The sequence below is a fragment of the Phocoena sinus genome, chromosome 1, assembly GCF_008692025.1.
Source record: "Phocoena sinus isolate mPhoSin1 chromosome 1, mPhoSin1.pri, whole genome shotgun sequence".
Lineage (NCBI taxonomy): Eukaryota > Metazoa > Chordata > Mammalia > Artiodactyla > Phocoenidae > Phocoena > Phocoena sinus.
In genome coordinates, this window is record NC_045763.1 from 7,751,385 (window position 1) to 7,877,219 (window position 125,835).

General features: G+C 42.9%; 1 protein-coding gene and 1 non-coding gene across 4 annotated transcripts; both read left to right on the plus strand.

Moving 5' to 3' along the window:
- The first annotated feature begins 2,516 nt into the window (after window positions 1-2,516).
- UBE4B (ubiquitination factor E4B) lies at window positions 2,517-113,413 on the plus strand. Of its 3 annotated transcripts, XM_032632574.1 has the most exons (29): window positions 2,554-3,255; window positions 31,288-31,474; window positions 38,243-38,378; window positions 44,880-44,967; window positions 46,022-46,166; window positions 47,899-48,127; window positions 48,592-49,008; window positions 49,721-49,864; window positions 56,714-56,855; window positions 58,350-58,450; window positions 59,441-59,555; window positions 63,250-63,333; window positions 65,902-65,958; window positions 66,527-66,643; window positions 66,738-66,836; window positions 67,210-67,323; window positions 69,165-69,363; window positions 73,587-73,725; window positions 81,734-81,833; window positions 83,089-83,216; window positions 87,544-87,642; window positions 88,352-88,587; window positions 94,473-94,599; window positions 96,251-96,395; window positions 100,456-100,590; window positions 102,731-102,922; window positions 110,380-110,554; window positions 111,531-111,677; window positions 112,010-113,413. In XM_032632574.1, the coding sequence occupies exons 1-29, from the start codon at window positions 3,232-3,234 to the stop codon at window positions 112,069-112,071; spliced, it is 4,083 nt and encodes a 1,360-aa protein (XP_032488465.1). In that variant the 5' UTR covers window positions 2,554-3,231; the 3' UTR covers window positions 112,072-113,413. The 3 variants fall into 3 exon arrangements, with proteins under 3 accessions (XP_032488448.1, XP_032488465.1, XP_032488456.1); XM_032632565.1 differs by lacking the exons at window positions 48,592-49,008; window positions 49,721-49,864 and having other exon boundaries at window positions 2,556-2,923; window positions 3,109-3,255; XM_032632557.1 differs by lacking the exons at window positions 48,592-49,008; window positions 49,721-49,864 and having other exon boundaries at window positions 2,517-3,255.
- On the plus strand, window positions 109,251-109,357 carry LOC116745678. Its single transcript, XR_004347518.1, has one exon. It is a non-coding gene; the product is annotated as a U6 spliceosomal RNA (small nuclear RNA).
- Window positions 113,414-125,835: the final 12,422 nt, after the last annotated feature.

Below are 125,835 nucleotides of genomic sequence, written 5' to 3' on the forward strand. Positions count from 1 at the left end.
AGAGTATATAAAGAACTCTTACAACTCAACAATAAAAAGACAAATGACCAATTAAAAAATGAACAAAGGATTTGGACAGATATTTGTCCAAAGATATACAAATAACTAATAAATACATGAAAAGATGCTCAATATTGTTAGCCCTCAGAGGAATGAAAACACAAAACTGCAATGAGATACCACTTCACATCTACTAGTGTGACTATTCTAAAAAAGAGACACTAACCAGTGTTGGTGAGGATTGGAGAAATTGGAACCCTCATACGTTGCTGGTGGAATGTACAATGGTGTGGCGCTTTGGAAAACAGTTTTTCAGTTGCTTGAAAAGTTAAACATAAAACCCAGAAATTCTCCTCCTAGGTATATATCCAAGAGAAATTAAAACAAACGTCCAGGGCTTCCCTGGTGGCGCAGTGGTTGAGGGTCCGCCTGCCGATGAAGGGGACACGGGTTCGTGCCCCGGTCTGGGAAGATCCCACATGCCCCGGAGCGGCTGGGCCCGTGAGCCATGGCCGCTGAGCCTGCGCGTCCGGAGCCTGTGCTCCGCAACGGGAGAGGCCACAGCAGTGAGAGGCCCGCGTACCGCAAAAAAAAAAAAAAAAAAAGTCCACACAAAAACTTACACATAAATATTGATAGCAGCATTATTCATAATAACCAAATAGTGGAAACAACCCAAATGTCCATTAGCTGATGTATGAATAAACAAAATGTAGTATATCCATACAATGGAATATTATTCGGCATTAAAGAAATGAAGTACTGATATATACTGCAACATGGATAAACTTTGAAAACATATGCTAAATAAAAGCAGCTGGACACAAAAAGCCACATAGAGTAGGATTCCATTGGTAGAGACAGAAAGTAGATTAGTGGTTGCCCAGAGGGAGAGGAGGGGAGAATGGGGAGTGACTGTTAACAGGTACAGGGTTTCTTTCTGGGGTGATGAAATGTTCTGGAATTAGTGATGATGGTTGATAACTGTGAATATTCTACAACCATCGTACACTTTAAATAGGTGAATTGTATGGAATACGAACTACATAGCAATGACCACGTTTAAAAAAAGAAGTAAATGTACTGATATCAATGTCAACAGGCATCTAAATTCTGGCTTACACAGAATTCCTTTCCTGGAGAACAGATAATATGTAAAGCCAGCAATGGTCTAATTTTACTTACAAATTCCTTACATATCTGGTTGTCAGGTTACTATTTTAAGTAAGTAGCAGGGGAAAAAAATTGTGACTTAATTCTGGAATGCAATCTGTAATATTATGGTTAAGTAAACCATCCCATACATTACATTCTTCGTAGGTGGCAAAATCTGGAATTTCATGACACTGTTAAACATTGACCACTGTTTAGACTTGTATATTATAAAATATTTGCATTCTTCAGAGAACAGATTGGTGGTTGCCAGAGGGGGATAGTGCGTGGGCAAAATGGTGAAGGTGGTCAAAAGGTACAAACTCAGTTATAAGAAGTCCTGTGGGTGTAATGTACAGCATTGGGACTATAGTCAACAATACTGTATCATATATTTTAAAGTTGCTAAGCGAATAACTCTTTAAAGTGCTCATTCCAAGAAAAACAAAGAACAAAAAAACAAGTATGTGTGGTGATGGGTGTTAACATATTGTGGTAATCATTTCCCAATATATACGTATGTCAAATCATTATGCTGTACACGTTAAAACTAATATGATGTTTTGATCACACACATTTCAATTAAAATTTTTTTTGTATTCTTGTCCAGGTGAGGACGATGGTTTCTTTTCCTTGGCTCCACAAGTCTTCCTTGTGTTTGTGTACGCACTTCAAAGTTTTCTGGGTCTCAAACCCACTTATACTTTCAAATTTGGAACACACTTAAAAAAAAATCAGAAATTATCTCTCTAAAAGAACACAGTGAAATGAAATGAAGTTCTGCTTGTGTTAAAGTTTTCTTCCAAATGGGCTTTCCTTGCGGACGAGGAAGAGTCTACGTTGAAAGGTTGTGCAGAATGTGACCGGTCAGGCTGGTAGAGAACGCTCATCGCAGAAAGGAGACGTTTTCCGTTTCTTTTAGTTCGTTTGGGCGGCATCGTGGACAGTCGAGAGGCGTTTGTGAGCCGCTAAAGAGAAAAGCCTGGGAACAACGGAGGCGCTGTGGGCCCGGGTCGCGGGCGGGAGTCCCCTCCTGGCCACTCTTCCCGTTGTCTGCAGGCGCCGTGCCCCGCGGCCTCCGCCATCGCCCGCCCACGTGGCCCTCCCGGGAACCTACCTGGGCCGGGCCCGCGCACCGCCCCCCCGTGCCGTCGCCATGGCAACTCTCCGCCCCGCCCCCCGCGCTCGGCCGGTCCGCCGGCGGTCCCGCTCGCCCCTCCCCCCGCCCCGCGCGGCTGCCGGGGAGAGGGTGGGGCGGAGGCGGGAGGAGACGCAGGAGAGAGGAAATCGGCCGTGCGACGCCCGCGGCCCATTGGCTGCCTTGTCTTGGGGCCAGAAACCCCGCCTGTCTGACGGGGTCACGTGATCCCTTTCAAAGATGGCCGCCCTGTTGTTTTGATGAATAATACTTGGTGGGGCGAGGGGGTAAGAGTAGGGGTGGAGGGGTAGGAGGATTTACTCTTCCAGCCAGAACATCGCGAGTTCGGTCCTCCCCCTCCCCCTTGCCCAGGCTCCGGCGTGGAGGCGGGGCGTGGCCGGCCTGCTTTGGGAGGGGAGGAGCTTCCCTCCTCAGTGCTGGGCTCTGCCTGGGCGGCTCTGGGGTCGCCTTGCCTCGGGGCACCCACTCTGCAGTTGAACACTTCCCGCCAGGGGGAAAGGGTTGGAAGGAGAGCACGATCTGCTGGAGGAAGCGCAGCTGCCGCGCCACCACCACGAAGACACAGTAGGCTCCGGGCACGAGGAGAGCTGGAGACCGAGCTCCCTAGTCTGGGTAACCTGGGAAGCAGAGGGTAAAAAGTGGCGCCTTACGATAACCCTGTAGCAGCAGCAGTGGCGGTCAAAGGAGGCTGCTCGTGGCGTAAGCAGCTGTAGGAGCCTCTGGGGCAATTGGAGTGACCGACGCCAAGGCATTTCACTGCCTCTCGTGTTCTTATTTTTTAACCTCTGACTATGCAGTTCTGAAACCTCCCCCATTCGGGGGACCAGACAGCCCGATAGACACCTTCCACTCTCCTCCCGCCCCGGTCTCAAAGAACAGAAGATCTCTCCTTAACGCCTTTCACCATTAAGAGGAAAGCGATGGAGGAGCTGAGCGCTGATGAGGTGAGGAGGTTGGGGGACACCTTGGGAGATTAGTTGGCAACTCTTTGGCGCTTTGGATAGGGTTGATATTGCGCCAGTGGTGCCTGGCCTTTGGGCAGGAATGGAGATGACATTTTCTAAGAATTAAATGAGTCCCTGAGAGGGTCTCCGGTTGTATTCTCTTGTATTCCTTTGCCTTCTTTTTCCATCCTGAACTCCATTTGCCTCTTTTCGAGTCTTCTTTTAGGGTCTAAAGAAGAGGAGAGCATACTGAGGCTTTAATTCTTTTCTTCAGGGTATTTAAGCAAAAAGGGCTAGATTACATCAAGTTGTGTGTGTGTGTGTGTGTGTGTGTGTGTGTGCGCGCGCGCTCGCGCATGTGCGTGTGCGCGTGCGCGCCTTACTGCAGAGATCTAAAGAATAATTTTGGGAGGAATCATAATGTATAGGTGTATGTTTTTAAAGGATTTGAAATCCCAAGTATGTGTGGCATTTCACTGTATAAGTTAATTAAACATTACATATGTGTTTGGGGGTGGTCTACAGACAGATTCTTTGATATTTAACAAAATATGCATCTTCTCAATAGCTTCGTGAATTACAGTTAAATTCTAGCAATTTAACAGACCACTAATGGCTTCTGGTATACTTCTCTTTCATTATGCCTTTTTCTAGTTTTTGCCCCTTTCAAACTTGTGTTTTGCTGTAACAGACACTGAACAGGAAGCAAATGACTTTGAAAATTCCCCCTATTATCATTTCTGAAAGGAGTCTTACAGATCCCCTTCTTGATGTTTTCAAGATTATTTAATAATAATAAGAAAAAGTGGCATTTAGGGTACAAGGATTTTCCTGTGACTCTGTTGACTTTTCCCTTCTTTTTTTTTTTTACAAATAGGGAGCTTCCCTTTCAGGACCCCTGCTGGCCTCATTCTCTTCCACCTACCATTTCTTCCACAGTTCATGTAAAACTTCTCTACAGTATTGTGAAAGTAGTCATCCATCAGGTTGGTTGTACTGTAAAACTTCCATGCTTCAGTTTTAGCTGCAGAGCACTCAATATATTTACCTAGGGACTAAAATTCTCCAGAGATGAGGCAGGCAAGTGGTGGGTTAAGGGTCACATAGGAAAGGAAACAAATAATTTTGTTGGTTTTGATACCTGGCTTTTTGGAAAGTCAGAATTGCCCATTCTTTGTTACTGACTTTGTTTTCTAAATACATCAGTAGTGTAATCTTAAATTAGAAGAATATTGAACAATTTCTTTCATTCAGGTAGGAACTATCAAGAGATCCTCTTAGAGGCACTTTGTTTTGTGTAGTTTTTTTAAAGTGCACCCCCTTTTTTCTTTAACATTAATGCTAGTGGATCATTTCTCTTAAGGCGGAGAGTTTTTTAGTGAGTTTTTTACCTCCAGAAATTACTTTTTTTCTTGACATTCTTTAAATTGTTCCTGGTTTAGAAGTTTTTACATACTTGAGTTTTCACTAAGAAAACCATTAAAGCATACAGACCAGTTAAAGAGCTGTATAATCTGAACTGTAGCTCTTCACTTTATCCAGTCCTTGAGGAAGGTATTAACTTTTTTTTTTTTTTTTTACCATATATGGAACAAATATAATCATTGTGGAGGAGATAGACATTTTTCAAGGTCAACAAAATATTAAAATAAATGTGAAAAATTAAATTCACTAATATAAGATCAACATAAAATTATGTTCAACAAATTAGTTGGCCTGAACACAAAGGGACAGTTCAATAACTGGTAATTTTACTCTCAGCATAATCTAAAACAAATATTTTATGGGGAAGAAGCTTAAGTTTTTTTTAATCCATTCCTGTAATTCTGGGATTAGGTGAACAGTTCTCAACAGAGACATTTCCAGAACTTTTGCCTTATTGTTACTCTTTTGGTGGAAACTTGTGTCACAGATACGGTAGTTGACATTTATTTGGTTAGAAAATAATACATTTATATTATTGAAAACTCAAACATGTGTCTCAGGGTGTAAACAGTCAAGACATTGATCTTTCAATCTACATTAGGAAATTAGGTATGACAGGGTTTCATATTTTAGCAAAATGAAAATATATGAGAATGTAGTCCATGAAAAATAGAGCCTGCTGTAACCAGGGTAGTAGCTTTAGAAGATTTTACATTATGGGTACTTTTTGGTCCCTCTTATAGATCACCTTGAATTCTTGTACTTTTCTTCTCTTGTGCTTTCTAAGTAGAGTATTTCTTTAACTTCAGTGCTGTTTTTATAGCACATTACAATGAGCCCTTTGCTCTATAGAGCAGATCCATGACTAAGTTTATTCTCTTCAGGAGCCTGCATTTCAAGGCGTCAGTATTTACATTTACATTCATTCTGTACCCTGCTCATGTGTTGTTTTTTTTATACCAAAATGATGCTCTGAGTAGGGCAGGTATTTTAAACAGATTTTCAACTATGGTGATGATGTGTTTTCATCGAAATGATTTTCTTTTTTTTTTTTTGCAAAATCTGTATGACCTAGTTCATCTTCAAGAGGGCTGGCTGGGATTCAGGGTGTGGTCAAGGTTTTAGAAGTTGTCTTCCTTTCCAAATGCAGAATATATGACCTTGGACCTTTTAGCAGTGTTTTTTCAGGGGAAAGGGACCAACATTTATTAGCAGTCTTAGAAACCTGCTCTGTGCCAGGCATTTTACAACCACTGTCTCATTTGATAAAACAGTGCAGTCCAGCAGTTCCTTAAATTTTCCTTGTTTTATAGGTGAAGCAGTTGAGAATTAGGTTAAGTCCATAGTGCCCTGGCTTAGAAGTGACAGAATTGGAATTCAAACCCAGGGTTCCTGATCTAAAAGCTCTTTTTACCGTATTTTAGTGCCCAACAACTGCCAGTAAATTCACCACAGCTTCTATATAAATATCCTACTAACATGCTTGATCTGCATAGTTTTTCTGTAAAAGTGTTGTTTTTTATGAATTCATTCATGATGTGATCAAGTTTCTAGTCTTTTTGGTGCTGACTCTCATCACACCCCTCCAAAATCATTCACTCGGCAAACATTTCTTAAAAAGATGCTGTTGGGGCTTCCCTGGTGGCGCAGTGGTTGAGAGTACGCCTGCCGATGCAGGGGACACGGGTTCGTGCCCCGGTCCGGGAAGATCCCACATGCCGCGGAGCGGCTGGGCCCGTGGGCCACGGCCACTGAGCCTGCGCGTCTGGAGCCTGTGCTCCGCAACGGGAGAGGCCACAACAGTGAGAGGCCCGCATACCGCAAAAAATAAAAATTAAAATTAAAAAAAAAAAAGATGCTGTTGCTTTGTGACCACCTAGAGGGGTGGGATAGGGAGGGTGGGAGGGAGACGCAAGAAGGAGGAGATATGGGGATATATGTATATGTATAGCTGATTCACTGTTATAAAGCAGAAACTAACACACCATTGTAAAGCAATTAAGATCCAATAAAGATGTTAAAAAAAAAAGATGCTGTGCATTTCCAGCAATGTGTTAGGTAGGTTAGGAGAAACACAGTCTTTTTCTTAAAGAAATTATTTAACTGGGGTTAGGGGATGGGTAGAGATAGAGATAGCTAGGAGTCCAGCAATTACAATACAGGGTGCTAAGAGCTGTTGTGGACCTATGCACAAGACAGGAAAAACAAGAAGGGAGCCCTGTTGGCTTAGCGTCTTAGCGAAAACTTTCAAGAAAAAGCGATGCTTATGCGAAGGGCTCTTGAAACCGGCTGTGAAACTGGGGAGCTCAGGAAACCACAAGAAGTAGTGGGACTGGAGACAGGATTTGCCTGAGGGAGTGGCCGCAGGCAGACAGGCACCAGGTCTCCGAGGGTTTTCAGAAATTCCTAGGAGTTTGAACTTTCTCAGTGAGACTGTCAGAAGCCTTTGAGGGATTTTAAGGGATTCGAAAGATAACTGGCAAGGGTGTCAAAGGTGGATAGGAAGAAGGTGGCTGCTGTTGCTATGGGGACCAAGGCAGTGGAGTCTCAAGCAAGGCCTTGGCAGTGGGAACGGAGGAGAGCAGACATCAGAAATATTGAGGATCTAAGTTAACCCACTTCTGATGATAAGTTTGATGTGAAAGAGGTGGACGCAGGGGAAGAAAGAAAAAGATGACTCCTTGGTTTCTAGTTTGGGAGAAGGATGGCTTGGAGGAGAGAGAAGGAATTCCAGACAAGGAGCAGATTTTGGAGAAAGCAGATTTGTTCCTTTGGACCACTGAAAGATGAGCTGACATAGAGGCGCCAGCCCTGGCCTTTCTGCTCTTAACATCTCCATCTCTGACCTTTTCTTTCTTTGTAACAGGCCTCAGGACCTAAGCTCACTTTTCTTCCAGTAGATCATTGCTAACACTCACTTGATAACCAGGATTCTCCTTCCTCAAGCCTGGAAGGAGAGTGGGATGTTGCCTCCCAGGCCCCTTCTCCACTCCTTTTTGTTCATTTTAGCCAAGAAACAGAGAATGGCAATGATAATAGTTGACATTTATGAAGCTCTTAATATGTGCTAAGCACTTAACTTGCTCAGCAAGGTTGGTATTAATAGCCCCGTTTTACAGATTAAAAAGTTGAGGCTGATAGAAATTAACTTGCCAAAAGGTGGATAACGAGGAAGTGGTAGAACCTGGATTCTAATCCAGAGTCTGATCCCAGAGTTCTTAATCCCTTTGCTAAACTACCTCCAAAGTAGGGATAATCTCAGCCAGATGTAATGGTTACGGCATTTTTATTGTCCCTCTTGAGATGAGAAGTGGAAGCCCTCGTTATTGCTAAGAGTGGAGCTTATCAAATAGCCCTCTACTCTTTTAGGGGAAAAAGACAGGAAGACTTCTGACAACAGGTCCTCGGGTCTTCAGGCCTGTGCTTGGCACAGAATGCATTTTCTCAGAAGGTACTTGTGGTGTGTCCAGGTGGAGAGAGCTTCCTGTAGCAGCTCATTCAGTGATACTTGCTGTTTACTTGCTGCATGTCAGACACCACACGAGCCTTGCTTGCACGGAGCTCCTTTCTAGTGGGAGGAGACGTGATAAACAGATACATGCACATAAGATTTGTCATTTGGTGACAGTGCCACAGAGAAAAATAAAATAGGCTGTAAAGGGATGGAGAGCGATGCGAGGAGTGTGTGCAGTTTTAGGAGGTGACTTTCAATCAACTCTGAGGTGCCCCGCCCTTTTTGCTTCACATTTTCACATCTTTGAAATTGGGATGCTTCTTGGTGTAATCACGGTTGGCCACGTGGTAGTTGTCATTTCCTGTTTATGTGTACACCTGGTTATGCCTGTTCATGTTGTTGTACGTTCAATTAAATGCTGTGCGTGAGAAATGTAGTTGCTATTTTAAATGCCTCCCCCCAGATGACACATTGATTAGCAGTGGAAGCGTATGTTACTTTGTATGCAGAGAGAAATGGAAATAGCAGCCGGGTCTCGATTTGATATTAGTAAAGAAAACAAAGAAAATGTAGGTGAAAGAATGACCACAGTTTCATATTTTATTGCAAAGCAACAACCAAGTGCATTAGGGAGCCGTAGAAAGGCAGAAATCCACAAGTCTCTGAAGCTGTGTCACATTTTGAAATTGAAGATACAGTTAGGAGGACTGCCTTCCAGGCAATGCAGTTGAAGGTCAGAGATGCTCCACCTTCTCAGAAAGAAATTTCAAAGCAATGAGAGGCTGGTGTAACTGATGACTACTCTGGCCTGGTCTGTTGTTAAGGTATTTTGTTGTGGTTTAATGGACAGTCGTTTTTTGTCTTGGTGGTGCAAAAAACAACGGTGCGGTTTACAGTCAGTGACATTTTGTATTTGATGACATATGGCATATGCCCAGCTTTGTTTTAGATCATGAGGATATATGAATGAACAATACGGGCAGAAATCCTTGCGTGCGTGGGGCTTGCATTCTGAATTATGGTTTTTTTTTAAATTTATTAATTAATTAGTTTATTTGGCTGCGCCGGGTCTTAGTTGTGGCATGTGGGATCTAGTTTCCTGACCAGGGATCGAACCCGGGCCCCCTGCATTGGGAGCGTGGAGTCTTAACCACTGGACCACCAGGGAAGTCCCTGATTTATGTTTTAAAAGAATCACTGTGGCTGCTGTGAAGAGAATAGATAGAGAGGGAAAGAGTGAAAATGGAGAGAAAGGTTAGGAGGCCAGTGCAGGAGTCCCAGGACCAGGGTTTGTAGTGGAGAAGGTGAGAAAAGGTCAGATGGTCAGATATTTTGTGGGTAGAGCCAATAGGATTGGGTGATGGGATGGATGTGGAGTGGAGTCAAGAATGGCCATCTGAGCTGGGATGTCATCGAGTGGACCGTTGTAACAGTTGAAATAGCACGACACGAAATAGCAGCTGCTTAAACCAGATAGATGTTTATTTCTCTCTAAATAGAAGTCTGGGTGGGAGGCTGGGGCTGCTGTGGCAGCTTCGCGCTCATTAGGGGCCCAGGCGCCTTCTGTCCTGTTGTACCAACTCTCCTAATGTATGGCATCCATCTTTTGGTCCACGTCTGTCTGCACTGTAGCCAGAGGGACGAGAGGAGAGGGGAAGGAGAAGTCATGCTCCTCGTTAATGGCACAGCTTGGAAGTTGCACAGATCACTCACTTCTGCTCACCTCCCATTGGCCAGAATCTAAGTCACGTGGCCACGGCTCCTGGCTGGGAAGCTGAGAACTGCAGTTCTTACTGGGTAGCTGTATGCTCATCTAAAAGCTCTCTCACGTTAGAAGGGGAGTACAGTCAAGGCTGTTCTGTTCAAACCCTTCTTCTGAAACCTAAAACACACGCTCCGCTTTCCTAAAGAGGCAACCTTCAGTTGAGTCCAGAATCTCTGGGTGATATACCATCCAGGAACCTTTAGATTAAAATGCAAGTTATCAGCTGCTTTTCCCTCCCCGCGCCCCCGCCCCACCATGTGCTGTGGTGGAGTAGGATAGAATCATGGAAATAACTACCATTTTGAAAAGGGAAGAATGGGGAGTACAGATCCCTCACTGGTCCACAGCCATTGTCAGCTCCTGCCAGGCTGTGGTAGGGGGTCTCCCTGCCTGGGCAGTGGTGGGAGTTCCTGAATCAGTCCTTTGGGGCCAGGTCATTGGAGAATATCCCCTTCCTGGGGCTGAACAGTGTCTCCAGCTTGTTTCTTTCAGGAGCCTGAAGGAGTTGGCTTTTTCAACCCTACTTGATCCCCAAATTACCAGACTCTGAGCAAACTTAGACTAGACTGTGGACGTGCCTTAGGCAGACCTGTTTTCCCTTTTATCTCTGCAGGCAAATCGGCAAACTGCAGCTTGAGTCTGTCTCATTCTTGCGGAACTGCTTGCTTAAAGTGGCAAGAGGCCAATAGGCACCCAAATTCCGAATTGTTCAACCAGTTCCCCTAGAATTGTAGGCCGTGTAGGCATGCAGGCTATTTTCTGAGGTGTCACAGGTTTTACCAAACGTTTTATTGTGACCTAACAAGGTTACCAGCCTTCCATCCTGCAATATCTGTGCCCATGCTGAGCCCTAAGCCACTGCCACGTATTTATATTCTGTTTAGGTTGATTACTTCCAGGTTTCAAATTCTATATATTAGTTAAGGTATTGGTTTGATTGCTGCAGCAGGGAGATCCAAAATAATAATGGTTTAAATAAGATAGAAGCTTATATTTCTTTTAAGTAAAAATCTGGGTAGGTGGTTGAGAGCCGGTTTAGTAATTCCATGATCACTAGGGAGCCAGTTCTCTTTAGTGCTGTGTTATCCTCTGTATGAGGCATCTAGCTTGTAGTCCAAGATGGCTGCTCCAGTGCCTATATGCACATCTGCATTCCAGTCCTCAGGGACCAAAGGGGAGGACATGTTCCTGTCTGTCAAGGGCATGATCAGAGATGTCACACATCATTGCTTACATCTCCTTGGCCAGAACGTAGTCACGTGGCCATAACCAAATGCAAGGGTGGCTGAATGTATAGGAGGAGGAAGCAACTAGCTCTCTCTACCACAGTGATGCCAAGAGTTTTAGCCTTCACAGTTTGAAAAATGGAGTTGTTCTGTACTGAGGTGGGGAACACTGAAAGAGGAGATTAGAGGGAGAAATTAAGCTATCTGTTTTGATCATATTCTTGTTATATTGTTTATTATTTGTCCACTTGGAGATGTTAAGTAGGTTGTTGGATGTATGTTGGGCTTGCAGTTCAGGAAGAAGGCTGGGGTTGGGGATACCAATCAGGACGTTGTCAGTATATTTAAAATCATGAGAATGGACAGATGACCTAGGGAGTGAGCCTAGATAGAAGAGTGGAAGTCAGAGGACTGATCCTTGAGCCTCTCCAGCATTTAGAGATGGGAAGGAAAGAGGACCCAGATGGCTTCGCTGGTGGTGCAGTGGTTAAGAATCCACTTGCCAATGCAGGGGACACGGGTTTGAGCCCTGGTCCGGGAAGATCCCACATGCCGCGGAGCAGCTAAGCCCGTGCGCCACAACTACTGAGCCTGTGTGCCTAGAGCCCGTGCTCTGCAACAAGAGAAGCCACCCCGATGAGAAGCCCCTGCTCGCCATAACTAGAGAAAGCCCGGGCGCAGCAACAAAGACCCAACACAGCCAAAAATAAAATAAATAAGAATAAATTAATTAATAAAGAGAAAAAAAAGAGGATCCAGAAAAGAACTGACAAGGGATAGCCACTGAGATAGAAGGAAAGACAAGAGAGCCTGGAGTTCTGGTGTCCAGGAGAAGAAAGTGTTTCATGACGGAGGGCAGTGTTCAGCTCTGTTGAATGCCAGTAAAGTAAATTAAAGGAAGACCAAGACTCAACGATGGGATTTGGCAACGTGGAGGTCATTAGTGACCTTGACAAGACCAATTTCATTGCTGAATAGGTTCAAGACAGAATAAGACAGAACGGGATGGGAGAGTACATAGCTCAGAGTGAGGTATCAGCTCCAGGGGTATACTGGGGAGCCATCCATACACTGTGAAGCCATGGGTTTAAAAAGTGGGAAGAAGATATTTGGTGAACATATCTATCTATCTATTTATTTATTTATTTATGGCTGCGTTGGGGCTTTGTTGCTGCGTGCGGGCTTTCTCTAGTTGCGGCGAGCGGGGGCTATTCTTCGTTGCAGTGCGCGGGCTTCTCATTGCAGTGGCTTCTCTTGTTGCGGAGCACGGGCTTTAGGCGTGTGGGCTCAGTAGTTGTGTCTCACAGGCTCTAGAGCGCAGGCTCAGTAGTTGTGGCACACGGGCTTAGTTGCTCCACGGCATGTGGGATCTTCCCGGACCAGGGGCTTGAACCTGTGTCTCCCGCATTGGCAGGCGGATTCTTAACCACTGTGCCACTAGGGAAGTCCCAGAACATACCCTTTTAAATTTTATCTTTTACCGTTTTCTATTATGATCACTAATTCCTTTATTCATTCAATAAATATTTACTCTTTACTCTGTTCCTCTCTTTCCCGAGGTAGGAAGTAAAGGTGTGGAGGTAGATTTGTATATTATTCCTAGCAGGGTGTTTGGGGCCTGAAGAGTTCCAAATGTAAATTTTGAACCATAATCTGGGCACACTGAATCATACTACAGTTAATCTTTAAAACATTTAAGAAAGAGTGGCAAATAGGTATATGATAAAGTATTAATTTTGTTTGTGTAGTTTCAGCAAATATGTGTGGGATGTTTACTCTCTGCTGGGTATTGAGGGGTACATGTGTGGAGATACCGTCTCAAATATGAGTGAGACCTGGTCTTCACCTTCAGGGAGCTCGTAGTGCAATGGGGAGACAGGAACACAGCCAACTCCAAGTAGAGTTCAAGGGCTGAAATAGATACTTAAGGAGTACAGTTGATGGAGCAGTGAATCCTGACTGGGGAAATCTGGGAAGGGCTCTGGGAGGATTTGAGTTAGTCTGTAAAGATGATCAGAATTTTTGACATTTAGAAAAATCTGTGGTGAGGATAAATGTTTCAGTTATTTCTTACTCTGGGCAAACTCTGTTACATTCACTCTTTGAAATTGATTGTAAAATTTTTAGAAGCACTGAAGAAGCATTGGAGATGGTGAAAAAATCTCTGATATTGGTGGGTGTTTTGGGGTCTGAAAGGTTTTGCCATGTGATTATCGAGCACAGCCAACTGTGTAACCCCAAACGCTCCTAAACCAGTAAGTGAGCAGAAGCTGGAGGAGGAGGAGTTGAGGAGAAATAGGAAGAACAGAAAAGGTGTTTCATTAAAATCACTTCTCCTATCCTGATATTAATCACACTGGTTGGAATTGTCTGTTTGGCGTATCTCCTGCTGCAGCATAAGCCCTGATTATTCTTGTTTTCACTGTTTTTTAGCCATCTCTTAGCACGGGGCTTGACACAGGGTGCCCCACGGTAAATAGTGGCTGAGTTCACGAATTGACTACAAGGTGTCTTTCCGTGACTCCCGGTTCTTGTGCTGCAATCGTTTTTTGTTTTGTTTTTGCTGTTACTATGTAAAATTACATTAGTTAGGTTAAGGTAGGCACTGGAAAGAAACCTTATTGTCAGAGCTGTAATTCAGAGTCAGATGTACCTGGGTTTTAGGTGGACCAACCAATTGGATGACCCGGGGCAAAGTACTTTCTGAGCCTCAGTTTCCTCACTTGTAAAATGGGGGTCTGCATACCTATCCGTGGCATTGTTCTTCATATTAATTGCAGTGATACATAAAGTGCTGAGTGCAGTGCCCTGGCAGAGCATGTAGGGACATATTAGCTCTCATATGTCCCTTCCTGGGACAAATTATCTCTCTTTTCCAGAGTAAGATTAAGTTGTACATGGTAAGAATTTTAGTTGGTGCTCAAATAGCACCTACCGAGCCCTTTGCCCATAACAATGCGGAGAGCGTAAAAGGAGGTCTCTTACTTGTTAAGGTAGCAAATAGGCTGAGGCTTGTGTGAAAGGTTGGGTTGGAATCCTCTCCCCCAGCCCCTTAAGCTTCCTAAAGTCTCTTATCACCCAGCTGCCATCTTTTTTTTTTTTTTTTTTTCACCCAGCTGCCATCTTTTGTGTGAAGCCGCAGTGTTATCACTTGGCACACCTCCTCTTCCTTGTTCCTAAAATCTGGAGTGATCTTGTTCCTACTAAGGGGGTGAAGGAAGAGCGAGGAAGTTTGAAAGGAAGGGAACTGTGCAGACAGGAGAAACACGCTGCATATCAGGACCAAAACCCAAAACACGAGGTGATTCAGTCTGCTCAAGTCAGATGACGTGTTTTGTCTTCTGAAGGGACTGTCCCCTCCTGCAGGGCTGGAGAAGGGGAATCTCTGAATGGGATGACGCTGTGCGAACTGCTTACCAGCTGCCGTATCTTTAGCATCATTTGAAAACAGTAGTCAGGCTGGGCAAAGAGGTCTCTTTTGGGTCCTAGTATTGAGAATATCTGGCCTTGACTTAATTAACTTTCTAATTAAACATTGTGAAATGTATTCAGTGCACATTGTTTCTTTGCTCCCTGTCAGTGTTTGGTATAGATTCTAGATGTGTAATACTGTCATGGTAATTAGTTAAATTTTCTGCCTAGATGCGATGGCCCTTTGCTTTTATGGGTCTTTTTGGGAGCTGAACTCCTTGGATTTCCAAACAAATCATCATGCACATCTGTCATCTGCCAGACACTCTTCTAGGGTCATATTAGGTCAGGGTCTTTGGTCAGACCTCTGTCTATACTTGTCACCAGGGCTGGCTTCGCGGACATGTGACCTGCAGTCAGAAGTGCCCCACACTTGGTTGAATGCTCTGCTGTTGCTGTCTTGAAATTTTTAATACATTTGAGCAAGAGGCCCTGCATTTTTATTAGGCCCCAGGCCCCACAAATCCTGTAGCTGGTCCTGGTTTGTCACTGACTTTCTCTGTACAGGTGGGTATATGTCTGGGGAGCGTTTGGTTAGAACCAAGCTTATAGAAAACCGTATGAAAGCTCATCAAAGACCGATGTTCAGGTTTTAATGGAAAAAATATTGATATATGTCTGACTCTAATGCCATGTCATTAAGAGAATTTCTTGAAATTTTTAACAAGTTTCTACTTATACACAGTATTGAATCTTTGGATAACTCATTAAACTTCATCAAATAGATTCACTTTTTTTTTTAATCAATATTTTTACATAGAGGCATTTACTTCCATATTATCGTTTTCATGTTGCATATCTTATTTCTCCAATCTCAATGAAACCTCTTTTGTATTTTATCAAATACATTGGTCATATTTTTTTAGTATAAACACTTTTTTTCATGAATTATGGATTGTTGTATTTAAAAACTATAATTCGTGTTTTAAAATTAAAACAATTTTTGATTAAAAAGTGTTATCCAACAGCTAGTTTTCTGTATTATTAGTGCTTATCTGTAAATACTTCTTTGTGCTGGCCAATCAGGTATTATGATTGACCCAAAATAATCATATACAGCTTTCTCATTTTCAAAAATAATAAAGTACATTTAAGGTTAGAGATGGAAAAATTCTGTATGTATGAATGCCCTGGTGGGAAAAACTTATTTCTGAGAGGGAAATGAAAATTGGTGGAAAATTTAAAAATATCTAGCAACCTTTATAATCTACTGAGTAGAACTTTTTATGTGTGATTTAATTTACCCATAAAATTATCCTGTTTAGGCTATTGAGGGATATGAATATTTAGAAAAAAACAGGTAGTAAAGTTTTTTTTTTTTTTTTTTTGGCTACGCCATGCGCATGCGGGATTTTAGTTGCCCAGCCAGGGATCGAACCTGTGTCCCCTGAAGTGGAAGTGCGGAGTCTTAACCACTGGACCGCCAGGGAAGTCCCTTTTATTTTTTTAAAATTAATTAAAAAAAATTTTGAGGCAAGATGAAGGAAAAATTTTAAATGCTAAAAAGCAATAGCAAAACCCTTTTACCTTACTGTGTATAGATCTGCCAGAGGAATTTACACTTTGGTTTCAGCAATAATTATTTTGTGGGCCAGTTAAAAAATGTTAACATTCAATCTACACAGAGAAAAAAATGTATAGCCCCTTTGAGCTTTGAACATCAGTTATGTAGAGTAGATGTTTAGAGTGTCATTTATGACATTTTTGTTTTAGGATGCTACCGTATGACAGCATATATATATTTATGTTTGATGAACATTAATTAATTAATTAGCTTTCCACTTTTATGTTAGTTAACCTTTTAGTTATGATAAATACAGACCAGGCATCATTTCCGTGGAGTTTCATCACAGGAGTGCCCAATTTTTTTTTCCTTCAAGGCCATCTTGGGGCAGATGGGTTGGTCATCTGCAGGGGCTTTTGTGTGTTTGTTCTTTTTTACTTTGTATAAATGTCCTCACACTCGAATAGTTTGGTGATTTCTGGTCTAGGGAAATGCGGATAAAGCAGTCTTTTGCCTTGAGATGTTATGATTAGAATGGCTTGTGAGTGGGAGAATTTTAGTGGATGCCAAGTGGAAAATATGCTTGTGAAAGTGTCCCATTAGACACCTCTTAGTCTTTTTTTTTGGTAATTTTTTAAAAATTAAATTTGTTTATTTAATTTTGGCTGCATTGGGTCTTCGTTGCTGTGTACGGGCTTTCTCTAGTTGTGGCAAGCGGGGGCTACTCTTTGTTGCGGTGCGCGGGCTTCTCATTGTGGTGGCTTCTCTTGTTGCGGAGCACGGACTTTTTGGAAGTCCCTCCTTGTCTTTCTTGATGTTAATGTGGACAGGTAACAAAGCACATTGACCCGTACCGGAACGAGATGTTTATATGAAAGTATTGCCATTTCTGTTTTTAAAAAGGGCTGAGTGGCATTTGGGATGATGCTTAACCTGTAGGAGGAACTTAAACATTAATGATCCATGTTAGGAAGGAAACCTTTATTCATATCAAGAATATGATGGGGCTTCCCTGGTGGCGCAGTGGTTGAGAGTCCACCTGCCGATGCAGGGGACACGGGTTCGTGCCCCGGCCCGGGAGGATCCCACATGCCGCGGAGCGGCTGGGCCCGTGAGCCATGGCCGCTGAGCCTGCGCGTCCGGAGCCTGTGCTCCGCAACGGGAGAGGCCACAGCAGTGAGAGGCCCGCATACCGCAAAAAAAAAAAAAAAGAATATGATGGACAGGAAGTGGCCAGAAGTCAGTGTTTTCTCCCTCTGAAAGAGCCCGCTTTCCCCAGCCCTGCTATATAGATCTGCTAGAATATTGGCGTTGGAGTGTTCAGAGTTGGTGTGAATGTAGAACTTTGGTAGAGATTAGAGAAAACGCATGAACCCTGCCCCAGAAGAATTTACACTTTTGTTTCAGCAATAATTATTTTGTGAGTCAATTTAAAAACTCTTTCCACATAGCTGGGCTTCAGGAAATTCTTTAAAATGTTTAATACTGCCTGTTTCACTCGGTCATTCTTAAGTGACCAGGAACCATTCTGTGAGAGAGTGTCAGAAGTAGCTGCTACTTGGTCTGTAGGCTCTTCTCGTCTATTTAAGGGCCACCAGGGAAGCCCTGTAAGAATCATTTTTTAAAAGTCAGATCGAGTTAAAATGATCCTACCCTCAGGCTGTTTCTCTGCTCTATAATGTTAAGCTCTTGATTCTAGTGGTTTCTCCTAGTTTCACAGTCAGCTAATAGATCCGATGTTTTTCACAGATCTGATGTAGCTGTGCTGTTTATTCATACCGTTTGGGTGAAACAGAGCCCTGAGCCAAAGGAAAACAGCATCTGAGCCTAAAAGGGAGGTGGGCAGAACAAAAGGATGGGGGAAACTTGGAGGCTGAAGCTACAAAAAAAACAATGTTTACTGTGTGTCGGGTGGGCGCTTGGTTTGTTCAGCAGATATCTACCGAGTGCTCTCTGCTGTAGGCATTGCCGTCGTTGCTTGGGCTGTGGCGGTGAGCACGGTAGGCCAGGTCCCTGCTCTCCTTGTGCGGCGCCGCGGGGAGGTAGGCCATACGCCCATAAAGAGAGACCAGCCCAGGTAATGTGTTGCGTTACCTTTATCTCTGATAACTGTCTTGCAAGATGAGTGATATTTATATCATCACCTGCTTCCAAATGGGGAAACCAAGACCCAGAGAGGTAACACAGCTGGAAATGGGTACAGCTGGGATTTTGACCCAGAGCTGGCCCCAGGAGAGCTCGTCCGTCCCGTTGAAGGCTGTGAAGAGGGCACCTGGCGCAGCAATCGCTCACCCACTGTGCTCGGTCTCTTGTTTTACTTCCTCTTTTCTTTCCCCCTTGTTTTACTTTCAAGCGGAATGCTTTTTTAAAAAAATTGCTCTAATATCAAATGTTGATGAAGAGTCTAGAATAAGTATTGTTATAAGCCGTTTATTATTTTAATTCGAAGTAATACTGTTAACTAATATTTTCAGTGTTACAGGGTGACTCAAGAAAGTACTTTGGATAATCAGGCAGCTTATGCCTTTGGTTCTTAGCCCTCTCCCTCTGGCAGAACGTGCTTAGGCACATACCTAACACATACCCAGGGTTCTCCATGCTATTGATCAGATGCAGAAAATATTGACATCAGTCATTTTTGTTGGACTTTATAAAACTCCATGTAATGACAGACCCTGTAATCACTGCCTGGCATTGGAGAATTGCTAAGGGTCAAACCTTTTTTCTCCCTGAGACAAAACAGTTTATAGTCTCTTTTCTAATGACAATAAAATCATTTCTTTGTTGTGAGCCAGACTGTGGGGGTGGTGGTTAGACTAGTTATGTAGGTGTGAGTGTCCTATGGTAAAGCAGCCAGGGTAGTAGAGTTCAAAAGACAGTTAGTTTGAAAATTGTGTATTTTGCCAGCGACTGCTGGAACTTGGCCTCTGTAAGAATTTTGTACTTTATTTTTGAGAGATTTACTCAACTAGAAAAGTACTCATGGAGGAAGTCGGATAACTTACCTTGTCTGCATTCCTTTCGCAGGGAAGGGAAGGGGAGCCTGGCAGGCAACTGAGTGGATGTGGGTAAAGACAGGCGCTGGAGTAGAGGGGGCACCGGCCCGGGGATGCTGAATGCAGGACAGCGAGACAGATAGCAAGTGACCACGAAATGGTCGTGTCCAAACCAGGACTCTTCCGAGAGTGGAAGGGGCTCTGTTAAAATTAGACAGGAGCACCTGGAGTGCACTGCTGGGATCCATGGTCCCCCTGCTGTGTGTGACACGTTTGGGCTGGGGAGGAGTGTTTGGGAAAAGCACTGATGCTTTAAGGTTTTAATCTGGAAGTCAGTCGTGAACGTGGTCGTCATATCCTTTGGAGAGGAAATGCAGTAGAGAAAGCAGGCTTCTTGTAGCTTTGAGTAAACATTGATTGAGTTGGGTGGGTAATCTGGAAAGAGAAGCAGAAAATGGTTGGAAGACAGATTGCAGAGGTGACATGACTGGTCTACTGTTGTCTCTCTCTGCTGTGCTTTGTGTGTCCTGTGGCAGGTTTCAGCTGATAGGAGGGCTTGGTCCTTTATTTGGAGTATGGGATCTGGGCTCACTGAGCTGTTAAATTCATGTGTTACAACTTGCGGTGCACAGTCACAGGAATGCGACCAGCTGTCTGTTCCTTTCTTCTGATACCTCCCTTTTATGACTTGCCGTTAAAGGAAGGGTAGAGAACTGCAGATTCTACAATTAAATGTCCTTTAGGTTCATTGTGTTATGAGGCAAAAATAAAAATAGGAAACAGAAGGTGGAAGCAAAATCTTTGTTCAGAATCTCACCATCCAGGGATACCTGTAGTTTACCTTTTGGTGTATATACTTTCTTCCACTATTCCACTATTTTTTCTAGGTTAGGTATTTTCCCCCCACAACTAAACCTTCTAACATATTTTTTTTTGTCCCTCTAGAGTCATAGATTTTTGGAAATTGATTTTAGAAATTGTTCTAACCTACCCTCTTCGTTTGAAATTATTTTTTTCTGATTATAAATTCAGTAGTATAGATTCACGGAATTCTGCATGATTCATTGTCGAAGACTTCCATAATCAGGAATAAAGGGAAAAGCAAGAATTACCTGTAAACCTGTTATCCAGAGAGAACCATTGTTAATTTGGCGGGGGGATTGCCTTCCCGGATTTTCTCAGTGTGTATATACTTCGCATACTCTGCTGTTTCCTACCTTTGTACCTCTGCTCTATCTAGCGTCCTCCCTCTTGAACATTACAAGTTTTGATTAATAAAATGTCCAGTTCACTCTGGTTTGAAAAACAAGATGCCACCTCTAGTCCTGCATTCCCCTCTTGCTGTCACTTGATCCCTTGGCTCTACTTTCACAGACTAGGCTCTTACAAGGGTAGATCTCTTATCCCCACTCATTTTTCAGTCCCCCTTCCTTTCCTGTGCTTTTTGGGGAGGCTTTTTCCTTCATCTTTCCACTTAGATTGCTCTTGCTAAGACCACCTGATTGACAAATCCCTTGGCACTTTTCAGAATGTGTTATTTAACCTCTCTTTGGATTTTGACCATGGTGACCACTTCTTCTTTTCAAAGTCTCTTCCTTTGGATATCATGGGGATACAGCTTTTCTTGACTTCTTTCTTTCTTTTCTGTCTCCATCACAGACTGCTCTTTCCTGTATACCTTAAATGATGATGTTTCTCAGGATTCTACTCTCGAATCCCTTCATTCCCTGCCTTCAAGGAATATCTGTTGAATGAGTGAATGCATGTGCGAATGAATACCCTTTTACTGGACCTTCACTTATTTATTCTCCAGGTACTTATTTAGTGCTCCTGTGGTCCATGCTCGATTCTGCAGTCCTCAGGAGATGGATGTGAACTAGATAGCAAATTTCTGCTCTTGGTACCTAGAGTTATCTGCCATGTAAGTGTTGGTACTGATGACTTGCAAGTTCGTATCTCCTGCCTGCGATCTGGACCCAAATCTCCAGCCGCCCCAGCCTGGCAGACAGTGAGGGTGCGTGTCTTCTCAGCAGCTATACTTCTACACACGGCTCAGCTTTGGGGTATCACTGGAGGGCCACTAAGACTTGCTTCAGCTCAGTGCTCACTAGGAGTTCTGTTCAGGGTACATGTTTATGGGGGATCGAGTGAAGGATATGCAGCCCATTCATCCCCTGAGGAAGTGCTTTTTAATCTGTTCTGAGTCGGGGACCTCTTTACAAATCTTATGAAAACTGGAGACCCTCAGATTTTGAATCCGTGCCCTTAGTACTCTGAAGTCTGTCCTAAAATCAAGCCAGGCCACAGAGGTGGGGCAAGGCCCTCCTTCCTCATTCGGGCCACTCTAAACTGGATTGCTTCCTCTGAGTCACATTTTGGCATTAGCATCTGCCGATATGAATATGTGATATGTGTTGACACTCACATACTGTGTTGGTAAACTACATGCATAATGTGTACTCATCTCCCTTCTGGCTTTATCTGATTTTTTCTGTCATCGTCTTATTTCTGTCCTAGTTTCCTTATCTATCAATGTTTGATTTTAACTTAAGTTAAATTAAAAATGTATTTTATGTGGTTTTTTTGTTAATCATTTTCGATCCTTGTTAGAACAAGGAAATGATAACCATAAATAAAACAAATGTCAGCTGCCTATAGGGCATTTCTGTTTAGATATTCTTACAGGCATCTCATACCCAGTAGTCTAATCATGACTCATCTTCTCTTTATAAAAACCCCTCCCTCTGTATTCTCAGTTTTAGGAATTTTACCATCCACTTAGGTATCCTGGCCCGAAACCTAGACTCTCCACCCTTCCTCACATCTCACTTCCAAAATAATGACCGAGTTCTGTTGATTATACACACTAAATATCCCTGGAACTGTCGCTTGCGGCGTCCCCCTTGCCCAGGCTTGCTTTGTCCTGCCTTAGTCCATTCTCCACATGGTAACTAGAGTGATGTGTTTTAAAAGATAAATCTGACCTGGTCACTCCTTCAAAATCTCTTCCTTGCCGTCATGAAAAAGTTCAGCCTTAGGATGGTATTCAGAGCTCACCATGGGCTTGCCCCAGCCTGTCTTTCCTGCCTTGTGTCTTGCTTTGGCCATTCACACGCATCTTTAACAAGCAGCCCAGAATTCCCTAAACACTGTGTGTTCTCACAAAGCCTCCCCACCATTGCCAGTGTCCCTTTGCTTGCCGAGTCCTACCTGTCCTGAGGAAGGAACTCTAGTCAGGTAACGTGCACAGCGTGTTATGTTGTAGAATTTGTATGTTGCTTGACTTTCAAGATTACTCTTTGGGCTGATGCAGAAATGACTTACTATAGTTAGCGAAAGTGATTGTGAGTCCTGAAAACCTAATAGTGAAAAAAGCCAGGTGTTATTCTGTGCACAAACTATTGATCATGTCTTTGGGGAATCGAGTATTTATAAACATGTACACAGTAAGTAATACAGCAGCTTATCCAGCTTAAGCAAAAATAGGATTTATTTTAAGGCTACAGGGGTCCTCCTTCTGAGCCCAGGGACAGAAAGATATCTGGGTCACGGGAAGCAACTGGAACCTGGAATCGGAACGCTGCCAGGGCTTCCTTTGTCTTGGGTTTGTGCTTCATTGTAATCGCCCCTTGTACACACTGTGCATTACCTTCCCTGTGTCTCACTGTCTCATACTCATGGGCAACCCTGGCTGCTCCAACTTCATGCCTACTGTGTACAGCTGAACACGGCTAGAGAAAAGCCAAGCCGGGTGGGCTGGTAGGTGTAATTTTTCTCTCAAGTTTTTATTCTGAAAATGTTCAAATCTGCAGAAAGATTGATCGAGTCACCTGGATGGATTCATCGTGTGTTAGCGTTGCCTTGTTCCGTATTCACGTGGTATGTAAGTGTGTGTGTGTGCATGTAAACATACACACGTAAACATACATGTTGGTTTTGACTGAACTGTTTGAAAGTACAGAGAACCATAAAGCAGAGATGGGGGACAGGAGGTGGCCAGGGAAGGCCTCACGAAGAAGGTAGCATTTGAGCAAAGACCTGAGGAGGGGATGCTGGGAGGATCCCCTTAGAGAGGAGTGTGCTAGGGAGAAAGAGGCGGCAGTACAGGAAGTGACCCCTAACACCTGGACAGTGCGTGTGCTGAAGGAAAAAGAGCCTCTGCTTCACTAGACTGTTTTATTGTCCAGATATTCCCTGCCCCTTCCTGGCGGAAGGTGTTATGTTTCTCAGCCCCACTGGCTGCAGGTGTGGCCATGTGACTTGTTTTGGCCAATGAGATGTGAGCAGAAACGAATAGGTCCCTTCTGGGCGGGTACCCAGTGAGCACGCTCCTCTCCCTTTGCCTTGACAAGTGGGAGTGTTCCCTGTAGAGGCTACTTTGTCATCCTGGGTCCTTGGAGTGAGGACGATTTGGAGCAGAACAGCCCTTGCATCTGAATGTTTTCAGATTTTATAGACATAGTAGGAGATAATAATAGTTTCATTCTCTTCATCAGAAATTGTGTGAAAGGAGAAGGAAGATGGGCAAAAATAGAAATTTATTATGTATCATTGCCATTTTCATTTGCACTAATACCTATTGTAATGTAAGTATACCCAAATGGAATCACAGTGTGTGCCCTTTTGCAACCTGCTTTTTCAATTCAATTAAAAAAATACTGTGGTAAAATACATATAACAAAAATATACCTTCTTTTAAGAGCAGGAGATATCTGAATAGGAAACACATTGTTTTCTTTAAAAGATATGGCATGACTGGGCTTCCTTGGTGGCGCAGTGGTTGAGAGTCCGCCTGCCCATGCAGGGGACACGGGTTTGTGCCCCGGTCCGGGAGGATCCCACATGCCACGGAGCGGCTGGGCCCGTGAGCCATGGCCGCTGAGCCTGCGCGTCCAGAGCCTGTGCTCCGCAACGGGAGAGGCCACAACAGTGAGAGGCCCGCGTACCGCAAAAAAAAAACAAATATATATATATATATGGCATGACTAAGCTCTGTATGTATGTATTATATATGTATGTGTGTATGTGTAACCTCCCTATGAAGTGATAATGGATGCACCAGACATCCATTATCAAAGGAGAAGAGTTGCACTCTTCTCCTTTGTGTCTTTTCTACTCTCATTATATCTTGTACAGACCTTATTTTGCTGTATCATAATTGTTGATTTTCTTCTGTGTCTTTCCCCAGTGGATCTGGAAGTCCTTAAGGATAGAGCTTATGACCCCAGTGTTGTCTTACTTTTAGTGCCTGCTACCGTGACTGGTGCAAAGTAGACAAAAAAACCAACAAAGGACTGAATTTGGGGGGCAAGATGATGTTCATAAAGTGTCATTTTTTTCCTGTTTTATTTATCGATACTCTATATATTTTAAACAAGAAAATGGAAATATTCTTTGTTTCAGAATACACAGTCATCAAAGAGGGAGACTTCTAATATTCTAATGTTGTTAGAATATAAATACAGTATCTGAAATACCAACATTCTATGCATAAATTCCTTTATTTGTAACTGATAATGCACCAGCACTGTGTCCTCAGGGAAGTAAGGCTGCCTCCATCTGCAAGACACTGCAGCTTCAGAGGGGGTTTTCTTCTGTAAAAGATCAGTGGGGTTTGGGTAAGACTGTACCCTCTGGAGTTAGAGTGGCTACTCTTCGGCTTTCTAGCTGTGTGACCTTGAGCAAGTCACTTAGCCTCTCTGAGTTCAGCTTTCTCATCTATAAAATGGGAAAATAAACGTACCGTCTCTTTGGATTATTAACTAAGTTTATATACGTGAAGCCCTTAGAACCAGCATTTGAGACATGATAAGGGTTTGGTAAGTGTTAATCATATTAATGTTAATTCTGTTTTGTCTTAGAGTTTGCAGCAGCCTCCCAAAGTATCAATAATTGTCAGTGACTAACCTAGAAAACTTTATTATCTGAGTGCCGTATTCACTTCCTCTTTGCAGGAGAGGAGATAATAGGATTGTATTGAGAAGTAAGGAGACAGGTACTTGTGTTCAGTTGAAATCTTTGACTTAAACTCTTGTCACTTCTTGCTGTAATGTTAGGATTTAAAGAAAAAGCATTTTTTCATATTTTTGGCCTCATGTATATAGAGTGACAGTGATAGACTGAGTTTAATATATTCTTTTTAAATGGGGGGGATTTAAGTGACAAGACTTTTGGAGCTTTAAGTGAAAATTAATTTAAAATTGTGAATTTTAAAAAGGAAACTTGTGAATTTTAGATCTCAGAGCTGTGGTGTTCAGATTTGAATGTATTTACTTTGAGATATATTGTTGGGCTTAGATATAGGCATATTGTGAAATTGTCATAGCATTTAATAACTTTTAGATATGACCAGCTATTAAAAAAGAAAATAAAACCTACAATAATAATCAAAACAGGAGATACCTCCAGAAGGACACCATCCCAAAGAGTAAATATTTGAAAATGTTTTTCTTTATGTTGGAATTTAATATTTTAGAATTTAATAATTTGGAAAAGTAAGATGCTTTTGTAGAATGACTGTTTACTAAATTTAAAACAGTGCCTTTTGGATTTATTTTTCCCCACACAAACGCTAAAAATAGGAGGATCAGTTTGGCCCATCCTGTCTTAGCTTCTGCCTCATGTCACCACAGTGGCCCTTGCTGTTTTGAACAGAGGCTGTTTTGAATCTGTTTTTAGTTAGTCAGAAACGTGAGGGTAGGAAATGCTGCATCAAGATAAAACAGTTCCAGGGAAACCTCTATTTTATTTACGTTTTATCCTCTTAAAATTCTATTATTATTATTTTTTCGTCTGTACCGTGTGGCTTGCAGGATCTTAGTTCCCCGACCAAGGATTGAACCTGTGCCCCCTGCAGTGGAACCCAGGCCCACAGCAGTGAAAGCACTGAGTCCTAACCACTGGACCGTCACGGAATTCCCGGGAAACCCCTATTTTAATGTCATTTGTGAAATAAGAACTGAAACAGTCAAGATAAGAAAAACTCTAGGAATGAGATTTCATGATCAGTATGTTTGGGTTTGAGTTGTGGTTAGGTCGTAAGTTGAGGAATTGGAAGTTCCTTTTTTATGCTCTTGGTTTTTTACTCTCTGTGACATCTAGGAAGAAGTTCTTTTAAAAAGGACTTCCGCTTAACTTAAAAGACATTCTACCGGTCTTACCTGCTTATGTATAGAGTAGGCAAAGAGGAAAACGTTTAATAATACTTTGGTGTGTTGGGACTATTTTTAGTTTGTGTCTCATACGTTTTGCTTGTGATGAAAGTGAGGTCACGTCTCTTAATAGTCAAATTAATTAGGTAGGCCTTCATACCTGCGATTGCTCAAAGCCATTCTCTTGAGAGTCTCCAGTCCAGAAATTCCCAGGGTCCTCAGGCTGCTAGGCCAGTTCAGAGCCACCACCATGGTGGGAAGTGGTCAGTCCACTGAAGGGCACTGTCTTCTACTGAGAGCATTGCAGCGGGGCCGCCCAGAGCACTGCCCCATCCATGGCTGTTTGTTCCCTTCCCAGCAGGTTTTTAAGATGGGGCGTCAGGACAGGTTCTGCCAGTCTCCTCCTACCAGCTCATGTTATCCGTGGACCTGTCTCTTTTCCTTACTCCACTCCTCCATCTCCTTTCCTGGTCCACAGTATATTTCACAAAGTCTTGATTCTTATTCTTTTTTTTAAACCTGTGTTTGTGGAGTGGTGGTGGGGAGGGATTAGGGAATCCCAGCACGGTGGAAATCTTTCTTCTTGGAAAATTTCCTTCAAGCCCGTATTACAGTGAGTCAGGACATTTATTCTATGTTTATATCACTGAGGAGGACATCTGAATGTAACATCGCAGGCTGAACTTGGCACCCAGTTTTTTTTTGTTTTTGTTTTTTTCCGCGGTATGCGGGCCTCTCCCGTTGCGGAGCACAGGCTCCAGATGCACAGGCTCAGCGGCCATGGCTCACAGGCCCAGCCGCTCGGCAGCATGTGGGATCTTCCCGGACCGGGGCACGAACCCGTGTCCCCTGCATCGGCAGGCGGACTCTCACCACTGCGCCACCAGGGAAGCCCAGCACCCAGATTTAAAGTGGCTTCATATTTTTTTCAAAAGCAATGTGTGTGCTTTTTCAAAGGTAATATTATCATTCCCTAAACAGTAAATTTTACGTGCAGTGCATTTTCCGATAGTTTTCATTTATTCTTTAATTCATTCAACACATATTTAAAGAGCACCTACTATGTGCCAGGCACTCTTCTAGGCACAGATGAGCCATCAGAGAAAAAACTGAGAAAAGCCCGGGCCTGAAGAAACTTAAAGTAGGGGGATGGTGAACAAGCAATACACAAAGGAACATCACAGGGCTTCCCTGGTGGCGCAGTGGTTAAGAATCCGCCTGCCAGTGCAGGGGGCACGGGTTTGAGCCCTGGTCCGGGAAGATCCCACGTGCTGCGGAGCAACTAAGCCCATGCGCCCTGCCTACTGAGCCTGCACTCTAGAGCCCATGAGGCACAACTACTGAGCCCGCGTGTCACAGCTACTGAATCCCACATGCCTAGAGCCCATGCTCCGCAAAAAGAGAAGTCACTGCAATGAGAAGCCCGCGCGCCTCAATGAAGAGTAGCCCCCGCTCACCGCAACTAGAGAAAGCCCAGCAACACACAGCAACGAAGACCCAATGCAGCTAAAAAATAAATTAATTAATTAAAAAAAAAAAGAAACATCACATATGTAGTAGGTCAGTTAAGAGCCGTGAACATAAAATGAATTAGAGAACAGGGCAAAGTGGTAGTTTTCTCACAATTCTCTGAGGAAGGCACTGTTTATCCCCATTGTACAGATTCGGAACTGGAAGCCCAGAGAGGTCAGGTGACTTGTCTTGAGCCCACTTAGGTAGTGAGTTAGTAGTAAAGGTTGCATTTGAATTTCAAGTCAAGCACGGGCTCTTAAGTTTAGCTGCCTCTAAAGTAATGAAACTTAACTTCTAGCAAATCCCCCAATGCTGGTTTCCTTGAAAATTTAAAGTCTCTTCTGTTGTATTGGTGTGTATACACAAACACATTTTAAAATGAAAATACTGCCTTAATTTCAGTATCAGGTAGTAAGCACAGTGTTTGTGTAAGGTTTTTTAATTTACACTAAATTTAAAAAAATGGAGAATCCTCATAAAGACTGTAGCATTTCCAGTGGGCCTTGAGGGATAAGTAGGATTTATTTTTTAAAATTATATCCTATTTGAAACATGTAAAAGACTATATTTAACGTATAAGTTATGAAGAGTAATATGATGAACACCCGTGAACTCACTACCCACAGTTGTAAGTATACAACCCAGTGAATTGTCACAGGCGGACACACCTGTGAAACTAGCATCTCGTTAAAAAAGACAAAAGGCCATTACCAGCACCCGAGACACCTGCTCATGCCTCCCCCAGTCATCCTCCCTGTACCCCCGCACCCCCTGCCAAAGGTAACCACTATCCTGACTAATGTTACAGTTTAGTTTTTCTTGTTTTTGAAATTTATCAAAATGGAATCATGCAGTGTTTGCTTTCTCATGTCTGGCTTTTCTTTTTATTTATTTATTTATATATTTTTGGCTATGTTAGGTCTTTGTTGCTGTGCACAGGCTCTCTCTAGTTGCGGCGAGCGGAGGCCACTCTTCCCTGCGGTGCACGGGCTTCTCATTGTGGTGGCTTCTCTTGTTGCGGAGCACAGGCTCTAGGTGCGCGGGCTTCAGTAGTTGTGGCACACAGGCTCAGTAGTTGTGGCGCACGGGCTTAGTTGCTCCACAGCACGTAGGATCTTCCCAGACCAGGGCTCGAACCCGTGTCCCCTGCATTGGCAGGCGGACTCGTCACCACTGCGCCACCAGGGAAGCCTCGTGATTTGTGTTTTTAAAGAATTACTGTGATTGCTGTGTGGGGAATGGGTTGCAGAGGAATCTAGGTGATACATGCTTTCTATGGATTTTATTCCATACTTAGATTAAAAAAAAAAATCTCCCTAGCTCTTGGCAACCACCATTCTACTTTCTGCCTCTATGAAATTTGACTAGTCTAGGTACCTCATGTAAGTGGAATCATACAGTATTTGTCTTTTTGTGACTGCCTTATTTCACTTAGCATAAAGTGCTTGGGGCTCATTGTGTTGCAGTCAGAATTTCCTTTTTAAGGTTGAATAATATTCCATTTATGTTTAGAGCACATTTTATTTATCTATTAATAGACATTTGGGTTGCTTCCACCTTTTGGCTTTTGGAAATAATTTTACTATGAACATGGGTAAACAAGTACATGTTTGAGTCCCTGCTTTCAGGTCTTTTGGGTATATACCTATGAATGGAATTACTGGATCATATGGTAATTCTGTGTTTAATTTCTTAAGGAACTGCCATACTGTTTTCCATAGCGGCTGCACCATTTTACATTCCCAATAACAGTGTACAGGGGTTCCAGTTTCTCTATACCCTTGCTAATAGTTGTTATTTTATGGGTTTTTGATTGTTTTTTTGATAGTAGCCATCCTAATGGGTGTGAGGTATTAGCTCCTTGTGGTTTTGATTTGCATTTCAGAAATCTAAAGCTTTGAAAGTGTTTAAAGAAAGGCGGATGGGGCCTCTGCCCTCACTAGGCCAGAGTGGACCCAGGCGTATCCATTAGGAAGCTTTTGCAGAGGTCCTGGTGAGAGAGGGTGGTGGCAGAGGAGCTGAGCGGGGAGGGTGTACTCCAGCAGAAGGAACAGGACTTGGTGGTAAATTGTCTGTGTTTGAGGAGGTGAAGGGCAGCAGAGAAGCTGGGAACACAGACCCTGGGTCTCTGGCTTGATAATTGCGTTGGGAACAGGTTGGGGGTGGTGTTTCTGGTCCGTCCCCCTCCCACGCCCCCCCCCCCAGTGAAGTATTCCTGAGAGAACGACTTGTTAGCTTCTTTCAGTGAGGTGTTTGTTTTTTTTTAAGACACATATTCTTTTATTTCTGTTAAACTGAATATACAATTATTGTTCCCTAGGCAGCCAACTTTTACTTATAACTACAATTTAATTTCACGTTAACAAAACACAGACGGTCAAAAGACAACTTTGGGTAGATCTAATCACAATAGTAAATAATTTATACAAGTTTTTTTTTGTGACCAAACAACTTCAGGATTTTGTATAAATTCATCGATAGATGTATTTACAGCAGGGACACAGGGAGGGGCTTCTGAACTTTGGGGTCAAGAATCAGGATGTTCTTGTCTGAACAATAGAAGGAGCAGATTTCCAACAGTGTTAGAATATGGCAAATAGGTTCTTAGTTCAGATGAGGTCCGTCCCCGTTAGCACTTGTCGTAATTTAACTTTTTCATCTAACTTATTCGTAGTGGAAAGAGTGTGAGCAGCCTAGTTGGTTTGCTTCTTTGATGCCTACTTAGAGCCAGAAGCCTTATCGTAGTTGTTGCGTATGCCCGCTGCCTGGGAGGGCAGGTGCTCAGTTTTTTGCCTGGTTATGAATTAGTGACTATGAAAATGTGGGGAGAACATTTCTGTGATCCACCGGGATTTTGTGGTACATATTTGTAATCACTTCATAACTCTGAGATGTCATTATAAGGAGGAGGTTGTTGATTATGTTTTTATTGAAATTAAGTAAGAAAAATCTAATCATTTTGTTCTTGAAAGTGAGAGTAAAATTTGTCCTAATATAACTTTTGTTAATTTCACTGTTTCAGTGACTTATATTTATTTCATATCCTACCTATTAATATGACCAAATTTATATAGTTTTATTACAATAACAACAAGCTTTAGTGTGTTTAAAAGTGTTGTATGCTTATTACAAATTCACAGTGTCACTCAAGAAGATTCAGTAAACAGAGGTGGGAAGGTGATTACGATGCAGGTTTTAGGGACTTCCCTGGTGGTCCAGTGGTTAGGACTCCGAGCTCTCACTGCCGAGGGCCTGGGTTCAGTCCCTGATCAGGGAACTAAGATCCCACAAGCTGTGTGGTGTGGCCAGAAAAAAGAAAAAAAGATTCAGTTTTTAAAATGTGAGGTGGTAGCTTATAAAAATACTGGTACACAGAGATATCACTTGTCTCAAATGAGTGCTTTTTTCTCAAGGCGTATTTAGTTGTCAAGTTCTAGTATGCTTATTGATAACATTAACGTTGTTGTTCTTTGGAAGAATTGTGTTTCTGCTGTTCAGTTATGAAATGCCCTTTCGCTCTCATTGTAGATCCGACGGAGGCGCCTGGCACGACTTGCTGGTGGACAGACCTCCCAGCCAAACACCCCGCTCACCTCTCCCCAGAGGGAGAGCCCTCCGGGGCCTCCTGTAGCAGCCTCAGCCCCAGGCCCGTCCCAGAGTCTTGGTCTCAATGTCCACAACATGACCCCAGCTACCTCCCCCATAGGTGCATCAGGTAAGCCTTGCCTTCACACCTGGGACACATTTATAGTTCCCACAACTGTAAGCTTGCTCTTAACGCTTACAGTTGTGGCGTTTCCACAGCAACATAAAATGAATTGAACAATTGCTGAATTGAACAGCAACTTTTTAAAATCCTGCAAGCAGTAGTTTAAAGATTAAGATCATCAGAGTGTGTTTTGTTAATGTCTCTTCATTTTGATAGTGATCTGTTGAAGCTACTTGTTTTCCTTTCTATAGCTTTCATCTTTTTTTTTTTTTTTTTGCGGTACGCGGGCCTCTCACTGCTGTGGCCTCTCCCGTTGCGGAGCACAGGCTCCAGACGCGCAGGCTCAGCGGCCCTGGCTCACGGGCCCAGTCGCTCCACGGCATGTGGGATCCTCCCGGACCGGGGCACGAACCCGTGTCCCCTGCATCGGCAGGCGGACTCTCAACCACTGCGCTTCCAGGAAGCCCAGCTTTCATCTTTTTTTTCAAACAGGGTCAGGTCTTTATCTCTGATGGCAAGGAGATTAAGACTAAATTTGGTTCTGTTGATTTCATGAGTTTGGTTGATACTTTTTTTTAAAGATAAAATAATCTGAAAATGCAAGATTAAACTAATGGTCAAAATGAAGGGAACTTACCTCCTTAAGCTTCGATCGTGCCTCCACCCACCTACTCGAATGTGTGGCCAGTTCCTGTTGGGCTTGAGCTGTCCCTGCCCTAACTGCAGGCTGCGCCGCGGATCCCATCTCCTCTCACCTACCCAGAGCCGTTGTTCCAGCAGTTCCTGTCTCTCTCCTGCTTCATCTGGTTTTCTGTCTCAAGTGGAAACCTTTTATTTTTTCTTTTGACAGCCATTGTGCATGCTGTTCCTTCTCCCCTCTTGGGAGTAAATAGAAAGGAACTCTCTTGATCTCGTATACCCTGCCGGCTTCCACCCCACGTCTCTGCACCCCTTCACAACAGAAATTCTGGAAAGAGTTGCCTGTCCTCAGTCTCTTCCTTCTGTCCTTGTACCTCTGCTGAGTCGAATCCCGTCAGGTGAGGCCTCCCGTGGTCTGCTCTGAGTCACTGTCTGATCTGACTTGTCAGCCCCATTCAGCGTGGATTTGGCCTTATTCTCCTTGCGGTGTCTGTTGGGCTCCGGAACGTCACACTCCTGGTGTTCGTCCCGTCTCCATCTGTTCCTTCTTAGCTCTTTGTATGAGTCTTTTTCGTTTCCCTGCCTTCGAAGTGTCAGGGTTCCAGGACTCAGTTAACCTCTTCTCCTCTCCATCTATGCTTATTCTCTTACTGATTTTATCCAGCTTCCTGGGTTTAATTGGTATTTCTAATCTGATGATGCCTGAGTTTATATCTCCAGCTCAGACCTGTCGTTTGAACCTCAGACTCACACATCATCTACTACACATCTCACAGGTAACAGGTCCAAAATCGAGCTCCTGGTATTTCCTTACATCTTGTCTTTTCCTAGGACCCCTTCTCAATAAATGACAACTTTTTTTTTTCTAGTTACTTAAGCCTAAAACATTCTCTCTTCTTTTTACCTCATATTCTAGATCGGGGGTCAGCACACTCTTTCTCTAAAGGGCCAGATAGTAAATATTTTTGGCTCTGCAGGCTGTGCAGTCTCTGTCACAAATATTCTTCTCTGCCTTGTAGCACAAAAGCAGCCATAGGCGATATATAAACTAATGATCATTGCTGTGTTCCAATAAAACTCTATTTACAAAAATAGGTAAGAGTGGCCTGTGGACTGTAGCTTGCCGACCCCAGCTCTAGGTCTGTCAGCAAAATTTAGAACCAGACCCGATTCTCACCATCTCTTCTCATCTCACCACCTCTCCAGGTTCAAGGCACTAGCATATCTTGCCTGGATTACTGGAGTGGGCTCCAGACTGGTCTCTCCATGCCTACCCTTGCTTCACCTCAGTCTGTTCTCAGTGTAGAGCCATACTGGATCCCACTAAAGCATAACTACAGCGTTGTATGACAGCAACGTTATTTTTTTTTTTTTTTTTTTTTTTTTTTTTTTTTTTATGCGTTACGCGGGCCTCTCACTGCTGTGGCCTCTCCCGTTGCGGAGGACAGGCTCCGGACGCGCAGGCTCAGCGGCCATGGCCCACGGGCCCAGCCGCCCCGCGGCATGCGGGATCCTCCCAGACCGGGGCACGAACCCGTGTCCCCTGCATCGGCAGGCGGACTCCCAACCACCGCGCCACCAGGGAAGCCCCTGCAACGTTATTTTTTACAGCAAGCAGGATAGTTACTATCACAAACCAACAGACTCGGGCGACTCTGAATGGTTAGTTCTTGCCAGTGCACCTCTCTGCTGTTAAGTCCCAATTATGTTTCTCATATAATCATCATTATTCATAATCATAAATAGGTAGATATTTTTAGCCATGCTCTTGGCAGGTTGGATAAACAGATTTTTAGGGATCTATTAAATAAACAAGTTTAAACAAAACAAAATAGAAAACGAACCCCTCGTAAGACAGGTCACATCATTTTCTGTTAGCTCCCGGCCTCACTCAGAATGAAAGTCAGAGTCCTCACCTCGACCCGGGGCCGCATGTGACCTGGCCCTGCCCCAGCCCTGCCCTCCTCTCTCACTGCCCTTCTTGCGCCCTCTGCTCCAGCCATACTGGCTTCCTCTCTGTTCCTGGAACATTCCAGGCATGGTACCTAGCGGGGGCCTTTGTATTTGCTATTTCTTCGCCTAGTATGCTCCTACCCTAAAGTCCACATGGCTTTTTTGTTCAGCTCTTCAGTTGTTTGACCAAGTGTCACTTTCTCAAAAAGGCCTTCTCTGGGGCTTCCCTGGTGGCGCAGTGGTTGGGAGTCTGCCTGCCAATGCGGGGGACACGGGTTCGAGCCCTGGGCTGGAAGGATTCCAAATGCCGCAGAGCAGCTGGGCCCCTGAGCCACAACTACTGAGCCTGTGCTCCGCAACAAGAGAGGCTGCAATAGTGAGAGGCCCACGCACCGCAACGAAGAGTAGCCCCTGCTCACTGCGACTAGAGATGAATAAATAAATTAATTTTTTTAAAAAAAGGCCTTCTCTGGCCACCTTGTATAAAAGTGCAACCTCTATCTGACATAGACACTTTTTCTTCGAGCTCCTGTCACCGGCTGACATAGCATGTATATTACTTGTATATCCTGTTTTCTCTGCTTCCTCTGCTAGAGTATAAGTTCTGCGGGACAGGGACTTGTGTCCATATTATTCACTGCTGCGTGCCCAGTGCCTTAACAGTGCATGCCACGTGGTAGGCACTGAATAAAGATCTGTTGATCAGTAAGTGGATTGCAAGAGCAAATGACCAAAACAACATAGGCCTGTGTAGTTCAAACAAAAGAAATCTCAGGCGGTTGTGATAGCTTTCCACGAAAACAGTGTGAAACGTCATGAGGAGGAGGCCGGCTTATGCTTGCCTCCTTTGGTCCTAGATGGTAAAAATAGGGCCAGTGGGTAGCTTCATTATCCACTGAGCATGAAGGGACGACTTCTGTTCCAGAATGATGTGCTTTCTAACAGAGACAAATACAGGGTGGGCTGCCACCCATGGGAAGGAGGTCCTTATCCGGGAGTGACTTGGCAGTCACCTGGCAGCCTTCTAAATTGAGATGCTTTCAGTTACAAGTAGGTTTCAGTTAAAGTAACTGAAGCTGCAGTGAGTCCTACAAGTTGTTTCTCCCATCTAGTCCCAGCTTCTTTTTTTTTTTTAATTTAATTTGTTTACTTATTGACTGCGTTGGGTCTTCGTTGCTGTGTGTGGGCTTTCTCTAGTTGCGGCGAGTGGCTATGCTTCATTGTGGTGCGCGGGCTTCTCATTGCGGTGGCTTCTCTTGTTGCGGAGCACGGGCTCCAGGGGCGCGGGCTTCAGTAGTTGTGGCACACGGGCTCTAGAGCGCAGGCTCAGTAGTTGTGGCACATGGGCTTAGTTGCTCTGCAGCATGTGGGATCTTCCCGGACTAGGGCTCGAACCCGTGTCCTCTGCATTGACAGGTGGATTCTTAACCACTTCGCCACCAGGGGAGTCCCCAAAGCGATATTTTGTTCTGTTGTTTTGATTTGATTTTAGTTACAATATTTAATTTATATCGATTCTAGATAAAGTCAAAGAGACCCTCCGTTTTTTTAAGTTTAAGAAAGAAGTGGAGGGCTTCCCTGGTGGCACAGTGGCTGGGAGTCTGCCTGCCAATGCAGGGTACATGGGTTTGAGCCCTGGTCCGGGAAGATCCCACATGCCGTGGAGCAACTAAGCCCGTGCACTACAGCTGCTGAGCCTGCGTGCCACAACTGCTGAGGCCCACACGCCTAGAGCCCGTGCTGCGCAACAGGAGAAGCTGCTGCAATGAGAGGCCCGTGTACCGCAACGAAGGAGTAGCCCTGGCTCGCTGCAACTAGAGAAAGCCCGCATGCATCAACGAAGACCCAACACAGCCAAATAAATAAATAAAAAGAAAGAAGTGGGGTCCCTCCTAGATTCTAGATGGTGTGTAGAGATTGGGGAACACTGGTAGACATAATAAATTCTGGGGAGAATTGCCCCACTTGAGCCTTGTGAAGATCATATGGAGGGTTGAGGAAAAAAAGAATTCAGATGATATTCTTGTTGTCTTATAAAAATATTGCAAATACAGTATATTATACTATATGATATACTCTGGCACTCTATTATTATAGGGTTATTGTATACATAGTATAGCAGAGCACCCTGTGTTACAAGTATAGTTACTTAAACAACTTATTGTAATTATCAATTTAATTTTAGAACTGGTTTTTACAAGGTGGAGATTTAAAAGCTGCTAAATTGGTATCCCATAAAAATTGTTGAACTTTATTATTTTATTAAGAAGTTGTCAGTCCTTTCAGTGTGGTAGGTAAAATGATATTCTCTTCAGGACATTGTTGATGCTCTGTTATTTACTCCTTCAATAAATATTTATTGAGGACTTATTTTGGGTTACACTGGAATTGATGATTTAAAGTTTTACTGTCTTCTCTAAGCTTATTTCAAAATTCTCACTACATCAAATGCTTTTGGTATTTTACTTGAATCTACTTATGAATAGTAAAAATTTAGTTTCTCTTTCCCTCCTGAGTCCTGCAAAAGTTTTAATAAACAGGTCTGGGACTTCCCTGGTGGTGCAGTGGTTAAGAATCCGCCTACCAATGCCAGGGTCACAGGTTCGATCCCTGGTCCGGGAAGATTCCCACATGCCGCGGAGCAGCTAAGCCTGTGTGCCACAACTACTGAGCCTGCTCTCTAGAGCCAGCGAGCCACAACTACGGATCCCGCGCCACAACTACTGAAGCCCGCGTGCCCTAGAACCCGCACACCGCAACTGCTGAGCCTGCGTGCTGCAGCTACTGAAGCCCACACACTCTAGAGCCCGTGCTCTGCAACCAGAGAAGCCACAGCAATGAAGAGCCCACGCACCGCAACAAAGAGTAGCCCCCGCTTGCCGCAACTAGAGAGGGCCTGCGCGCAGTGACAAAGACCCAACACAGCCAAAAAAAAATTAAAAATTAAAAAAAAAACCAAACAGGTCCATGTTAAAACGTGCTGTCGGGCATGGATAAAGTCTTCAACGAAGAGAGACTTGAAAGGGTGGCAAGTGGACTTTCTTGGGATGCTGGGAGGGTTAAAGTTTCCTCCACTTGATAGTTGTTTCAGCTGCAAGTGATAAATTGTTTTGTTTTGCTTTTTAAAATATATGAGCCATTTTCCTTTCAGCAACATAGGTATATATTTTTTAAGTACTTGAAAATGCCTGGGTAAACTTTTTTTTTTTTTTTTTTTTTTTGCGGTATATGGGCCTCTCACTGTTGTGGCCTCTCCCGTTGCGGAGCACAGGCTCCGGACGTGCAGGCTCAGTGGCCATGGCTCACGGGCCCAGCCGCTCCGCGGCATGTGGGATCTTCCCGGATCGGGATACGAACCCGTGTCCCCTGCATCGGCAGGCGGACTCCCAACCACTGCGCCACCAGGGAAGCCCCAACTTTTTTTTTTATATAGAAAGATATTCATAGAGTTAAAGTAATTTTTTAAATTCTATGAAAAAGATGGTTTTGAAGACATTACTAGAAACACTGTGTCCCTCTGTGCCTGGCGGTGGTTCACTACACTGTGGGCTCTGTGAGGGCAAGGATGATGTCAGGATTTTTGTTTTCCCCAAACTATCACAAGATAAGATCTTCAGTTAATAAATGGATTGATCTGTATTTAAGGACATGGCTTAGATGGATCTATTCGACATCTTATTATGAAAATTCTAAGCATACAGAGAAGTAGAAAGAATTTTGCAATGAATGCTTACATACCCATCACCTAGATTCTACCATTAACATTTTACTGTATTTGTTTTATCATACATCTCTCCATCTGTCTGACTCTCTATCCATTCACTAACGTATCTTATTTTTGGTACATTTCAAGGATATTTCTGGACTGTCTTGGAAGCTGATTTGTACTCGGGGCCCATAGTTTGAATTAGTGAAAGAGAAGGTGATGAGTTAGTTTTAGGTATCAGACGTAGCTCTGTAACTGACCTCATGTGATATCTGTTGATAAATTATGATTTCTTGCTAACATTCCTATGATTTTAATGTTCCTTCAACCTTCAGTGTAATATTCTGATAGAAAGTCCTCAGTTGCCAACTGTAATGATTGTGTGAATGCCGATTCTGTGTGTTTACGGTTGCCGTTACAAATAGCTTTGACGTTATCTCACGTGAGACTTCACCTTTCATGTCTCTTCTGGTTAGGAGTAGCCCATCGAAGCCAGAGCAGTGAAGGAGTCAGTTCTCTCAGCAGCTCGCCCTCCAATAGCCTTGAAACACAATCTCAGTCTCTCTCACGTTCCCAGAGCATGGATATCGATGGAGTCTCTTGTGAAAAAAGGTAAAGTAAGCCAGTTTTCCAGTAAGCTGCTTTGTTGTTGGAAAGGGAAAGATCCATTCACTTTAATCTCTAGTCCAGTGGTCTCAAATGCCAGCCCAGAGATCCATGCCAGTCCTTAGCAAGTCAGAGCTAAATATAATAAATTGAAAGGTCTTTGTTTTATTCTGAAATGTTCTGTATACCTTTTTTTGTTGTTGGAATGTCTTTTATGAAATAATGGTATAGGTGGTAAAAAAAATTTTTTTTAATGTCTTTATTTTGTAAATGCAAAGTTGGCAAGCATAGGTCAGCCCCTAAAAATTTCTGCAAAGATTTACTGCTTGGTGAAATTTTAAAAGTTTGGAAGGGTATAGGCAGGTAAGCCCCATATTCTAGGAGCTCCATGAGGATCAGGGTGTCTTGGGGCAGAGCCTTCCTGTGTTGCAGGTGTGCTGTGACAAGATAACAGAGTTGCTGAAGGGTTGAGTACTCCTTGGGCAGCCAGACCTCCAGGGCCTGGCTCCTTTGCCCTCAAGCAGCCCCCTCTGTTTATGTCAGTGGGCCAGACAGATACCATTTTCGGTGTGTGTTAGGATACTGGGGTGTCGTGCACTTGGTGGGTTGGGGTGAGGAGCCAGGTCAGGGGTTACCCCACATTAGGCAAGAATCAGAAAGGACTACACTCCCAGGAAGAAGATCAAGTAGAAAAAAATCAACCTCATAGAGTAAAAACAATTGTGTTCTTATTACCTTTGCTCTGAGTGGATGAATTTTTAAAAATCAAGTCAACTCTGCAATTTCTTGGCCAGTGGGTAACTTTCACATGGGTTTAGAACCTAAATTTACACTATCGTGGTAGTCTGAAAAATCTCAGGCTAAGAACTGTCATAGATAATGGACTCTTTAGTGTCTTCAGGCATCTAGCAGATATAAACATAAATCATCCAAGTCTTTAGAAAATGTCCTTAGAAAAATTTCCAAGAAATATGAACTCATGGTCAAAAATTAAAGCATGCTAGAAAAAGCCACCATGAGTAAGAAGAGTCTGTAGAATCAATAAAAACAGAATTATTCACCTAGATGTTTTTGGGGTTTGGAATTATCAAATACAGAATGTAAAATTTGTATGTTTAAATAAATTTAAAAGCGTATGGAAAACATGAATAAGGTATAAGCAACTATAAAAACAACCAAGCACATTTGAAAAAGAACCAAATAGAATTTCTAGAAATGAAAATAATAAACAGTGGAAATGAAAACAATAAAATAATAAAATAATAAACAGATTAAAATAACTAAAGAGAAAAAAAAAATAACTAAAGAGAAATTAACAAATGGAATGATAGAGCTGAAGAACTTATCCAGAGTGTACCACAAAGAGAAAAAGAACTGAAAAATATGAAGGGTATTTAGAAATATAGAGGACACAGATCCAATATATATCTAATAGAAATGTCAAAAGGAGAGAATAGGCAGACTGGGAGATTCCCCACCCTTCTCCTTATTCCATGTTTTTTCCTCTGCTGGTTTGGAAGCCATTATCAAAAAGATAAATGGCTCAGGATTTTTCTGGAGTTGATAAATGTTATGAATCCTCAGATTCAGGAAGCCCAACAACTCACGAGCAGATTAAACAAAGAGAAATTCATATCTAGACATTTTATAGTAAAATTGCAGAACACCAAAGACAAAGACGTTTAAAGCAGCCAGAGAGAAATGAGAGATTACCTACAAAAGAACAATAGTTAGATAGATGTCTCAGTGATGGAGCCCAGAGGATGGTGGAAGTAGCATTAAGTGCTGAGAGAATGTAACTGTCAGCTGGGAATTATGTGCCCTTGTGGAACTATCTTTTAAGAGCAGGGGTGAAATAAAGACATTTATAGATTTAAAAAACAAACTAGAACAACCTGATAGTCTGCCACCAGAAGACCCGAACTTTTAACGGATGCAGAAGGAAAATGGTCTCAGGACTAATGTCTGAGATGCAAGAAGGAAAGATGAGTCAAGAAAATATTAAATATGTGGTAACCCTAAACACTGATGGTGTAAGACAGTAATAACAGTTTATGAAATAGTATAGGGGGAGAGAAGTAAATCATCAGGTAGATCTAACATACTGAACAGCAGTAGCAGGTAAGCCAGAAGGGGAGTGATTTGTATACTTGGGAGAGTGGTAAAGACAGTGGCCAACTTTTAGATTTTGAGTTAAGAATACTTGATAAAGTTTCAAGGGTAACCACTGAAAGAATAGAAAGAGTTTCTTTTCAAACTAGCAAAGGGAAAATATGGAATTGGGGTGGGTAGGGAGGGGATTTAAGTCAATTCAAAGAAAGGGAAGAAAGAAACACAGATTTTAAAAAAGGCAAACAGCACAAAATAAGATGGTTAAAAGAAATGAAAATACGTCAGTAATCACAGTAAATCACAGTGAAACGTCAGGTTGGATTAAAAACAAAATAGAACACAGCTTTATTCTTGTTTACTGAAGGCATACCTGAAACATTAGGTTAGAGAAAGCTTGAAAATAAAAGGAAGGGAAAAATATATACCGGGCAAAAATACTAAACAAAAGAAAATTGGGGAAAGTATATTAGTAAAGTAGACTTTGTCACAAAGTATTACTAGAAATAAGCACTGTGCAGTGATAAGTGTTTAGTTTACCAGTAGGATATAACAGTTTCCAAAGTATATGCACTTAGTAATATAATAGCAACATGAAATAAGGCAAATCTTGATAGAACTAGAGGAAATTGACAGAGACATAATCATAATGGGAGGTTTTTAACATGTCTTCTTCAGTTATCAATAGAGCAAAGAGAATAAACATCAGTAAGCATATGGGCAGATTAAACAACACAGCTAACAAGTGTGATCAAATTGAAAGATACAGAATTTGGCACTCTGCAGTTGGAGAATACACATTCTTTTCTGATAAGCTCCATTGACCCAGAGGTTTCAGGAGTCAGAATCGTACAGATCATGTTTTCTGACATTAGCTTAGATAATTATATAAGGTAAAAAAATCTTCTAAAAACCCATCATGAATTTGGAAATTTTAAAAACAGATCATGCTTCTAAATACAAGTCAAAGAAGAAATCATAATGGAAATTTGGAAGTATCTAGAACTGAACAATAACAAATATTACATATCATCATTTGTATGTTGCAGCTAATGTGCTTCTTAAAGAGAATATAAAGCTATATATAATACATGAAAAATGAAAAAGAATATAAATAAACATTGGGAATAAAACCCCTTTTCTTGGAATACTTTTCCTCTGGATATGTGCATGGCTAACCTCCTTCATATTTTTGCCCATTTAAAAGGGGGAAAGCCCTGCCCTCTCAATTGCCTTTTCCCTGCTCTGTTTTCTTTAATTTTTCCATAGCATTTATCATATACTATATGCTTTGTTTATTGTTTATTATCTTTCTCCCTTTAACTAGAATGGAAGCTCCATGATGCAGGGATTTTTTTGTCTGTTTGTTTGTTGACATCTCAGACACCTGGAACAATGCCTGCATAGAACGGGCACTCAGTAATACTTGTTACTGAAAAAGAATTCTGCGAAAAATGTAAATATGCAGGATGCACATAAATTTCAAAATTTGGATGAAAATCAAATTCCTAGAAAAACACATTCTCCCAAAATTGACTCAAGAAAAAAGAGAGAACCTGAATAATCAAAAAAACGTGAAATAAATTGAATCAGTATTTTAAAATTTTCCAAAGAAAGCACGTTTCTTATATGATTTTATAGGTAATTCCAGCATTCCAACTTTACACACATTTTTCAGGTAATTTTTAAACTTACCAAGTCAGTTTACGAGACTAATATGACCTTAATGTACAAAACCAGACAAGAATAATGTAAAAGGAGAAAATTAATTACATGGTAATCATGCTTATGAACACATTTGCAAAAGTCTGAAGATATTGGCAAATCAAATACTGCAGCACATAAAAAGAAGACAAAACACCTATGGGGCTAGATGCCAGGAGAGCAGTTACTGTGGGCTAGCGTAGTAGTGATTGAAAGGGTCATGAGGGGGGACTTTTGGGGTGCTGGTAATGTTCTGTTGCTTGATCTGGGTGTCGGTTACATTACTATGTTTCCTTTGTGAAACTATTCAGCCAAACACACCATGCATGCACATTTCTGTATATTTCAACTAAAAGATTAGTTTAAAAAAATAATATAACATGACCAACTTGGGTTTATCTTAAGAATGCAAAGGTGCTTTAACATTAGAAAATCTATAAATATTATTCATCACATTATATATTAAATAGAAAAGCCATATAATCTTGGAAGTTGCAAAGGTTTGATACAATTCAACATTGATTCATGGTAAAAATCTTAGCAAACAGGAAACAGAAAGTTGCATCCTTAAACTGTAGGGCAGAGACAGAGTTCACCAAATACTCCACAGGCTCCCCTGCATTTCCAGTCTCCTTTGCCATTAGATTGGGGCCAATTAACTAGTTCTGTCCAGTAGACTTGTGAATGGAAGTGACATGTGTCACTTTTAGGGGAAGGCAGTTGAGCCGATGATCCTCCTCCATCCCTCTCTTCTCTTGCTCTAGTGACCTTGGAGGCTGTGTATTGCAGACGGCATAGATTAAAGATGGCCTAAGGTTGCTTCACTCATCAAACTTTGCGGAAGCAAGAAACAAACCCTTATAATGTGAAGCCTCTAAGATTGCAGAGTGTATGTGTTACCACAACATAGCCTCTTATTCTCACTAATATAAAGGACATCTACCAAAAAACCACAGCAGCTCTCATACTCAGTGGTAAGAAATTAGAAGCATTCTCTTTAAAATCAGGAATAAAAAAAGGATGAGTGCTGTTTCTGCTTCTATTCAACATGGGATCCTACCCACTGCAGTAAAGCAAGTTAGGATTGGAGTGAAAGAAACAAAACAGTTATTATTTGGAGATAAAATGTTTGCCTTATAAGCCCAGTGTATAAGTAAACAAGTAGCTTATAAGAGGTCTGTGTCTAAAGTCAGTTACATTACTATGTACTCGCAACAAATTAGAAAACTGAACTTTTAAAAAGGCCCATTCACAATTTTATTTAAAAATATTTGGTGCTGGGCTTCCCTGGTGGCGCAGTGGCTAAGAATCCGCCTCCCAATGCAAGGGACACGGGTTCGAGTCCTGGTCTGGGAAGATCCCACATGCTGTGGAACAGCTACGCCTGTGCGCCACAACTACTGAGCGTGGGCTCTAGAGCCCGTGAGCCACAACTACTGAAGCAAGCCCGCACGCCTAGAGTCCGTGCTCCGCAACAAGAGAAGCCACCGCAATGAGAAGGCCGCGCACCACAACAAAGAGTAGCCCCCCCTTGTCACAACTAGAGAAAGCCCGCACGCAGCAGCAAAGACCCAACACAGCCCCAAAATATATATATATATATATATATATATATATATATATATATATGGTGCCTGAGGATAAATTCAGCAAAAGAAGTGAAAGACTTAGGGAGAAAATTATCAAAGTTTACTGAAAGAAGACCTTGAATACTTGGAGAGAGGTACCTTGTCCATGGATAGATCAGTAACATAATGAGGTCTTTTCTTCCCAATTTGATCTATAGAGTCAGTGAAATTCTAGTCAGAATCCCAACAGGAGTTTTAAGGAACCTGTCAAGCTGATTCTTAAGTACGTGTGGAAGAGCAAAGGGCCAAGAATGGCCAAGACTCTCCTGAGGTAGAAGAACAAGGTAGAGGCGTTGACCTAGCATATAGCAAGGTTTATTGTGAAGTCGTAGTAAGTACAACACAGTGGTATTGGCTCAGGGACAGACAGATTGTCTAATGGAACAGCAATGAGTATCCAGAAGGAGACCTGCACACGTATGACAGTTGGACATATGACATAGGTGATTTCATATTGGTGTTGAAAAGGATGGTCTTTTCAATAAATGGTGCTGGGACAGTTATTTAATGTGGGGGAAATAATATATGTACTTCACCAGATTTTGTAATCAGGCTCTGATTGATTGTATATCATTTAGAAATAGTATGTATAGAAAACCTGCTGTTAATTTTTGTTTTTGAAAGTGAGCCTGAGAAAATAACAACTTGAGGAAAATATTTCCAACAATATTATTATTATTTTTGAAAGTGAGCCTAAGGAAATGACAACTTGGGAAAAATATTTTCAACAAGAATGATAGAATGTTTATATCCTAATATATGAAGAGCTCTTAAAAATTAATGAGAAAAAAGATGAACCTTTATTATTTTGCTTTCCTGACTGACTTTGATTGATATTTTAAAACTTTTCCCCAGGGAATTCCCTGGCGGTCCCATGGTTAGGACTTGGTGCTTTCAGTGCTGAGGGCACGGGTTCAATCCCTGGTCGGGGAACTAAGGTCCTTTAAGCCATGTGGCACAGCCAAAAAAGACCCCCACAAAAACCAAAAACTTTTCCTCAACCAGTAGCTGTGACATTGGGTGGATTTATCAAAGGTGAAAGACTGATTGTCTTTTATACTTAAAGCATGTCCCAGGTGGATGTGGATTCAGGAATTGAAAATATGGAAGTTGATGAAAATGACCGAAGAGAAAAAAGGAGCCTCAGCGATAAGGTTGGTAAGAGATGAAGCCCTTGCTTCTGTTTTTAGTTACAGGTAATATAAATAAACACTGCTTCATGTCTTGTATCTGTAAAGTCCATGAGAGAATGCCACCCCAAACCAGCAGATCCTATTTAGTTGACTGGGTTTTTTCTTTTACTTTTTTCAGGAAAAGTGGGTAGCCTTGATCACCCTTATTAATGGAAGTATAACTCAGTCCTTTTACCTGATAAAAATCCTTCAGTTATCTTTGTTTCAGGTCCATGTTTTTTTCAGTAAATGTTAGCAAATAATTTAGAGCTAATTTGAATTTTTTTCTGTCTGTCTTTAATTGCTTAAGCAAGTAGGTCATCCCATCTTTGGTTGTATTCTGAGGGAAATGACTGGGAATTGAAGCAAGAATGTGAGGAAACAGGAGGCTTTTATATTTTGTTATCATCTGAGCCTTGTTTCCTATATTTAGAAAAAGGATTTTTTGGGTTTTTGGTGTGTGTCATGGTGTAGAACTGGTAGAGATAATTGCCTCACTTTCTGTTCAGTAAATTATTGGGGTTCAGCAACATTATTAGAAGCTGGACTGTAGCCTCCTGGTGGTGCAGTGCTTTATTTTGTATAGGTTTTGAGTGTTTACAAAGTTCTTTCATATATGATACTTTCTGTGATGGAAAGTAGTGAAAAACATTGAATTCTGGAAAAATTTCTAGAGAAAAATTGGTTGTGTACCTAGAATGTCAACCTGGTCTTTTAGCATTCAGAAAAGTAAATAAATGGGATATATGTACATCCTTTATCACTGTCTTCCTTGGCAATTCCTGATAACAATCCTGCTGTTTTGTACTCCCCCCACCCCATAGACTTGTGTTGTAAGCTCGTGAGACCTACATGTTGTAACCTTGAAGTCACAGTAGCAAGTTTATTTTTCCCTAAATCAGTAGGTGAATAGTTTTATGCATTTCTAAAATATCCTCATTTGTAAAAAATTAAATCAGAATTAGGTATTTCTATTAAAGTCTAACTCACACCTCCTACTACTTGAAATTAACCCTCAAATCTTCTTCCTCACAAGGAGCCTTCATCAGGTTCTGAAGTGTCTGAAGAACAGGCCTTACAGCTGGTCTGTAAGATCTTCCGTGTCTCCTGGAAGGACCGGGACAGAGATGTCATCTTTCTTTCTTCTCTTTCTGCACAATTTAAGCAGAACCCAAAAGAAGGTAGGAATCGAGCTCAGCTGTCTTATTTCAGAGCCCTTAATAGAAAACCAGGATGAAAAATCTTTTGTCTTTCCCTCCTATCCACATTCATTGTCTTGCTTTGCAGTTGTATTTTTGATTACAGGGATACTTCTTGATGAGGACACTGCTGTTTGGCTACTTTCCACCTATCTTATTGATAAATTATTTTTTTTACTTTTATGATTTCTCTAAAAGAAAACCGTATAAATAAGTTAATGGTCTCTACTGTCTCAAGGTTGAAGTTTTTTCCTTTGCAATAAGAAGGTGCTTAGAGAGAGCATTAGCGCCTCTTATACTCTGGGCAGGAGTATACTGGGTCGTAGCCGGGGATCCTGAGAGAGGCACTCTGGATGACCTATGCCTGCTGTAAGTGCCTCCCGGGTCATATGGAGACAGTGGAGTAAATCGGCTTGATTAAACTGCTTAGCAAGATAGCACATGTTGATATTTTGCAGTGTTTACAGGATTCTATTTTAAGAGGCTACACTAAACCACACTTAGAGCAAAGTAATAAAACTCTTAGCAAGATACCAGCATTACAGGGCACACTCACTTTTCTCTGCAGCAGTCATTTCGAGAACAGAAGAGGGAGGGGAAGTGCGCCGGAGTGTCCTTCTACGTATCACTAGTATATAACCTCCCTGATGGCAGGAATTTTTGTCTGTTTTGCTCACTGATGTATTCCCAGTGCCTGCACTTAATAATCCCTCAGTAGATATATTTTAAATGAGTGAATGAACATCAAGGAGATTGCATTCCCTTTTCTCTGCTGCTTGTCTTCCATGGCAGACACGTGCACGCACACACGCACACACGCGCACGCGCGCACACACACACACACACACACGCACACGAGTCCTCTGTGTTCCTGGTGGATAGATAGTTTACTTCTGACTTCACTGAGATCTTCTTAACTCTGGTTATAGAGATGAGCTTAGCAACCATGAGTTTCAAAACCCTGCCACTTGTAATTATTGTAAATGTTAAGATTCTTAAATCTGTCCAGTACATAAATAAGTGGTAATTTTTAATAACAAATCAGATAAGATTTACATGGGTTAGACATTTTATTTATTTAGTAATATTTAAAATATATCTAAAGACCTACAATAAAGCAGTTGGGAGCTGCAAAGAATAAGAAGGAAGCTAGAAGACAGAGTCTGCTCCAGAAAGGCAGGTGGTGACTAAATATTAGACCCTTCATAAAATACTTTGAACTTTGTACTTAATAGTTTAACTATATAAACATATAGAGGTGAAGAAATATTAACCCAGTTTGCATTTCTAGTGTGATAAACTAACCTCTGTAGTTGGGAGTAGCTTCTTTTTATAGTTAATATATATCAGCAGTGACTCTCATCAACTGGGCTCCAGTTCTTTTTTGTTTTTTTTCTAATAAGCTTTCTGTTTTGGAATAATTTTAGATTTACAGAAAGTTCTAGAGATAGTGCAGGGAGTTCCTTCACGCAGTTTTCCCTAATGTTAACATCTTACATAACCATAGTATATTTGTCAGAACTAAGATCTTAACTGTTCACTAAACTCCAGACCTTATTTGGATTTCACCAGGTTTTCTACTGACGTCCTTCTACTGTTCCCGAATCCAACCCAAGATACCACATCGAACTTCTCTGGTTCACTTTGGCTTATTCAAGGACCGTGTGTATGAAGAACCATGTGTAACCTCTTCTTTATTCTGCCTTTCCAACAGTGTTCTCTGATTTTAAGGACTTGATTGGCCAGATTTTAATGGAAGTGCTAATGATGTCCACTCAGACTAGAGATGAAAACCCATTTGCCAGTCTGACAGCCACATCCCAGCCAATTGCAGCGGCAGCTCGGTCACCAGACAGAAATCTCATGCTAAATACCGGCTCCAATCCAGGAACAAGCCCCATGTTCTGCAGCGTGGGTTCCTTCGGTGCCAGCTCTTTATCTAGGTCGGTGTGGTTCTTTTTGCACATCTCATTGGTGGTAAAATAGCCAGGAAGTATGTAAGAGAAGAGAATGTTCATCTGTGGGCCTGTCATGCAGATTATGACATGTATTGTGTTTGGGGGATGGATTGACTCATTGAGGAGATATTGTCTCTTCCACTTGGGTCTCTTTGGCTTTCCATGGTTAGGCTACTGGTAAGTTAAGTTTTAGGAACAAATGATTGTGTATAGTATATTATTCTTTGGAAAGAAGGCTTTCTCATATTATAAGTATAGCCTCTAAATCAGTACGGCAGTCTAATTACAGTTATTTAGATGAGTCTCTAAAAGATCTGTATACTTGAACGCTTAGAGATATGAAGTGAAATTATACTATTCTTTAAAGACATGATATTTTCCATTTTAGTTATTTATCTCAAGCTTTTCTTCAATTTTCTCTCCTTTCCTCCCTTTCTCAACTCGTTTAGCCTCTATGAGACTAGCCCAGCTCCCAACATGAGTGTCTGGAGCTCTGTGCCAATGATGAGTCTGCCTCTGGCCCCCTCGTCCCGGGCAGCCAGCCAGGCGTCCACTCCTCCCGCTTCCCTCAGTCCTCACGGTGCAGCTGCGGGGACACCTGCGGGAAGCCAGCCCTCGTCTCCGCGGTACCGGCCCTACACTGTCACCCACCCCTGGGGGTCGTCATCTTCTCCTGCCCCGCGGTCCTCGGGCAGCTCCATCCTGTCGAGCTCCCCAGGCCTGCCCACCCCAGCTAGTAGCCCTCAAGCCGTGCCCGCCAGCTCCTCCCGACAGAGACCCACCGGCGCGGGGCCACCTTTACTGTCCGCCTCACCCGGTGCGGGTGCCATGAGCAGACGGCCCTCCTCCCTAAGGAGCTCTCCTAGGTATCTATGCAGCAGGAGAGTCGGGTGCGTGTTTGCAGTGCAGGGAGAGGAGATTAACACGGTTTGGAAGAACTGTCGTGTGGCACTGACCTCAGTTACCTGTGTTTCTTTCTTTGGGGTCATTAACCCGCGTGTCTAACTGGTTCGGTAGGCTCGTGCCCCGAGTCCACGCCCAGCCAGGCTTCAGTCACATCAGAAAGTATGGGTTGCTTGATGGTGAGACCCTTTCTTCCCTTCTTCCCCCTCACTCTTCCTCCTTCCTGTACAAGATAAAAAGAAGTCACTTGGTGTTTGAAATCGAGTGCACATGTCATGCCTCATGACAAGTGAATTTCAGAGACCGGGCAGCTTGTATTTGAGAGTTGGGGCTCACAGGACCACTTTTCCACGTTTCGTACTGTTGCTAATCATAGTTGAAATACAGTCAGACCAAGGGGTTGAGGGAGCAGATCCCTTACCTCTGGCAAGTGCTTATGCCTTGACACTTTGTTTTCAGCCCCTTAGAAAGAAGCAGTATCGTGACTCCATTAATCCGCGCCCTCCACCCAAGTGTTCCTATGCCTTTATATAATTTAGGTGAATTATTTTTCTGCATGTCAGTAGACAAAACTTGTAGCGTAAGATTTCATTAAAAGGCCAGCAATTGTAAAAGCTTTCCTCCTCTCTGTTTTCCTTTGTTCCCTGATGACTTTTTTTGCTTTTGTTACGGTAGTATGTACGACAGTCCTTTCTCCTTCCTCTTCCTCGCACTTTCTGGGGACAGTAGTGATGAAGATGGAGAAGAAGATGATGATGATGGTGATGATGAAGGTGGTGGTGGTGGTGATGAGTTTTCTTGTGTCCAGTTTGGGTCCAGGTATCAGAGGAATGGAGTCTTACCCCTGCATGTGCCTAGGTGCTTAGGAACTAACTTTTATAAGTCTTAATTAGAGGTGTGCTTTGAATCCAAACAGGATAGGATCAAATGACTCCAGGTGGCCTGGAGAGTCAAGATGTGAGAAACTTTGCATGTACTAAAGCATTAGGACCTCCTCATGGGGTAAAGTGGTACACAGAAAAAATTTCATAGTTGTTGCCTGACAAGTTTGGAGAAAAACTTACATGTAATCATTTGTCAAGAACATGAACAGGATCCGTCATCGTTAAGATCAAAGATGAAAGATCAGTCATCATTAAGTTCACCCACCCTAAGATCTAAAACGAGAGGCCCTCCATTTATCTGTTGGAAGAGTATTCTTATGAGCTGCCAGGTGTGAGCAAAATCTACTCTGGGAGGCATGTTCTCTTACGTACAGTTGCATGGATTGCTGCTATTTAGGAATGGCAGAGGAGCTGGAACTTATGTCTGTGTGTGTGTGTGTGTCCCTCTCCAGCTCACTCTGGGCAATCCATTGAAGAGCCTATGGGGTCATACTGTCTGGTATAATTGTGATGCTGCTTTCACTTCTTTTTTTTTTTGCTTTCAATAAATGTTTTAAATTTTATTTATTTATTGTTGGCTGTGTTGGGTCTTCATTGCTGCATTCTGGCTTTCTCTAGTTGCGGCAAGCGGGGGCTACTCTTCATTGCCGCTTGCGGACTTCTCATTGTGGTGGCTTCTCTTGTTGAGGAGTATGGGCTCTAGGCTTGCAGGCTTCAGTAGTTGTGGCACGCAGGCTCAGTAGTTGTGGCTCACGGGCTCTAGAGCGTAGGCTCAGTAGTTGTGGCACACGGGCTTAGTTGCTCTGCGGCATGTGGGATCTTCCTGGACCAGGGCTCGAACCCGTGTACCCTGCATTGGCAGGCGGATTCTTAACCACTGCGCCACCAGGGAGGTCCCGCTGCTTTCACTTCTAATCTTAAATTTTGCTAATCATTCACCTCCTTGGCCTTGGTAAAGCCAGACCGTATTTGTTTAGACGGCCTGTGGAATGGCAGCAGAGGCTAAAGCATAGCTCATGATGTTGCTGAATGTTCACCCCTGAAAACCGAGTGAAAGAGATCGCTTGGGTCTTCGAGGTGACTTTGAGCAAGAAAATATAATAGCCCCGTCTTTCTAACCCTCCCACTCATTGTCTTACAATTTTGCTCTTAAATTGAAGTTTCCTCTGTACCAAGTTGATATTTGTGCCCAGCAGTGTTCAAAAATAGCTCCAGGCTATAAATAGAGACAACCGTAGGAGCGAGGTACACTGCATTCAATTCGTCGGTGTTCAGAAGAATCATTAGAGGGTATATAAAGAGAGAGGGGTGTTGGTGCAATGTCGAATATTGATTCAGGAAGGTCAATATTTGTTTTAGGTTGAACGTTGTATCACTGTTTCTCAAGTAAATTTCCCAAAGATAGAAGTGTCTTTTTCATGTAGATAAAGTCCTAATCCATGACTATAGTAATGCAGCAGGCATCCTTGTCAGGAATCAATTTCTGTACCTGATAAAAGTGCTTTATTAATCTGTTTTACTGTAAGCTATCTGTGGGAGAAACGCTGTCTCTCCCGAGCCTGTTGAATTCCAGCTTCCTCTAACAAAGATACCAGAATTGTATGCTGCTTTCACTGACTCCGCTCTAGACTTCTAACATCCCAGCCTTGTGTCAGATCTAGACTTGATAAGGAGAAATAAATCTTACCGATTATGTACTCATAGCTGCGAATAGTTACGGGCATCACCTGCCGGGTACTGTGTCAGCTCTCAGCCTACGTTATCACTCTAATCCTCACAGCACCACCCCTACTTACTGCCAGGAAACGTGGGTACAGGGAGGTTAGTCACACAACTAGTACGAGGTAAATCCTGAGTCCAGAACTCACATGCCTCCCACCATACCCAGCTGCCTCTGCCTTCTCCATCTTTGCCCAGTGGGACTTGTGTTGTTCTCATTCCTTACTAGTTATTTCGCTGCCCAGAGTTTACACATCTACTCAGTTCCTTGGCAAGAAAGTGCCAACATTTTACTCCTTAATTACAAAATTCCACTCCAGTCGGTTGGCAGGTCCTTTGCTGGCTGTTAAAATGAAATCTGATCTGTCCAGGTTTTAGAAATTATAGATTCTGAATCTATATCAGAATCTATTTCAAAAAGAATGTAGAAGGACAGGGCGTATTCATATATAACTGATTAAACAAATAGAGAAGAACTTGAGAATGCACGTAGTGTCAGACCAAGAAGTAGCAGAAAAATCTGATTAATTTGGGCAGTCGGTAAAGAGTTTTTTTCTTTCCCCTTTTCTAATTGATCTTAGAATTTTATTTACTTGGAAGTAAGCACTTTTAACACCCACTTCTCGCCTGGTAAGATCAATGTCATAGAAGCAGCAGTCAAGGGGGCTTGTTTCTGTCTCCCTTTGTGCTTGCCCAGTGGAATCGATGGGTTGTACATCTTTTGTGACGTAGTTAGGACATACATTCCTATGTTAATTATTTATAGTGGTGATAATAAGGGTTAATTTAAGAAAGGCAAAAACATTCCTTCTAGAATGTTTCGTGTGCTCTGTGAAAAAAGCTATAAGAATTATGAGGAACTACTTCCGTATAGGAAGTATGGAAGGGATGGAGGGGAATGGAAGGGATGGAGCAGGAATGGAAATGAGTGAAGTGAGAGTTATCTTTGTAATAAAGATAACAAAGGAATTATTCTGAGGAAAGGTTTTCTGATTGTTTCCTAGGAAGTTGAGGACTAGAAAGAAGTTTTTCTTTCGTTTATTGGGTTCTTCTTTTTACTGCTTAGATATTTCAGTGAAGGAGATCAAATCTTGAAAGTTCTGAGCCTATGTGAATAGAGAAAGAGAAAACTAACAAATAGTGGAAAACATTGACCTTTCCCCTCTTACTTCTGCTGACCATCACTATTTGGAGATGAAGCAACAGAGATGGTCGAAAGGAAATCTTTCTACCATGTCTGTCCCCCAAACCCTCCAGTGATTTCCCTTCTCCCACAGAGTAAGACCCAAAGCCTCTCACCCTGGCCTGCAAGACCGTGCATCCCACGTGTACACACACACACACACACACAAACACTCACACTCACATTCACACTCACACACTCTTCCTGCCCCTTTCTGTCACCCATACTCTGCCTTTCTTTTCCTTCATAGCACTTAAAGCACTTCTGTACTATTTTTGTTTTTAATTGTCTCCTCTCTGTAATGTAGTTGGCATATAGCAAGGTCTTTATCTGTTTGATTCAGTGTACTGCCCCCAGGACCTTCGACACTGCAGACATTTGTTCAGGGAATTTACATGGCTTGACTCTGCCCAGCTCTGCCTTTGCCTTGCATCTAGAAAATATACCATTCCAAAGTCTGCATCTAAAAAAGTAATAAAATAGGGTGATTATTCCCACAATAGAAGAATGGAAACTGCGATGGAATCCTTTTAAGAAACAAGTTTTCTTGGTACATTTAAAATGGGACTCAATTTGCACAGATCTGATGCTTGTATAAATCCCCAGAAATATTTTCATTGTGTTTTCAGAAGGATTCAGCTGTATTTCCAATATGTGAAGTAATTACATTATTCAGTTGGATTGTTGATGTCATTATCAGAAAATGGTTCAAGGGAGGTATAATTTTATAGATACTCTTAGGACTTAAACATGACATGTTTCCAGTGTCATATTCCATGTTACGGTTGTAAAAGCATCATGAATTTCATAACAACTTCTTTAGGAAAAAAATGAAATACTATTTTAAAACATTTAAAAATGTCCATTGATAGCATAAATTTAATGCATGTAAACTGTACACCCCTTGCTCCTTTAGTATCACATTCAAAATTTGAGTTCAGCTCTTTGAGTTCAAACCTAGAGATCCTTATAAACCGGTTTTGACCGCTGACAATCATGCACATCCCTGGTGACACTGGCCGCTTTGCATAGCTGTGCTCATGATCTACTTCGGCACCCTTAGGACTGATCTTATAATTTGGAAGCATGTTGACGAACACTAGGGTTTATTCTATGTTTTCTGTTTAGTTAAACAGAAACATAGTTTCTGTTCTTTCTTTTGTTCTTTTCTTTTGTTCTGTTCTTTTCTTTGTTTAGTTTCTTTTCTTTCTTTCTTTCTCTCTCTCCTCTTGAAAGTCACTTGGAAGTGTTGTTTGGTGCCTGACAGATGATCACAGCATACATCAACGTCTTTTATCTTTGAAACTTCTCTTATACATTCTGAGTGTCTCTCATTGCCTTGCCTGACGGTCTCGTACACACTCTGTCATTTTTCATGCCTTTGCGAAATGTTCGTGAAGGCATTTCGGTTGACTTTGAGGTGTTCAGATCTAAGTTAAAATGAAAGGGGACGTTTTGGCTGAGAATGGAACCCAGTGTCAGTGCATCAGCAGCCACCAGCTAAGCGCGTTGACTTCCCACAGTCGTTCACAGGCACAGCATCAGACTGACTCCTTGCAACTGGCAAGGACCTATTGGCATCAAATATCAGATGCTTTCCATTTCAGAGGTGTAAAAATGTGAGAAAGATGGGGCTTATTATCAAGGAAATGTATAGTTTAAATACTTCATTTTAAACACGAGGAAGATCTATTTTCATTGTCATCTGTGAGAGCTTTTCAAAGGGAATTTAACCTTAACTGTGTATAGTTATAAGCCTGTGTTAGCAAATTTCATCTTTGGGAAGTGCAGTGAATATAGTCCCTGAGTCACTAACCTCAGATGGAAGAGGGAGGGTTAGCAGATAGCTTGAGAGCGGGATCGTGGCAGGTAAAGCCAAATATCTTTCTCCCCTGTCTCCTTCTGGGGATTCACCACACTACTTATATTTATGGGTAGGTTTTTCTGTTTTGTTCTTTTGTTTTGTTTTTTTCCTTTGCTTCATTACAGTCCTCATCTTTCTGTTGTCAGGCCAATTAACAGATAACAGATCTTACCATACCATGAACTGTAGCCCAAATTTAAGTGGTGTGAAGACACAAGAATTGTTTTTGGTTTTTTGAGGTTTCCCACCCTGGGCTGCCCATCTTTGTCTCTGGTGAGGCACTTTGTGGGTGGCTCCATTACCTGCCCAGTCAGGAGGGCGTTGACTGCTTTGTGCTTTTTTTTTTTCTTTTTAATTTATTTATTTTGGGCTGTGTTGGGTCTTCGTTTCTGTGCGAGGGCTTTCTCTAGTTGTGGCGGGGGGGGGGGCCACTCTTCATTGTGGTGCGCGGGCCTCTCACTGTCGTGGCCTCTCGTTGCGGAGCACAGGCTCCAGACGCGCAGGCTCAGTAGTTGTGGCCCACGGGCCTAGTTGCTGCGCGGCATGTGGGATCTTCCCAGACCAGGGCTCGAACCCGTGTCCCCTGCATTAGCAGGCAGATTCTCAACCACTGCGCCACCAGGGAAGCCCTGCCTTATGCCTTTGACTGCTTCTCAGCCTCCCCTCCTCCCTTCCCTTCTGTCAGACCTATGTAGTAAGTAAGTTGTGAGAATTCAGGTTTACGAGACTCTGGCCTGAGAGCCTTGGATTTAAAGCCTTGGCATTGGTTTCATCTTTTTAAATTGAAATACTCTAATATCATACTTTCATTCCAAGGTCAATTATGTGTATTCTTCTAAAATTCTAAGGTCAGTTATGTATATATTCCAGAATTACTTTTGTGTATCTATGCATCTATCTGCATAATGTATCATTAATATCTTAATTCTTCTTTTAGTTTCTAGCTCCTCTCTGCCCCAGGCTGAAGTAGGGATGGGTATCTCAAGTTCCTGATATTCTTCCCCGCCTTTATCATCTTTCACATGTAAATTTTTTTTTTTTTGCTAAGTTTATATTTTTTCATTTATCTTCATTTCATAATTCCTGACCTCTTCCTATGCCATGATTAATCTTTTTGTATCTTTTATGTCTATCAAATTTGTGAGTTAAACAGCAGATTTGGTATTTGACCTATTGATGGTTAATCTAAACTTTGATTTCCTAACACCTAACCCTTGTGATAATGGTCTCAGGGAATAGTTGTTACTAATAATAACGGTGCCTCACGTTGTATCCTGCTTATATTTTACAAAACACCTCCACATGATTTTATTGAACGCTCACTGCAGATGAGATGAAGTTCTGGGTTCAGGTAACAAGTAAGCAGTAGGGATGGGAATAGAATGCAAGTTTGGATACTCCTAGTGCAAGGTTTTTGTTTTGTTTTCACTATACTACTTTGTCCTTTTTGCCAAACATTTTGGAAAATTTGTGTTTGTAACATATTTTTCATGTCTCCTTCTAACTGGACGGTTTTCCTAAGTCCTGTTGCCTAATGCTGGATGAAGGCTTTTAAGATCTGTGCTAGAAATTAGGAAGAGGGGTGTTTTGTTAGTCCCTTGTAACTTCCCTCCTAAAGACTTCGATTACGTAATAGCGTAGGCTGGCTTTAACCTCGAAGCCTGCCTAATTGCAGCTGGCCAGTTGGATTTACATACCTGTGGTATCCCTTCAAATGCCCAGCGCTCAGTAGTAATTCTTAGAGTCCTCCTGGTTTTGTAGGGTGCTGTTCCCAAGAAGATAAGATGTTGGGTTTCTGGACAGACTTTCTTCTTAGGTCAATAAAATGTTTACTAAAAATTGCTATTGTTGGACTTGGAGCAGGTGAAACAAGCAGTCCGCTCCAGCCTCGGCTGCATGGGTGTCTGTGCTTTGTTCTGGGCGTGGGGACCCTAACGGGCTTTCTGCAAAAGTGCGAACTCTATCAAACATGATTTATTGGAACAGGTAAAAATCATCCTTTCTTCTTTTCTCCAAAGTTTTGGAGCCTCTGGTGGGGCAAGTACTTGGGATTCCTACAGCGACCATTTCGCCATTGAGACGTGCAAAGAGACAGATATGCTGAACTACCTCATCGAGTGTTTTGACCGAGTTGGAATAGAGGAAAAAAAAGCACCGAAGGTAACATGAAATGCATTCTTTTTTTTTTTTCGGTACACGGGCCTCTCACTGTTGTGGCCTCTCCCGTTGCGGAGCACAGGCTCCGGACGCGCAGGCTCAGCGGCCGTGGCTCATGGGCCCAGCCGCTCCGCGGCATGTGGGATCTTCCCAGACTGGGGCACGAACCCGTGTGCCCTGCATCGGCAGGCGGACTGTCAACCACTGCGCCACCAGGGAAGCCCGAAATGGATTCATTTTAAAGCCCCCACAAAAACCTGGTTATGTGGTGGATAAATAATTGGTTTTTGACCCCCTAATGAGCATTCACTCATGTATTCAATCAGTAAAGTGGTTATTGAGCATCTACTATGGGTCAGGCACTGTGTTAGGAAGCTGGGGGTGGATCAGTGAACCAGACAGACGAGGATCCCAGTCCTCATGGAACTCACATCCTAGTGGAGGGAAGAAGTGACAGGGCCAAGTGCCACTGCCACCAGTGACTTACACGGCCCTGATGATTTCTCTCCTAGTCTGTCGTAATCATAATAACCAACATTTATGGAGCGCCTAAAGTGCCAGACACTTGGCTAGGTCTCATTCTCACAGTTGTTCATTAGTCCAGTGTGGTCCTGTGTGGTATAAGTATTATTTTTTTCCATTGTGTTAATAAGCAAATGAACCTCAGAGAGATCAAGTACATACTAACCTCGGTCTTTCCTAAAAGCCAAGTGGTGTAAAGTGAACTTTCGAAAAGCGAGGGATACCTGTAATTGTTCAGAATCACATAAATAATAAATTGCAAAACTGGGTTTAAACTCAGCAAGCTGCACTTTTTCTTCTATTTCATGCTGAGTTACTTTATTATTATCGCATTTCATTCCTATTTCATTTTCTTTTTTTTTTAAGTTTTTATTGGAGTATAGTTGATTTACAATGTTGTGTTAGTTTCAGGTACACAGCAAAGTGAATCGGTTATACATACACAAATATCCACTCTTTTATTTAAGATTCTTTTCCCATATAGGCCATTGCAGAGTACTAAGTAGAGTTCCCTGTGCTATACAGTAGGTCCTTATCAGTTATCTATTGTGTATATATAGTAGTGTGTATATGTCAATCCCAGTCTCCCAATTTATCCCCACCACCCCAATTACATTTTCTAGTTCTGGTTTTCCATTGGAAACTAATCCGGCTGTCAACCTGTTAGCTTCATATTTGTGAAGGGCTTCTTGGGGTTTGCTGCACTTAACCTTAGCAAAATCAAAGAGAGTGGGCATATCTCTGAAATCCCCACGTGGTCACCTGAAGCTTCTGCTTCTCTCTTCTCTAATTGTAGATTTTAGCGGAGACATTATACTTGGACGATACAGTTACTGTAGTTTGTTCATCATCAGTAAAGGAAGAGAAAAGGGTGCCATTTCCTGCAGATTGATCTCTCCTGACTCTTCTCAGTTTTCAACTGTATGGGATTATTTTGTTTGTCTTTGTAGACCTAACCTCTACCTTTCTTTGCAGATGTGCAGCCAGCCAGCAGTCAGCCAGCTTCTGAGCAACATCCGCTCACAGTGCATATCCCATACTGCATTAGTACTACAAGGGTCCCTCACACAACCAAGGTATGAAAAACCAATATGTGCTTGCTGTTAGCAGGGAGAGGGCCCTCTCCATCAGGCTGTCCAGCCATTCTGCACCACGTTGGATAACTCACTTCCTCACCCATGAAATGAGTGTTTGACTAGATGGTTTCTGAGGTCCCTTTCTTTCTCTAAAATACTATGAAAATAAAACACTCTGTGTGCTTTATTGAGATAGACTGTGGTTCAAATATGTTGACATCAGGGCAGGAAATTAGTAATTCAGTTTAAAAGCAGCTGCTTGAAAGCAGTATAGATACTTGAAAAAAATGTGCAGATCATCACTTTCCATGTATCATATAATCAATTTCTGTTATTCAATAATAAAGAATAGTGGTGGAATCGGTAATATGGGAATCACCCAAAGTGTACTACATTATTAATTTTTGTTCAGAGGGTCCCATAAAGGTTTCAAGTTTAATAAAAGAGTATTTCTGTATTTCATTTCTCTTATGAAAAGACATCTAAAGGAAAAATGACAAAGTTCAAGGTTTATTCATTCTGGATGATCTTACCATAACCATTTTTGAAATTTGTCAGGAAAGAAAAAAAGGAAAATGATGCACATGTACTAAAACTTAAACACTGTTCCGTGGTTAAAATTAATAAGAGCTTAAAAAAGTCTTCAGCCACTGCTAATCTTTTTTTCCCCCATTGGATGAGGCATAAATAAATAAGTAAAAGAGACGTATAATACTTTGGTTTTTCTAATGCTTTATTTTTCAAGGGCTGTATGGAGGCAAAAATGGATCCTTTCAAACTTTCTATAGTTTCTCACAGAAAAGCCCCCAAAGTGATTATCTTAACAATGAGAAAGGTGATCTTTTGCCTAAAACGATTGACTGTTGTGTGGATTATTTGGGAAATTTGAAGCTTGACCTGTGATTGTCAGCTACGTGACATTCTGTATGTTCTGTTGTTACACGGTGACAAGTTGATTCATCAGAGCCCTTGACTTTCGTGGGTCTGCAGGTCCCTGCAGCAGCCGTCCTTCCTGGTGCCGTACATGCTGTGTAGGAATCTCCCATACGGCTTTATTCAAGAACTGGTGAGAACCACTCACCAGGATGAAGAAGTGTTCAAGCAGGTACGGTTTTGTGCGTTTGCTACTGAAAGTGCTGGATTAGGAGCTTCCCTGCTGAGCTAGATTTCTAAAGACGCCGTATATTGAAAACTTTGGTTCCTGAATTTGAACATGCGCATGTTATTTACTCAGAGAGAGCTCCCCGAGGTGCCTGTCCTGAGGAAATCAGATTGACAGCTGCATTGTTCAGATCATGTGTACATTTCAACTAATCAGTCAAGCATCAGGTATTTTAAACATGGTCTGTGCTAAGTGCTTCGGGAGAGTAGAAGAAATATCAGGCCCTGTCTTTGATTTTAAGAAGCTTTTAACACACTACCAAGAGGTAGCATAAGATGTGGTATACATTTGCCAGATAAATAGTGTTGAAAATCAGTTCTCTGAGTTTACAAAAAGGAGATTAATAAATCAAAGACCAAATTAGCTCAGCTGCAGTTTGCACGTCACATAAAACCGTTGTCTTCTCACCACTAGACCGGGAATGAAGTCTCAGATCTTACTGATTACTTCATTCATTAGGTATCCATACATTTTTGGTATCCCATTATGTAAAGGCAAGTGAAAATGCAGATATGTAATATTTAATAATAAAGCTTAATAGTAATAATAACAACTAAAAAGTTAGTCTTGAAGATTTCTTCCGAGGTAGAACCTTGGCATGAATTTTGATTACTGTTTTGTGGCCTGTGTTGTAAAGTAAGGACTTTGCCACAGCAACTTTAACACAGCTGTTTCCCATGATGAAAGGATGCTAATGACATTTTCTTACAATTTGTTGTATGATAATCTCTTTTTTTGTTTCTAGAAAGAATAATAGAGGCAATAGCTACAAATGATATGATTCCTTTTAATCTGTTTTTTGAAAAACTCTGTTTGTTTGTTTATTTATGGCTGCTTTGGGTCTTCGTTGCTACGCACAGACTTTCTTTAATTTTGGCGAACGGGGGCTACTCTTCATTGCGGTGCGCAGGCTTCTCATTGCAGTGGCTTCTCTTGTTGCGGAGCACGGGCTCTAGGCATGCGGGCTTCAGTAGTTGCGGCACACGGGCTTCAATAGTTGCAGTGCACGGGCTCAGTAGTTGTGGCTCACGGGCTCTAGAGCGCAGGCTCAGTAGTTGTGGCACATGGGCTTAGTTGCTCCGTGGCATGTGGGATCTTCCTGGACCAGGGCTCGAACCCGTGTCCCCTGCATTGGCAGGCGGATTCTTAACCACTTCGCCACCAGGGAGATCCCTTATCTGTTTTTATACCTAATATTATTTTTAACTGTTCATATTGAGGCCTTTGAATTCTCAGGAAGTGTGTTTTCAGCAGTTTTCAAAATATTAGTAAAAGAAGCATCCAGGAGTGAAAATCCCAGTCAGTGTTGTGTATTCTGTATTTGGAATTTCTCAACTGCTCATCTTAGATGATGGTCTTACTGACTTATAGGAATATTTTAGGCATTATAGTGAGCTTTTCTTCTCTAGAAAATTAAGTGAACTCTGATGAAAATATACAACTGTCTTGGAAGGTTTAAGTGATACTCTATATTATATGTGTAATATATATAAAGTAGAATACTTCTACTCAAAAAGACATCACTTGAGGAGCCAGAGTAGCTTTACCTGTATGAAAGCCTGGAGATCAGCTAAAAAAGTATGTTATGCCTATTTTATTCATAAAGAAACTTACATAGAGGCTATGAAATGACCTCTATGTGTTTTTGTTTTTTTATATATTTTAAATTTATTTATTTCATCTTATTTATTTTTTGGCTGCATTAGGTCTTCGTTGCAGTGCGCGGGCTTCTCAGTGCGGTGGCTTCTCTTGTTGTGGAGCATGGGCTTCAGGCACGCGGGCTTCAGTAGTTGTGGAGCACGGGCTTCAGTAGTTGTGGTGCATGGGCTTTGTTGCTCCACAGCATGTGGGATTCTCCCGGACCAGGGCTCGAACCTGTGTCTGCTGCATCGACAGGCGGACTCCCAACCACTGCGCCACCAGGGACGCCCGATCTGTTTATTTTTAATCACAGACTTCTGATCCCTTGTCTTTTCTTATGTGTCACTATGTTTCCTCAAGAGAAATGATGAGTACGGTGGAGTTGCTGAACTGAAAAACAGCATTTTACCTTTTGTCTTAAGAATGTGGCAGATTTGAATTTCTTTTGACTGAAATTTCAGTCTTCCTTTAAAGTTTGAGATGTTCATAGATAAATAAACAGCAATAAATAGTAGCTAGAATTTAGAATTGGAGATGAACACTTGGAGCATTTTTTATCAGTGCTGGGAGGTATTTATTTGAAAATAAAATTATTTTAAAAACGTAAATCACACAAACAGTATAATGTTTGATATTTGAAAAGTATTGTGTTTAGTAATATTTTGTCTGCTTATTATAATTTAAACCCTACTTGCAAAAGAGGAAAACTCTAAAGAAGTTTTACTTTATAGCGTTCCTGAAAAAAATGCTTAAGAGATTTTTCTAGATGATCAATTGTGAAATTTAGTTTTGGGGGATTCTGGAACTACTGTTTTTCCCTCGATTGCAGTTTGGGCATTTCCCACCCCTACACCTAAGCATTTCCTCTCCATTTTTAGCTAGCTTACGAAAGCACATTACTTCTACCCTGATTGCTTGGGTTGCGAGAACTAGAAGGATCTCTTCAAGAGCTGTGTTGATATCTCAAGACACTCCAATACACTTTGTAATGCAGGGCACCTTTTTAATACTGTGCTCCTTAAATGACAAAGGTGTTCCATGCAATGGGATGAAATTAGTAGGAAAGAGAATTTTTCAGGTTTTCTAGTAGCTTTTTAGAACACTCCCTTTTTCAACTTGTTGGCATTCAGACTGTCAGCTGTTGTTTACAACATTCTCAGCTTAATGTTATTAGTCTTGAATCCAAACTAACTCCCTAAATGTGCTGCTCAGTGAGTACACTGTGAAATTTAAACATGAGCCGTGCGGAGCAGATTCTGCAGTGTTCCTGTGCCCTGATATTAATGGTGAGCTTGTAAGCGTAAATTTGAGTGCCCTTAGGCCCTGACATCAGGTTGTTGTATTAATCACACCATATATGGAGGTAAGGCATCCTGATGAAGTTTTCTTTTTCAGTTTCAACATTTACCAGCCATCTCTTTGTTCTACATAATTCAAGTTAAGATGCTAATAATATCCATTATTGGTCTATTTTTTTTGTTCTCTTCGAAGTAAACGAGGAAAGATGGAAAGAATTAAAGGTGTAGGTGTAGGGGTGGCAACAAAAAATTTCTTAAAACGTTAATAGAATTGAGCAGATATTGGAACATTTAGTCCAGTTTCTTTACAGATTATAGGTGCTTGGTAATCAGAAACATATTCGTTGCTGTGATATGCAGGTTAGAGTCATTCATTTGATTAGAGCAAGGAGCCCAGGAGAGTCCTACAGCAGGCTCCACATTTGTGAGTTTCTGTTGAATCACGGGGAGTCTTGTCAGAGTTTCAGGGTTCACCAAAACCTATTCTGGAGAATTCAGCTGCCTTACTTTACGGTCAGCCTTGTGAAAGGACAAAGCAACACACTGTGGCTGGATTCTAGGCTCCTGTGTATGCAAAACAGCTTTTCCTTGGGCAAGCGGTGCAAATGCCTGGACTTGCAGATTCGGCACTTTATTTGACATGCCTCCTGTTCTTAAATTTTCTTTAACTTATATTTCTGATTTTTTTTTTCTTGCAGATCTTTATCCCCATTTTACAAGGCCTGGCTCTTGCTGCCAAAGAGTGCTCCCTCGATAGTGACTACTTTAAATACCCCCTCATGGTAAAACTTTATTCTTTTCCTTGTAACACATTCAGTAGATGTTTTTCTTCCAGATAATTTTAACATACACTTTTCTTTCAGGTCCATGATCAACCTTGTTTTCAAACTTAAAACATGAAATGATTGTGTTGGCCATGCAGAGTGTTTGGTGTGCAGTGAGATGCATCAGTGAAGACAGTTAGCAGCGCGGTACATATTTCACCATCCGAGCCTTAGACAGGAGTCAGTGATACAGTCATTAAAATGTACTTTGCCTTATTCTATAGCTTATGAAAACAATAATCATTGGTGGTCTCCTTCTTGATTGTCCTAGCAATGAGCATACCATATTTGGGGTGAAATTTTGTTAATTTAAAATAAAACAAAACAAAACAAAGAACTGTGACAAATGCAGATAAAGAAGGCAGAGTTAGATTAAGAAAAGGAATACAATTTTGTCCTTACATAGTGACTTTGCACAGAAAATTGCACAGTGCTTTTCTTGTTCATCTTCCCCGTTTCCTGAGGCTGTACACTTCACTTCAGGCTTTACTTGGAAAACACAAATTTGCTCAGCTCCTCCAGGCACTTAGAGGAAGCATAAATTGTGGACAGGACTATTGGCTAGATTCTCACCAAGGGTCTTCAGAGTTGTGAAAATATTGGAACCAGAAAGAAAGTAAGAGGCTGTTTTCTTCTCTGACCTTGCTTCTTTAAAATTTTGGGAGAAAAATACTTCGAAGTATTACTGAATATTTTTCATTCTAAAAGTATGAAGGAAAAATATCAAAACATGAAATCAGTTGACTGTATAAATACGACCTTGTGTAAATTGAAGCCTTGGTTAAATTGATGTTTTGCTGCCCATGTTCCTTTTACTCATTCTGCTAACTTGATTCCATCTTACCATTAATTCACTGCTTCCTGAGCACCTCAAGTGTGACACACACAGAGGACCCAGGAGCTCATGAGATAAGGTGCCTCTCCTCAAGGCAAAAATCAAGACCACAGCGATACAGTCAGATAGTTACAATCAGTGCAAAGACAGAGGTGTATTTATCTGTTTCAGACAATCAAAAGTGAGCTAAAAGGCTAAATATTAAAGTTAAACATTAATTAATGTTTTAAACATTAAAGCCAGTTAAATAGAAGGTGAAGCAGGAAGTCTTAGTTTTAAAAACAATTTTGAATGAATTTATGTCAGGGTTCTTCCTAGTGCACGTTATTCCCATTCCTAATGAAATTCTATTAATCCTTATGCATTGTTCTGTCTTTGGCACATAAAAAGAAGTGGAAAAATCTGATTATTTGAGTTCAGTGATGAAATCTCTTAGTGTACATTAATTGTCACTGTATTATATAAATATTCCCTCCTGGAATTGTCGGCTTTTCTCTTGTGGTTTGAATTAGCTTGATGGTTCAGTAAGGAGCTTTTAGTGTCAGATACCAACAAAGTGTTCTTCCGGGTCAAAAGACAAAGGCCTCCGTTACGATAGACAGTAGTTTTATTTTGTACCATTATTGATGCTTGTGCAGCGCAGGGAGTGCACTGAGAGAAAGGGCAGTAATTTAAGGCCGGAAGCGGAAGACCGTTGGAGCTAGAATCAGAAGGAAGCATGATTATCCCTAGGTCAGTGGATCCCAACTTTGCCATACCTTAGAATCACCTGGGGATCTGTAGAAAGTACCTCTGCCTGGCTCTCCAAAGCTGTGACTTAATTCGTTGAGGATGTGGTGAGGGTGTGGCCTGGCATGGGGCTTGCAGAGGCTGCCCAGGTGATCCTAATATGCAGCTGAGTTTGGGAGCCCTGGTGCTGAGCAGGGAGAATGTTTCCTTCTCAGTGGCTCTCTGAGCCTCAGCGGCTTCTCAGATGTGTCAGTGCCTAAATGCATGGACTCAAAAGCTTCCAGCAGCTGTTTTAGCAACTCCCATAGCAACATCGAAATCACAGAGGAAATTAAATTCACCGTTAAAATAGTGTTTGACTGTATTACCGTGGCCATGGTAAACGCTTTTTATGTGCCTAAGAACTATATTTCCTGATCGTCTTAACTCGAGAACGATTGGAGCGCCAAAGGAAAACTTTGAGGTTCTCAAAAAACCAGGGATCTTGAAACCAAGGAATACTTTTAAATATATTTTGAATTTGGTCGCTTATTAAATTTTAATTATTTGTAGTCCTGTTTAATACTGGCAAGACTAGCCATCTAAAGTTTATGAAGCATATCTTTCTGGTATAGAAAGATGTTAAATGAAAAAATCATTTATTGTAAGAATACACTCATTTACCTCTGTGTGTATACGTACAAAAATATGTCTAGGAAGCTCTTGGCCAAAATATCAATAGAGGTTAATGAGGGTGAAGTTTATGAGCGACTTTTAGTTTCACTTTATATTTCTGTTTTATCGGAAGTTTTTTGCAATGCACATGTACTAGTTCATTCATCAGAAAAGCAGTGAAGCTGTTTGTGCTTTGTTGGGAATGCATACGTATTTATAGCAGCATTAAAGCTATGTCTTGGTGTTACCCATGGTGGTCAGTTTAGGATGAAATACATTTAAATGACCCTTTCTGATCTTGTTTCTAGGCTTTAGGTGAGCTCTGTGAAACCAAGTTTGGAAAGACACACCCTGTGTGCAATTTGGTAAGTGCCACCCTAATGGACTTGCACATTTTCAGTGAACATGTAACACAGAAGATATTCCTTAAGTAACAGTATCTGAAAAATGTCTCTTGGAGGACGTTGAGATGCAGATGTGAGTAATACATGTGCGTGGCTCTCAACTGTTACATTGTTGTCACCTACATTATTTCCGGGAATGCCATTATTCACTTCTCTTTTGTGATTTTCGGGAGATAAGTATTGTACAGCTAGTACAACAGGTCCCATTGGAAACGTTTCCTTGAGTCCTTTGGTGGTATAGGAATAGTTCGTTTGCACGATATCAAATATTACCATGAAACATAGAAATTAAAAGTATATCTTGTAAAAATGTAGCGGACCTGGAGGGCTTTCCTTCATCTGAAATGAGAAAAAGTGGACAGGCATCCTGACATATTTGTGACCTTGTGTTTTTGGATGTTAAGTGTCAGCCATTTTGCTGGTGGCTAAGAGCCAGCTGAACAGGTCACCTGCCAAGAATTCTTTTTGTCTCATTTTTACATGACTTGCTGATTTAGCAGCTTGACTTGCCTCTTCTGTTTTTTCCTAGGTTGCTTCTTTGCCTTTGTGGTTGCCGAAATCATTAAGCCCTGGCTCTGGGCGGGAGCTGCAGAGACTCTCGTACTTGGGGGCTTTCTTTAGCTTCTCAGTCTTTGCAGAAGATGATGTAAGTACAGTGGCCCTTTGCACTTTGCTGCTCTTATGTTCAGATTCTTCCCCAAATGTATATTATACGTTGAATTTTTGCTTTCTCTTTCCAGGCAAAAGTGGTTGAAAAATATTTCTCAGGGCCTGCCATTACCCTGGAAAACACTCGTGTGGTGAGCCAGTCACTGCAGCATTACTTGGAGCTGGGAAGGGTAGGTGCTGAGAAAATGAATCCAAAGGATGAATGTGTTTTCAGTTCTGAAAGTTAAAAGCAGCACAATTATAGGCTCATTATAGTGTGATTAAGGTAATTGGGCCCCTGTCCTGGAAAGGAAATAGCAAAGACTATTTTATTAAAACTATAACTACTCCCCTCTTCCACTGCACATTCTGCTTTCATGCTGATCATCTTGATACAGTTGAATACGGACCTCTTTTCTATCCTTGTAGTCAGGTTCTTCTAAAATGAGTGGACGTGGGAGAGGAGAAAAGGTGGGAAGGAGCTTAGCTTTTCGTAAAGTCAAAAAGGAATAATTTCTTAAACAAAGTTTTAAATTTTTTCTTCCCTTATAAAATAAATTTCAGCAAGAGCTTTTCAAGATTCTGCATAGTATTTTGTTAAACGGAGAAACCCGGGAGGCTGCTCTTGGTTACATGGCAGCTGTCGTCAATGCCAATATGAAGAAAGCACAGATGCAGGTAGGATTCCTGAAGACTGCTTTTACTTATTCATGAATTCATTCATGTAAGTCATATTTATTCAGAACCTACCAGACATTGTGCTAGGAAATGGAGATACAGTGTTGAACAAGATAGACAAGCTTCCTGCCTTTGTGGCGCTTATGTTCTATAGGGTAGATGAGTAGACATGTAAATGTTTAATTCTAGAATCGATGAAGCCAGTGAAGCAAGGTAGAGGACTTGAAAGTAACCATGGAGGCACCAGAAGGAAGGCATGGGAGTGTCCAAGGAGGAGACATTTGATCAGAGGCCTGACTGATAAGAAAGAGCCAGCCGTCACAAGGCTGAGAAAAGAACTTTCTAGATACGTGTGAAACACGAAGGTGGGAGTGAACCAGCTTTGGAACGAGCCCCACGTGCAGGCTTTCGTGGCTGGAGGATAGTGAACAGGAAGGAAACCGGCGGGTCATGGGCTGGAGGGGTGGGCAGAGGCTCCATCAGGTTGAGCTGATGTTTTAAGAAGTGTCATGAGGAGCCACTGGAGGGTTTTCGGGAAGGAAATCACCAAGTCTGCTGTGTGGAGGATGGGCTAATGGGAGGAGGGGATACAGGAGCCAACCCAAGGAGACCAGGTACAAGGTGCGGTGTTCCTGATGAGGGAGGCTGGTGGCTGGGACCACTTTACTGGCATGGAAAAGTTAAAAGGGCATCCTTACTATATTATTATTATTAAAAATAATAAATTTATTTATTTTTGGCTGCATTGGGTCTTTGTTGCTGCACGTGGGCTTTTCTCTAGTTGCGGTGAGCGGGCGCTGCTCTTTGTTGCGGTGCGCGGGCTTCTCATTGCAGTGGCTTCTCTTGTTGCGGAGCACGGCCTCCAGGCGTGCGGGCTCAGTAGTTGTGACACGGGCTTAGTTACTCCACGGCATGTGGGATCTTCCCGGACCAGGACTCAAACCCGTGTCCCCTGCATTGGCACGCGGATTCTCAACGACTGCGCCACCAGGGAAGCTCCCTTGCTATATTATTAATGAGCAATGTGACATTTCTACTCAGAAGAAAGAGCAGAGAGAAGAGCATGGACGTGATATTAGACTGCCTGGATTTCCAACTGGGGTTCCACTGTTTGCCGGCAGTAGGACGCAGACAGTTGCTTCTCTGTGCCTCCATTTCCTTGTTGCCAAGTGGGGATAATAATAGTACCTGACTCGTGGACTTAGTGTATATAAAGCTGTTAAATCATGCCCAGTACGTGGTGAGCACTCCACCGATGTTAACTATCTTTATTAGAATTATGGTCTTTTTTTTTTTGACTGTGCCACACGCTTACAGGATCCCCAACCAGGGATTGAACCCAGACCCTGGGCAGTGAAAGCGTGGCGTCCCAACCACTGGACCTCCAGGGAATTCTCGGAATTGTTGTATTCTTAAAGCAGGATTATTCTATCTCTGTCAGCCAGAGAAGCTGTTAGTCAAGTGGTAACTGTGGAACGAGTTGTTCTGATGCTTTTGAGGGGAAATAAAGAAGAGAAAGGAAATAGCATTTATTGCATTGCTGCTTACTGATTTTGAGGATCTTAGGCAAATCACTTAAATTCTCTGAGCCTTAGTTTCCTCCTCTGTAAAATGTGAATAACAGTATCATTCAATTCTAGGGGCTATTGTGGAGATTCAGTGAGAGAAAACCCTTCACGTATGGTTAACACTCAACAAATCGCACCTGCCAGTAGAGTGACGATGGTGGTGCTATAGGTGTCCCCTCGCTGACTTCAGGATGAAAGTTTGCTCTCCTTTCTGTACACTTGTGCCAACATTTCTGTTCAGATCATGATTTTAAATGCTTTTCTCTTTCACAGACGGATGATAGGTTGGTATCTACGGACGGATTGATGCTGAACTTCCTTTGGGTGCTGCAGCAGCTAAGCACAAAGATCAAGTTAGAGACGGTCGACCCCACGTACATATTCCACCCGAGGTGTCGGATTACTCTTCCCAGCGATGAGACGAGAGTGAATGCAACGATGGAGGACGTGAATGACTGGCTGACTGAACTTTGTGAGTGACCTGTTCATTGTTAGGTCGTTAAAAGCTGCCCTTCTTTTATTATTTTTTTTTGGTTGCCCCACGTGGCACGTGGGACTTAGTTCCCAGACCAGTGATCGAACCCACGCCCTCTGCATCAGAAGCATGGAGTTGCAACCACCGGACCACCGGGGAAGCAGTTCTTCTACTTTCTTTTAATTACAAAAAGTAGAGTAGATACGCATTCTAACAGAAGGACCCATTTGGACTCAGCATCATCCCACAGTGTGAATCTGACAGCAGCTACAGCGTCCCTGTCTGTCATCTCCCAGCGTCCCACCCCCATCCCTGGGGCTCCCTCTTGCCCTTGTTCCTGTTCTCCGTCATCAGTGCCAGTTTTCATTGACTCCTCTCCCCCTAAAGCTACTACATCAGACTGTTAAGGGATTATCAGGAGGAGAACTTTAATAAACATCTTAATAGCAACGCTACTGTCTTACTCGTTAAATATAAGGAGACTGAGGCTCCAGAAGGTGCCCAGCTCACCTAGCCTGTCAATCAGCGAGTTGCACCTGCGGCTCAGGTGTGCTGAGCCGAGCCCAGGGCTCTGTCTGCTCCACCACACTCCCTGATCTGGGTCCGTCCTTCCCGGTGTTTAGTTCGGTTCCATTTTTTCTTACTTGGCAGTAGTGAGGGAAGCAACCTAATTCTTTAGGGAATTTCTGTTCCTCTCAGGCGACCTGATTTCTGATAAGCCAGGCAAACTCCAGAATTAGGATCTGGGCTCCTGGGGCCAGGCCAGCCAGGGTTGGGGGTAGTTAGAGGGTTTGTGGAGAAGGTCAAGGGGGTCCCCTACAGAACAGGCTGCCCAGAGGACGGCTGGAGCTAAGGAAGACGCTTTCTGAGGAAGGCCCCTTCCAGAGGGAGGGCCTGTGGGAGAGAGGAAGAAGAGAGCCTACCCTGCTTGACCACAGCTGCTTTCCCGGCTAAACGCAATCGTGACAGAGAGGTCCAGAGGAGCAGAGGGAGAGAATGCAAAGGAGTATAGATGGAGAAGGCAGAAGAGAAGGAAAGACACAGGCAAAGGGAAGCTTGTGACGAATAAAATGTATCTGAGAGACCGGTGATCAGGAAAACAGAAAAGTAGAAATCCAAGAGAAATGGGTACATATTTTATGTTGCAAAATTCTGGGTTTGAAAGTGATTCCTGAGTGAAGGAAAATAATGACTTTCTGGGCTTCCCTGGTGGCACAGTGGTTGAGAGTCCACCTGCCGATGCAGGGGGCACGGGTTCGTACCCCGATCCAGGAACATCCCACATGCTGCGGAGCGGCTGGGCCCGTGAGCCATGGCCGCTGAGCCTGCGTGTCCGGAGCCTGTGCTCCACAATGGGAGAGGCCACAACAGTGAAGAGGCCTGCGTACCGCAAAAAAAAAAAGACTTTTCTGCTTTTCCATTTCTTTGTTTTGTTACAATCCCTAAGAATCTGTCAGTACTGGGAATGCTATTCATTCACCCAAGTGAGCCACATCCAGCTTATGTGGAGGGGTGGTTCTCAGCTGCACCAGGTGAGAAGTTAGAGTTTACAGAGTCTAGGAAAAAGAGAAAAATTTATTTTGTTTGGATGCTAATGACTCCTCACAAATTGTTACTACCTCTCTAGAAATACATTTATGAGCTAGAGATATGCAATAAAGATGAATACAATAAAAAAAAAAAGTTCTTTTTTGGATTAGCCAACATCAAATAGATACGTAGAACAAATGGGACGAAATGTGCTGTTCTGGGTTTAAATATATATGTGTATACAATAGAAATGATAACAATGACTTAGTTATTATGTAGATTTTATATATGCCAGTTAAAATTCTCATGAAATCTCTCATACATCTTGATGAATTGATGGAATAAAAATACGAATATTTTGAAGGTGTTACGATTATGGATCTTTTTCTCTATATTATAAAGCATGTTATTAAAGCAACTATACTTCAATTTAAAAAATTTTAAGGGGTTTCCCTGGTGGCGCAGTGGTTGAGAATCTGCCTGCTAATGCAGGGGACACGGGTTCGAGCCCTGGTCTGGGAAGATCCCAGATGCCGCGGAGCGGCTAGGCCCGTGAGCCACAACTACTGAGCCTGCGTGCCTGGAGCCTGTGCTCTGCAACAAGAGAGGCCGCGATAGTGAGAGGCCCGCGCACCGCGATGACGAGTGGCCCCCGCTTGCCACAACTAGAGAAAGCCCTCGCACAGAAACGAAGACCCAACACAGCAAAAATAAATAATTAATAAACTCCTAAAAAAAATTTTTTTTAAACATGTTACTTAATGACAAACATAAAAACCATATGACATTTAGTTTTAAACATTATAAAATTATTCATGGAGTAATGTAGAGATTCCATCCTTCCCTGGCACGAAAAAGCCGAACAGAGGATTTGACCCAACCATAAAAGAGAGAGAAATTTTTAATGATTTAAGAAATGGAAAATATCATCAGAGATAATATATATATATCTTAATATATAAACATACTTTTTATAGAGGGAGAGAAAATGAATATGTAAAATCAAAGAATGGGAGAAAATATGTGTCACATAATTGATAAAATCATATTCAAAATGCAGAACTGTTATAAATGTGTAAAACCAAAACTAAATTCTCCCAAGAAACAGTTATCTTTTGTTTGGGGGGAAGAAATATAAGCAGTATATGTCAAATAAAATATACTTGTAGGGAAAAATATACATATTTGTAGGAATTAGATACAAATTGAAAGAAATTCAAGTTAACGTTCTATAACTATAAATTATTCAAAAACAGAGTGATAGGGGCTTCCCTGGTGGCGCAGTGGTTGAGAGTCCGCCTGCCGATGCAGGGGACGCGGGTTCGTGCCCCGGACCGGGAGGATCCCACATGCCGCGGAGCGGCTGGGCCCGTGAGCCATGGCCGCTGGGCCTGCGCGTCCGGAGCCTGCGCGTCCGGAGCCTGTGCCCCGCAACGGGAGAGGCCACAACAGTGAGAGGCCCGCATACCCCAAAAAAAAAAAAAAAAAAAAAAAAAACAGAGTGATAAGATAGAATATAAGTTTGTAAATAAATAGATGGTATTTTATCAATTAATTTAGTCTCTCTAAAGTGAGTTCTGGTGATTCATAACAAAAATCTGTAATACTGTCTTTCTCAGTAATTCCACTTCCCAGAATATACTCCCAAAGCTGGCAACGGAGAGGGGATGAGAGAGTAACTTGTTATACATAGATCCTCCCAGCACTGTTTCTAACAGAGAAAAATTAGAAACAACAAATATGTCCAACAGTAGGGAAATGGCTATGGAATCTGTAGCTTATTTACATAATCTAATACCGTTTTGAGGTTTAACAATGATGTTTGAATAGTAGAAATGATTCTATAAAATACACCAGGGAGACACATCACCGAAGATTGTTGGTGTACATTTGTATAAACATTTAATTAGATGGGGCAGAGTACCTGATCATAAATGGAGCTCAGAGGAATTCTGTTTTTCTTATAACATTACCTAAGCCTAATTTTTTTAAAATAAATTTATTTATTTATTTTGGCTGCTTTGGGTCTTCGCTGTTGCGCATGGGCTTTCTCTAGTTGCGGTGAGCGGGGGCTACTCTTCGTTGCAGTGCGCGGGCTTCTCACTGCAGTGGCTTCTCTTGCTGCAGAGCATGGGCTCTAGGCGCGCAGGCTTCAGTACTTGTGGCACGTGGGCTCAGTAGTTGTGGCTTGCGGTGTCTAGAGCACAGGCTCAGTAGTTGTGGAACACGAGCTTAGTTGCTCCTCAGCATGTGGGATCTTCCTGGACCAGGGATCAAACCCGTGTCCCCTGCCTTGGCAGGCGGATTCTTAACCACTGTACCACCAGAGAAGTCCCATTAATTCTAATTTTTTTAAAAGTGTCCTTGGGGGCTTCCCTAGTGGCACAGTGGTTGAGAGTCCGCCTGCCGATGCAGGGGACACGGGTTCGTGCCCCGGTCCAGGAAGATCCCACATGCCGTGGAATGGCTGGGCCCGTGAGCCATGGCCAATGAGCCTGCGCGTCCAGAGCCTGTGCTCCGCAACGGGAGAGGCCACAACAGTGAGAGGCCCGAGTACCACAAAAAAAAAAAAATAAAGTGTCCTTAAACTTCTTGAAAATACAAGTGTAATTTTGTCTTCTTAATTGTGCTTTTCCTCTGATATAGTCATGTGATAGATTTTATTTCGGGGATTTTGTTCTTTTTCCTAGATGGAGATCAATCTCCGTTTTCTGAGCCGAAATTCCCTACGGAATGCTTCTTTCTTACCCTGCACGCCCACCATCTCTCAATTCTGCCGGGTTGCCGACGCTACATCCGCAGACTCCGGGCCATACGGGAGCTCAACAGGTATGTGCATGATGCCGTGTCCTGAGGTTGCCTGAGTCACCACTTGTTCTCACAAGCAGGCAGTTCCCTTGTGACCAGTAGATTTGAATGTGAGGGGTACATAGGGTACAGTATACCATCTGCCTCTGCTACTACATCCATGTTCCTTGATTGGCCAGAGTTCTTTACATGGTGAAGTGACCCAAACTTTGATTTCTAGAGTTCTCAACCCTTGGTATATGGTTGAGACTTCCATTAACTTTTTCCACTGGGCACCATATTATCAGGAGGCACTTTAAAGGATTTCTTGGGTTCCAGACATACCCCTCTTTCTCTGGACTGTGAAACAGTAACTCTGGTTTCCCTTAATAAACAAGGTCATTTACTCCCACTAACATGTAATTCACTTTTTTTGCACATTGTCCTGTGGCATAAGAAGTCTAAAAGGGCCAGATAGTAGCCTCAGTTTCCTATTCATTAGTACCATTGTTGTTTTTCTTAATCTAAGCATTTCTCCCCATGTACCAGCACCTGCAAACAAAGGTCACAGGAATAGGAGGCAAACATTTTTTGAACAGGTCATCTGGAATAATAATGGAGTAGCCACTTAACACCATTTGGTCCGGGAGTGGTGTAGTCCGAGTATGATAGAAAATGTGTCATATCTATATCTACCTTGAATTAAAATAGAATCAATCACTTAATAATTCTAATAACTGCCTGGTAGATTTCTTAATGTTTTTTTTCTACATGTAATCATGTTGTCTGTAAATGATGGCAGTTTTCTTTCTTTGTCATAATTTTCTTTTTTATTTTTATTATTTTTCTAATTTTAATTATGCTTTATTATTTGACCTACATGCTATTTATGATTGTATTGATTAATTTTAAATTCTTTTCCTTTTTTTTTTTTTTAAACCCCACATTTGTTTATTTATTTATTTCTTTGGCTGTGTTGGGTCTTCGTTTCTGTGCGAGGGCTTTCTCTAGTTGTGGCAAGCAGGGGCCACTCTTCGTCGCAGTGCAAGGGCCTCTCACTATCACGGCCTCTCTTGTTGCGGAGCACAGGCTCCAGACGCGCAGGCTCAGTAGCTGTGGCTCACGGGCCCATTTGCTCCACGGCATGTGGGATCTTCTCAGACCAGGGCTCGAACCCGTGTCCCCTGCATTAGCAGGCAGATTCTCAACCACTGCGCCACCAGGGAAGCCCTCATAATTTTCTTTTTCATGCCTTACTGCCCTGGCTACAATTTCTACTACAGTCTTGAGTAGAAGTATTGATAACTTTATTAAAATGTCTTTCTTTTTCCAGTTAACTGGAGGAAGTTTTTTTAGACATCCTCTATTATCAGATTAAGGAAATTCCCTTTTAGGTGATTATTTTCTACAGGTTTTTTGTTCTCAACAGGAGTTGAATTTTATTAAAATCTTTTTCCATCTCTGTTGAGGAGATCAGATTTTTCCCCCTTTATTAATATGGTTGAATTACATCAGCTGGCTTTCTGATATCAAACCAATCTTACATTCTTTTATTATTATTATTATTATTTTATTTATTTTATTCTTGACTGTGTTGGGTCTTAGTTGTGGCACGTGGGATCTTTGTTGAGGCATGCAGGATCTTTTGTTGCAGTTCCTGGGCTTCCCTCTAGTTGTGGCGTGTAGGTTTTCTCTCTGTAGTTGTGGCGCGCAGGCTCCAGAGTGTGTGAGGTCTCTAGTTCAGGCATGCAGGCTCAGTAGTTGTGGCACGCAGGCTTAGTTGCCCCATGGCATGTGGGATCTTAGTTCCCTGACCAAGGATCGAACCCGCGTCCCCTGCATTGGAAGGTGGATTCTTTACCACTGGACCACCAGGGAAGTTCCCTTATATTCTTGAAATAAACTCAACTCCATATTATTGCTTTTAAATCTCAGTGGATATTCAATTTGCTAATATTCTGTTTAGGAGTTTTGAGTCTATATTCAAAAGAAAGATTGACCTATGATTTTCATTTCTTGTTAAGTCCTTCTCAAATTTTGTTATCAACATTATTCTTGCCACATAGAATCAGTTGTGAAGTGTTCCCTCTTTTTATATTTTTTGAGGAGTTTATTGTGTAAGAATTATTTTATTTCTTCCTTAAATGTTTGGAAACATTGATGAAGTTGTCTGGGCTTAGAGTTTTCTATGTGGGAAGTTTTTTAAATTATGTATTTTATTGTTAATAGATATAGGCCTGTTTAGATTTTCATTTCATCTTGTGCCAGTTTTCCTGTGGTATGTAAAGTTTCAAAACTTTTCGGTATAAAGTTGTTGATAGTATCCTCTTTTTATCACTTTTGTGTCTGTAGGGCCTTTGTTATTTCCTTTCAGTTTAATTTGCTCTTTGTTGATGTTTCTATTGCTTTTTGAGGTTGATATTTAAATCATTCATTTTCAGCTCTTTCTTATATATGCATTTAAGGCTGTTTAGTTTCCCTCTAAGTATGGCTTTAGCTGCATCCCTCATTTTTAATAGGTCATCTTTTTTACTGAGGTATAATAGACATATAACATTATGTTGGTTTCAGGTGTACAACATAATGATTTGATGTTTGCATATATTGCAAAATGGTCACCACAATAAGTCTAATTAACATCTGTCACCGTACATAGTAACATATTTTTTTCTTGTGATGAGAACTTTTAAGTTCTCTCTCAGCAACTTTCAAATACACAGTACAGTATTATTAACTATAGTCACCATGTTGTATATTACATCCCCATGACTTACTTATTTTATAACTGGTAGTTTGTGTACCTTTTGACTCCCTTGACCTATTTTGTCCACCCCACTCCCCCACCTCTGGCAGCCACCAGTCGTCTTCTCTGTGTCTTTGAACTTGGTATTTTGGGTTTTTGTTTGTTTTTTTAGGATTCCATACATAAGTGAAATTATATGGTATTTTTCGCTGTCCGACTTATTTCACTTAGCATAATGCCTTCAAGGTCCATCCATGTTGTTACCAGTGGCAAAATTTCATTCTTTTTTACGGCCGAATAATATTCCTCTGTGTGTGCGTGAGACATTTCTTTTTCCATTCATCTGTTGGTGGACACTTAGATTGTTTCTCTATCTTGGCTATTGTAAATAATGTTGCAATGAACATGGGGGTGCATATATCTTTTCATTTTTGTTTTCGTGGGCTAAATACCCAGAAGTGGAATTGCTGGATCATACGGTAGTTCTAATTTTAATTTTTTGCGGAACATCCATACTGTTTTCCATAGTGGTTGTACCAGTTTACATTCCCACCAACAGTGCACAGGGGTTCCCTTTTCTCTGCATTCTTACCAACACTTATTTCTTATCTTTTTGATAGTGGTCATTCTAACAGGGGTGAGGTGATATCTCATTGTGGTTTTGATTTGCATTTCCTTGATAGTTAGTGATCTTGAGCACCTTTTGGTATGTCGTATTTTATTGTTCAGTTCAAAATATATCCTAATTTTTATTATTTCTTACTTGACTTGTGAATTATATAAAGATGGGGTGCTTAAAATTCCAGATTCTTGGGGGGATTTGTTCATTTATCCTTTGTTACTGATTTCTAGCTAAATTCCATTGTCAGAAGACATATTCTGATTTGTGTTCTTTGAACTTTATTGAGATTTGCTTTGTAGCTAACTTTTAAATTAATAAATGTTCCATAGCGGAAATGAGTGCACAGGAATTCCCTGGCAGTCCAGTGGTTAGGACTCTGCACTCTCACTGCTGAGGACCTCGGTTCAATCCCTGGTCAGGGAGCTAAAATCCCATGCGCCACGCAGCCAAAAAAAAAAAAAGAAGAAAAGAAAAGAATCCGCTTTCTATATTGCTTTTTGCAGTATTTCACATATATTGTTCAAGTTTGTTTATCCTTTGTTCAAATTTTCCTTATGTCTGCTGATTTTATCAGCTTATAATATCAGTTATTGAGAGGCTTATAAAAATTTCCAACTCTGATTTGTCTGTTCCTTCATCCTGGAATGGATGCTGTCCTGTGGTCCCATCATTCCCACTGACTTCGGAGGATACATTTCAATGGCACCATCTGCCATCTTCACTCCCAACCTGCAGTGAGGGTTGGTGCCTTTCAGAGATGTTGGTGTTTCCCTCACCTGTGTATTTTTCAGTGCTGTGATACAAGAAGTATCTTCCAGGGCTTCCCTGGTGGTGCAGTGGTTAAGAATCTGCCCGCCAATGCAGGGGACATGGGTTCAAGCCCTGATCCAGGAAGATCCCACATGCTGTGGAGCAGCTAAGCCTGTAGTCCGTGGCAACTAAGCCCGTGTGCCACAACTACTGATCCTGCACTCTACAGCCTCCGAGCCACAACTACTTAGCCCGCACACCTAGAGCCCGTGCTCCACAACAAGAGAAGCCACTGCAATGAGAAGCCCGTGCACCACAACAAAGAGTAGCCCCCGCTCGCCGCAACTAGAGAAAGCCCGCGCGCAGCAGTGAAGACCCAATGCAGCCAAAAATAAATAAATTTTTTAAATTAAAAAATTAAATAAATAAAAATACATCTGGCTGAAGTCAGATTAAGAAAATAAAAGAAGTATCTTCCAGGACACAGTTGGGGGTATGTGTGTGTTTTGAGAGGGTGGTTTTCTGAGCTAGTCATATGTGGTAAATCTATATTAATATTCCAAGCTTCTTATATTTTGGATTCCTTCCTCTGAATTTATATCAAGGAATTCCTAACAACTCAACTTCAATTCTAGGTTTTAGTCAACCAGGTGGGCACACAGTTAGAGCCCCTCCCAGATACTCAGGATAAGGTTGAATCCAGAGACTCTGGTCGTATTCATGTCAATGAATTTATCCCCACTTAGGAGTGTGTTAGCATGTTCCTCTCTTGGTGATCAAGCATCTTCAGAATCTGTTCCACACATACTGCCCCATTTGTTCACTACATACGTAGTAGGTAGAATAGTGGCGCGGCAAAGATGTTCATGTCCTAGTGCCCAGAACTTGTGAATGTGTTACCTTACATGGTAAAAGAGACTTTGCAGATGTGATTAATTGTAGGATCTTGAGATGGAGAGGTTTTCCTAGATTATCTGGGTGGACCCAGTGTATCACAAGGGTCCTTTTAAGAGGGAGGCAAGAAGGTCAGAGTGAGAAAGGAAATGTGATGACAGAAGCAGACATCAGAGTGATGTGGGTCCACAAGCCAAGGAATGCAGGCTCCCTCTAGAAGCTGGAAAGGGCAAGGAAACACTCTCCCTAGAGCCTCCAGAAGGAATGCATCCCCTGCTGACCCATTTTAGATTCCTGACCTCTGGAACTCTAAGACTATAATTGTGTTGCCGCAAGCCAGTAAGTTTGTGATGATTTGTTACAGCAGCAATAGGAAGCTAATATAACATATTAGCAAATCTTGGTCTTTCTTTTTTCTTCAAATATGTGCTTTTCCTGCATGTGGCTTTGTAATTGGCCCATAAGGACAGTGATTGATCTCACTCCAGTTTCAGTTCTGGAAGCAATGAGGTATGATGGGTTGGGACCTAAGGGAAATTGGCATCATCCTGCAGTTTGACCATCTGCGCTACAATCACTGCAGGAGCTGCTTCTGCTGTCAGATGAGGCTCAGGGGATTTAGGGATTTGGGTACTTTGGTTCTCCTGAACTCCTCCATTTGAATTCTTGGAGTCCCAGTCTTTGCTCTGACATTTAGATAAGAGATCCAGTGAGGTTATGGATTCAGTCTATGTTATAATTTGGTGCTTTATAGGACCAGACTCTGCTTCTTTATGGTCGCCTTAGAAACTCCCTGACTCATTGGTTTGTTCTTGAGGCGAGATTTTAAAATCTGGAGCCTGTCATTTTCTTCTGTGAGCTTTCCAGCATAGTTACAAGTAGCCACACCATCTCTTCACTCTAGGAGGTCACTGGTGATCATTTATGCAGCTGTTTTTCCACTGAGAACCTGGGCTACCAGTTTTATGCCCTCACATGCTAACTGAATCTTCACCGCTTTCTTTTTTTTTTTTTTTAGTATTTATTTTTAATTATTTATTTTGGCCGCACCGGGTCTTAGTTGTGGCACACGGGATCTTAGTTGCGGCATGCGGGATCTAGTTCCACAACCACGGATCGAACCCAGGCCCCATGCATTGGGAGCGTGGAGTCTTACCCACTGGACCACTGGAAGTCCCCTTCACCACTTTCAAACCAGCCCAGTCGAAGAACTAATCCCAAAGGCCCATTTTTCTGAAGGGCCTGTTACCTGTAACCTCTTCTTGCCAATAAGCATATAGGTCGTTATGTTAGTTTCCTTTTGCTACTGCAACAGATTACCATGACCTTCGTGAGTTAAAAAAACAAAAATTATTACCTTAGGGTTCTGGTGGTCGGAAGTCCTAAAATCAAGGCTGCATTCCTTCTGAGGCTCTAGGGAAGGATCTCTTTCTCTGCCTGTTCCAGCTGCTGGAGACCCCCTACATTCCTTGGTTCACGGCCCGCTTCCTCTCTTCAAAATCAGCACCATCGCATCTTCAGCTCTCCCTCCCTCTGATCTCTGCTTCACTTGTCACAACTCTTTCTCTTACTCTGACTCCCTCTTTCTCTTAGAAGGACCCTGAGATGACATTGGGCCCACCCAGACATATGGGCCCGTCTCAGACTCCATACCCTTAATCACATCTGCAAGTTTCCTTTTGCCATGTAAGGTAACATATTCACAGGTTCTGGGGATTAAGCTGTGACATCTTCCTATGGGGCGGTGGGGCGGAGCATTATTCTGTCTACCATTATTCATGTTCCAGTTGTAGACAGAGGAATCCACTTCATCTGAGATAAGCAGAAAGAGGATAATTAAGGCTACTATTTGGTTTATTGAATCACTGGCACGCCTGGAAAAGAGGACTCCCAGAGCTCTTCTTCGAACCTGGCCTGGCAGGAAGAAGCTGCTTCAGGGTTCAGCCTCTGCCAGTGCTTCAAGCAAAACCCGTCCACAGTGTGCTTCCAGAAGAACCATGTGGCTGTCACTTCACTATATGCACCTCTGCCTTCAGTGAGGGCTCACCTCTTGGTGGAAGCTAGGTCATGTGCAGAAATGCTGGCAGCAAGGGAATCAAGGAAATGTAGTTTTTGTTTTTGTTTAATTTATTTATTTAATTAATTTATCTTTGGCTGTGTTGGGTCTTCGTTGCTGCGCGCGGGCTTTCTCTAGTTGCGGCGAGCGGGGGCTGCTCTTCGTTCTCATGCACGGGCTTCTCATTGTGGTGGCTTCTCTTATTGCGGAGCACGGGCCTCTAGGTGCGTGGGCTTCAGTAGTTGTGGCACGCAGGCTCAGTAGTTATGGCTCGCGGGTTCTAGAGAGCAGGCTCAGCTGCTCCACGGCATGTGGGATCTTCCCGGACCAGGGCTCAAACCCGTGTCCCCTGCATTGGTAGGCGGATTCTTAACCACTGCACCACCAGGGAAGTCACTAGGAAATGTACTTTTAAAGAAGTTATTGCCCCCTAGTTTCCTACACAATGTTTTGATAGATAGAAAGGGTTGACATAGTGTTAAGTGAGCCAGTCTTTAAAATATGCAGCATATTACATGATCAGGGAAGGCTTTACCTGTCTGACAGGTGATATTTGAGGAGATACCTGAAGGGAGTGAAGGAGCAAGTCACAAAGGTAACCTCAGAGAAGAGCATTCCAAGCAGAAGGAAAAGTGCCCTTAGTAAAGTAGCCTTTTGTTTTGGGTAATTGAGTAGGCATAGTAACCTTGCATTTTCTCCCTCCCAGAAAAACAGGGAACGATGTATTTCCTTCCAAAAGTAATGATTACTGTATTTCATCAAATCTAAAATGCCATCCACTTTAAGACATCGTTATGTTGGGAACCAGTAAGAAAGAAAAATACTGCCAATTTAGCCATAACTTGCCACTGAGTTTGGTGATGCTGACATGGGGGGAGAGAGGGGACATGTGTCTGAGAGTCAGTGACATGGTGAAAATGAACACATAAGGTGGGTGATAGATCTCTGTGTCTTCTTTCATTTGACTGTTAGTCTTTACTTTCAGAACTGTGGAAGATTTGAAAAACAATGAAAGCCAATGGAAAGACTCCCCACTGGCAGCTAGACACCGTGAAATGCTGAAGCGCTGCAAAACTCAGCTTAAGGTTTGTATCATTAATTGGGATAATTATACACCAGCCTCATAATAGTAATTTTCCCACCAGAATATGAGCAGTTTAATGTCCTCAGTTTTTCTCATTATTCTCTTCCCCCCAAGATAAAAATGGTACATTTAAAAACTTGTGGATAGTTTCTATGTATATTTAAATCTCAGGACAGAAAATGCCTATGCCTATGCCAATGACAATATGAATTCTTAATGGATTTTATCATCCTCACTTGAACATCACCTCCCTTTCCTTGCCTTGTGCAAGATCCTCCCCATCTGCTAACCCTCACCCCCGCACATCAAAACACACACAACTCCAGTTTGTCCAGCCACGCATTTTCATGATGTTTGACAAAGTGGATTTGTGGTAGTGGAAAGATCTCTTTGCTTTGCCCCTCATTGTTCGTTTAATTGAAAATGATCCATCGTATAGAACCTAACTGCAGATGGGAAGATTTCTGCTTATGAGACATAGCTGGAAACAAATGCTAGCTAAGGTTGTACAAGGGAAGCACAGGCAGCAGATTTATGCATTTTTCATTTATGCATTTTTATGTTCCAATTACAAAGCTGAATGTTAGCTGCTCGTGTTTTTTGTTGATTCGTAGGATGATGTGTAGACATTTTACCTGACTTAGATTTCTGGTACAAGTTAAGATTCCAGTTTTATTTATCTATACAGTAGACCTCTTTGAGATGCCGAAAAAGCTGGGGGCTCTTTTCTGGGGTCTATAGACCCCCTAAGCACTCCAGAGATAGGTTTCAAGAAGCCTATAAACTGTTTATATGCAATGTGTGCTCACGTGTGTGTTTAAACTCACAGCGATACTCTGAGGCGGGTATTATACCACCCTTGGTGGACAAGCATTTTGCCCAAGAGCAGCTTTTCAGTGCTGACCCGGCATTGAGATGCGGATTTGTCTGGCTCTTCTCAGTAACCATCCCTGACTTCCGAAGGGCCTCCCCCATCAGGTTATTTGAATATGGCAGTGACAGCCTAACCTTTTTCAGCACTAACTGTGTGCTAGGTTCTGTGCCCAGTGATTCGCATGGCATGCCTTTTCTTTCTCTTAGAACAGAGAAAGAAAAAGCTCTAGAGACATGACCAGCATCTTACAGGCAGTTAGCAATGAAGCTCTTGAAGCTCTAGAGCCTAGGTTTCCCATCTCCTTGCCCATTCCCTGCCCAGTCACGCTGCAGGTACTTAGCCACCAACTAATCTATGGGTGGGGACATACCTGCTTCCGCAGAAACTGGTACGATGCAAGGCCTGTGCTGATGCTGGTTTACTTGACGAGAGCTTCCTGAGAAGATGTCTGAATTTTTACGGCCTTCTCATTCAGCTGCTGCTCCGCATCCTGGACCCTGCCTATCCCGAGTGAGTGTGCTCTGTCCTCTTCACACCGGCTGCACTCCCCAGGCTGTGTTGTCTTTATTGTTCTTCAAAGCCAATACCTAAGACAAGACCCTTACATTATTAAGAATTCATTTCCAGGTTGTACTTATATAGAAAGTAGTATTTTTTTTTTTTTTTTTTTTTTTTGCGCGGGCCTCTCACTGTTATGGCCTCTCCCGTTGCGGAGCACAGGCTCTGGACGCGCAGGCTCAGTGGCCACAGCTCACGGACCCAGCCGCTCCGCGGCATGTGGGGTCTTCCCGGACTGGGGCACGAACCCGTGTCCCCTGCATCAGCAGGCAGACTCTCAACCACTGCACCACCAGGGAAGCCCAAAGGTAGTAGTATTAATAAATATTTTCGGGGACTTCCCTGGCGGTCCAGTGGTTAAGACTCCACACTCCCAATGCAGGGGCCATGGGTTCGACCCCTGGTTGGGAAACTAAGATTCCCACGTGCCACATGGCGCGGCCTGGGGGAAAAAAAAAATAAGTAAGTAAATATTTTCCTTGGAATTAGTTACAGTAATAAGGGACTGTCAACACCTATTAAATTATTAATCTTGACATAGTGCTTTTTAAAAATTGGCTATAAAATCTTCAGGGTTTTTTCTTGTTGTTCTGGGGGGTTTTTTGTTTTTGCTTTTATTTATTTAGTTAGTTAATTTTGGCTGCATTGGGTCTTCGTTGCTGCACGCAGGCTTTCTCTAGTTGCCACAAGAGGGGGCTACTCTTCGTTGCGGTGCACGGGCTTCCCATTGAAGTGGCTTCTCTTGTTGTGGAGCACGGGCTCTAGGCACGCGGGTTTCAGTAGTTGTGGCATGTGGGCTCAGTAGTTGTGGCTCACAGGCTCTAGAGCGCAGGCTCAGTAGTTGTGACACACGGACATAGTTGCTCTGTGGCATGTGGGATCGTCCCGGACCAGGGCTCGAACCCGTGTCCCCTTCATTGGCAGGCAGATTCTTATCCACTGCGCCACCAGGGAAGCCTCGCTTTTCTTTATTTTTTTTAATTGAAGTAGAGTTGATTTACAGTGTTGTGCCAGTCTCTGCTGTACAGCAAAGTGACTCAGTTACTCATATATAGACATTCTTTTCTTTTTTAATATTCTTTTCCATTATGGTTTATCACAGGATAGTGAATATAGTTCCCTGTGTTTATACAGTAGGACCTAGTTGTTTATCCATCCTATATTTAATAGTTTACATCTGCTAATCCCATACTCCCAATCCTTCCCCCACCCCCCTCCCCCTTGGCAACCACAAGTCTGTTCTCTATGCCAGTGAGTCTGTTTCTGTTTTGTAGATGGGTTCATTTGTGCCATATTTTAGATTCCACATATGAGTGATACCATATGGTATTTGTCTTTCTCTTTCTGACTTCCTTCACTTAGCATGATAATCTCTAGTTGCATCCATGTTGCTGCAAATAGCATTATTTTGTTCTTTTTTATGGCTAAATAGTATTCCATTGTATATATATGTACCACATCTTCTTTATCCATTCATCTGTCAATGAACATTTAGGTTTTCTCCATGACTTGGCTATCGTGAATAATGCTGCTGTGAACATAGGGGTGCATGTATCTTTTTGAATTATAGTTTTGTCCAGGTATATGCCCAGGAGTGGGATTGCTGGATCATATAGTGATTCTATTTTTCGTTTTTTGAGGAATCTTCATACTGTTCTCCACAGTGGCTGCACCAACTTACATTCCCACCAACAGCGTAGGAGGGTTCCCTTTTCTTTACACCCTCTCCAGCATTTGTTATTTGTAGATTTTTTAATGATGGCCATTCTGACCTTTGTGAGGTGGTACCTCATTGTAGTTTTGATTTGCATTTCTCTAATAATTAGCAATGATGAACATCTTTTCATGTGCCTACTGGCCATCTGTATGTCTTCTTTGGAGAAGTGTCTATTAAGGTCTTCTGCCCATTTTTCAATTGTGTTGATTTTTTTTGTTGTTGAGTTGTATGAGTTTGTATATTTTGGAGATTAAGCCCTTGTCTGTCACATCATTTGCAAATACTTTTCTCCCATTCCATAGGTTGTCTTTTCATTTGTTTTTTATGGTTTCCTTTGCTGTGCAAAAGCTTGTAAATTTGATTAGGTCCCATTTGTTTATTTTTGTTTTTATTTCTATTGCCTTGGGAGACTGACCTAAGAAAACATTGGTATGATTTATATCAGAGAATGCTTTGCCTATGCTCTCTTCTAGGATTTTAATGGTGTCATGTCTTATGTTTAGGTCTTTAAGACATTTTGAGTTTATTTTTTTTCATGGAGTGAGGGAGTGTTCTAATTTCATTGATTTACATGCAGCTCTCCAACTTTCCCAGCACCACTTGCTGAAGAGACTGTTTCCCATTTTATATTCTTGGAAAATTGGCTATAAAATCTTTGATTGATAGAAAAGGAAATTGGAAGCTAAACGCTGGAGTTAACAGGATATTAGGTCCCCCTAGACACTGGGTCCAGGCAAATCCCTAGCGAATTCAGAGAATGAGCTGAGAACATTCTTGATCTCTTTATCATCACCTGGACAGCTCCTCCAGGCAGCCATTTTTGTTTTATTTGTTATTGTTTTATGGTTATTATGAAATCTCAGGATCACCAGTGTTGGTGAGGTTGGCCCAAGCCCCCTGCAGGAGTGGAAAATATTGGGTTGGCCAAAAGGTTCGTTCAGTTTTTTCCGTAAGATGGCTCTAGTAGCACTTAGTTGTCTTTAACTTCATTTGAAACAATTTTGTTAGGTTGTATGTGACAGCTGTCATATCAGCGTGCATTTAAAAAAAGACATCAGAATTGGTGAATTTTTGTGTAGCCATTTTCATATTGAAGATAGAAGGAAAAAAGTCACAATTTCAGCATATCATGCTTTATTATTTCAAGAAAGGTAAAAACGCAGCTGAAACGCAAAAAAAGATTTGTGCAGTGTATGGAGAAGGTGCTGCGACTGATCGAATGTTGTCAGAAGTGGTTTGCAAAGTTTCGTGCTGGAGATTTCTCACTGGATGACACTCCCGGTCGGACAGACCAGTTGAAGTTGATAGCGATCAAATCAAGACGTTAACTGAGAACAATCAGTGTTACACCACGTGGGAGATAGCCGCATACTCAAAATATCCAAATCAAGCGTTGGAAATCATTTGCACCAACTTGGTTATGTTAATTGTTTTGATGTTTGGGTTCCACGTAAGTTAAGCAAAAAAAACCTTCTTGACTGTATTTCCGAATGCCATTCTCTACTTAAATGTAACGAAAATGTTCCATTTTTAAAACAAATTGTGACGGGCAATGAAAAGTGGATACTGTGCAGTAATGTGGAATGGAAGAGATCATGGGGCAAGCAAAGTGGACCACCACCAACTACACCAAAGGCCGGTCTTCATCCAAAGAAGGTGATGTTGTGTATATGGTGGGACTGGAAGGGAGTCCTCTATCATGAGCTCCTTCTGGAAAACCAAACGATTAATTCCAACAAGTACTGCTCCCAGTTAGATCAACCGAAAGCGGCACTCAACAAAAAACGTGCAGAATTAGTCAACAGAAAACGCATAATCTTCCATCAGGATAACGCAAGACCGCATGTTTCTTTGATGACCAGGCAAAAACTTTTACAGCTTGGCTGGGAAGTTCTGATTCATGTGCCGTATTCACCAGACATTGCACCTTTGGATTTGAATTTATTTCGGTCTTTACGAAATTCTCTTAATGAAAAAAATTTCAATTCCCTGGAAGACTGTAAAAGGCACCTGGAACAGTTCTTTGCTCAAAAAGATAAAACGTCTTGGGAAGATGGAATTATGAAGTTGCCTGAAAAATGGCAGAAGGTAGTGGATCAAAAGGGTGAAGACGTTGTTCAATAAAGTTCTTGGTGAAAATGAAAAATGTGTCTTTTATTTTTACTTAAAAACCGAAGGCACTTTTTGGCCAACCCAATAGTATTTAAAGTACATGTGTAGCTCTGTTGTCTCAAACAGTTTGAGTTCCATAAAATGACCAAACATGACCCTTTTATTTCCTTCACAATTATTGCATTAATCTTAATGCAATAAATAAAAATCAAGAAATCAAGAAAAGGAAAAACAAAAATGTTTCACGTCCACCCTAGCCTATCCCTGTCTTCATTATTCCCTGTTCATTTCTGGTTGTAGTTTCTTTGCCTGTGCACTTTTTACATAGTTCTGTTATAGAATGAGAGCTTTTTCCAAATGAAACACTTACTTGTGTTGGTAGTATAATATTCCTTGTAGTTTGATGTGTCATGATTTCATTTTGTAACCTGTACTTTTTCTCTTTGACAGTGTCACACTGCCTTTAAGTTCAGATGTCCCCAAGGTATTTGCAGCATTGCCTGAGTTTTATGTAGAAGATGTTGCTGAATTTTTATTTTTTATTGTACAGTAAGTCCCATTCACATATTACATAGTTCTAAAATGTGTTTACATTTAATATGTACATTATATTATGAACCTCCATCTTATGCCACTGCTTTAACCGAATGCTGCCTGGAGACTGGAAAAATAAATCCGGCTGTGGCATCCAGCCAATTCCAATAATAACTCAAGACAGAGGAGGATTAACAGTGCTGGTAATAATGTGCTCTGTGAAAAGTGAGTCGAATTGTGTGTCTGAGAAACAAGGAGAAAACCGTTTATAAATTTCTGAGTGAACATTCAAAAGCCAGAAATACCCACCTCTATATTTTGTACCAAAATTTTTCTCAATTGTAAAATTAGAGAATGCTTACAAAGAAATAGGTTGAGTTTGTAACCAATATTTGAACGTTGAAAAAATGAAAACAGCTCCATCAAAATATTTTTTAAAGTCTTTTTGGTCATGAAGATCTTTTGTAAAATTCACCTACGATTTAATCATACCTTTGGTTTATTTTCTAAAACATAAGTTAATATAGCATGCTATGGCCAATAGACGCAATGGGTTTTAAATCTACCTAGTTGTGATGTGGATAGTCACCTTAAACTCAGCAAGTTAAAGGGAATTCCGTGTCCTGGCTCCTAGACCTATTTGTCCCCTTCTTTGCCTAATGACACCAGCATCCACCCGTGTTTTCTCAGAGCTTTACTACCTGTTCCTCTCACCTCTCTTCAGATACTCTCCTCAGGTGCTTTATGAGCCCTGTACTCAGGATATTGTGATGTTCCTCGTTGTGATGTTGTGTAACCAGAACTACATCCGAAATCCGTATCTGGTGGCCAAACTCGTAGAAGTCATGTTTATGACTAACCCTGCTGTTCAGCCACGGACCCAGAAGTTTTTTGAAATGATTGAGAACCATCCTCTCTCCACCAAGCTGTTGGTCCCTTCCCTGATGAAGTTTTATACAGGTAGGTTCCTGATGTGTACAGGTGGGCAAGGTCGTCTAAAGCCAGTGGTTGAAGTTGTTCTAAACCTGTTACCTAATATTCTGACATCGGCTTATAAGTATGACCCACTAATACACTGCCAGCAGAGCATAAACTGTTGGTTATTTTTCCCCTGAGTTGTGGAAATATTACACTGACCACTCTATATACTAGTCCCTGATGATTCAGTGAGATCCATTGAAAGTCAGATGGGTAACACTGAGATCAAGTTGGTGTTTTTATCTGAAACTACCTGGGTCATTTTAGCTTTTAACTTACAGCATTAGTTTCGCAACACTGTCCTATAACCCAGAGTTTCAAAACTGGGTAAAACCAGGAGCTTGTTAAAAATGCTTATTCTTGGAGATCCCACTCAAACCAACAGAAGCAGGATCTCTGAGAGTCTTCACTCATTGACTAATTCTGTACATTCATCCAATGCCTGCTATTTGCCAGGCACTGTTCTAGGTGCTAGGCGACACTGGTGAACAAGACTGAGAATGTATCAGACACTCTGCAAGGAGGTCTTCCTCTTCTGGTTGAATTGCATTCCAAATTTTCATTTTTAATTTGGCTTTTGAACTGCAAATGTGTTTTCATAAAGCCTGTTCCTTAGGGGACGCATTCCCCTGTTCTCTACCAAAGGCACAGGACTATACAGATGGAACATTTCCCTCCAGTTTGTATATTTCTCAGGAAAGGAAGTGTGTTGTCTGTCTTCTTTTTATTTATTTATTTATTTATTTATTTTTGGCTGTGTTGGGTGTTCGTTGCTGCGCTCAGGCTTTCTCCAGCTGCGGCAAGCGGGGGCTATTCTTCATTGCGGTGTGTGGTCTTCTCATTGCAGTGGCTTCTCTTGTTGCGGAGCACAGGCTCTAGGCACACGGACTTCAGTAGTTGTGGCATGTGGGCTCAGTAGTTGTGGCTTGTGGACTTAGTAGTTGTGGATCGTGCAGGCTCAGTAGTTGTGGCATGTGGGCTTAGTGGTTCCACGGCATGTGGGATCTCCCCGGACCAGGGCTCGAACCTGTGTCCCCTGCATTGGCAGGTGGATTCTTAACCACTGCGCCATCGGGGAAGCCCTTGTCTGTCTTCTTATCTTCTATTGAACCTAGCACGTTCTGAGCACCCATTTAGCAGAATGTACTCGCCATGCTCTTAGAGGAAACACCAGCCTCCCGGAGCACAGTCCATTGTTGTTCACGGCGGCGGCAGCGGTTTGAGGATTCCTCTGTGTTCAGTGACAACCGCCCCTTCCCTGTAGACCAAGACCTGCTCCTGCTTATTTTGGGCTGGTGCTGACATCTCTCTCTGTGTGCTTCTGAGGCTCAAGAACCTGTCTACCTCCTTTCCCCTTTGTCACTATTATCTTATGTCACCTACTGGGAGTTTCTCTCCTTCCCCAAGCCTGCCTGTATCCTCTTAAACCTAAACAAGTATGCAGGCCTCTTGAAGTTTTGTTAACATGCTCACCTTGGCAATAGCAGAACACTCCTGGGTAAAAGGCCCCCGCTTGGCTCTCCTGTCCTCCTCTTACCTCTCAGCCCTGGTAGGAGAGGACCACGGGCCATTCCAGGTACAAGTGGTACATCACCCGTGTACAGGACGGGACCTTGTATGGTCCCATGCACCTGTCAGGCTTACCTGAATTGAAGGTAATTCTGCATTTCTTAAAATAATGATGAGGTACCTCTTTTCACCTGTTAAATTTATTTTTAAGATGGGAATACCTAGTGCTAATATGGTTGTATGGAAATAAACGAACCTGCAAAAAAAGTCTGTTTCATCTCCTCCGTAGCTCATGTGTAGAATTAGTGCTATGAAACTCTCTAAGAATGTAAGTTGGTAAAGCCTTTCTGGAAGGCATATTGGCAGTCCACACCAAAGCCTTTTATCTTCCATATCAGTCAAGGCCCAGTTAGGATAACCTGCTGGTTAGTTTAAGAGAGAGAATTTAACATAAGGAACTGGTGAAATAGGTAGTGGAAGACAGAAAAGGCAAATAAGGAACACTGGGGTAGTACAGATTGTTGGTGCAGCGAGCAGCCATCATCTGTCCCTAGGACTGGGGGAACCAAGGGAAAAGGCTGGGGTTATGGGATTCTAGTGCCTCAAATTAGTGCTTAGACAGAACTGGGACCCAGGCCTGAGGAAGCATGCTGGCCAGCTGGTGCTGGTGTCTCTGAGGGCATGTGGGATTCCTGGTCCTGCGAGTGTGGAACAAAGCTGGAAACAAGCCAGCTGCTGCTGCTGGGCTGGAGAGTCCATGATGGGAGCAGCAAGCCAACAGAGGTCCAAGTCCCTTCTTCAGTTTTCCAACTCCCCTGCAGCGCCCCCTGTTGGCGAGCCTAACGGGGCCAGCCGGCAAAGGGAAACTTAAGAGTCCCAGCGTCAGTATCACAAAGCCAAGTATAAAGGGTGGATTTGGGGGGACCTCCCTGGTGGCCCAGTGGTTAAGACTTCATTCTCCCAATGCAAGGGCCCGGGTTTGATCCCAGGTCAGGGAACTAGATCCCACGTGCATGCCGCACCTAAGAGTTACATGCCGCAACTAAGGAGCCCAGTGTTGCAACTAAGACCCGGCGCGACCAAATAAATAAATAAATGTCTTAAAAAAAAAAATTGGTGGATTTGGGGCTGAGAGACAGCAGCTAAATAAAGAGTACACCCTCTTACATGTAAACTTCATTCATAGTAATCGATTCTGTGGGAATAAATATAAATGTTTATAACAGCATTCACTGTGTTAGTATTTATAATGCGGTACAGTGAGAGTATTAAAAACAACCTAAATTCCTGCCAATTGTGGGTCAGTTAAGTAAATTATAGTGTATCCATACGGTGGGTCTATGTGAACCATGAAAAATAGTGTGTTATTTACAGTACGTGGTTAAGTAATAAAAAGTAAAGAAAATGCCATGTAATGGAACAATATGTCAAGTATGACCACGTTTTGGTACATGTATATATATTACAGAAAAAAGTGTGGGAGAATATATGCCAAAATATTAACAGTGAATTGGTTATTTATGAATGGTAGAACTGTGGGTAGTTTGGGTTTTTTTTTTTTAATTATCTGAACATCTTAATTATTCTACAGTAAACATGCTTTGTTAGTATTAAAAAAAATTTTTTAGTTAAGTGCATTTTGTACTAGGATAGTGCTCTGGGCCTGTCACTGTGGCTTTGGTATAAAGAGCAGGGCTGGGCCTCTTGCCTATGAGACCAGTGCTGGGCCTGGGGGGCCCCCCACCGGTAAGATTCCAGGAGCTGGTGGGCGGGTGTTGTTTTTCCTTTCCCCCTTGCCACCAAGCAGTGTGCCCTCTGGCCCTGGACCACCTCTGTGGTGGTCCATGGGTATTAGATGATACCCATGCTAATAATAGCCACTGCTTATTGAACATTTACTAATCCTTTCACTAAATCCACACAGCAGTCCTCAAGATGGCTGCTATAAATATCTCCATTTTACGAATGAGGAAACTGCAGCTTAGAAAGGTCAAGAAGCTTGCTGAAGGTAAACAGCCAGTGAGTGGCAGCGGCCTCAGCAGCCGGGCATTAGCACAGGTGCTCCTCCGGTTACCACGGGCCCTGCGCCAAGGGAGCCCTGCCACGGGCGTGGTGGACACTCCCCACGTGTCCGTCAAATCCATGTTAAGTCCTGCTGACTGAGGTCCTGGCTCCTGAGCACGGCTGACTCTCAGACATGAATTAGAGATTGATCTCTGGAACAGGCTCCTCTTTTACACCCCAGAGAGGGTATTCTAGCTTAGACAATACTTAAGATCAAATGTTTGTTCCAAAAATAAAACTGAGTTTCAAAAATAAGAGTATTTTATTTGTACCACAGCAGTCAGTGCCTTAAGGACCAGCTCTCAAAACTTGGCTACTCAGAACCAGGAAGAACACTGATAACCAAGACTTACCTTCAAGACTGTTCTCTTCCCCACGCTGATCTGAATCAGCAAAGCCAGCGTTAGCCCAAGTAGATTCGATCACTAATTCAACAAATACGTACGGAGCTCCTACTGCGGGTCAGCTTTGGTGTTGCTGCCAGGGCCTAGCGGTGAGGACCCCAAATCCCCGCCATCACCAGTCAGGCACCCTAGCTGGGAGACAGACACTGAACCCATAAATGAGGTAATTCCAGAGAGTGAGTGTGAGAGGAAGGCCTGGTGCTGCTTTAAGAAGCATAGTCAGGGGAGGTCTCTGAGGAGATGACTTTGGAGTAATGTTGAAAATGAGACCCAAGAGGGGACAATAAGCAGATCTCAGCCACAGTGTGCAGACAGTGAGGACAGCAAGTGTAAAGGCCCTGAGGCCCGGGCAGCCTAGTGAATCAAGCCAGAAGACTCATGACGGGGGAGCAACTACCAGGGATAGTTCATTGCAGGCCTCTTAGAACTAGGACTTGAGAATTAGAACTTGGGCTGATGCAGTTTTGAGGCAACATTAGGAATGAATTTTCTTTTAATGTTGGGAGAGATGTATATTGATGGGTAGTAAGTTAACCGTCATTACTTAGCCTCTGCTCTGTTCAGGACACAGTACAGGTGTTATGAGCCATTTAGAGCCTTGACGAGGCTCTTTGTCAGCCCCCGGTGTTCTTCTCCTGTGGACTCTGCTAAATCAGCCCTCCACGCTTTAGTTCACATTTTTATACAGTTAATAAAATGACACTTAGTTCAGCTTAAAGAAAGGTTGACCTAATGAATATATGTAAGTGCTTTTAGATCTTTGTACCATGGGTCTTAGCTTATTCCTTTTATCTTTAAATAACTACTTTCCTTTTTAATCCCAAGAAACTGTTCATTGGCAAATATAGAAGATAGCAAAAAGAAAATAAAAATCATTGATAATCTCTGCACTCAGAGAGAATCTGTTAACATTTTGCTCTGTATCTTTCCAGTCAATTTGTATATCGTGTGTGTGAGTGTGTGTGTATTTTTTAATATGATTGGACCCAAACTGTATATTTTGTTTGGTAGCCTATGGTTTTCACTTAATATATCACAAATACCTTTTTGTGTTCTCTGTTGGGCACTTGGATTATTTATATTTTTTTCATATAAATAGTACTTTAATGAGTATCCTTGGAGATCAGTCTTTGAACATGTGTTTTCTTGAATAGAATTGGTGGGTCAGAAAGATGGGCATACTGATGGCTTGTGATACATTTTGTAATATTGTCTGTTCATCCCCACCAGCATTTATAGGGTGCCTTTTATCTTTTCCTTGAGTCGTACTGTCTTTACCTGACAGTTTTCCTTCTTTTTAAGATTTGTCACGAATTCAGGAATTTCTCATGCTTAAGCTGTTTGTCTTTTGGATAACTAAGTTTGATCTTTGTTCCATGTGAAAAGATACATGGATGATGGTAATTGGTAAATGAATGATGAGTACATAGAGATTTACTATGCTTTTCTCTACTTTTAGAACATCAATTATACAAAAGTAGTTAAAATAATAGTCACATTTAGTAGGTATGTGGCCCTTAATAAAACTTAACCCAATTTTTTTCCTGCTCAGGGATACTCATTTAAAGTTCTATGGAATTTCTATAAATTAGTAAGAAAATTGGGGGAGTTATGAGAATTCAGATTCTGGTCATGGGTGTTGCCACGCTATTTTCCCAGCCCAGTTCCTTTTGTTATTGTGTCATTGCCAGACCTTCGTTGTGAAACTTTTGTCTTCAAAACCACCTCGTAATTTCTCTTCTGCCTTCCATGTGAGATATAGACAAAATTTTATCACATCTGTGATTTTGCAGATTTGTATTATTCATTCAATGACATTGTAGCAGCAATAACTGCTTTTAGAAAGGGAAGAAAGTACATATGCTTCAGTCCCTTGTCTTTCTTCTTTAGATGTTGAGCATACCGGAGCCACCAGCGAGTTCTATGACAAGTTCACCATTCGCTATCATATTAGCACCATTTTTAAAAGCCTTTGGCAAAATATAGCTCACCATGGCACCTTTATGGAGGAGTTCAAGTGAGTATTGGGCCCCTAATGTCACAGCTTGCTCTCTTGCAAATCACAGGTAGAGTGGCCGCTTAAAAACTTTCACAGCTGGGTTCTTGTTGACTGTTTGCTTGGTCTCAGCCTCCCTTAAGTTTTCCAGATGGTACTACTAAATGTGAGTAGGGTTACCTAAATCTCTGTGCTTGACAGACATTGCTGAACTTTAGATTTTTCAAGATACTGCGGGCATGGTATACGTAGAGAAAGAATCTATAACTATTCTGAAGTGATGTGTTGTGTTTTTTGGTGTTTCCTGAGTACAGTATTAAATGAATTTGCAGAATGCCTGAAATGAGCTCTTACGGTGCTCTTGAATATGATACCAAGCTTTAGAGTTAGAAATGTAAGGAGAACTTCAGATTCAGAAGCAGATAGGGTAAGGCTGTCACTTGAAGTGACGTTCTTTGTAGTGAGGCCCTAGACCTTGATTAAGGGCTTTTCATTACCAACCTGAAATTTCGGTGACTACTTAAACCTGGACATTAGTAATTCCATCTAAGTTACTTTTAAAAGAAAGGTGCTTCAAATAGAAAGGTAGGTGAAAATATTGAACTCTTGAATTATTCTTCAGAAGAGATTTTATCCCATCTCCTTGGATCTTTTGCAACCCATGTTCAGTCTTTGGTCAAGCCTAGCTGTCACTTGTTTACTGAGTTACTAGTCAACAGTATAAGTATGACCAGTGGAGTAGCCATTTGCTAGACACCTTTCTGCAGAGTAACCTCTTTAAGTTTGTTATCTCCATGAACTGCTCTTGTCATCAGAATTACATTCCAGCAAAAAAACCTTGGCATGAGCTTAGGAGCCCAGGCAGGCCCACAGCTTCATCTGCCTGGAGAGTTCATCCTGAACTTCCCATGTTCCTGAAATCCAGGCCTCTGCCCTTGTTCACAGGAACTTCTCTTCCCCGCACCCCCGGCATGGGCTCACTGCCCTCTGGTCACCCAAAAGTAGATCCTGAAGTGTAGCTCCTCTTTTCTCTACTAATCTGGCAGATACAGAGCCTAACCGGTTGGCCAAGCCATCTCAGCTCACCAGCAAGTCCGTCCATTATAATAGGATATGCAGGACAGTTCCAGAGATTGGAAACTTCTGTTTCCATAAAGTATGTTAATATCCTACTTTATCAGTATTACAGCTTCCACTTTTTCTTCAACCTGTCTTTCTTTATAATAAAGAAGAACTGTATCGGAAGTTCTCTTATCTCTTATATGTGGGTATTTGTGCTTTCCTTGTATGTTGGGGAGTTTAAGCATATTTTCTTTTCTAGTCTGGAAGAGTGTTTTCTCTACTTAAAATTATTGAGGGAATGAGCTGGGGAGTGCTGGTAAATCCACTCTCTGGAGGGGGAGAAAAATCAGCATTTGCTGGTCGTCCAGGGTGTAAATACCACCACTGTTGCCAAATTTGAGCTACCAAAGGAATTTGCTCGCAGAACTCTAGAATGTTAGGACTTGGCTCTCGGGAACCGTGCAGGGTGGCTGTAGCACATCGGTGGAATGAGCTTATCAATTAATACAGAAGAATAACAAGGTCTCAGGAGATGTGGGGCTGCAGCACCAGAGCTGCACCTCCGCTCCAGGGAAATGTGTGACCATGTACCGTGTAATTGCCTTTTTAGTTCCGGGAAGCAGTTTGTCCGCTATATAAACATGCTGATAAACGACACAACATTTTTGCTCGATGAAAGCCTGGAGTCTTTGAAGCGGATCCACGAAGTGCAAGAAGAGATGAAGAACAAAGAACAGTGGGACCAGCTGCCCCGGGTGAGGACACGGTCCAGGTGATGGGACAGCATCGCAGGGAAGCAGCCTTGGCCCCAGGCAGAGCCCTGCTTTGGGGGCTGCATCTGGGTCTGAAGGCTTAGGTCCGACAGACTTGTCGGTACTTGTTACCATCCTACCTGTGGGCTTCTGTGAAGTCAGAGCCCAGGTTTGGGGTAGGAGAACCCTTAAACACTTGACCTAAAGCTAGGAAATGAGGTGAGAAGTCTTTGTCCTGAAAACTCTCTCTGCCTTTTTAACTTCCAAGGGCTGTTTTGCAGAAGAGCTTTTATTGTTGGAATATGTTAAGATGTAGGAAAGTAGGAAATAAATCTCTAGAACTCTGTCTGCTAGTCAAGAATTTGGTTTGTTCGCACGATCTTCTTTGGACATCTGTGTGACTAACTCAGGAGGGCTCTGATGGGGTGTTTTTCCTCTCAGTACATCTTGGTTTTTATGTTCAGTTATAAACAGAAAAGAGGTCCGTTTTGCCAGGTTCCATGAGAAATTCCTGCTGTACCAGTGACAGCACACTGCCCTCTCCTGACATTGATTGCCACCATTTAGACGGTTCCCCGGTCAGTTATTAGGCCCTTCGCAGCTATTGGTGACTTCATATATTGCTTAGTTCTGCTCCTGGTTTTGTTAGGTTCAAAATCAGAACTGCTTTCCGGAAAGCTGGGAGGACCGCTTTTTCTTTACTCGCAGCAGCATTCTCGAGATGAAGATGGTACCGAGGTTGTTCTAAAGCTGTGGAGTCAAAACTCTCTTAAACGTAGAATGTCGAAGCACACTTAGGGAAGGTTTTCATTCCAAGTATTCCTGCAGCTTTGATGAGAATTTTACGTCTTACTGTAGCCAACATGCTTCAACTACAAACTTAAACCTTCTGGGGGGGCTTTGCGCAGAGTCCGTGGATGCTGGATTTCTCCGGTGTCCATGCCACCACGCTCCTTGAGCCCCTCTAATTGTATTCATGAGGTGGCGCAGTGGTCGTCATCTTTTCCCTCGGCACTGTGCTGGCACCCTTTCGATGGCGTTCATCCTACCCACCAGCCTCGTATGCATTTCTAAACACATCTTAAACTGTTTCGCTCCTGTGCCTCCAAAACTCTCCTCCTGCCGCTCTCGGTTTCCCATGGGGCGGCATCACCCCCAGGCCTGAGGCTCCCCAGGGTGGCTCTAAGACATCCTCCCATGCTTGCCCCTTGTCACAGTCCATCAGCTCGAATCTGGTCCAGTTCCCCGGCCTTTGCAGAACGTGCCGGGGAAACAGATGACCTGTAGTTGCAAGAGCCCCAGCTTCGGGGTCCAGGGGACCTGGGTTTGAGAACTGTCACTGCCGTACATTAAAAGTTCTTCCTCGCTGTTTCCTAGCCCGTAAGTCAGAGATAGTTCTTGCCTTGTGGGAAAGTTGTAAGGAGAGACAGATGGTAAGGACGTAGTTCGTGGCCAGCCCAGAGAAAGTGTTCAGGATGTGTAGCACCTATTGCTTTGTTTGCCTTGAGACACTTCTGTCCAAAATGCTGTACATTCTACTCTTACGTATTAAAATCTTACCCATTCTTTGAGGGAGGTCTTGTCCAAATACTCCCTCACAGCTGACCTGCCCCATCAGTGGAGCTGCAAAGTCTCACCTTTCTCCCCACTCCTGTAACACCTCTTTATGTCACTCATGATGCGAATGTTGGACCAGCTTACGTTGTCGATGTTGGGATGCCGGTCTGTGGCACGTTACCTCGTCCAGAGTCAGTGCTTATAATAAGAGCATTTGTTTATGAGGCGACTGAGCAGATACTATTGATTTTTCTGGGTCAACGGATGGAAAAGGGCATAAATAATCCCTAAAACAATGCTCCTTCAGAATCAGGTCTGCTTGACTTTGGAGTCACTTCCTGCCTCCTGCCTCCCTGCCTGGTCCTCCCAGGTGCTCAGCTCTCAGGCTTCTCTTCTCTCTCCATACTTGTTCCCTAGGTCGTGTGTTTCACGGTGAGGATGCTGGTTGGAGTTTTGCTATAAGAATAATTCTTTGCTATGCGACAAGGTCCCAGACACTGCAGGACCTTTAGCGTCTCTTGCTCATGCCCATTTAATGCCAGTGATGCTTCCCTCCGACCCTGGGTCACCATGCAACCGGAAACATTCCCACACGTGGCCTGATGCCCCCAGTTGAAAATCACTGCTAGCTGATCTCATCTGTTCCAAGGCTTTAGCTGTCTGAATTCTAACGACTCCAAAATGTGCCTCCCCAGCCCGGCTCACTCCTGATTCAGGCTTACATAACCAGCTGTTGACCTGCCCCTGCCCAGTGGTCTAATAGGATCTCAAACCTGACTTGTCCAAAACTGAGCCCTCGATGTCGTCCCCCAGACCTCCTCTCCAGACTGCCCTGTCTCAGGAAGTGCCGACTGCATTCTGCTCATTGCTCTGGCTCAGCACCTTCTGGAGTCTTCCTTGATTCCTCCCTCTCCCAGCAAAGGCCCCTGGGCTCTGTCCTAAAGTATGTTTGTTATCTGACCTCTTCCCCCACCTCCAGCTCACTACCATCTCTTAACCTGCATTACTGGAGTAGCCCCCCATTTGGTTTCGGCCTCCACCCTTGCCCATGTGCATTCCAGCAGGATGGTGTTAAAATCTGTCAGCCTCTCATCCCTGCTCTGCTCGGAGCCCTTCCAGGCTTCCCGAGTTCTCACACTCGGGCCTGGAGGGCACTGCAGTCTCGGCCCCGCCCTTCCCCTTCGCTCATGCTACCCTGCCCCCACTCGCCTCCCTGATCTTCCACCGAACAGCAGGGCCTTTGCACTTGCTGTTCCCTGAGCCCGGAGTGCTTTTCCCCTGGATCTTGCTGACTCACTTCCTTCAGATACCTGCTTAAATGTTACCTCCTCAGAGAGGCCTTCCCTGACCACCCTTTCCAGACTAGCACCCCAGCCCCAGCACACTTCTTACCCCTCCTCTGCCACCCCAGCCCGGCTTTGTTTTTCTTCATCGTTATCGGACTTATCTGTATCTGGGTGGGTGTCTGCTTATTGCTTATCTCCCTAACTGGCATCTAAATTCCATGAGGTAGGCAGCCTTCTTGGTCATGTTCTGTGCTTCATCTCCAGGACTAAAGGAGGCCTGGCCTGTGGAAGGGGCTGGATCACACTGATTGATGAATGAATGTGACACCCACACACACACTGAGGTGGTTCTCACCTTGCTCTCCCTCCATCCTCCCTGCTTCAGCCTTTCGTTCCTGACCGAAGGGCGGTGGGCAGGTCACCCAGCACTGGTGCAGGATCTCCACCGGGCACTTACCCAGGGGGCACTCGTGTGGCTACATCAGCTGTTCTAGCTGTTTCCCCTCCCCCAAGGTAAAGTAAACAGGCCTCTGAGCAGATGTAGGAATTTACGCCTGTACTGATGTTTCTGTATTTGGTCTATCACAGAGCCTTCAGTAGATTCCACCTTATTTTACCCATGAGTCAAATACACTTTATTGTCTTGTTTCCCAGCCTATGGCAGAGTAGAAGGAGGAGGATGGCACCAGAGGCAAGCATGCTGACAGTTGTAGAGGTTGACAGCCTAACCGATGTGGAGAGACAAAATTCAAAAGCTGAGCAATCTACAGGCCCTTGGTGTTGTGGCGAAACCTGTAGGCCAGTGTGATAGCGCAGCACGCCTGTGGTTTTCAAAATAACGATGACTACGCAGACGTTGTTATTAAGGAAGGTGAATATCCTTTATTAGCACGTGTATCAGGCAGGATGTAAGAATCACTTATTGCGTCCTGCATAGAAGTTGATGGTGAGTTCTTTTATCATTGAGGAAACTGAGTCTCATGTAAGTTATGTGCCAAGGTCCCCTTCTTCAAAGCCCTAAAGACATCCGATGGCGAAAGGAATAAACCTCAGTAATCTGGGAGGTTTGCTGTACAGGTTGTTGTATCATTCCCTAAGTATGTTGGCTGTATTCTGCACTTTCCCAGTTATGAGCTGACTGTATTTTTCCTTCGCACTTGGTGTTTGCCGAGCTGCTGACTGTACTGAGATGTGTCTGGCATCTGTTCACTGTCCCCCAGGATCAGCAGCAGGCCCGCCAGTCCCAGCTCGCTCAGGATGAGCGCGTTTCACGCTCATATCTTGCCCTGGCGACAGAAACCGTGGACATGTTCCATATCCTCACCAAGCAGGTCCAGAAGCCATTCCTCAGACCTGTGAGTAGAACCTTGGGGGTGTTTGTTTTGTCTGTTGGATTCCACATTCAGAGTCTATCACTTATAACTAAATAGAGTAGTTGTTGAAATCCTGGGTGTTTCAGCACCACAGTCACCCATCGGTGAGATTCTGTTACTGATTTTGTTCCCAGTTATGCTAATCGATACACACAACATTCTGTCGGTAGTCTGAAGTCTGCCAGAGGTCACTTCCAAGATAACTTACATCACTTTCTGCTGAGACAGCACGTTGGATTATTAATGTTGAAGCTGTGACGTATTTTTGTCATCGTCGACTCCAGTATTTTATTTATAGGAAAAGTATAGGTGACATCAGTTGGAAATGAGACTATGTTAAGTAGAAATAATTGATAGTGTATAAGATCTTTGGTTCTCTTCAGTGTAGGTTTGTTACACTCAGGAAACCAAAGGTTAATGAGAGCCATAATTAGGGTTTATGATAGGTCAAAGGTAGCCAGATTGTTTGGCCATGACTTGATTGATGAGACCGGGATCCTGTTTCTGAAATCGAAACTGAGGGGCATAAATGAAGATCTCTGCTTCTCTTCAACAATCCCCCGCAACACACACACACACTCACACATGCACGCAAACACACACACAGAGTTTAGAAGTCTTATGGTGGGGCCGGGGCCAGGATAGCGAGGAAGGCAAGAAAGGGGCCTGAGATTTGGTAGTGACTTGCCCACAGGGAGACAAGTTCACAGTGGGATATAATTTTACTACACGTCTCCTCCAGTTTCCCTGTTTACTCTCACCTCCATCATTATCACTACACCCTGTCCTACGTGCAACTCAAGAGATGAGCCCCCTCCTCTGTCCCGTTTACATTTCATGTCTCTTCATAAATAGATTTCAGTGCGAGAGCAGCAGAACACGAAGCAAAACAGTGCGCCACTGAAAGCGTAAGAACACTCAGCTCATTTAGATAAGGTACTTCAGACACTTGCTTCCCTTAAAGGTTCGCAGATGGACTTCTTTAAACTTTTTCTATAAAGGCCAGACAGTAAATAGTTTCGGCATTGTAGGCCACGTGGCCTCTATTGCAGCTGCTAGCTATGCTTTTGCTGTATTCCAGTAAAACTCCATGAAGTGAGGCATCAGGCCCGATACGTCTTGCAGCTAGCAGTTTGCCAATCCCTGCTCTAAGTCATGTTTTATTTTGTGTTCAACTACTCCGATGGCAGTGCTCTTTGATTGTTCAGAAGGTCAGAAACTATAAAAGTTGCTTGAGACTATTCTTATCCCTCCTTTACCTCACAGTTTCTTAACAATTAAATACAGGAGTACTTTTTACTTTGTGCAAAAGCAGGTCCTTTAGAAGCCAAATTTAAGTTGAATTTGTATAAATCCAGTCGTGAAATTTAATGAAAACCTTGTTACTTAAAGAGAAGCTTTCATGGCTCATTTTTTATGGCCGGTGTTTAACACTCTATAAGCCAGGTGTTCCTATTTCAGGTTTGCTTAAAGCAATGTATGCCCACCTGTAGTAGGTACTGTGTCACCTTGTGGGGTTATAGGATATTATTTCATAATTAGTTTTTAGTTGTTTCATTTAAGTTTGTCTTGTCTCACTGGCTAGATTTAAAACTATTCAAGACATAAATTTTATCTTCTACCTCTTTTATATTTCTTCACTCTTTGCATCCGATAAATAAATAAGAACAGTGCATATTGCCTGAACTGTCAGGGACTTGAAATTTATAGAAAAATAATGCATAAAATGATGGCTGAAAGAGCGTACTCCAGAAACTTTCATGACACGTGTGATGATGATGGAATTATGAATAGTTTCCCTCTTTTACCTATTAACAAATTGGAAGTGATCCTTGTTTTTATAATTAAAGCATGAATTTAATGAAAATGTTGCCTTTTTGGTATTTATAAATATTCCATCAGCATGCAACATTCTATGAAGTATTAGAATTACTGGGTTAGAAATGGAGAGTAAAGAAAAGTTTGAATGGAATGTCCTTCTTCAGCGTATGGTATAGCACATATAAGGGATTCTTTGAAGATGGAGCCTGCCAATTCCTGTTCCTCCACTGAAATGGGAGTTTTGGGTCCTTCTTGCTTGTCTCAACAGCATGAGTTGTCCTATTATCCTGTGATTTCCTAGGAACTCGGACCCCGATTGGCTGCGATGCTGAACTTTAACCTTCAGCAACTCTGTGGCCCTAAGTGCCGTGACCTGAAAGTTGAAAACCCTGAGAAATATGGCTTTGAACCAAAGAAGCTGTTGGACCAACTGACGGATATTTACTTGCAGCTGGACTGTGCCCGGTTCGCTAAAGCCATTGCTGACGACCAGGTTAGTGCCCAAGGGAACAGTTTCAGAGGGAGCCTGGAGTTCAGGCTCCTGAAGTGGGTGACTTGAGTTTGCTTCCCTGTGGATTTCCCGGCAGACCCTGCGCGATTACATATCCATCTGTTCTTGGATTTTCCCCACTTGAAATCAAGGAAGGTGACACTTTTCAAAACGTGGTTTGAGAAGTTTTTAGTTTGTAAATAGAAATAATGGCCACAGTGGCAAGGGGAACTTGTCTGGTGTAAATGGATGTGACTCAGTTGTTTTCCTTTGGGCGTAAAGAGCAGATTTGGCTCTCAGATCCGTCTCCAGTTGAGTTTGTACCCATCCTGCTAAGGGCCTCACTCGACAAGTCGGTTACATTTCCAGAAAGAGCCTGGTTTTCTCAGGGATTCCAAATCTTCTTCCCAAGAAGGAGATTTAATAACAGCTTCAGTGTTGCCATTATTTCTGTGGTTCCAGGTTTCAAACCGTGTACGTCATATTTACATTCTTCCCTCCTTTATTCCTTGCGTCCCTCTGATCGTATCCATTTTGTGGTTTTCATTTCCACAGCTACCAATTTAGTCCAAGCGGCCCCTGTCCATCCTCGATGTTTAATTTTTCATTATCTCATGAAGGGCTTCCCCTCCCTCCACGGTCCTGTGTCCTGCAGCATCTTCAGTGTTATAGTAACTGATGTTATTAACCACACATCAAGTTTTAGCCACTTTTCACATTTTCACTTGTAATCCTCACAGGACCCTACGACTGAGGTTTAGTTGGATTCCTTGCTTTTCAGGGAGGCACACGGAGGTTAACGAGCTGCACAGCTGATGTGAGGCAGAGGCAGGACTCCCACCTGGCAGTCTGGCCCTGAGCCCATGTTCTCAGCTTCTCTGCTCTCCACTTAAAATGCCCCCAAAGTGCCACGTCCGTTTCAGTCTCCACATCGTTGTTCACATTATTTATCCAAGTATTAACTCACATCTCATGGTAACCATCACTAGGCATTCCAGAAGATTCTTTACTTATATCTCATCCAAAGGTCAAAATAGGGGAATGTAGGCACTTTTTATTTTTCAATAACAGCTTTATTGAGACATAATTCTCATACATAGGTACTTTTGGATAAAGCAAGAGATGTGGTCTTGACAAAGCACCTGCAATGGAAAAAACCACATGTGTCTAAAGCAGTTTTGCCATAAAAAGTCGCGTTAAAAGAGCAGGTTAGGTGTTTGCAGTTACTTTGGGTAGACGCTAAAATGATTCTCTAGCCTACGACTGTATGATGCTGCACATATTGAGAAATGGAAGATAAGCGGTAGCCTTAAGAGGGACAGGAAATGGAAACGCTCCCCAGGCAAGGTCAGGTCGTCTGCTTGGGCAGCAGGCCAGCTGGAGCTGGGCCTCTCCGGCCCAGCCAGAGGTCGGGTGTGAGGAGTCCCCGGGGACTCCTCCGCTTTCACTGTCAGGGACTCAGAAGGGTCGTTTAGCCTGCTCCCTCTTCTCCTGGTAGGTCTTGCTGTGGCTGCCACGTCGCAAGCGGTTATAACACGTAACATAAAGTTTGCAGGGTGCGTGAGCACAGCACACCCACTGAGACGGTGCAAACCAAGTGGGTGACAAAGGAGTGTTTCCGAGTGCTTCCAGCTGCCTTTCCTTGGTGACCAACAAAACGTCCACACTGCCTGGTAATGCCTATGGCTTGTGGTGGTGGCACAGGTGGTGGCCTGTGGTGGCACGTGGCTTGAGTCACAGGCAGTGATTTCTGCACAGTGACACATGGGTCTTCTCGAATGTCTAAATAGCTCTGTTCTTGCAGACACGTGAAGCAGGCCCACAAGTGCCAGCAGCACAGTGGAGAGAAAAACACTTTTGAAGTGGTTTCTTTGCTGCCTCGTACAGTGTGGCATTTGTCTTGATCGTTGGACACTTTCCATTTGTATGGGCTGTAAGCTGATGAGGGGCCTGCCCACTGGATTGTTTCGGAAGAGGGGCTGGGGGGGTGCTGGGGGTGGAAGGATGGAAGACTAGAAAGCTCCAGGGAGGTGGTAGAATTTCGTCTTCTCCCTTGGGAGCAGTGCCCTTGCTTCGCTCTGGTTCTGTCTGGTATGTCTTGTTTTCCTGGGGAGACAGAGGAGAAAAAAAACAGCAGCCGAGCAAGGCAAGAAACTGAGAGCCTTCTCTCCTGTGCACCGAGAGCGGGCGGAAGACAGGTGCCCGGGAGAGGTGACAGAAGGCCCCAGCGCGAGGAGCCCTGAGCCTTACACTCACAGGCCTTAGGAGAGAGCCCCTCGTCAGAGAGGAAGTGCGACAGGACAGTTGTCCCTGGAGCCCAGGAGAGAGAGAGGTCTTAGCCTGACACAGTGAGCTGCACTGAGGGCCAAGTCTGCCTGTGGTTTCCGGGCAGATGGACGGCAGATCTGTTGTTCATGGAGCGCTGTCTGTTAACACCATGTTCCATTAAACAATAGTAGTAAAGAGCCCATGTAATGGGGACTTCCTGGTGGTCCAGTGATTAAGACTTCACCTTCCAGTGCAGGGGGTGTGGGTTTGATCCCTGGTCAGGGAGCTAAGATCCCACATGGCTCCTGGCCAAAAAACCAAAACATAAAACAGAAGCAATATTGTAACAAATTCAATAAAGACTTTTAAAAAATAAAAAAGGGAAAAAAAATCTTGGGATTTCCCTGGTGGTCCAGCGGTAAAGAATCCACCTTCTAATGCAGGGACCGCAGGTTCAATCCCTGGTTGGGGATCCAAGATCCCACATGCCGCGGGGCAGCTAAGCTCGCGCGCCACAACAACTGAACTGGCATGCCTCAACGAGAGCCCGCGTGCCACAAACTACAGAGTCCTTGCGCTCTGGAACCTGCACACCACAACTAAAGAGAAGCCCATGCGCTGCAGTGAAAGATCCCGCATGCCTCAACGAAGATCCCTCATGCCGCAACCATAAAAATTAAAAAAAAAAAAAAGAGCCCATGTGAAATCTCACTTCTCCTATGCAGCGTTCCTTTTTTTAAAATAAATTTATTTATTTATTTGGCTGTGTTGGGTCTTCATTGCTGCACGCAGGCTTTGTCTAGTTGCAGCGAGCGGGGGCTACTCCTCGTTGCGGTGCGCGGGCTTCTCATTGCAGTGGCTTCTCTTGTTGCAGAGCACGGGCTCTAGGTGCGTGGGCTTCAGTAGTTGTGGCTCGCGGGCTCTAGAGCACAGGCTGAGTAGTTGTGGCACACGGGCTTCGCTGCTCCGCAGCATGTGGGATTTTCCCAGACCGGGACTCAAACCCATGTCCCCTGCATTGGCAGGCGGATTCTTAACCACTGCGCCACCAGGGAAGTCCTGCAGCCTTCCTTTTTTTTTTTTTTTTTTGAGGTGAAATTCACATAACATAAAATTAACCATGTTGAACTGTGTAATTCAGTGGCATTTAGTACGCTCACAGTATTGTACAACCATCACCTCTAATCACCCCCACAAGGAAATCCTGTACCCATTAAGCAGTCAGTGTCCCTTCGTCCTCACCCCAGCTCCTGGCAACCACTAGACTGATTTCTGTCTTTATTTTACCTATTTTTACATTTATCTATTAGCCTATCTGAATATTTCATGTAAATGGAATCATACAATGTATAACCTTTTGTGTCTGGCTTCTTTCATGTAGCATGCTTTCGAGGTTCATTCATGTTATATCACGTATCAGTACCTGATTCCTTTTTACGGCTTAATGTTTCATTATATGGCTATACCATGGTTGGTTTGTTCATTCATCCATTGATGGACATTTGAATTGTTTCCACCTTTTGGCTGTTATAAATAGTATCCTGTGAACGTTCATGTAAAAGTGTTTGAATACCTATTTTCGATTCTTTGGGATATACTTAGGAGTAGAATTTCTGAGTCATATGGTAATTCTATGTTTAACATTCCCACCAGCAGTGTACGAAGGTTCTAATTTCTCCACATCCTCGCCAACACTTGCTATCTTCTGTTTTGATTTTTTATTTTTAAATAGCCACCCTAGTGGGAGTAAAGTTGTATTTCACTGTGGTTTTGATTTGCATTTCCCTAATGACAAATGCTGTTGAACATCTTTTCGTGTACTTGCCGGCCATTTGTGTATCTTTTTTGAAGAAATGTCTGTTCGATCCTTCATCTTTTTCTTTTTCTTTGGCCGCACCAAGCAGCTTTGTGGGATTTTAGTTCCCTGACCAGGGATTCAACCCAGACCCTCGGTAGTGAAAGCACGAGTCCTAACCACTGGACCACCAGAGAACTCCCCTTCATCCATTTTTTATTTTATTTATTTATTTTTGGCTGCATTAGGTCTTCATTGCTGCACGCGGGCTTTCTTTAGTTGCGTCAAGTGGGGGCTACTTTTTGTTGCAGTGTGTGGGCTTCTCATTGCGGTGGCTTCTTTTGTTGCGGAGCATGGGCTCTAGGCTCGCGGGCTTCAGTAGTTGTGGTGCACGGGCTTATTAGTTGCTCCACGGCATGTGGGAATTTTCCTGGACTAGGGCTCAAACCTGTGTCCTCTCCATTGGCAGGTGGATTCTTTTTTTTTTTTTGGTACGCGGGCCTCTCACTGCTCTGCCCTCTCCTGTTGCAGAGCACAGGCTCTGGACGCGCAGGCTCAGTGGCCATGGCTCACGGGCCCAGCTGCTCCGCGGCATGCGGGATCCTCCCAGACCAGGGCATGAGCCCACGTCCCCTGCATCAGCAGGCGGACTCTCAACCATTGCGCCACCAGGGAAGCCCCTATCCATTTTTTAAATTGGATTCTTTCTGTTTTGTTCTTTATATATTCTGTGTGAGTTCTTTATATATTCTGGATACTAGACCTTTATCAGATATATGATTTGCAGATATTTTTATGTTTAATTTCTGTAGCCATTCTGTAAGATCCTTGAGGTCAAGAACAACATCTTGGGACTTCCCTGGTGGTCCAGTAGTTAAGAATCAGCCTGGGCTTCCCTGGTGGCACAGTGGTTAAGAATCTGCCTGCCGGGCTTCCCTGGTGGCTCAGTGGTTGAGAGTCTGCCTGCTGGGCTTCCCTGGTGGCGCAGTGGTTGAGAGTCCGCCTGCCGATGCAGGGGACACGGGTTCGTGCCCCGGTCCGGGAAGATCCCACATGGCGCGGAGCGGCTGGGCCCGTGAGCCATGGCCACTGAGCCTGCGTGTCTGGAGCCTGTGCTCCACAACGAGAGTAGCCACCGCAATAAGTCCGTGCGCTACAACAAAGCATAGCCCCCACTTGCCGCAACTAGAGAAAGCCCGCACACAACAACCAAGACCCAGCACAGCCAAAAAAAAAACACAACATCTTTGCTTCCTCTCTGACACCATCCACACTGAACTTGAAGCAGCAGCTCAGTAATCTGTATTTGGTCGATTCATTGACACCACTGCTCTTTGAAACTGAGTGCCATGTCCCCTTATCATAAGTACCCTTTGATTTCTTATTTCTGTTTTTTTGGCTGTGCTGGGTCTTGATTGCTACTCACAGGCTTTCTCTAGTTGCAGTGAGCGGGGGCTACTCTTTGTTGCAGTGTGCAGGTTTCTCATTGCGGTGGCTTCTCTTGTTGCGGAGCATGGGCTCTAGGCACGCGGGCTTCAGCAGTTGTGGCACATGGTCTCTAGAGCGCAGGCTCAGTAGTTGTGGCACACGGGCTTAGTTGCTCCGCAGCATGTGGGATCTTCCCGGACCAGGGCTCGAACCCACGTCCCTTGCATTGGCAGGCGGATTCTTAACCACTGCCCCACCAGGGAAGTCCCTACCCTTTGATTTCTGATAATGCTCACTCCACTGCTCTATCTTAGAAGTTGACTTAATAGCAGGCAGAAGTCAGTTGGTTAAAAACTCAATCATCTTTTGAGAAATAGAGTGGGTGATATTTTCGAGAATAGTAAATGGGCTAAGAACGACTACTTGTTTACACAGAGAAGTTCAAGGTGAATAGTCTCAGTAGTGTGGATAGCAGCACCCAGCCTGTGCGTTTCTGCCCTTCCAACATCTCACCATAACCCTTTGGCCATTTATCCCCTGTGCCTCTTCCCAAAGGGACGGGGACTGTAGCTTACCTGGCTCATAATAAGTGGACACCAAATAAAGTATCTGTTGACCTAATGTAGTAATTTAGTTTCAGAAGACTATAACCGAGGCTCTCTGAACTTTTCAAATTATTTTAAAGGATTATTGCCAAGCCCAAGTGCCCTGCTGGCTTTTTGTCCTCTCCTCTCTTTTCCCCTGAGTTGCATGGATTAAATAAGGGGCGTGGCTGTGTGTGGAGAGAGAAAGTGAGCATGTACACTTATTTAGAAACTGAAGTTAAAAAAGAACCCGAAGGTGCTCGCTTCGGCAGCACATATACTAAAATTGGAACGATACAGAGAAGATTAGCATGGCCCCTGCGCAAGGATGACACGCAAATTCGTGAAGCGTTCCATATTTTAAAAAAAAAAAAAAAAAAAAAAAAAGAACCCGAAGAAAGACTGAGGACTTTCATTCCAGCCTTCTAAGGGAACACAGGTATTGAGATGAGTTCATCCCATGATGTTCATGTGAATCCTCGTTTAGAAATCACAGGTCACAGATTATGGTCCTATCATTCAGAGTTTCAGATTTAGTCATTCCCCTCCTCCATTTGCATCACTGTCACTAAAGTGACAAGCATTCAGTGATTTTGCCGTAAATGCAAAATAGGATATACTTTGATATTTTGAAATGGCAATGATTTATATAAATTAGGCACCTGTGGGGTAGGTGTTACTACCCCCATTTTACACCTGAGGAAACTGGGGCTCAGGAGAGTTAGAGCTTTCTCTAAGACCACACAGCAGGTAGATGGTAAAGCCAGGATTGAAACCCAGGCTTGCCTGGGTCTTTGGTGGGCGCTTGCCGTGTAGACCAGCCCTCTCACTCTCACAGGCATAAACCCTGTCTGCTCCCGTCAGTAGAGCCCCTGACATTTAACAGCGTTGAACTGAGAAATCTTAAATAAGGATTGACAGGGAATGGGAGAACGCGCTTGTTGATTATGAACTCTATTGGGTTGTTTTCACCATGTTTACCTTTAGGGAAAAGAACTGAAATTTCCACCTCCTCTCATAGGCTGCTAGGGCTCAGTGCCTGGCAAGGACTGAAGTAGACTTTCAGTCCTTCTCTTTTTAATATTTCCTTCTCTTTTTAATATTTAAATTTTAAGAGAAATGGATGTTTGCTATAAAAGTAATTAAAACTTTTAAAAATTGCCCTCATTTGCCTCGATCCTGAAGCCCTTTCCAGAGGCCTTGTACAGTGTGGTGCGTGTTAGCCCAGTCTTTATGTATTTATAGCCATGTCGAAGTATTTATATATGTACATTATAATTTTAGGGCTTTTTTAGAAAACAGATGATGCTTTGGGTATTTTCTGCAGCTTGCTTTTTTCCACTTAAAATATATTTACGTCTCACAGTGTCTTTCCTCATTTTCAGAGATCCTACAGCAAAGAATTGTTTGAAGAAGTTATTTCGAAGATGCGGAAGGCAGGGATCAAATCCACAATAGCGATAGAGAAGTTTAAACTTCTGGCTGAGAAGGTGGAGGAGATCGTGGCCAAGAACGCGCGTGCAGAAATCGACTACAGTGACGCCCCAGACGAGTTCAGAGGCGAGTGGGCCCGCTTTTTTAACGTGGAATTCTTTGATTTGAGTTAACTTGAAACATGTAGCATTAGAAGAGGACGTTCTGTGCTCTCATTACTTTTTTTTTTTTTTTTAATTTAATTTATTTTATTTTTGGCTGCCTTGGGTCTTCGTTGCTGTGCGTGGGCTTTCTCTAGTTACGGCGAGCGGGGGCTACTCTTCGTTGTGGCGCGTGGGCTTCTCATTGCAGTGGCTTCTCTTGTTGCGGAGCACGGGCTCTAGGCGCGTGGGCTTCAGTAGTTGTGGCATGTGGGCTCAGTAGTTATGGCTCGCGGGCTCTAGAGCACAGGCTCAGTAGTTACGGCGCAAGGGCTTAGTTGCTCTGCGGCATGTGGGATCTTCCCGGACCAGGGCTGGAACCCGTGTCCCCTGCACGGGCAGGCGGATTCTTAACCACTGCCAGGGAAGCCCCTCTCATTGCTTAACCACTGCCAGGGAAGCCCCTCTCATTGCTTTTTGAGACACTGGTCAGAAATTGAAATTCTGTTTATCTACCTTTAGTTCATATTATAAATTACAAGAGAAAAAAGTCCTCAGCCTGATTTCAAACCAGATAACAACCCTGAAGATTCTAAGGTCAATCTTGCCTTTGCAAGTGGGGACTCATGTTTTCAAAGAATTCTGAGTAGTCCTAAGAGGAAAGGTTGATTCTAGCCTGCCATCTTCGCCATACAGCTCGGGAGGGCCTGTCTGTCCTGCTGTCTTTTTTGTCTGTTCTTTCCTCCCAGCAGTAGCTGACAAAAGGGTGCTTCCCCTCTACAAAAGGTGAAGTATATGCCTTTATCTAATGCTGATTTCCTTCTAAACTTGGGGGCCTGGTAGGGGCCATTTGGTTGCTGTTTCCTATGGTTATATTTTTCACTGATAGGAGGGACTGTGTTTTCTTTTTCAGTTTTAGGCTCTATTGTTAGGTCAGAGTTTGCTTTGCTCTGTCTCTGTAGACCCTCTGATGGACACCCTGATGACTGACCCCGTGCGGCTGCCCTCTGGCACCATCATGGACCGCTCCATCATCTTGCGGCACTTGCTGAACTCCCCCACGGACCCCTTCAACCGACAGACGCTGACAGAGAGCATGCTGGAGCCAGGTAGAGGAGGGCATGGCTCGAACTGCAGTGCCTTCACCTGTACTGAGCAGTGAGGTCAAAATCGTGTATCAGAGAGTAGTCAGAAGGGGGAAATTTAACAAATCCAGACACTACATGGTTTCTGACACTTAATGGACAAGACATAAAACATTCTTTGCTCTTTTTCACTACAGAATTCCAGTTCTTACTTTTCACGTCCTATTTCTTCTTCAGCCTTCAGTTCAGTGAGGGAATGAATTGCCTTTTCTTTCCTTTTATACAGAACTACAAGCATCATCTCTCAGGAAGAGCCCTCCCATCTGGGGTATTAATTCTTTGCTTTCTTTTCTCAGTGCCAGAACTGAAAGAACAGATTCATGCCTGGATGAGAGAGAAACAGAACAGTGATCATTAAACCATCCCCCTTGCCCACCCTCTGCGAGAAACAGCCAAGGCCGGCGAGGCAGGCAGGAGCAGCATCGGTGGTGCAAATGCTGTTCACATGTTGGAGGCCAGAAGTGGCAAAATACACCAAGAGCCCACCCAGAGTGACCAAACAGTGGAGACCTGAAAGGACATGAATAAGAAGAGGAGCCCAATTCCTGTACATATATTTAAGTGACAGACGTGGTCAAAAGCTTGAGGGATACGTTTTATGATTGCTTGTGTAATAGAGCACGTCCTTCATATGTCACAATTTGGGGCTTTTGCTACGGAAGTCTTTTAGTGATTGATGACGAATGGGTCTGGGCAGCATCCATCCCTTTTTTTTTTTTTTTTTTTTTTTCCTAAATCCAGTATCCATTGGTTTTGATTGTGATTAGAGAACCTTGGACATTTTGCTGCTAAGACTCTTCCCTCCCGCCGGCCCCATCCTGATCCTACTTGCACTGCTGTGGATTTTTTTTAAGAGAAGCAAAAACAAAAATAAACTCTTTTCCCTGGCCCTCCAAACATTTATTCTGTGAGATAACTGTGCCTGCAACAAAGTGTTAATCCTGGGATCGTATTTTTATATCATATTCACATATTTGTTTTTTTAATTGGTGTTAGATGACATGATTAATAAAAAAGGCAAGATATTTTCAGAATTTGAATTTCAGTTTTTTTTTTTTTTATTATTTTGAAATGTCCCTTAAAATTTTTTTTTATTCTAAACAAAATGAAGAGAATCCTGTTGCTCTGGTCCTTGTAGTGAGTCCACGATTAGGAATCTGAGGAACAGCTGCAGCAAAGGAAGCATTTAAGTGTATCAGGATTTCGCGTCTTACGGTTTGGGGGGGGTTGGGTTATTTTTAATGCTATGTGACAGTTGGAAACCTTTATAGTTATCCTGCGAGGGTAAATAAATTCCTCAACCCTTGAGTCTGTGAGTTCAAGGCAGGGGTCGTTTGTATGATGTGTCCTGTGGGGCTTGGCCTTACCAAAGCAAAAAAAGGGGTGCAAGAAATGTGGAAGTACGTCTGCTTGTAAAAACACACACAAAGAAAAACACACACACACACACACACACACACACACACACACACACATAAACATAAGATTTTTTGTATTACTGCTCCCTACTTACCACACTCGGATTCTTGAATCTCCTTTGGGGTAAAAAAGGATTTGAAACCATAAAGTGTTTTGAAGAAATTAAGTCTACAAAAACATACTTTCTTTTTCTTTTCCTTTCTTTCCCGCTCCACAGACAATGTCCTCTGTTCAGTTCCTAACGCAAACTACAATAAATGGTGATACACATTCAGAAGGAATCTTCTTTGAGTCTCTTCTTTTTGTGGAAAACAAAGGGGTGGGTGAAGACCAAGAGCCAGATGTGTTGGCATGTGGTACATGATCTTTCCTGGAGCCAATTAGGAGTTGCTGTTTTTAAAATAAAACTTTCCTATTGTGTCAGTCTTGATGCTCCAGTTGGTTCTTGTGTCACTGTTTGCTTGTTCAAGGGGGTTGAGCTTTGTCACGTTCAGTCTCTTCAGTTCTCAGGTGGTTACCCTATTGCAAATATATTTTCCCTGACCTTGAAAATTTTTGCTCAAGTTCAACCCATCTCATGAACATTATCTTAGGTACTGCAGTTGATGAAACCTTACCTACCAGCTCATCTAATAAGAGCAAGCGTTTCTGCAGCATTTACTGTGTGCCAACCTATGCCAACCAAGGCCTTTACATTTACGATTTCGTTCTCTGAGATGGTACAATCATCTTTGTTTTTTTCCAGCAGGTCAGGGTGTGGGATGTGGAGAGGTTAGGTCACTTGCCCAAGGTCACCTGGCCAATTAGTGGAAGAGCAGGTGTCCAGGCTCCAGAGTCCATGCCCTTAGCCACTACTCTTGAGCACATTTGGAGTAAATCAACTTTTTCCTTTTTCCAAAAAATATAATGTATTCCTGTTAACAACAATTTTAGACAATATAGGTAAAAGAAAGCCGAAATCACCTGTAATCCCACTGTTCAGAAAATTGTTAATTTATTTTTTACCAAGTTTACATACATTTATGCCTATACAGTTAATGATGTTTATTGGCTTCTATTGCCAGTTTTGTTTCTCCATGTCATGAATGTGTATTGTTTCTCTCCTCTCTATCCAGAAGATAAACTCTGCACAGGTTTATCAGGTTCAAGCACAGGTTCTGTCGTGTTATTTGCATGCCTCACTCTTTCCCCATGAATGTAAGAAGATGCTGCTTTACCCCTTCAGATGTACTCATCGTTTTGAAAATTCGGAATTCGGAGGCTTGAAGGACCTTCCGCCGGCTAGGGCATTCCTACTTGTACTGTCTCTAGGGGGAAGATGTTTGCTATTTCTATTTTTAGAATCTAAGGCTTGCTATTGTATAGAAACTTGTGACTGCCTTCATTCTGTGAATTATGGATATTAAAGTAAGTTCCAAAATATTTTAAAAATAGGCCTTGGCTACAAGGAAGATGGCCAAACAGGAAGGAGGATCTGAGAATCAGAAAAGCAGAAGAGAAATGGTCCTGAAGAGAAAGATGATTAAAATAGCTTCTTAGTCGTTTTGTGACTCACTATTGTGTGGGTTTTTAAACGGAGTTGATAAGAATATCTTTTGAAAAAATAGCCGAGCACGTTATTTTGTTCACATTTTGTAACCTGTGGGTTTGGTACATAAAATAGTGAATTTCACAGTCTTTGTGTTGAGGTGCTAAGGGGAGATAAATAGGCCCTATCTGACTAGGTAACTTTTTTTTTTTTTTTTTTGGTGGTACGCGGGCCTCTCACTGCTGTGGCCTCTCCCATTGCGGAGCACAGGCTCCGGACGCGCAGGCTCAGTGGCCATGGCTCACAGGTCCAGCCGCCCCGTGGCACGTGGGATCTTCCCAGACCGGGGCACGAACCCGTGTCCCCTGCATCGGCAGGCGGACTCTCAACCGCTGCACCACCAGGGAAGCCCCCAAGGTAACTTTTTGATTGAAGGAAACATCCATAGTATGAGCTTGATGTTTGGATCAGCTGGCATTGGGCTGAGGAAGTCACCCTTGGTTGATAAATGTGCATTTTATGAGCGTTTTCTATGTACAAGCCACTCTCATATATTAATTTGTTATCTCCTCAACAGTTGTGTAAAGGGGACAGGGAAGTGGCATATGAATCTAGGCCATCTGGGCTTCAGGCTCTGATCCCTTCACCACTCCTGCTGTGTGGCAGTTCAGTGGTCCCTCAGTATCTGCAGGAGGTTGGTTCCAGGACCCCAAGAGATATCAAAATCTGCAGATGCTCAAGTTCCTTATATAAAATGGTGTAGTGTTTGCTTATAACCTTCCCATGTACTTTAAATCATCTCTAGATTACTTATAATATCTAACACAGTGTAAATAGCTGTAAATACAATGTAAATAGTTGATAGCAGGCGACGAATTCAAGTTTTGCCTTTCTGGAACTTTCTGGAGTCTTCAAACCGTGGCTGGTTTAATCTGGATGTGGAACCCACATATACGGAGGGCCAACTATATTCCAGAATGGTCCAAGTTCATAATGGCAAAGGAGATATGGAGAAGCAGCATAGCATTCCAGAAGGCACTTCGGCCTTGGGGTCAACTCTAGACTCAACCCTCATTTTATTTTCTATTTTAAAAAATTTTTTGTACCGCAGGTTCTTATTATCTGTTTCATACATATTAGTATATATATGTCAATCCCAATTCCTCCCACCACCATCACCATTCCCCCCTGCCTTTCCCCCTTGGTATCCATACATTTGTTCTCTATATCTGTGTCTCTGTTTCTGCCTTGCAAACTGGTTCATCTGTACCATTTTTCTAGATTCCACATATATGCGTTAATATACGATACTTATTTTTCTCTTTCTGACTTACTTCACTCTGCATGACAGTCTCTAGGTCCATCCACGTCTCTGCAAATGACCCAATTTCATTCCTTTTTATGGCTGAGTAATATTCCATTGTATATATGTACCACATCTTCTTTATCCATTCATCTGTCATTGGGCATTTAGGTTGCATGACCTGGCTATTGTAAATAGTGCTGCAGTGAACATAGGGGTGCATGTGTCTTTTTGAATTACAGTTTTCTCAGGGTATATGCCCAGTAGTGGGATTGCTGTATCATATGGTAATTCTAGTTTTAGTTTTTTAAGGAACCTCCATAATGTTCTCCATTCAACCCTCATTTTAAATGGTTAAATAACTTTAGTCTCACAGCTTTCAATATCAGACACTCACTGTTGACCCCCAAATTTGCATCTCCAGCCCAGACCTCCCTCCTGTACTGCAGACACTGGACACCTCAAATGTCTAAAAGACCCTTGGAATTCACATATCTAAATCAAGTTCCTTATATTTCACCCCAAACCTGATCCTCTTAGTCTCCCCATCACGGTAAATGTCAACTCTGTCCTTCCAGTTTTGTTTCAGTTCAAAACTTTGGGGTCATCCTTGACTCCTGTTTTACCCTTTTCCTATTCAGTCTGCCCACAAATTTCTCAGCTCTGCCTATAGAACAGACCCAGAATTCAACTGCTTCTCACCAGATCCACTGCTGTTATTGGTCTGAGTCATCATTAGCGGTGTTCTAGATTATTTCAACAGCATCATGACTGGTCTCCCTGTTCGTCCCTCGTCCTTTCTCAAAACAGCAGCTGAAACAGTCTTGTTAAAACTTAACTAAGGTTATGTCACTTCTCTGCTCAAAACCCTCCAGTGGCTTCCTAATCCCCTCAGAATAAAAGAAGCCCTTACACTGGCCTAGAAGGCAGTACCCATCCACCACATTATCGCTTTGACCTCATATCCTGTAACCTCCCCTAACTCCAACCATTAAGCCACCCTGGCCTCATGGTCCTCCTTAAACTGTAGGCACGCTCTCCACCCCTCCTAGGTCCCTGGTACTTGTGGCTCCCTCTACAAGGAATCTTCTTCCCACAGGAAAAAAAATACATAGATCACTCACTCCCTTACTTGCTTGAGGTCTTTACTCAAAAATCAGGGACTTCCCTGGCAGTCTAGTGGTTAAGACTCCAAGCTTCCCCTGCAGGGGACAAAGGTTTGATCTTTGTTGGAGAACTGAGATCCCACATGCCGCACGGTGTGGCCAAAAACAAACAAAAAATTCACCTTTTCGAGCCCTTCCTTGTTCACTCTTTTTATTTATTTATTTTTTATGAATTTATTTATTTTTGGCTGCGTTGGGTTTTTGTTGCTGCGCGTGGGCTTTCTCTAGTTGTGACGAGTGGGGGCTACTCTTCATTGCGGTGCTCAGGCTTCTCATTGCGGTGACATCTCGTTGCAGAGCACGGGCTCCAGGCGCATGGGCCTCAGTAGTTGTGGCATGCGGGCTCATTAGTTGTGGCTCGCGGGCTCCAGAGCGCAGGCTCGGTAGTTGTGGCACACGGGCTTAGTTGCTCCACAGCATGTGTGATCTTCCCAGACCAGGGCTTGAGTTTGTGTCCCCTGCTTTGGCAGGCAGATTCTTAACCACTGCGCCACCAGGGAAGTCCCTGTTCACTCTTTTTTAAAACTGCAATTCATTCACCCACTTTTGCTATGCCTTGCTAGTCCCTTTCTTTGCATTTTCTCCTTAGCATTCTAAGAGATAGCATCATTATCTAACCGTCTATATCTACTATTTTCTTGATTACACTCTGTTTCTCCCCACTAGAACGTATGCCCCATGAAGGCAGAGATTTTAGTCTGTTATGTATCCCCAGCACCTAGAAGAGTGCCTAGCACAGAGTAAATGCTCAGTATGTTTGTTGAATGAATGATCTCTTCATATATTTGTTTGTCATTCCAGTTGCGTCAGTTATCTATCGCTGCATAACAAAATACCTGCAAATTTAGTGGCTTGATACAATAACAGTGATTTTTATCTCCCACAATTCTGGAGGTCCCAAGAGCAAGCACCCGCAAAGACCAGACAGAAGCTGTGTTGCCTTTTACAACTCAGGTTTGGAAGTAACATAGGGGCCCTTCTGCCTTAGTCACGAGCCCCCCTGGATTTAAGGGGAAAGAACAAACAGCCCAACCTCATGATGGGAAGACATTAACATCACACTGTAAGAAGAGCATCGGGGATGGGAGATGTTGTCCTGGCCATCCTGCAAAATAAGATCTGCCATATTCCCACTCTGGTAACAATTTACACTCTTCCTAGTACATCCCTTCCTCTAAGACTCCCAAATTTCATCCCATTATGACATCATCTTGAAGTCCATTGTCTTGTCCTTCAACGCAAGCCTAGGTATAGATGAGCTCCTCAGATCTGACTCTTTGGGTACCATCGAGTGCTCTTCCTCTGGACCCAAAGAGATGTGAACTAAAGATAAAAGTTATCTCCACACATGGAGAGCATATAATGATGGGCCAGGCGTAAAAAAACCATTATAGATGCTCCTGTTCAAAAAGTTGGCAACTGGGAACACGCATGAGTCACTGGTCCGTAGTAATTCGGAAATCCAGTTAGGCGTGTGTTGCCAGTTCCTTGTTCGGGGATCAATCCTACAGCCTGTGAATTGTTCACCGAGGCTCTCACTTCCATCTTCTGGACTCTTGGTTTCTGCGTCTGAATCTTTTCTTTCTTTTCCACAGGAAAACTGAATTGCAACTAAGTACCCTTCCTCGTTTCTTTCCTGCTTGTGAAGAGATTGGGTTCCAGAGTCTCTTTTCATGCTGTACTTTTTCTGTCCCTTTTCATTTAAGCTGGAGGTACTTTCCTCAAAACAGTTGTCTTAAAATTGTGTAGGTTTTCTATGAATCTTCTTGGGGTTTACTCTTCCAGACAAAAGCCACAACCACAAATGTCTTCATGAGACACTCTTCTCTATTTTGAATTTCTTGTGAAACCCTTAAATCTTTCTGAGATCTTAAGAAAGGATTTTACAGTCATGTTCTTGACCTCATCTTTAGATGTTTACCTGACAGTGATCTCTGTTTGATTTCTGCCCAGAAGCCATTCTTCCGTAGGCAATGAGAAGTCAAGTGACACATTCATTATTCCTGCCTTGAAATTTCCTTACCTCGGTCATTGAGTTCACTAGGTACATTTCTTCTCTTCACATTACCACAGATGACAGAGTTGCCAAAATTTCCACCACTCCATAGAAAGCGTTCCCTTTCCTCCAGCTTCCAATAACATTTACTCACTTTGCTTTAAAGCCTCTTAGATGCCCTATAGGCCTCACTAAGGTCTCCTCAATGTCCTCTGCCTGCCGTTCAGTCCCAAAGCCAATGCCCTGTAATTTAGGCTTGGTTACAATCGCACCCACTTCCAAGACCTAAACCTTGCTGCTAAACAGATTTAATGGCTTAAAACATTAGTTATTATTTAATGATCATCTATGATGGTTCTGGGCTGGCCTGAGCTCAACAAGGCAGCTCGCTCAGGGACTCTTAGGCCATTACAATCATAGTGGCTGAGGCTGGAGTCATCGTAAAGGCTTCCTCATTCACATCTGGCTGTTGCCTGGGACCCAACTGGGACTGTTGGCTGGAGCACCTACACATGACCTCCCTGGGGCTTTTGGCTTCACATACCAGGTTCTAAGCGCTAGCACCCCAAGAGGACCCAGCAGAAGTTGGTTTTGTATGACCTAGCAGCCTCGAAAGTCATATACAGTCGCAGGCCTGCCCAGGTTCAAGGGGAAGGAACACAGACCCCACCTCTCAATGTGGGGAATTCCAGTGTCACATTTTAAAAACAGCATGTGGCGGACTTCCCTGGTGGTCCAGTGGTTAAGACTCCACGCTCCCAATGCAGGCGGCCCGGGTTTGATACCTTGTAAGGGAACTAGGTCCCGCATGCCACAACTAAAAGAGCCTGCATGCCACAACGAAGATACGGCGCAGCTAAATAAATAAATAACTAATAAGAAAAAAACAAAACAAAACAGCATGTGCATGGGAGATCTCATTGAGCCATCTTAGAAAATGCAATCATCCACACAGTTTTCCCCCTTCTGTAAAATGACAATTCTGTGTTTTCCTGCCCCTTTTCTTGCTGTTTTGTAGGCATTCTTTTGTATTTCCTAGAATTTACTCCCTAGTCAGTTTTAGATGTTGGGAATATCTTCCGCCAATCTGTTATCACTCTGATAGATTTGTTGTAATCTTTTTTTGAGTGGAAGTGCTGTTGTATCTACATACATATATATATATATATATATATATTTTTTTTTTTTTTTTTTTTTTTTTTTTTTTTTTGCGGTACGCAGGCCTCTCAGTGTTGTGGCCTCTCCCGTTGCAGAGAACAGGCTCCGGACACGCAGGCTCAGCGGCCATGGCTCACGGGCCCAGCCGCTCTGCGGCATGTGGGATCTTCCCGGACGGGGGCACGAACCCGTGTCCCCTGCATCGGCAGGCGGACTCTCAACCACTGCACCACCAGGGAAGCCCTCTACCTATATTTTTATTTATGGATTTTTAGAGGTAAAATTCACATAACATACAATTAACCATCTTTTTTTTTCATTGGGGTACAGTTGTTTTACAATGTTGTGTTAGTTTCTACTGTACAGTGAAGTGGAGTTCCCTGTGCTATACAGCAAGTTCTTATTAATTATTTATTTTATACATATTAGTGTGTATATGTCAATCCCAGTCTCCCAATTCATCACCCCCCACCCCCCGCTTTCCCCCCTTGCTGTCCATACGTTTGTTCTCTACATCTGTGTCTCTATTTCTGCCTTGCAAAATGGTTCATCTGTACGATTTTTCTAGATTCCACATACATGCGTTAGTATACAGTATAATTAACCATCTTAATATTTAAAATTCAGTGGTGTTGGACTTCCCTGATGGTGCAGTGAAGAATCCGCCTGCCAATGCAGGGGACACGGGTTTGAGCCCTGCTCCGGGAAGATCCCACATGCCACAGAGCAACTAAGCCCACGTGCCACAACTACTGAGCCCACGTGCCACAGCTACTTAAGCCCATGCGCCTAGAGCCCGTGCTCCACAACAAGAGAAGCCACCGCAAATGAGAAGCCGCGTATTGCAGCAAAGAGTAGCCCCCGCTCGCCACAACTAGAGAAAGCCCGTGCACAGCAATGAAGACCCAATGCAGCCTAATTAATTAATTAAAATTTTAAAAATTTCAGTGGTGTTTAGTGTATTCACAGTGTTGAGCAATGACCAGCTTTTTCAAGTTTCAAAACCATGAATGTGGTTTCAGGACTTCACATTTTTTAAATTTAATCTTTCTTTTAAGTCTTTTTTTTTTTATGTGAACCATTTTTAAAGTCTTTATGGAATTTGTTACAATATTGCTTCTGTTTTATGTTTTGGTTTTCTGGCCAAGAGGCATGTGGGATCTCAGCTCCCCAACCAGGGATTGAACCCGCACCCCCTGCATTGGAAGGCAAAGTCTTAAACACTGGACCGCCAGGGAAGTCCCCAATTTAATCTTCTGAATAAGAAATATGTACAGGGAATTCCCTGGTGGTCCAGTGGTTAGGACTCCACGCTTTCACTGCTAAGAGCGAGGGTTCAATCCCTGGTTTGGAAACTAAGATCCTGCAAGCCAGGTGGAGCAGCCAGAAAAAAGAAAAAGAAAAAGAAATATGTACAAACAGTTCAAAATACAAGAAGTGCCTGCCTCCTCATTTCCACCCCAGTCCTCCAGCCTCCCAATATCCCTCCCACTGCTGTTAGCAGTTTTCTTTTCCAACAGAAATGGTAGTACTACACTGTCTGCTTCTTGCTTTTTTCCGTGTAAAATATACCTTGGAATCCTTTTTTTCTTCCAGCAGCACAAATATTCTATTATTACTAAGACATCTATTGATGGCACTTGGGCTGATTGAAATCTGGGTTACCTCAAGCAGTGCAGCACTGAACTACCTTGTAAATACATCATTGTATGCATGCAAACATATGTTAAGATATAATCCTGGACTTCCCTGGTGGCACAGTGGTTAAGAATCCGCCTGTCAGTGCAGGGGACACGGGTTCGGGACCCGGTCCTGGAGGATCACACATGCCGTGGAGCAACTAAGCCCATGGGCCACAACGGCTAAGCCTGTGCTCTAGAGCCCGCGAGCCAAACCTACTGAGCCCGCGTGCTGCAGCTACTGAAGCCCGCGCACCTGGAGCCCGTGCTCCACAACGAGAGAAGCCCCCGCTCGCCGCAACCGGAGAAAGCCTGCACGCAGCAACGAAGACCCAACACAGCCAAAAATAAATAAATAAATAAATAAATAAAAAGATACATTCCTAGCAATGGAATTAGATGATCAAAGAGTATATAAAATTCCAGTTTTGCTATATATGGGGATGTACCATTTACCTTCTCACCAGCAGTATTTGAGAGACCCTTTTGGGAGGTGGTTAGGGAAGGTGTCTCTGAAAAAGTATCATTTAAAAATCTTGAAAGCAGGGAATTACCTGGCAGTCCAATGGTTAGGACTCGGCGCTTCCTCTGCAGGGGGACCAAGTTCGATCCCTGGTCAGGGAGCTAGGATTCCATGAGCCACGCAGCCAAAAAGAAAAAAATCTTGAAAGTAATGGAGAGAGGCCTGCAAAGATCTGTGGGAAGAGTGGTCCAGACTATGGAAACATACAAATGCAGAAGCTACGGCTGGAGTTCTCTTGGTACGTTTAAGGAACAGCAAGGAGGCAAGTGTACTGGAGGGAAGTAAGCAAGGCTGTGAGTAGTAGGAGATGAGGTTAGAGAAACTGAGAGGGCTGGAGAGATGGTGGCTACACATGATAGGCCATTGCAAGGACTATGCTTTCACCTTGAGTGAGAGCAATTTGTATTGAAAGGTGTGAGCAGAAGAGTGACACCACCCAACACTCATTCATGTTATCAACTCTGGCTACTGTGGAAAACAGATTGAAAAGGGGATGGCAGGCGTAAAAACAAAGAAATGAGGGCACCCAGTGGAAGGCTATTGCAGCAATTCAGGAACGAATGATGGGAAGCTTAGACCAGGCAGTAGCAGCAGAGCTGTGAAGTGTGGAGATTCTGGAAATATTTTGAAGGTACAGTCAAAAGATTTGTCGATTGCCTGGATGTGAGAATGAGAGAAAAAAGGGGATTAAATTTGGCCCTAAATTTTTAGCTTGAACAGCTTGAGAGATGTAGTTGCCATTTACTTACAAGCGGAAGACTGAAACAAGAGTAAATTGAGGTAGGGAAACTCAGTTGCTTCATTTTGTTCATTTTATTTTATTTTTTTAAATTAATTAATTTAGGGACTTCCCTGGTGGTGCAGTGGTTGAGAGTCCGCCTGCCGATGCAGGGGACGCGGGTTCGTGCCCCGGTCCAGGAAGATCCCACATGCCGCGGAGCGGCTGGGCCCGTGAGCTGTGGCCGCTGAGCCTGCGCATCCGGAGCCTGTGCTCTGCAACGGGAGAGGCCACAACAGTGAGAGGCCCGCGTACCGAAAAAAAAAAAATTAATTTAATTTATTTTTGACTGTGTTGGGTCTTCGTTGCTGTGCACGGGCTTTCTCTAGTTGCAGCGAACGGGGGCTACTCTTCGTTGTGGTGCACAGGCTTCTCACTGCTGTGGCTTCTCTTGTTGCAGAGTACGGGTTCTAGGTTCACGGGCTTCAGCAGTTATGGCATGCGGGCTCAGTAGTTGTGGCGCACGGGCTTAGTTGCTCCACGGCATGTGGGATCTTCCCGGACCAGGAATCGAACCCGTGTCCCCTGCATTGGCAGGTGGATTCTTAACCACTGTGCCACCAGGGAAGTCCCTATATTCATATATTTAATTTAATATATTTAAATCTGACTTTTCTTGATCAATATTACGTCATAAGAATGAGTGTAGTCAGTATTGCTGCATTACCTATGATTCATTCATTTTCGTTGCTATATATATTTCATTGTTTAAATATACCAAAATATTTTTTATCCATTTTACTGTTGACAGAGGCTTGTAGCTCCAGTTTGGAACTACTATTAATAATGTAGCTATGAACATTCTTGAATATGTTTCAGGGTCCATTTGATGTTGGATATTTGGATCTTGGATTTTTGTCAAATGCATTTTCTGCGTCTATTGAGATGTTAATATAGTCTGGGTTTTTTTAGGCTGTTAATGTGATGAATTACACTGATTAATTTTTGAATGTTAAACCTTGCCATCCTGGGAGAAATCCCACTAGGACGTCATGTATTATTGTTTTCTTATATTGTTTGAGTCAATTTGCTAAAATTTTGTTGAGTTTTTACATCTATCTATATCTATCTATATCTAATATAATCAATATTTATATTGGTTTATAGTTTTTCTTTCTTATAATACCTTTTTCTGGTTTTAGTAACTTCCTCACTGACTTTTTCTCTGTCTTTGAGATGCCAATTTTCAAAGTCACTATATCTTATAAATCAGTGATTTAGCATTATAACTTATGATGCCATTTCTCTTTTTCTCACTCTCTATGTATATACATATACACATATTTTCTAAATGTTTCCCCTGTTAGTCCCTTCTTGGTGTCTTCTAGTGGAGTTTCTCAGTCTTATCTTCTGACTCGCTAATTCCTTCTCCGTATGCATTTTCCTGTTGGACCCTGTATCTCCAATTCATTTTTTAAAATAACTGCTTATTTCATTACTTATTACCCGTAGCCCATCTCTTTGAAGATATTTATTATGCTTACTGGAAATTTTTGTTGTGTCTTAGTGCATTAATTCTGCTTCCTCTGATGTAAGGTGTTCAGTTTATGGTCTGATTTACGTTATAGCTGTTTTGCTTCTTAAATGTATAGTTATTTTCTCATGAGCTCATATTCCTCTGGGCACTGTAAGTTACCTGGATGCTAATGGTAATGTATAGTGAGCAGGACTAAAGCTCAGGCCCTGGTCTGTGCCCTCCTGGTGAGTGAGTGTACGTGTGTGTGTGTGTGTGTATGTTGGGGGGTGCATCTCAGAGGGTAAAATTGGTGGCATTACATTATAGGTCTCATGAGTCCCCATTTGTCATCCCAACAGGTCACACTGCCCTTCAAGAAAACTTCTTGTTGGAATTCCCTGGTTGTCCAGTGGTTAGGACTCACTGCTTTCACTGCCAGGGTGAGGGTTCAATCCCTGGTCAGGGGACCAAGATCCTGCAAGCCGCATGGTACGGCCAAAAAAAAAAGAAAAGAAAACTTCTTGTACCTCTTCCCCAGCACTGCTCTTACTGTGGTTATAATCACCCGGTCCCTTGGGCATGGAGGAGGGGAAGGGAACAGGAGAAGGGGGTCAGGCTGCCGTCACCTCCTATCCCAGAGCATAACTACCTTGTGTCTCCTCACAGATTTCTCAGTTTTTGTATAGTTTCTCAGTCTCTTCCTCAGTCTCTCTTCAGGGCCCTCCATGGCTGGGTTCAGTGGTGTAGATTACAGCCTCATCTAATTCACCCAAGAACCCTTGCTGTAGATACTACAGTTGTCCCTCGGTATCTGCAGGGGACTGGCTCCAGAGCTCCCACAGATACCAAAATCCACAGATGCTCAAGTCCCTTATATAAAATGGTGCAGTGCAGCCGGCCGGCCTTGTCCACGGGTTCCACATCTGCATATACAGAGGGCTGACTGGATTATCCATCTCATCCTACAGATGAAGGAACAGAGATTCAGAGGGGTTATATTACTTGCCTGCAACTACACAGGTGCTAATTGAAAACACTGAGACTCGCCTATTTCTCCCTGTAAGGTACTCTTTGGAGTATTTTGTATCAAAAAATAAAGAAACATGGGCAAGAGCT

Bases quoted from the DNA above. Each gene is read 5' to 3' on its own strand.
- UBE4B (XM_032632574.1), top strand. From the start codon at position 3,232: ATGGAGGAGCTGAGCGCTGATGAG. The intron at 65,959-66,526 runs GTAAGTGCCACC...GTTTTTTCCTAG, and splicing joins CACACCCTGTGTGCAATTTG to GTTGCTTCTTTGCCTTTGTG. The intron at 102,923-110,379 runs GTTAGTGCCCAA...CCTCATTTTCAG, and splicing joins AAGCCATTGCTGACGACCAG to AGATCCTACAGCAAAGAATT.